Below are 144179 nucleotides of genomic sequence, written 5' to 3' on the forward strand. Positions count from 1 at the left end.
GAATGGTGTCGAGCTAGAGCGGTGGCTCTGATGCCAAGTTAAATGGTGACGACCTGGAGAGGTGGCTCTGATGCCTAACTGAATGGTGATGAGTTTGAGAGGTGGCTCTGATGCCTTGCTAAATGGTGATCAGTTTGAGAGGTGGCTCTGATGCCTAGGTGAATGGTGACGAGCTAGAGAGGTGGCTTTGATGCCTACCTGAATGGTGGCGAGCTGGAGAGGTGGCTCTGATGCCTAGTTGAATGGTGGTGAGCTGGAGAGGTGGCTCTGATGCCTAGCTGAATGGTGGCGAGCTGGAGAGGTGGCTCTAATGCTTAGCTGAATGGGTGGCTCTGATGCCTAGTTGAATGGTGGTGAGCTGGAGAGGTGGCTCTGATGCCTAGCTGAATGGTGGCGAGCTGGAGAGGTGGCTCTAATGCTTAGCTGAATGGGTGGCTCTGATGCCTAGTTGAATGGTGACAAATTGGAGAGGTGGCTTTGATGCCTAGCTGAATGGTTACAAGCTGGAGAGTTGGCACTGATGCCTAGTTGAATGGTGACAAGTTGAAGAGGTGGCTCCGATGCCTAGCTGAATGGTTACAAGCTGGAGAGGTAGCTCTGATGCGACCTACAAGGAAACAATGTCAAAGTGCCCGAGTTGCTTTACCGAGGTAGGCACTCCGATGCTTAAGTTAGCAAATCAAAGATTTTAAGATAGCTGAATGTGAGAGAGTCAGAGAGCTGGGAGAACTAAATTGCGCATCTACCTAGGTCTCAGGGGTTGATGCCCTTATATAGTTGGGCTGTCGTGGGTTTCGCGAAATGTTCCTGGAATCCTCAGCCCACGACATAGGGGTCTGTTCCGCTTTGGAAAGAGGATAATGTGTCAGTTAATAAGGCTTACCGTTTCCCTCTGATTCGGGTGGGATGAGGATAAGGCCTACGATTACGCGGCATAATCCCGAAATGTTCGGAAACAACTGGCAAGCTTCTAGAGAGGTAGGTCGCCAGGTTGGCGGCAGAGGCAGGTCACCAGCTGGAACCCAATTTTGTTTAAGGTAAGTTGTCACCTAGGTGATGCTGGGATGTAGTCTAGCTGTTCTGATATGCCATGTGTCATGATGTCAGTAAAGGGCCAAATCTGCCCTCATCAATGAACACCAAGAAACCTCTTGGATTCCAACAACAAAAAAAATCAACAAAGTAAACAACAAATAGGAAACCTCTCACCAAAGGTGGAAACACAGCAATGGAAGCAAGAAGATATGCTAAAAACGGACTTGTCTTCTTTCTTTCAGCCCTTGTAAATCTCCTTATTCCAAACCCTTCTTCTCAAAACCCCTTCTCTGTTCTTTGTTATCTCCTAGAGAGCTGTTGAAGTTAAGAGAGTGGAGAGTGAACTCTCCAAATTCATTGATATCCAAAAGACGTATTGGCTTGCAAGAAAAGCCAAATAATACAAAAAGACCATTTTCACAAGACAAGCCAAATAATACCTCATGAGGAGGATAACCCAACAAATCTCCCCCTTCGACTCATGAGGAGGTCTTCTTCATAATCAAACCTGCCAAGCCTCTACAGAAATCAAACTTGTTCTTGAGTAAACATTTAGCCATCATATCTGAACCATTTCTTTCCGTATGGATCTTCTCTAACTGTAATTGCTTCTCCTCAAGAACATCTCTAATCCAATGATACCTAACATCAATGTGCTTGGACTTGAAATGAAAATTTGGATTCTTAGCTAAGTGGATAGCACTCTGGCTATCACAAAGAACAACATATTCATCTTGTATACCCAATTCTTTAAAGAATTGCTTCATCCATAAAATTTCCTTGCAAGTTTCAGTTGCAGCAATGTATTCAGCTTTTGTAGGGGATAAAGCAACACATTTCTGTAGTTTGGATTGCCATGACACAGCTCCCCCTACAAAAGTAAGTAAAAAGACCTGATGTGGACTTCCTAGAGTCAGTGTCCCTAGCCATGTCTGCATCAGTATAGCATTCCAACATTGTCTTACCACTACAAAAGCATAAACATAATTCAAAAGTGCCCTTGAGATACCTAAAAATCCACTTAACTGCTTTCCAATGCTCTTTGTCTGGATTGGCAAGAAATCTACTAACCTCATCAATGAACACATGGTTTTTACGGCTAAAGAGTATAGCACATTCATCACTTTTTCCTTTTCTTTCTCAATTGAAGGACTTTGTTCAAGACTCAACTTGAAGTGACCTACAAGTGAAGTGCTAACTGACTTGTCTTTGTCTATTTTGAACTTTTCCAATACTTTCTCAATGTACCTTTCTTGTGATAGCCATAGCTTTCCAGGTTTCCTATCACAAGAGATTTCCAATGCTATTCAACCTGTTAATATTGCTTATGTCCTACCCAACAATCAACATATCATCAAAATAGAGCAAGATAATGATAAAATCATCATTAGAAAATTTCTTAATGAATACACAATGATCTGTAGTTGTTTTCTTGTACCCATTGTCCACCATGAAAGACTCAAATTTCTTGTACCACTACGTAGGTGCTTGTTTTAACTCGTACAAGCTCTTCCTTAGCATACAAACCATGTGTTCTTTTCCCTTGACTTCAAACCCTTCCAGTTGCTCCATATACATGTCTTCTTCTAAATCACTATGAAGAAATGCACTTTTGACATCAAGCTGCTCAACCTCTAAATTCATACTTGTTGTTAGGCCCAATACTACTCTGATTTATGACATCTTCACAACTTGAGAGAAAATTTCATCAAAATCAATGCCCTTTTTTTCTAACCAAAACCTTTCACAACCAACCTTCCTTTGCAACTTGGTTGTGAATCTTTTTCTTCTGTTTTCAACCTAAATACCCATCTGTTCATAAGTGCCTTTTTGCCTTTTGGTAAATCCACCAAGTCATAAGTGCAGTTCTTATGCAATAAATCTAATTCTTCTTGCATAACTTTCAACCATTATTCTTTCTCTTTACTTTCTATAGCTTCCTCATGACATTGTGGTTCACCTACATCAATGAGCATAACATACTCATGAGGAGAATATTTCTTTGATGGCACTCATTACCTAGTAGACCTTCTCAGTTGTGGTTCTACTTGAGTTTGAGGTTGCTCTTGTGGCACTTGAGGAGCTTCTATGGGCTGCTCCCCCTCTTAATGATCAACTTCACCTAGGTTTCCACCTGAAGCACTATCATCATCAACCACATTATCTTGTAAGTCTTCTCTATTTTCATCATGCACAACAGAGGAAAGAATCGAATCCAAATCAGCAAAGCTTCCAAGCTTTGATTGTGACTTTGCAGTTTTCTCAAGTTCAACTATTTGGTCTTCAAGAAATGTCACATCTTGGCTTCTTATTAGCTTCTTGTCAACTGGATCCCATAACCTATACCCAAATTGTTCATCTGCATAACCCAAGAAAATGCATTGCTTGGACTTTCCATCAAGCTTGGACCTTTCATCTTTGGGAATATGCATAAATGCCTTGCAACCAAACACTCGTAGGTGGTCATATGAAACATCTCTCCCTGTCCACACATTTTTCTAGCACATCTCCATCCAAAACAATTGAAGGAGATAGATTAATTAAATAACAAACAGTATGCATTGCCTCTCCCCGAAAAGATTTTGGCAATTTAGCATGTGAAAGCATACACCTAACTCTTTTCTCAATGGTGCAGTTCATCCTTTCAACCATACCATTATGTTGTGGAGTCTTGGGAACTTATTGTTCATGCCGAATACCATTGCTTTTGCAATATTCCTCAAATATACCAATGTGTTCACCTCCATTGTTTGTATGGATGCATTTGAGGAGTTTTCCTATTTTTCTTTCAACTCTAGCATGAAAATGTTTAAATATTTCCAAGACCCCATTTTTTTATGTTTCACGGTATATGCCCATACTTTCCTAGATGCATCATCAATGAATGTAACAAAAGTAAGAGGCACCACCAAGAGACTTGGCTTTCATGTCACATACATCGAAATGAACCAATTCTAAGACATTTTTCTTTCTATGATGAGGATTTCTTTAAAAAAAATTCTATATTGTTTACTAGCAAAACAATGAACACATGAATCTAAATGCATACCTTTCAAGCTCGGGAGGAATTATTTCTTGGCAAGAACTTGAAGTCCTTTCTCACTCATGTGACCAAGCCGCTTATGCCATAGATTGTAGGAGTCTTTCTGTAACATTCAGCTGCCCCTTGCATAACTGAGCTTTCAGTCTATAAAGAGTACAACATCTTCGCCCCTTTTCCACTATAAGAGATCCTTTGGTGAGCTTCCATTTTCCTTCACCAAAATTGTTGTTGTAGTCTTCTTCATCTAATTTTCTTGCAGAAATTAGGCTGAAACAAAAATCCAGTACGTGCCTCACATCGTTGAGAACCAATTTACAATCAACATCGGTCTCTATTTGTACATCACCTAACCCCACAATTTTTTATGTGTAGTTGTTACCCATTTTTAATTACAACACCAAAATCACCTGATTTGTAAGTAGCAAACAGTTCCTTGCGTAGAGTAGTATGGTATGACACACCGGTGTCAATAATCCAATATGTGTCTTGGCATGTAAGGCTAAAAAGACTCTTCACATCCTACAAAGATCATAACCTCACCATCTGAAACTACTGCAATTGTCTCCTTTCCTTTATTTTCACCTTTTTATATCTTTTTGTCACTTCTTAATTTTCTGCATTCTCTCTTGAAGTGTCCCGGCTTATTGCAATAATGGCAAGTGATGTCTTTTCTTGACTTGGATTTATCTCTTGACTTGTCACAGTTGTATGGACCTCGGCTTTGACTTCTACCCTGACTTTCTGTAAGAAGTGCATCTAATTTACTAGTGTCCAATGATTTTCTTCTAATTTCCTCATTGAACAAACTGTTTCTTACCATACTCATTGTGACTTTTCCTTCAAGTGCAGAGTTACAAAGAGACACCACAAGAGTCTCCCAACTATCAAGCAATGAACTCAATAACAATAAGGCTTGGAGCTCATCATCCAATACCATTTTCATTGAAGCCAATTGATTTACAATATCTTGCATCTGGTTCAGCTGTTCAGTAATGGATGAACCCTCCTTGTACTTCAAATTTACGAGCCTTCTTATTAAGAAAGCCTTATTGCCAGTGGGGTTCTTCTCATACAACTCTTCCAACTTGTTCCAAAGAGGAATGGTTGAAGTTTCATTTGCCACAAGATGATAAATACTACCATCCAACAATTGTCGAATGCATGCAACGGCTTTCAAGTCAAGAATTTTTCATTGGTCACTTGACATATCCATGGGCTTGTCTTGTTTACCTTTCAATGGTGCATACAAGTCTTTGGAGAGCAACATATCTTTCATCTTTTATTTCCAAAGAGACCAATTGCTTCCATTCAAAGAAATCATCCTAACTGAATTTCCTTCCATGATTTGCACAAGAACCAAGAGCTCTGATACCACTTTGCTGGGAATAATCCCTATATTTTCACTGTGCAAATTAGGGATATTTGAACCAATAAATAACAAGTATGCAGTAATGAAAAAGAATAACCAAAAGCAAAGCAAGCAACAGTAGTAGACACCAAGTTTTTACGTGGAAAACCCCTTAATGTGAGGGTAAAAATCACAGGATTGAAATCCAAATCATCCACTATCAACAATGAGAATGGGATATAATGTTTTTTCTATCTAGTGAGAACTAAATGATGAAAACCAAGAAATCTCTTCGATTCCAACAACAAAAACATCAACAAAGTAAACAACAAATAGGAAATCTCTCACCAAAGGTGGAAACACAGCAATGGAAGCAAGAAGAGATGCTGAAAATGGACTTGTCTTCTTCGTTTCAGCCCTTGTAAATCTCCTTCGTCTTCCAAACCCTTATTCTCAAAACCCGTTCTCTGTTCCCTGTTATCTCCTAGAGAGCTGTTGAAGTTGAGAGATGGAGAGTGAACTCTCCAAATTCGTTGATAGCCAAAAAATGTATTAGCTTGCAAGACAAGCCAAATAATACAAAAAGGCCCTTTTTACTTGATTTCCCCTTTTTGTCCTTCTTCACTTTACTTCATTTGTATTTATTTATTTGGGGGTCCCATCTCATGAGGAGGACAACCCAACAGTTCAGACCATCTTCAGTCTCGTCAACAGCTCATGCTCAAATGTCCAATCAAGGACTAATTAATCATAAAACGGAATTAATCAATGTTTCAGGCAACCCAGGTGTACACACCACCTCCACTATACGCTAGATCTCAGTTTGGTCTGGGATTCTATTGAGGAGTCATGGTCTTCATCTCCTGAATTTTCTCTCGGCTTTCCTTCAACACAATAACTAGTGGGGATCCATGTGATGCACGGGTTTTGTTAAAATAACTTGAGGCAAAAAGAGTTAAGGTGCAGATTGAGTAGGTCTAATCTTAGTTTGATCCAACTCAACCAAAGATTTTGTACATATTGGACTTGAGTTTTTAAACTTCAAGCTAAATTTAGGCAAAAAAAAATGAAGTTTAACATAAATTCAGGTTGAGCTTGGGTAGCCTGAGCCGATTCGATCAATTTGAGCCCGCCCAACACTTTGTAATATACATATTTACATTTTATCAATATATTCTACCTAGAAATTTGGCCACAAAGCTCAACACATCCAATCCTAAGCCCCAACCATGATATTAGGTTAAAGCTCAAGTTAAGGCTAGGTTGGTAAGAGAAAAATTATTGGTAATTTTCAATAATTACTGATAATGTACTAATATATAATAAAAATAGAATGACAAAAATTAATGGTAATTTGCAAACCCCAGCATGAGTTTAACAACCCAAGGTTAAGCCCATGTTTACCAACTTAGGCCCAACCTGAGCTTAACCTAACATCTTGAGCTAGACTTGGGTCGTTGGATCGAGCTTGAACTATTCAAGGTTTAACCCAAGCTCAACCTGAGTTTAGGTTAGCCTTGAATTTTTTGGCGTACACCCATTTAAAAGTTTGAAAACTCAAGCCCAACCTGTTAAAAAGCTTTGGTTGAGTTGGGTCAGGCTCGAGTTAGGCCCACCCAACCCAAGCTACAACCCTAACTCCTTTTGCTTCAAATTCTTTTAACAAAACTCATGCATCTCACGGGTCCCCGCTAGTAATCAATAGCACTAATTTTACTTTATAGTTATTACCAATAACACTAATTAGTAAAAACAATAATATTTTAAGGTATTTTTAATTACTCACGAAAATAGTTAATAATGGATTTTAAATTTTATAATTAATATTTAAGAAATTATGAATAAATCTATAATTATCGTTAATAATTATTAACTATGTATTAATAAATCTTATAATTCTTATTTTATAAAAAATTACTGCTTCAATAGTAATATTCATTATATTATTAATTAATAAAACTAATATTATGAATTATTTAAAAAGTAATGAAATAATCAATTTAATTATTCATGTAAATAATTATTAAATTTTAAATTTTTATCTTAATAAAATAATAATTATTATTGGTGATTAACAATTTATTGGTAATATATCACTAACATTAATTATTAAAAACAGCAATATATTTTGGTATTAAAATTTGGTAATTCTGAATTAATGATGAATATATAAATAATATATTTTTACTTGAATCTTGGGAATTTTTAATTAATCCCAATATTCAAATAGTAAAAAAAACAATTAATTTAGTTATTCATGAAAAAAATTATTAAATTTTAAATTTTAATATTAATAAAAATAATTAATTATTATTGGTAATTAATTAATTTTGGTAATATAACACTAATATTAATTACTAAAAAAAATAATATATTTGGTAATTCTTAATAAAGAATGAATATAAATAATAGATTTAATTGATTTTTGGTACTTTGTAATTAATCCTGAAAATAATTAATTAATGTTGGTAAACTAATAGTAAAGAGTAGAAAATATTAGTAATTAATCCTAAAAATTTTAATAAAATAAAAATTATTAATTATTAGAAATAGTAACATTTTTTGGGAATTTTTAATTAACCACGAAAATAATTCATTAATTTTGGTATGAGTTATAATAAAATAAAATGAAATTATTAATTATAAACAATTTTTTATATACCATTCAAAGTAAATGGGTCGTAACTGGTTTGGATTAATGAAATTTATAGAATGAGGGGGGGGGGGGAGAGAGAGAGAGAGAGAGAGAGAGAGAGAGAGAGAGTCGTGTCTTAGTTACAAGTGGGGCAGTGGGGATTAATTAGGAGTATAAAAAAATTAGTTATGAGCAATATTTATAGAATGATGAGAGCTTTTAGGAATTAGGAGATGGCATTTCTTAAATATTTGGAAAGTTGTATTACAAAGGGAGAGAGAATAAGGGTGGGAAAATGAGAGTTTTAAGGACAATAAATTGGGAGTATGAAGGGATTTTAGGAGAGAGGGGATAAAGTGAGAGATTTTAGGAATATTTTTAGTAAAGAATTTTTAAGGATGGATGACTTGGTAGTTTGGGAGTGGTGGGAAGGGGGCGGGAGAGAATTAAGGAGAGAGTAGCATGGGGGTTTGGAGCGAGTTTAAATCAGCCCCCCACAATGTCCCACATCACATCCCTGTCGAGTATTGTGAACTTCTCCTGATGATGATATCATCATTTCTGGTATCATCATCAGAAGATGTTCCCAATATACGACTTGAATGTGCTGTGGGACGTCGTGGAGGGCTGATTTGCTCTCGTTTGGAGCAAGGAGAGGCATGGTGACATGGACCACCTTGCTTTATATATAGATAGATAGATAGATAGATAGATAGATAGATAGATAGATAGATAGATAGAAGGTTAGATAGACAGATGTGTAAATATTATGTTAAAGATATATTATTATATAACTAAATATATTTAAAATATTATTTGTATATTAATTTTCCTTTATTTTAATAAATACCTTTCCAAAATCAAAGTTTTAATTAAAAAATGTGGGGATTTAAGTCCTTGATGGGGAACCCGTCTCCATCGGGGTCCCCATCAAGGATGCAAGCTAAATTTTTTCCCCAATGGGGATCAAGGTCAAAGACAAGAATTGATTAAACTCGAAATCAGAACGTGGAGTATGAGCCCCGCTCCAAATCCACCCATTGTCGTTCATACCTGGGGGTCATGGCCCAAACCCATAAATATAGTTCCAATAATTATGGTAATTATAAATGTAGTACCAAATACTTATGGAAATTATTAAAATTAAGTTTTATAATTTAACTTAAATCAGTAATTAGTAGTAATTAAATTACCAAAATTATAGTAAATATCAAAATTACTGAAAATATGAAAAATGGATTTATATTAATTGAAGTTAATTTTCCACTAAAAAATAAATTTATATTATTGAAATAAAATTTTTAATGAATAATTTTTAATTAATAAATTTATATTTATTAATATTTTAATTAATTATCAATTTTCAGTAATTATTGATTTCAATAATTAATTTCCAAAAATTTATGAAATTAAATTACCAAAATCAGTAATTTTTAGTAATTAAATTTTCCAATTTACAAAAATTAGGAAAAAGTATAGTTTAGGTGTTGATATTTAATGAATAGTATTCAATAATATCAATAATTATTGAAAATAACAAAAATATTTCAGAAATTAATTTAACCACAATTTTTTGGATTTTAGTTGGTTTATTCATTGGGCATGTAATATAGATAAAGAGTTGTTTTAGGAGGAATTTTAGGTGGGAGAGATAGTTTAGGAGAAATTTTAGGAGGGGTGTTGGCTAAGTGTTTTGAGAACTTAGAGAGAGAGAGAGACAGAGAGAGAGAGAGAGATGGAGTGGGACTCTAATGAAAAAGAGAAGGCTGCCACGTTCCTACATGGATGGGTTAGGTTTTAGGCAAGTTTCCGTTTGTGTGTGGATTGGGAGAGATGGAGATTTTATGAGAGATTATAGGAAAAGATTTCCTAAGTTATTGGGTTTTCTTCCTAATTTAATGGGGCAAAAAAGGAGAGATTGACATGCTAGGTGGCAACTCTATGGGCTTTTAGAGGGAATCTTGCACCCTCTCTAGAATTGCTCGGTTTGGGTAACCAAGCAAGGAGAGGGCTACTGACGTTGCAAGCTCTACTTTAGTATATATATAATATAATAAAAGAAGAAACAAAACATTTAATTAATTATTGAAATTAAAAATGTTTCCCAAATCCCAATTGAAACCACATTTTAATTTCATTTCCAAATGACTCCTCTAAGTCAGGGCCCGTTAGCTAGACACTTTAACTTCAGTGAATTGAATCCTATTTGGTTGGATGAATTTAGCTCAAAGCACACAAGAAACGACCACATATTGAAAATCATGAAAGTTGCCTTCATTTCTTGCTCTGGTCTATCATTTCTAGCAATGGTATGCTGACGAGGCATCTAAGATCTAACTAGTTGGAGACGATGTAACACAAGTAGATCACCCCTGAGAACCCCATCTTCTTATGCTTTTTTTAGGTCTTTCACCATCTTCCTCTGAAACAGTTTGAATTCCTGGTGCGGTACAAGACGACTGGTACTGGTATATGTGTTGAATTTTTATGTTGTTTTGTAGATCTATTGTTTCTTCTCATTGTTTCTTAAATCTGTAGTGGTATGTATCATAATTTAACGACCCCATCTTAATCTTGTGTTTTTGTTTCCTTTTCCAGTCTCTCGCCATCTTCAGATAAAAGAGTTCAACTTGCGGCCGTTGCCATGAAAGACCAATGTAAAGGTCTTGGCATTTGGCAATTTGGCCTACACGCCGTTGCAATAAGAGGACTGATATAGTCGTTCAATCTTTTATTTTATTTTGTTTTTTCCTCTATGTGCTTTAATATTGTATTTACATCTCCAATCATAAATTATCAACCAAAAATGTAAAAAAAAAAATGAAAAGTATCGATTAAATGAAAGTAGGAAACTCTCGAAACATATTTTTCTGTATCGAGAATATTGTTGATTCTTTGGATATCTTATTCTTTTTATTTTTTCTAGACGATAATAAATGACAAATGTTACAATCACATATTATCGTTTAGCCAAGTCAAGTATCTAGCTATTCGAACACAACAAAAACACACACACACAAGGCTCAGATATTGGCTGAAGCTCGACAATTTAAAAATTAAAAAATAAAATTTTTACATATAAAAATTTAAAATATTACATAAAAATTAAAATATATATACTTAATTAGCCCGGCAAGCTTAGAAAACGAAGGCTTCATTATGCTTGAGATCAGTTCAATTAGCAATACTAACTTATATTTTGAATAAAAACTCAACTTTAAACTCGGTTTAAACCCAACCAAATCAAGTTACATGAACCAAGCTCCAATAGCTTGTAAAAAGCTAAATTCGTATCCACCATTGCATATCAACACTCTGAAGTTTGAACCCTCATTTAAGGTCAATTAAAAATTGAATCTGGCATTATTAATGTATTTTAAGTTCATACAAGTTTCCCTGCTTAAATTTCTGCCATATCAAAGTTTCCTTCTAATTCTATTTGAGATACTATTCTTCTCAGGGAAGTTCAAGCTCAATCCACCAATGAAATCAATAAGTAGAAGCGAATCTAAACTGCTAAAGAATAGCCGAACCTTAACAAAGGCCTATACAGCTGGCTCATTGATGTTGATCTCGAACACACCTGATGCTGATGCTGGGAGTGAGCTTTCTTTTCTCTATTTGATACCACCTTGTTCAACAAAATTAGATGCATATCCCTCCCATTCAAGTTACTGCAATCACTTCCGCAAACAGAAATTACATATAATTGCAAAAACAAAAATATTAAAATCGCTTAACTATAGCCTTAAAAGGGCCACTGAAGAATTTTCAATTAATTTGACATCCTCCAGACGGAGAAGCTTGAGTGCGCATAAAGTACTTTTGACTCACTCAAGTTACTACAAATTAGGATTTCACAAAACAATATCTGTAAAGCTTGAGGTTTGCTAAGGGACAACCAGGTCAAACTGGAATCAAAATATGAAAAATCAAAACCTCAATAAATAAGGTGAATCTATAAAAGCCCGCACAGATGGACAACGCTTCACATGACTGATATAAAACCCTAATCAGCACCACTGGAGAAGTTTAAACGCAACAGAGTTCAGAATAATTCCAACACGCTCGACAATGCAAAGAGCATCGGAATGTGCAATGGCTCCCGAGTGTGCTTTAGAGGTGGACGTTTCCTATCATAAAATGGCATTCCTGTCAAAGAGAGAATGAAATGTAAAAACAGCCGCTGATGATTGTATCCATGCAAGGAAATTGAGCAAGTCATACGTATAAAAGTTAAACTTGTCATTCATGAAGATGCTTCCCTCAAAAGTTCATTTTTGTGTGAATAGAATATTATTGTAATCAGGAATAAGAGTCTATCACAAGTAGTCAATTTTGTTTATCGAGTCAAAAGTTAAAATCACGTTATTTTGTACACTTCGCATGATTTTTTGTCGTTAGATAGGTAATTGAGTTAATACCCAAAAATAAAATAAAAAAGATAGGTAAGTGATTTATCCAATAACAGAGAAATCTTTTGAATAGAATGATTTTAAATGCCACCCCAAATTCTCTTTTTTTTTCTTTTTTGGGGTAAGATTAAAAAAAAAAAAACTTCGCTAAAACAAAAAGAGCCCAAAAGGATTCACAAAACAGCAGTTGAGCTTTAAGCTCAATCAACTTTCAGCTGCATAAATCATTCCAACAATAAAGCCGTTACAATTGCCAGTGACATGTGGTTTACTGAAAACCAAACAATTTTCAACAACCTGTCTGGGCCAATTGCGTTTACTATTGTTACTAAAAGAACATCAAGGAGATGCAAAATGCACAACCTGAAAGTCAACAACAAAGCAACGATTCTAGGTTCAGTGACAGTGTTCTGTATAATAATTGTATGCATATCTACATCTTATGCCGCAAAATGCAACTACAATGACTCGAACTTGGATTGCATAAATCAAAATAACAGCCATCAAGCTACTATTTTTCATATCAAAAATCTTCCCACCAAAAATATTATACTAGAAGTCATATTGCATACTCTATAAACAAATATGGCATCAGAAGTCGCTAAAGTCAACCTAGTAATTGGACTGTCCAGCCGATGACAAGGTGGTTTTAGTCTAACAACATCAGTTGGAAGTAGTAAATTGGAGTCTGCACAAGGAGATCCACACTCATAATCACAGCAAGGGTGATCATGGACCAGGCTTACAGCTACGACAAGAGGCAAAGCCCATACCAGAGCTTGGGCTCAAATATAAAACTAGGCCCAGCCCTACATGGGCCCCAACTGGACTTCTGGCGTGGGTGTACATACATACATACATATATATAGATATATATAAGGCTTGATAATAATATAAATGTATGTATCACCTAAAGAATTAGAGCAAGATGGGCAAAATGGAAAGGTGCATAGGGACTTGTATGTGATAGGCAACTACAACTTAGATTAAAAGGAAAATTCTGTAACAGTTGAAAGGCCAGCTATGTTGTATGGAGCATAATGGTACGCAATCTAGAAACATGTTCAGAAAACGAGTGTAACAGAAATGTGAATGCTAAGATGGATGAGTGGAAAAACCAGAAAGAATAGGATCAAGAATGAAGTCAACCGTAGGAACTAGGTAGCTCCAATAGGTAATAAAATGAGTAAACTACAATGGTTTGGTCACATGCATAGAAGTGATTTATTACAAGTTGAAAGAACTGGAAGAGTTACGGGTAGAACAAAAAAGACATAGGTAGTAGTAAGAAATGATTTAAGCACTAATGATTTAACAGTGGATATGGCTTTGAATAGAACGGATTGACAAAATAGGATTCATGTACCTTCTTTCGTTAGATTGTGAATGTTCCTAGGTTAGTTCATGATGCACTTCTCTCACCAGAATGGAAGAGGGCAATGGATGATGAATTTCATGCTCTTCCATTTTGATCATACTTGGGACCTTCTCTACTTTCTGAGAAGAAAAACAGTTGATTGTCAATGGGTTTATACAGTTAAGCATCGGGCAAATGGTAATGTGGAGAGGTACAACCACACAAAGCATGTTTAGTGGCAAAAGGATATACACAACCTACGGGGTTAATTGCACCAATACTTTCTCACCAGTTACTAAAATGGGTTCAGTTCGCGTGATTATCTCTCTAGCTACTCGCTTTGATTAGCTATTGTTTCAGTTGGATGTGAAGAATGCTTTCTTTCATGGTGCCCTAGAGGAAGTGTATATGGAGCAACCTCTTAGGTATGTTGCTTGAGGGGAGGCAAGAAAAGTGTGCAAGTTAAAGAAAGCAACTTATCGATTGAAACAATATCCAAGAGCCTGGTTTGGGAGACTTGGTAGTGTGGTAAATCAATTTGGGATGAAACAATGTAATGTTGATTACTTTGTATTTAGTAGGGATACACCCTCTAGCAAGATTGAAGAGTTGAAATAGTTTATACAGAAGCAATCCCAAACTAAGCACTTGGGACACTAGAAGTATTTTTTGGACATGTAAATAACAAGATCAAAGCATTGGGGGGGATCTCTATCATAAAGGAAATATATGATATGACATCTTGGAAGAAACTGGTCTATTAGGAGAAAAACCAGCAGATATTCCTAAAGATCCCAAAGTGAAGAATTGAAGGTGTCTAACAGTGAGTGGGAGCTACTGGTTGACCCTGGAAGGTATGGGAGACTAGTGGGGAAATTGATTTATCATACCATTACAAGGCCAAACATTTCCTTTAGGCTATGTTTGGTTTCAAGGAAAAGGTAGGGAAAGAAAGGGAAAAGTACAGAAACTTATACAAGGTTTATAAAGGTTTTCTTACCTTTTCCTTCCTTTCTCTACTTTTTCCATCAAACCAAACACAACATTAGTGTATGATTATTAAACCAGTTTATGCAAAACCCATGGATAGTTCAATGGGAGGTATAGAATTAAGCTATCTAAAAGTGCCACAGGTCAATGATAGATTTATAATAAAGGAGAATTATTCTTAGAGGGATCGGTCATAGAATAGAAAGTCGATAACTCGCTATTGCACTTTCATGGCAGGGAATTTTTCACTTGAAAAAGTAAGATGAAAAGTGTGGTTGCTAGGAGCAGTGCTAACTACTAAGGCTAAGTACAGAACCATGGGCTATATCATGGTTTAAAATGTCCCTAATTTCCCTAATATTTCCACGACATATTTCCATTTTCATGGGTAGTGACACGAAATTTTACTGGATTCGACATTTCCCCAATGAACACAACCAACACTATGTGGAGTGCAAGAGATAATTTCCACGACATACTTCCATTTCCACTTCCATGGGTAACAAAATGAAATTTTACTAGAATTGGCATATTCCCCATTGAACACTACCAATACTATGTGGAATACAAGAGATAGTATTATAACATAATTTGGTAACTATTGTATGTATGTGAAGTAGCAAGTTATTGTCCACCTAACTAATACGACTACCACTTTGAGCTAACTCAATATTCATTTCAAATATAAAGTTAAATATTAGTTTTTGTTTGTGTAATAGATTATTTGGTTAACTTGTTACAACCATTTACATTTTCTATAAGTTCAAATTTTGCTTTAACTCATTCTATCATGAAGCTCCGAATCTTAAGGTTTACAGGGAAACTTTAGAATATATTCTTTTATCTATAACCTTAGTTTCTTAGCTTTGTTTAATGATTTAGAACAAGATAATAATTTAAAAAGGTGTCTATGCTTCTTTTATCATTTCATAAAATAAGATTCTATATTTTGCACATTTTACAATGTTTCCGCCATATCAATAATTTTTACAATATTTCCGTACAACATTTTCAACATTTCAGGCATGTTTCTTATATTTGGATGACTGACACTTCCACCAACATCAACATTTCAAACCTTGGGCTATACTACTTGTGAGTTGGTGTGGTTAAAGCAATTGCTATAGGAAATAGGAGTAGTGGTCTCAAACACCCATGAAGTTGTTTTGTGATAACCAAGCAGCAATTCATATCTCCTCTAATCTAGTGTTTCATGAGAGAACCAAACATATGGATTGTCATTTTGTAAGGGGAAAAAAGTTTCAGTGGAGAAATTGTTACACCCCATGTGAAGTCTAAAGATCAGCTAACTGACCTCTTCATTAAAGGATTGGGTTGTGCACAAATAAAATACATTTGTATCATTTTGGAGCTTTATGACATATATTCTCCAACTTAGGCCTGTTAAATTACACTGCTGGTAGTTAGGGCCATTTTGGTCTTTTTCTCTTTATTTATTATTTGTCTTGTCTTTGTTTATTAGATAAGGACAGATATGTAAATTCGAGATTATTATAAATATAAAAATTGGGCAGTTTAGAGATTAGTTGAGCTCGATCACTCTTTGCTTTCAGCCCTATTTCTTATCCTCTTTTCCCTCATCTTCTCTCTTCTACTTGAACAAGAACAGATTGTACCTGCTTCTCTTTTTATTTACTATTAGATCAATCAAATCACAGATCCTATCCTTCCTTTTTTCCTACTTATCCATCTCAAAATTCAAATTTCTACCGCTCATTTTTAGACATGTCTCGGTAGCTCAACACTCTGCATTCTTGGCCTCATAACTATCTTATAAAACTTCCTCATAGCCCAAGTCACATTCTCCTATTACATAGGACTTCGGGTGCACCCCCCCCCCCCATTTTGCCCATCTTGCCCTGATTCTATGAGTCACATCAAGATATCTCTTGACTTCCAATCCTATCTGTACCCTAATTTTCACTCCTATCATCATTATCCAATTTATACTCAATCTCTAAAGAGTTTGGTAGGACGACTCCAGAACTTGTGGTAGATTGGAATTTAGACCAATTGAAATGTTTCAAGTAGGTCGTGGCGTAATACTGTTGACTGCCTGATAAGATTTCCTGAACTTAGATGGAAGACTATGGCTAGGTTAATGAAATCTCTGTCTATAACCAGTGACAATGGGTGATCTAGCTCTAGAGTCATGTCCATAAAAAATATGGAGAAAATAAGTTTTGAAAATATTAAATAGTTTCTGCAAAATAGGACTAAGGTCCCAGTTAATAAAAAATCCATAAGCGAGGAATGTTTAAACTCAAAACAGATTACAACATAAAAACAGTAGAAAGAACCATACCAATAAGTAATATGGATGAAAACTTTTGACCCATTGACCAGAAAACTCTTGACTGATTTAGGAATAAAGCAGATTGTAATTTAATGTAGCCTTTAATGTATAGAGTACACTTCAAGGTGATGAATACAGTTTGTCCTAATTAAGATAGAAAGTAAAAAGACAATGACCACAATATTTCAAACTATTATCAGGAATAAATGTTACACTTATTTTGGAATCAGCTTAGAAGTCATAATATCTTTAAATATCATAAAATTCATATTGAGAAATTAGAAATCAGTGTCATGGAAAAAATAACTAAATCATGGAACCCTTAGAAATAGGTGAAGAGGAGCTGATAGCAAGCCTCAAAAATGGAGGGGCCAATTTTTCCTCTTTACTTGAGAGTTAAAAACTATTCTTAATATTTAATTGTTGATTTCAAACCTTTCAACTTGCTCAATTTCCATAATGGTAATTTCAAAGTCAGCCTCCAAACGTTCATATGATTTTATTGAGGATGGTCTTTCAACTGAAAATTCTGGCCCGGGTTCTACTGGACATATGGCATACCAACTCCCAATATCAGGGATCTAGATTTTCTGCTTATGTTCTTGACATGTCTACAGACCATCTTGGGGAGCAGTATGATTTCTGCATTATGACCCTCTATCCATTGTTATCCTGGATATTGACTCTAACTCTGTCGCCTCTAAAAGCTTTGGCAGATCTGTCAAGTTTAGGATCCAATTCTCTGGAAAAGCTACATCTTTACAAAGAATAGGCTAAGGTAGTTTAACATTATTCCTGATATTAGTTTGCAATGGAACAGAATAATCTAATCACAAGTATATATAATTTATTAACTCGAAATACATTCAAAGCAGAAATAATAAAATCTATACATTCAGAATAGGAGTAAAAGATAAAGACTCTAAGGGATAGAATAATATAAAATTTACAAGGCTTTGATTGAAATACTTGAAACTGCCACACTCAAGCTTATTATAAACTCTCACAGACACTACCAAGAAACACTTGAAGCAAACAAACACTCAAAAGAAGAAACACTCAAAGCACTGAAATACTCAAAGAAAGCACAAACCTATTTTTTTTCTCAAGTTTCTTCCTACAAGGGATTATTTGGTCAAAACCAAACTGATAACAGAAGTCACCTATAGTGTATGCATGTTCTAGTCTTGAACAAAATGGTTTATTATGTTTAGTCATGTCATTGTAATTGTTTTTGTTAGTGTTTTTGTAGTTGTTATTGTATATCTGTATTCTCGGCTAGACCATGCTACAAATGATTACCCCTAGTCGCTAGGTTATCCTAGTGGTTGGACCATCAAATCCATGGCCAATGACCAAAATAGTTTTATGTTTAATCCAAGTCTGACAACATGGTCAAAAGTTGTTTTTGCAGCATGAGTGTTAAGTTACCTGCTAGTAAGATTCTTATCTTCTTTCTTTCTCTTTTCCTTCTAAAAGTGCAATTTTCTTTTCTTCCTTTTCTTTCTCTTTTCCATTCAGATCTGAATCTCTTCCTCTCATTATCCAGATCCCTGATTTCTCTCTTCCCACCACATTCACTTATGTATAATAAAGAGAAATTCTCAGTAAAATATAACAAGTACAGAATGGGTAATAAAAAATTGGTAAATCACCACCATCTACATCACAATCAACCAATATGAATCCAAAAGGACCTTGCCATACAACAAAAAATCTCCTCAAGAAACTTCCATCTTCCAGCTTCAATGCCTCTGACAAAACAGACTCCAACCACCAATTTTCAACACCTGCATAAGCTAACTTCCTTAAAATCAATCTCAATGTACTCTCATCATTTTTCCACAAACCATATCAACAGCACTCCTGAACAATGTTCAGAGAACCAGACCAGACAGAGAACCAGAAAAGGGCATGGGTCAGAGGTTCAATGGGAGTCAAAACAGAGGTTGAATTGTGATGATGTGGCATGTACATATATATACGAGGTCATATAAATAATATATAATATATTTTACAAATTTTGTCAAAGCAAAATATAGTGGATTGATGGAAAATTACTTAATTTTTAAAGCAAATGACCAGGGTTCAAGTACACTTTATTTAAAATACGTGTATAATAAAGTAATATATATATAGGTCATTAATTAACAAAAATAAAGAAGTGGACTAATGGTATTTAAGCAATATATAAAAATAAGAGGTCATGGGTTCAACTCTTGTCACATGCTTATTGAAATTTCAAATATTTGATTACCCGATAGGTTTCATGAAACCAGGACCAGTTCACCGGTCTTCTGGTTATACCAGCAGGTCAGCCAGTTTTCACCAGGTTTTTAGCAAGTCTGGTTCTTGGGGTGTGACTTAACTGGCCAGGGCCCCAGATCACTGTTCAAGTGGTGCAATCGGCCAGTCCGGTTTCCTAAACACTGCTCATGAACCATTCAGTATAACTATCTACCTGCCGTCAAAACAAAACCTATCTCTTTCAATCTCTCAACGTTATCTAAACTCAATCTAGAGATCACTATAACAAATCATCATAAGTCTCTCTAAAACAATGACTTGTGAACCATCATCATCCACTAAAGATCTATCTTTTTATCTAGTTCCAGAAGCACTTTCTTAGAAGCTTCCTCACCATCCAAAAAGAACAACCCAAGTTTCTTTCCCACTACAATTTTTATATCAACCAACCTTTCCAAGTCATTTTTTATTCTCACCAGGTTCTCCTGTTCTTCCTACATCAGGGGGGTTAAAGGTCCTCCATAAAACCTTTTTTTTCAGCTTGCACTAGCATCTACACAGTACACACATGGATTGATAACATATTTCCAACTTAATTTCTACAGTATAGTTACAACAATAAAAGGCTATCCAGAAAATCTATTGATGTGAAACATAAGGAGAAAGATAGAAAATCAGAAACTTCTTACTTTTCATCCCAAATTTGTTGAAGCTTTAGATGTTGGAAGACCAGTAACTTTCCCAACTGCAACCGTTTTCCCTGTATAGAACAATAACCTGAGTAACTAATGCAATATAAAAAATAGCATGAGCATATATAAAAAGTAAATTGTTTATTCCTCTTACCTTCAGTTCGAAGAGTAAATCTTCCAAGCTGTGGAAAATCAGAGAACTTCTCAATGCATATCAAGTTATTAACCTGCGAGACACATTTTACAAAAATAACTCAGCAACTCCCATCCAGACTCCAGCAAAAAAATTTATGGATTCATAGGTAGTTCATAAAGTTGACCTGAATGCGGCATACAACAACAGCACCATTCTTGACAAAAAGAACCTTCTTCTTCATAGGTTTCTTTGTCTTTGGATCAATTTGCTGCAACAGCTCTACAATTTCACACTCCTCGACGATAGCATGAATGTGCAGTACTGCCTTGTAACCGGCTGTAAAAATTGCCTGGAACAATAACATATATTTAGGGTTCAAATTTCCTCTAACTATTTGTACTCCATTATACATAAGCTCAACAAACTTTGAAGAACCAAGGAACCAGATTAGGCTGCTAAAAGTAAGCAACCCACTAAAGTAAGCATACATTGTCCAGTAGCTCAAGGATCTGCAACTGTGCATCAAACTCAGAAACTGGGGCTATTGGTTTTACTGCACAAAGATCAATAAATTAAAACATCAGTTAATGAAGTTGATAGAAAAACGCGAATCTCCATTATACAGAGATAAGAAAATTTTAGCTCGAAGTTATTCATTATGTCCATATATAACGATACATTAGAAGTATTGAGGTATTACCAATTGGGTGCAAGTTGGGCTGGATTAGGTCAGTTTGAGATCACTCTAACCCAACCCCAAGTTGTCGAACCCATAACCCAAAGACATGGGCTGAGATTCTGGTTAAATCTGACTTTTGAATATACATACGTGCATACATACATATAGGCATGTGTATCAAAACATGCAAACATGAAGACTTGTCAGGTTCAGATCAGGTCAGGTTGCCCAAGGCATCAGCTCTCTAACCTTGCCCCAAGTTTGGGCTCATATTTTTCAACCCTAACCCTAACCAAACTTCAACGTAACCCTAATTATCAACCTCAGCCAAAGTATCCAACAAATATTGTTGATTTTTTTGACAATGGAATCTTCTTTCTTTTGAAGAAAGCAATGTATTACACTAATATAAACTGCCAATATATACATTTACCCATCAACATTGAGGGATTGTACATTGGGTAATAAAAAAAGCTAAAGAATAGGGAACCAGTATTAAATAAGTACTGTGGTTGGACGCCCCAGAATTCCTGTTGTATACAAAAACATTTTTTTTCACCACTGATATGTCATTGAATTTGTTTTTAAAAATTCTTGATTTCTTTCCCTCCATATTGTCCAAATAACAGAGGTGGGGATATGTTCCATAGAATTTTTCCTATGCTGATTAAGCCCTTCATCCTCCAACATTGAAATAGATTCAATAGACTCAAAGCAGGCATCCATGAAAACCAAAAAAAGACATTGCTACCACCCATAGCTGATTTATAAATTTGCGGTGAATAAAGATATGGTTTGATGATTCTGCATAATCACCACAAACAGCATCTATCAATGATCCCATTCATGCCTCTTCTAATCATCAAATCAGCTGTTAAGCATTTAACAAGAATGTACAGAGAACTGTCCCGATTTTACCCTGCTTCTTGCATTTCTTTCCTCCCAAACAGTCCAAAGTAGTGCTGCTCTAGTACATCTCCACTGGACCCTACCCCTCCTTTTAGTGCCACTAATACCATTAGTGGATAGTGCCATTCAACTCTTCCTTCTCACGACAGGAGTCTAGACTTGCATCGTCTCCATATTCCTCTGTTAGAGACTGCAGCACTTGCTCTAAAGATTCCATTTCTTGAATAGGTCCCTTCCCTAACCTAATGGCTCTTAGGCATAAAGCCTTAATAACCTCCTCCCCCATGTCTTCCCCATTAAGCATCCCTGTAATCTATTTTCCTCTACCTCTGGTATTGCCTAAATATCTGAGCCTCATGATATTCTGGACCAATTTTCACCAAGAAATTGACAATCCAGAGGTCCTTACCATCTGCAATGTTAATTACTGATGGGGGAGGGCCTTGCCATCTTTCTCGTACTTGAATGCATTCAAAAGTGTTCCATGCCACCTGAGAGTTGGCTATTTTGAGATAACCTCTACAAAAGTCCCCCACTCCCACTAGGCCACTAGGCCTGAGAACAATGCAATGACATGTCCATCTCTATTTCTAAATATCCCTCCAATTCCAGAGGAGCCCGAATTGCTGAGACTTCTGCCGTCAAAGTTGAGCTTGATGAAATCATCAGTTAGAGGTGACCAGAGAAGACAAACCAACCTCTTTCTTGAAGAACTTATCAATGAAATCTATCATACAATTTGAATCATAACACAAATATTTTGGAGTCTACACCAAATAATTTGATTTGATTGTCAACTCTACTGTCAATTAAGGAAATGGTGCCTCATTCTAAAGAGGAGAAAGAGGTGACACATCCATTAAGTTCCATTCACAAGAAAGTTAAAAAATAAAAATAAAAAAAAAACCACAATCCCAAGTTACGATAACAAAATTGCCTCATTTGTTTTGTCTGGTTTTCATTTTTTTTTCTAGTGGACAGTGTAGAGGCTGCACTCCCTCATTTATTTTGTATGGTTTTCATTTTTTTCCACTTTAATGCTATACTTATACAAACCATATTTTTCTTTGGTAAACATACAAACCATAATTGATGGTCCAGAAAATACGTTAGACACTAGGAATGTTCCATTAACTGATTATATTTCAATTATGCAAATGTCCTGCATCAAGTCCTCGACCTCCTACATAAAGGAGGTTGAACAATTCTCATCTTTTCTGTGATCTGTGTCCAGTTCTTTAATTTATATAATTTTCATAGATGTATTGTATTTGCTTGGACCTTAGCTATAAAGCTCATTATTCATCCCTACCTCCAAAGAAACACTAGGGAAACAATATAAAACTAACCATTTTTAATAAAAAAGTAATCACCTAAATGATCGCCTGGTTAGACTACAGGATTACTATGCTTCACCATACCCCCAATACAACACGGCTCAAATTTTCATTGAAAACCAAAAAAGAAAGAATAAAATTTTTGCACATATACTATTCAACCAACCTCATGCCAAATTTCTAGGAATGCCAACCACAAAACCATATGAAAATTGAGGCTTACCAACACTGGATAGAACGAAGCCAGACAATATATCATCTTCTTCAATCCCAGACAACTTTACCCGGACATTTTCACCAGGCCCTGCACGTTTCACTTTGTTTTCATCACACTGTATGCCAAGTACCTTCACTTGAGCCTGCATATCAACACGTGAATCCCTCAATCACTCTTAAGTTGCATCAACAATTTTGGAGAACAAAACAAGCTTAGGTAGCATACCTTATTGGGCATGACCAGTAAGCTATCACCTTCACAGATGCTACCAGACTCTATTTTACCCATAACAACGGTTCCCATGTCTTTAAATTTGTCAATAATTGGCATCCTGAACGACAAGATTTTTGAAATAGATGAAAAAACTGGCCATGAAAGAAACTCGCAATTCAATTCTGGAAAGCTAATATACATACATACATACATACATAGTTTCAAATTCACAAAGAATCAACATAAAAATGGAATAGGCTCTCCCACAAAGAATTCCATCTCAATCATAGTTTTAAAGGTGCTAAGAAAAGAAAGGGAAAGAAGAAACCATTCCGTAGTTACTTTTTGTGTGTTGATTGAATAAAACCTTCAACTTCTTCCTTACTTACCAGTTCAAGTTTACAAACGTGTATCTATTAAACTGAAACAAATAAGAAAATAAAATGAAGAAACTTAGTAATAAGTATAAAAATATTATAAACCCACAAAATGAATAATTTAGTACAATAATACCTATCATAATATTATAATATCATAAAATAATATATATATATATATATAAAAATTGTATGTGGTGCCTTGTAAAAAAACATGTAAGTGCTTGGGCGGGGTGACCCTCCAAGGGCACCTTGCACCTAACACCCACCTAGATGGGAGATCGGCTTCAGTCAAGGCAAGCCCATGCTCACATCGTCCCAACAGCCTCTTGCAATCTTGTATCGTGAATATCTCCCCATGAAATAAAGCACATGAGTGTGGAGATATTCCCAATGCAAGGTTGTAAAGTCTGCTCGAACAGGCATTGCCCTGATAGAAGCCGAACTCCCTAGACAGTGCCTCAACAAGGAAGCTACTATCATCACAACAAGAAAGCTACCAATCTAAAGGCCAATAAACCCAAACCAAAAAGAAAGAAAGAAAGAATGGAAATGAAATAGCCTTCAACTTTCCAAAATTCGAGATGATTAGGGAAAACTCTAGACCCAGACAATTAACCCAATCAACCCGAGAAGTTAAAGATATGCAAACCGTGAACATTAAGAACTTGCTATACAAATACGATTGGCAGTTTATGTTTCAAGGGTACTGGCATGCAGATTAAAATCGAGATTAAAGTATATAAAAAGTGATTCTTGGCAACATAAATATTACCAACTTCAAGTGAGGCTATAGTGAAAGAAATGTAGTGGGAGATGCAAACTTTAATTTTTAACACCAAGCAATATCACAATATCACAGTTTTTCAAAAGACAAAATGCAATTTGAGACCATTAGAATTAGAAGTAAATTACATTTCCACAAAAAAACAAGTGAATTGGATATGAGGAATTACCACGGTGTTTCGAAAGATCTTTAGAGATGTTTGGTGCAGGGTCAGAGGCCATGGTCATTGCATTCTATGGAGTCATGTCTATTAGTTTTGTTTAGAGTTCTTTGATGTCTATTTGTTTTATTTGGGTACTTGATGCTGTATTACCCAGGGTTCAAAGTTTGGAACGCATCTGTGGTTAAGGAATGGTTATACTATACAGTTGATGTCCATGAATATGTTGATTAGTTTTCTTTTCCTTCTTTATCTTCTCATGAATATGTTTTCTTTTGGAAAAGGTAAAGTAAATTTATTCAACACAAACAAACTGCAATTCAGACCCAAAAAGGCAGTCTAAAAAGCTGCCAAGATTACAACTTCCACCAGGAACAAGATTGAAATAATACAGGCAAGCTAATATTCGTGAACTTCCCAGAAATGGAAATCCAAGAAATCAGCTTACCCACAGCTTTCTGAATAACATCATCCAAATCCTTTGACCTATTACAGAAAATTCTACCATTTCTTTCAGTCCAAATAGACCACAACACAGCAGCTGGGATTGTATTCCACATAAGTCTTCCCTTCTTATTCAGACCCTTCAGCTTCCAACAACAGAGGAGGTCCTTAACTGATCTCGGCATGACCCATTTAGCACCCAAAGCTTGGAAAAAATGCATCCAGATGTAAAGAGAGAATGGACAATGAAGACATAAGTGATCCGTAGTTTCTGCATCCTTCCCACAAAGAACACAATTTGGATCCATAATTGGAATGTCTCTTCTCAGCAGATTTGATCTTGAAAGACACTTGTCTAGAGCCATCGTCCACACTAGAAAGTTAGCTTTAGAAGCGCTCATCGGATTCCAAATCAGAGCAGCTGGGAAATCAGCATGCCCCTCACTACATAATTTATCAGCCATGGACTTCACAGTAAAGATCCCATCCGGCTTCCACTTCCAGCACCACTCATCCTCCCCCAATCCATCAATCTTCTGGCTAAAGATGGTCTTCAGCAGCTCCAAGAATTCTTCCAACTCCCAATCAAACAAGTTCCTCTTTAAAAGAGGGGACCAAGCAACTGAGCCCTCCTACAGAGAGAAGTAGTCAGCCACAGTAGCCTCATGATTCACTGCACAACTGAATATGTGAGGGAATGAAACAGCAAGAGGGCCTTCTGAACACCATTCATCATCACTCCAAAGTTTTGTTCTATCACCTTTACCAACTTTCACAGAAATCCCTTCTCCGAAAATAGGAAAAAATCTCATAATTCCTTTCCACAGAGAACTACCCCAAGGGGGGGTCTCTCTAGTTCTCCGGTCTCCCCATTCACTCCCATACTTAACAGCAATAAGAGATCTCCACCAAGCATTTCTCTCAGTCGAGAATCTCCAGATCCACTTGCACAAAAGGGCAGTGTTGAAACTCTTTACCTTCCTTATTCAAAGACCACCTGATTCCTTAGGGAGACAGACTTGGTCCCAGTTAACTAGATGAATCTTGCTGTCCTCCTCCTAACCTTTCCATAGGAAATTCCTCTGAAGTTGTTCCAATCTCTTAGCCACACCAACAGGCAAAGGAATTAGGGATAAGAAATAAGTTGGCAAATTAGAGAGAGTGCTTTTGATCAAGGTTACCCTCCCTCCAAGAGAGAGGTACTTCGCCTTCCAAGAAGATAATTTCCTCTCCATTCTCTCAATGACTGGATACCAAATCGAGGGAGAAAGCCAATTTGTCCCCAAAGGGAGACCCAAGTACTTCACAGGAAGAAAATCAGTCTTACAGGCCAAGACATCAGCACACACCTAAATTATAAACCTGCCCCACCAGAATGATAGAACTTTTGTTCAAGTTCACCTAAAGTCCAGACACCACTTCAAACCAAATTAAAACACCAAGTATGAGATCCAACTGGGATGGGGAAGCATCCATAAAACACAATGTGTCATCAGAAAACTTTAGAAGATTAACTTTTTCTCCTCCCTGACAAATTGCAAAGCCTTCCCAACTGCCATCTTCAGCAACCCTTTTACAGAAAAGGGTAAGGATTTCCATTACACAGATAAACAGCAGAGGGGACAAAGGATCTCCCTGCCTCAGCCCCCTAGAACTTTCAAAGAAGTCAGCTGACTGGCCATTAATCAGAACTGAGAATTTAGGAGATGTTGTACAAACCTTAATCCAATTCCTCCATTTCTGCCCAAAGTTCATATGATGTAGAACAGAATCCAAATACCTCCAATTAACAAGATCATAAGCTTTCTCTATATCTAATTTGCAAATTAAACCTGGAACACCCTCTCTTCTTCTTGAGTGAATTAATTCATTAGCAATGAGAACCGAATCAAGCATCTGCTTACCAGGCACAAAAGCACAATGGTTGTTGGTAATGACACTTCCTAACACCCCTTTCATTCTCTCAGCAAGGACTTTAGCCAAAATCTTGTAGAAACTGTGGGGAAGACTGATGGGCCTAAAGTCTTTAACATTCACAGCCCCCTCAACTTTTGGAACAAGAGTAATGAAAGTAGCATTCGAACTCCTTTGAAGGGAAGCATTTTTGTGAAAAGCCTGAAAAACCTTCATAATGTCTTGCTTAATAGTATCCCAGCATTCGGTATTGAACAAAATGGTGAGACCATCCAGGCCAGGAGACTTATCAGCCGCCATCAAGGAAATAGCAGATTTGACCTCCTCCTCTGAGAACGGCCTCTCAATATACAGCTTTTGATCTTCACTTAACTTCTTAAAAGGGAGATTCCTGGGAAAAGGCCTACAAGTCCAAGATTCTGTATAGAGCTTTTTATAAAAACTTGTAGCCACCCCTTTAATATCAGCATCGGAAACCCCAACCTTACCATCCCATTCCAGCTTGGAAATAGAAGAAGCTCTCAAACTTGCATTGGCCATCTTATGAAAAAAATGTGTATTTTTATCTCCCTCTTTCAGCTGCCTCACCTTGGCCCTCTGTCTCCACTTAATCTCATCCTCCATAGCCAATTTGTCATACCTTAGCTTTGCTTGAGCTCTTTTGAGTCTGCTTTCCTCGGAAATGGGACCCACCTCTTCAGCAGAATCAATGTCCTTAATGGTACTCAAAAGGGCACACTTCTCTATTTCTGACTTCAAGGAGAGCTCCTTTTTCCAAAGCTTTCATTTCTCTTTAACTGCACCTAATTTCCTTGCCAAGATATAAGAAGCTGAACCTTCCACTTGCAGCCCATTCCACACATCCTTCAAAATCTGAATAAGCTTTGCCTCTTCCAACCAAGAGTTATCTAGCTTGAACAGGGCTTTAACTTTGCCTCGAAAACCACAAACCAACTGGATTGGACAATGATCAGACACTGGTCTAGGGAGAGCAACCTGCCTGAAATCAGGGAGTAAATCCTCCCAACTGTGAGAAACCAAGAATCTATCCAGTCTCACCAGAGTAGGGGAATCTTGATTATTTGTCCAGGTGAACCAACTACCCAGAAGGGGAAGATCCACCAGCTCAAAACTGTTAATAAAATCTGCAAACTGGATCATCTACCTAGATCTCATACCTCTTGTACTCTTTTCATCGGCAGAAAGGCAAACATTAAAGTCACCTCCTATCACCTAAGGAATAGAAAAATTGGCTCTCACTCCAGCCAATTCCTCCCAAAAATCACTCCAGCCAATTTAGGTTTCCACCTAACATCCCCTTCACCCCATATACTTCTGACAATGGCAGCATCCATGTAATCCAATTTAGTTTCTTGCAGCATAATTATCTTCGACTCCGATTTCTTCAAAGAAGCACACACCACAACACGCCTTCTACCCGAACACAAACCTCTAACATTCCAAGATAATAATTTCAAATCCATCTGATTCATAAGAAGAACATCAGCCACTCTCCAACCAGAACTCAAAGTCTTTTCCCTCCCCTCGCCGTCCCCTCACTAGACCCCGCCTTGTCATTCAGCCCCCATATCAACCTCATCAATTCCCTACTACTCTTTGAATTTGTTCCCCCTCTCTTAGCCGCAAGCTTCCCTCTTTCCAACAGAACCCTGTGTTCAATCCCCTCCAAGAACTTGATTGTTTCCTCTTCCAACCCCTCCATTGACACACCCAAGAATTTACCCAAGACTAACATCTTCTCATGAATATGTTGATTTTCTATAATTTAACATGAACTTTATACTTTATTCATCAAAAAAAAACCAAGAACTTTATACTTTTCTTATGAAAATTATGAATAATTATTACAGAAATATAGTTATGGTACCTAGGGAACTACCCTAGGGTCTATGTTTTTTACATAAAAAAAAATCCATCGCCTAGGTGACGCCTAGACAACAAGGCATCCCCCTGTCGCCTAGCCTCACCTTGGCGCCTTGAAAACTATGGATCATAGGCAACCTTCTAGTCATCCCTCATTCTGTTACAGTGGCATTACCATCTTGGCCATCTGTCATTACAGAAGTTGAAGTCATTGGCACATACTATTAATCTTGTGTCCTTTCTGGATTGTGAGTCTTGTTAGTTGTGTAAGCAGCATATAATCTCTTTTATCCATTTAAAAGTTTGAGGTCCAACAAAGGTCAAGATATGTAATGGATAAAGTATGTTATATCTTTGTGGACGATTATTCAAGAATGGATTGGCTATATTTAATGAAAGAAAGAAAAGAATTACTTTCCATATTATAGCTGCTTCATGCTGAAATCAAAAATCAGTTTGGCAGTTCTGTTAAAAATTCTACGATTCAATGATGATCATGAATATTTTTTCTGATCAGTAATGATGATCATGAATATTTATATAACCAATTTCATACTTATCTTGGGCAGAATGATATCATTCACCAAACCTCTTTTCCATACAAGTAAAATGGTGTGACTTAAGAGAAAAATAATTACTACCTGCTTGATACTACATTACTACCAGATCATTATTGAAACAAATGAACATGCCATAAAAATTCCACATGTTGTTCTTGCTCCTTGCTTCCTAATTAAGAGAATGCTTCTGTCTATTCCTCATAATCAGAGTTCTTTCTCTGTTTTGTTTCCTTCTCAATTTCCTTTTCTTTTGGCTCAATGTATTCTTAGTTGTATATGCTTTGTCCACCATCCGGAACGAAGTATTGGACAACTGGATGATAGAGCCATGAAGTGTATTTTCCTTGGATATGCTCATAATCAAAAAGGTTATCAATGATACAGTCCTAAGTTGAGAATATCCTTTGTTTGTCCAGATTTCACATTATATGAGTTTGTACCTGTTTTTGCTACTGATGCGGTTTCTCTTGAAATTTTGTTGGTTATACTACCAGCTCCTGTTTGCATTTCTTGTTCTTAGTCTACTCCCAATGGAGAAGCAAAATTAAATGAGTGCATACTATATGAAAGCCTTGGGGCTATCTACCATTTCTTCTCAGCATATCCACCAACTTGGTCCCAACCATCCCATTGTTCTCAAAAAAGGTAAGCACTCATATACCGCACATCCTGTTTCTAGCTCCTTCTTTCTTGATTGTCTAAAATGTTTTTGGGATATTGAAGTGGTCCAATCTTGATAACAGCATGAATCTATGACAAATTGCATCTTAGATAAAACTTGATGAGATGGAGTTGTTGGGTTCCAGGCCGACAAAGTCTCCTGTTAATCCCAATACCAAGTTGACTATTGATCAAGGTAAGCTCTATGGTGATCCTAAAAAACATAGAAAACTTCTAGGCAAGTAAAATTGTCTAACCATCACCACCAGTGTTTTAAACACATACGGCATAAAAAAGCACAAGGGGATTTTCGCACCTGGGCACACGCCTTTTGGAAGTGAGGTACAAAATTAAAAAAATAAAAATACAAAAAATCAAAGAAAATTCAAAAAAAACAAAAAATTTAAAATAATATCAATAAAAAAGCATAATTAAATTTTGAACTAATGTTTTAAAAAGCCTATTAGATCATATTAAAATACATAAACATAACATATAAAACATATGGAAAGTGAAAATGTAAGAAATTAATAATAAAATTAAACATAAACCATAATAAAAATATGGCTCTAATGGAAAGAGTACAAAGGGCAAGAGATATGAATATTAGTAAGTTGGTTATCTAAAGTGATTCAAAGCTAGTGGTGGGTTGGCTGCAAGAACTTTGGAATTACAATAGTGAAAGAAAGAAATTCAAATGGTTGACACAAGATATGGAAGTGAGACTAATATGGGTTAAAAGAACTGCTAAACATAAAACATATACAAGAACTCAACAATTCGAGCACGTGAAACTTTCAATCTCTCTATACCAAGCCCCTTGACACCAGCCCAAATAAGTCCATCTTACGGTCTTAAATTCTTAATTGGTACCTCAGAAATTGGATGTATGATTTAGCTTTGGTACATATCTTTTATAAAATATCTTGGATTAGGAAGAACAAAGGAAGGTGAGTGCCCTAGTAGTCACCATGCTTAAAAAACTACAAAAGGCACAAAGTTTAAGAAAGGTGCACACCTAGGCTGAGGTACAAGGTGCACCAGGCGCACACCTTTTTAAAGGGGTTGTGCCTGGACCTAGGTGAGGTGCAGGCCTTGAAATTCACCTCGCCTATGCACCTAAGCATGCATTTTCAATCATTGCACTAGACCAAATATCTCATTTCAATATATTATAAGCAAATATATGCAGAGCCTTGGGTTCCACATTGGGAGACTATAAACAAGATAATTCGGTAATTGAAGAGCACTCTAGGGTAAAAAATTACTAATTGAGTAATTTTCTACTACCTTTGTAAGGCCTGAAAAATCAGTAGGCAGATCTTAAAGGGGAGTGTTAAAGAGTCAGCAGACCAGGGGTACTTTGGCCTCTTTATTCACTATTACATTATAAGATTAGTATAAGTTCTACACTTCTACCTTACTTCATTAAGGACAGAACTGTCCTTCCATATGTACAACAAAACATATAAATAAGTGAGCAGTCGACTGTAGGAGGTCCACACCATTCTCTCCCACTTCTCTCTATTTTCTCTTGCTCAACTCTTCTCTACTACATTTCTTATAAATAGAATATACATATTCATAAACGATACCATGGTCCCAAGAATAAAAGGGTCAGATTTTAGTAAGATAGGCCATGGCAAATGGTCATCTTTGAGAAAGTTCCCTACGCCTTAAACTGCTACCCCCTATTCTATGTGTCTCTTAGTCTGAAGCTTCTCTCTCATGGCACTCCAGGTCTCATAGAGGTTTGAAGCCCATTAGTGAGAAATAGTCCCCTTCAATGACCATCTAATGATTTCTTACTAACGAAATTCTCATTTTGGAATATGAACCCAAGGGTCCATTGTTGTGCTTCTCCAGGATGTTTTGACATCTTTCCAACTGACCTCAATTTTGAGAAGGGCTTTAAAGGTAGTTATTCTAAAACTAACAGATGTCTCTAATGAACTTTTGCTGGTGATGAAATGACCCACTTATAAGAATAAATTAAAAATGTAGAAGTACAAAAACGAATCAAAATGAAATAAGTGCATTTATAGTTGGTACCAATAAGTAAATGAATAAAAGCACTAATAATAAATAAATGCTTCAAAAGAGAGTGCATTGTACAGTTGCATAAACAACATAAGAGAAGAAGCCGTCTTTGTTATAAAAACTATAATTAGTGCATACATACCAAGAAATCACAATTGTTTAGACAAAGAGTTATCAATAAACTATATTAATTCTATTTCATACCTGAATGGACCTTTAGGATCCCGTGGTGGCAACTCTGTGGCATCAAGAGCTTCAAAAAGGCATGGGCCATTCCACCATGGACATACACTCTTTTCCACCCTTGTTTTCAGGTTAGAGCCAAGCAGACCAGATATAGGGAGAAACAGAACATCTGTATAAATAAGAATAGCAAAGTGATCAAATAGCACAATAATTATCCCAAGCAAGCATTGACTGAAAACTATGGAACTGTTCTCAGATTATTCTGTGGCTGATTTGGTAAGAAACTGGAAAGAGATAGCTTCTCTGCCCTATGTAAGAGGACCTTGGTCCCCTCCTCCCTCTGGGTTCATAAAACTGAATTTTGATGGTAACTGCTTAAGGAACCCAGGGCCTTCTGGGATTAGGGGAGTGTTCAGGAATGCGGATGGGACTATCATTGCTATGTTCTCAGGCCCAATTGGGGAAGGAGACTCTTTTAGGGCTGAGATTCTTGCAGCCCTGGAAGGTATCCAAAGAGCAAGGGAGTTGAACATCAGATGTTTGGTCCTTGAAGGTGACTCGAAGGTGGTGAATAGGTGGCGAACGAAGAAGACAGCGGTTTGTGGAGTTATAACAATGAGAAGAAAACATTCAAATGGCTGAGTAGGGATATTGTGGTGCATTACAGCTGGGTGAAGAGGACTGCTAATTCATTTGCTGATGGGTTAGCCAAGCAAGGGGTGAATAGGGAATCGATTTTTTGGGCTAACTTTTGACTTTCTTCAATTGCATTCTGTTGGTGGGGAGTCAAGACATTTTACCTCCCCTTTCGTACCTTAAGTTTCACATAGTTTCATATCATTAATAAAGTTTCTTGTTACTGATCAAAAAAAAAAAAAAAATCCCAAGCAAGCAGCATGAAAAAACATGCAGCAAGGCAGTATTGATACTTACCATATAAAGATATCAGAACAGCAAAATTCTAAAGTAGGATATCAATAAAAAATTGTAAAATATGGTCTTCTAAGTTCTGAAATCCTTATTTTGTTTAATTACCAAAAACAGAAGTTCTAATTACTTTTTGTCAGCTACTCCCAAACCCCAATATCATCATCATCATGATCATATGGGATCGGCTATAATGAATCCTGTTTCGCCAATCCGTTCTATTTAAAGCCATATTCACTGTTAATTATTAGTGCTTAAATCATTTCTTACAACATCTACCCTTTTTGTGCTACCCCTATCCCTTCTAGCCCCTTCCTTCAATTCTAACAAATCATTTCTTCTAACTAGTGTTGTCAATGGTCTTTTATGCACCTGACCAAACCATCTTAGTCTACTTTCTCTCATTTTATCACCTATTGGAGAAACTCCTAGGTTCCTACGGATGACTTCATTGCTAATCCTATCTTAGCATTCCATTTCTGCTCAACCATCTTAGCATTCGCATTTCTGCCTCACTCATTTTCTGAACATGTTTCTTGACTGCCCAACACTCTGCTCCTAACATAACTGGCCTTACAACTATTTTATAGAATTTTCCTTTTACTCTAAGTGGTATTTGCCTATCACACATAAAAGTCTAGACGCACCCCTCCATTTTGTCCATCTTGCTCTAACACTTTGGGTGACATCCTCCTCAACCTCTCCTTTATTATGAATTCTTGAACCACTACCAAAAAAGGTCACATTGAGTTATTTCTTGATCTTCAATCCTAAGTACATCCTCATTTACACTCCTATTAGCGCTAAACTTACATGCCATATACTCTGCTTTAGTCATACTAATTTTAAAAGCTCTTGTTTCTATGCCATATGTTCATCAGCTTAATTTTGCAGTTAATCCTTCATTAATTTCATCAATTAAAACAACAACATGCACCAAGGAACTTCCTCCTGAATATGTTTAATTGATTCATCTATGATCAGTGCAAACAGATAAGGGCTACGCTGAACATTGGTGAAGACCCATCTTAACTGTAAAATCTGAAGTCTCTCCCACTGGTGTTCTAACATTAGATGTTGCCCATCATACACATCCATAATTAGGCCTGCACACCTATTCTGAAACTCTTTCTTTTCCAAGACCCACCAAATTATCTCTCTGGAACTCCATCATATGCTTTCTCTAGATCCATGAACACCATATGAAGATCATTCTTCTTCTCTCTGAATTTTTCTATTAATTGGCACATGAGTTGAATCCCCTAATAATTATTACAACTTTGTATATCACTTTATTCTTAAATATTAGGCACCATATAGCTATTTGTCTAATCATAAAGCATTTTCTTTTCTTTCACTATCTTACTAAATAACCTAGTTAGCCGTAACAAGCATATCTCTCCCATACCTTTCCATAATTCTATTGGAATCCCATCAGGTCCTAACACCTTTCCCTTCTTAGTCTTATTCAGTGCCTCTTTTACTTCAATAGGCCTAACTATATGAAGGTGCATGTTACTTGTCACATTTCTAGTATTGCTAAATTCTCTTCCATTAGCACCCTCTCCTTGCTATTCATTTAATAATTTTTCAAAATAGTTTCTCTATCTATGTTTGATTTCCTCATCTTTTACCAAGAATCTTTGGTCTTCATCTTTAATGCACCTAACATATTTTAAAATTTTCTTTCCTTCCTCTCAGCTTTGCTTAGTTTGCTAGTTTATGCATTCTTTTTTCTCCATCTTTAGTGCCTAATTTATGGTGAAGCTCATCATAAGCCCTACATTTAACTTCATTCACTTTCTTATTAACTTCCTTTCTTATGGTTTTATATTTTTTCTAGTTTTCTGCATTTCTAACTTTTTTCCCATTCTTTGTAATATGTTCGTTTTAATATAATTATATTGTGAACATCTTCATTCCACCACCAACTTTCTTTGGTACTTGTTCCATTTCGTTTTATATTCTCCTAAGATATCCTTTGCTACTTTATTCATGTTATTTTCCATTTGCAAGAAATATATCATTAATCTTTCCAACTAAATTCCAATTCCCTTCTATTATCAACTTGTTTCTAAATTAAGCAAGGTTTTCTCCTTTTAGCTTTTCCCATTGAATTCTTAGACACCTGTTTTCTTCCCTATATCTCTTCCATTTCCCAACGCATGCATCTACCACCACTAATATATGCTAAGTTGTTAAGCTTTCTCCCAACCCCAAAATAACGAATGATAATTGGAAAGAATGAGAAAAGGAACCTCTTTGCTAGGAAAACTAGAAACTGGAAATTTAGATAATTCAGCAATTAAAATTTGAAGTAAAGGAAGTCCAAAGGGAAAAGAGAAAGAAACTCAAAAGTGGAGTCTACTCATAAAGAAACCCATTGAGAAAGTACATCAAATCAAACTTCATTGACCAAAAGACTTACCAACTTGTTTTCCGAGAAATTTAAAAATAGTTCATGGGAATGACATTTAGAGCATCCAAATTTTTAAAGGAACACATTTTGAAAACTTCTTTGATAATAGTTATCTCCTTTATAAAGTCTGAAAGGTTGTACAGGCTCAAGGTACAAAATCTTGTGTGTAAAGGGCCATACACTGTAACTATTATACTTGTAATGCTTTAATGAAATTATTCTTACCTTTTTCAAAAAAAAATGTCAATTAGAGCAACCCGTTAGGAGGAAGCATTACCTAACAAATTGAATCCAACTAACCTGCATTGTGTTTTTTAACCTTTGTGTCATATTAGTTTGCCAAATTAGTGCTTTAATGAAAGAAGCAAAAAAAATGTATTTGCTAACATCTGTTTCCTTAAAGAAAGATACACAAAACCATGTCTCAGATCTTGTACTAAGCATGTTGGAGGGAATGTCTTTTTTACATTGTGAAAACTCAGGGCATTGTAGAAACACTCCCTTTGACAATAAGGAGTTATTTAGAGGTATTAGCTACTAGTGTACGGGAACACACCCCTTAATCAAGGAGGATTTAAGATGTCTTTTAAGTGTGATCAGAGAAACAAACAATAAGGCATTATATTTTTCCTATATTTGTTTTCTGCTGAAATTTGTAACAGGGTTCAAATTATGGCAATCGAAGACCCTTTTACCTCTCATACGAATCTAGAATTTCTTTTTTTTTTATGACGTAATGAACTTTCTAGAATTTTTTTCTGCTCATATATTACCGTTTTTTCCAGAAACTCTTTGTAGAAGGCTATTTTTCTGTTGTTCTATGGCGTTTCTGTTTGGGGCCTGATCTCCTTAGTCTGGACTATTGCTTTGTCAATTGGAGATGGCCCAAGAATCCTCTACCTCAAGGTCTACTACTAGCTTGGCCCCTAGAGGATCTATATAAAACCTTATGGAGCATTCAAAACCTTCAAATTGCCACCATTAAACTTGATGGTACCAATTTTCTGGATTCTTCTCAAAAAAGTTTATATTAGTGGAAGAGGAAAGCCCGGCTACTTCACAGGTAAAACAAAGAGCCCTGCTGATGCAAATCCTTCACTAGACGTATGGAAGCAAGAAAATATGATCATAATGTCATGGTTATGGAAATATATGACTCCTCAAATCAGCCATGACCTTATCTTTCTTCGAACTGCTGCTCAGATTTGCGAAAGAGTGAACAAGACTTATGCCCAAAAGAGGAACGGGGCTAAGATTTTTCAATTGAGGCAAGACTGAAAATCTCAAACAGAGACAATGATTGGATTGGTCTTGAAACCGGTGGAAAAGAATACTTTGAAAAAGTATACATTGAAAATCTCTAACAATGGCTTGAATGTTTTTTTGGAAGAAAGAGAGATAATTCATCAAAGTTCACTCAGCAATTTGGAGTGGTGGAAAAGAAAAATAGGCATTTGACGGAAGTAACACAGGCTTTCTTATACAATATAAATGTGCCTCATCGTTTTTGGGCTGAAGGGGTGTAGGTAGTTGCCTACCTTGTAAATCGAATGTCACCCCACAGTCTTGGTTTGCAGTCCCCTGTTTTCATTTCTCTTTCCGGGTCAGTATCATTTTCTTCTCCATCTTGATGTTTTTGGCTATGTATGGTTCATTCATTTCCTGGGCCCAAACCACTCTAAACTTGATCTCTGAGCTATCAAGGGTGTCTTCTTAGGTTATTCTTCCACTTAAAGGGGTTATAAGTGTTATGATCCGGTCATTGGTAAGAAGTATTTTTTTATCAGCAACACAGAAATGATTCATTAAATTAAAAAATCATGTAGAACAAGAAGTTGTGGGCAGATGAGAAGTCCAAAGGAAAACTCCACTAATTAAACATAGCCCAAAGGAAAATTCCATTAATTACAACACAGCCCCAAACATAGCCCAAAGGAAAAATCCACTAACTACAACACACACCAAAACATAGATTGTCACTGAACTTCCTTGCTTAGCTAGACCTGGCTGATTGCTGTTAGCTGATCTCCTAGTCCATCTTATTTGAATCACCATGTCTTTAAAAATCTGCTTGAAGTGCCTGAGCTCATTCCTTAGCTTCCATATTACTCCTTCCCCTTTCTTCAGCCAGTTTACAACAATTTTTTAGTGCCCTTCTTTAACTCCTTCCTTTGCTCCAGTCTCTCTTCATGGGGAGAACACAGCTGAAGAGAGACTTTTGCCTCTTCCGCCTCCTTCTTTGTAAGCCTTCTCAGAACGGCACAATAAGATGAAAGATGTAGAGACTATCAGTGATAACTCACCAGAATCACCTCCCAACACTTTGCCCATTGTTCCCATTGTTGAATCTTCCCCCATTATTGTTGAGCCTTCTGAACCTTCTGTTTCTCATTTGTCTTCATCCTACAAATCTTTCCCTGCTGCTATTTCTTCCATTCCTATACGCAAACATGTTTCTGAGGTTTTACCTAAACCAGAGTGGAAGGTAGCTATGAATAATGAAACCTTGGAGTTGGTTGATCTTCACAAGGGGAATGGACTAGTGGGGTATAGATGGACATACATCATTAAATATAAATCAGATGGTCCGATGGAGAGGTATAAAGCTAGGCTGGTTGCCAAGGGTTATACCCAAATTTATGGTGTTGACTACACCAAGAAATTTATTTATGATGGTTTGAAATATAAATCAATTGGATGATTTGAAAAGGTGTAAATTCTCATTAAATATAAATCAATTGGATGTGAAAAATGGCTTCATCATGATTTGAAAAGGTGTAAATTCTCCCAGTGTGAACTAAAGAAATTTATTTATGGGTTGAAAGACTCCAAGAGCTTGGTTTGATCATCTCAACAAAGCAGTTAAGAAGTTTAGGTACACTCAAGAGTCATATCACTTTATTTATTAAACATGAGAGGGCTCACTACAACTTTATATGTATATGGTGATGATTTAGTTGTAATAAGTGATCATTAGGAAGAGATTTTTTTGAGTATCATAAGGAAGAGATTCAGCAACTCAAAAGTCTTCTTAGCCTCAGAATTTAAAATTAAAGCTTTGGGAGAACTCAGATACTTTATAGGTATTGAAGTGGCAAGGTCTAAGAAAAGTATATTTGCTTCTCAGAGGAAATATACTCTTCATCTTTTTAAAGAAACGAGGAAGATATGTGTTAAGCCTTCAGACACTCCAATTGATCCCAATCACCATCTCAATGGTACTGATGGAGAGTTGGTAGAACACAAGAGAATGTTGCAATGACTGGTGAGGAGGCTTCTGAATTTGTCCCTAACAAGGCCAGATATAGCTTATGCAATGGGGGTAATAAGCCAATATATGCATCTCAAATCCCTCATCTTCAAGCGGCTGAAGAATTCTTAGATATTTAAATGCTTCTCCTACAAGAGAGTTATTGTTCTGTAGTCATGGACATTTGCAGCTGGAAGCTTACATAGATACAAATTGGGCATGATCAGTTGATGATCCCCAATGGAATATCGGAGTTGGTGTGGCTCAAATTATTAATGGGAGAGCTTGGAGTTACCACTCAAGAACCTATGAGACTTTATTGTCATAATAAAGCTACCATTAACATTACACACAATCCCGTGCAGCATGATTGCACTAAGCATTTACTGAGAGTTTCTGTTCTTGATAAAAAAAATGATTGCACCAAGCATGCAGAGGTTGAAACACATTTTTCAATGAATGACTGTAAATTTTATTAAATAGAAACAGAAATGGCACAAGGTGTTACCTCCCCTCAAGGATGGATCAATTCCAACCCTTTTTCCAAATTACAGTTTCAAAGTAGGCCACAACAAAGAATCCCTTGAAGCCCCTTGTTTAGCTAGAGAGTCTACCATAGTATTGGCTGATCTGCTAACCCACTGGAAACTAATCAACATGGTTATTGTGAGCCATATGACTTTTCTGATGATGTCCCAATAGCCCCAAACAACAGTATCCGGGTCCAACAGCCATCCCACTATCACCTTCGAGTCTCCCTCAACTATCAAGTTAGTCACTCCAAGTTGGTTGACAATCTGTAGTCCTTGTACCACAGCTAGAAGTTCAGCCCTTGTTGAATCTCCAAAGCCCACTGGTCCTGAGAATAAGGAGAGAATGTTACTATCCTTATTCCTCAAGATCCCTCTTATACCCGAAGGTCCTGGATTGCCTTGACTGCTCCCATCAAAATTCAACCTTACAACCCCTTCTGGAGGTGGTAACCACCTTACTTGAAGTGTAGAGGTTGAAAGACATTTCATAAGAGAGAAGGTTGAGATGAAAAAGATCTGTTGGCCTTGTGTAAAGACTGAAGACCAGCTGGCTGATTTCTTGACTAAAGGGGTAAACAAGAATAAATTATATGATTGACATATATACTCAACTTGAGGGGCAGCGTAGAAACGACTAAGATGTCCCTGCTGTAATGTTTTCAACAACAGTGTATTATTGTAATTTTGAATGTTTTAACACTCAAGTATATAAACCAATGTATTAAAAGGCATGGAAGGCATATGCCTGGAGGTGCGCGCACCTCCATGCAAAGCACCCCAAAACGCTCTGAGGTGCATGCCAAAAGCTTTGATGCCTTTGAGCCACATGCTTCATGTGCCTCAAGCACCCTTCTTACATTCTGAACTACACCTCATGCCTCAATGCAGTGGAACACCTTGCGTCACGCCTCCGCATTTTAAAACATTGATATAAACTAGGGTGGACCAACCACAAGCAGTCAACTCATTCCATGTTCTCTCAATCATATCTTCTTATTATTCTGGTCACAATACACACCAACCACTGCTAACATCTTTCTAGTATTAACAAGAATCTTGTCGAACATTTATGTTGCTAATAACATTTTTGTACCTTCTACAGCATAAACAAAGTTCTGTGCCCTATTTACAGCAAAACAAAGCAAGATGGATGGTTCTCAAAACCGAGACCAGAATGATAACTATGTTATGAATAGTCAACCAAAGATGAAAAGGTCCTTCTTTACCTTTCTTCACATTGTAACCCGAAGATCTAAGGAAAGGTGTCATCTTTGACTCTATTTCATCGTACCTGCAAACAATATTTAAATGTAAAGGACTGCTGAATCCTTACATATCAACTTAAAGGCCCCAAAAACAAAAAGAAATTTGCAAAACAAACAAAAATAATTGTTGAGCACCTCTCTTTAGACCATTTCACAGTAGGATCATCCATCTTATTGACAACAACAAGCAATTTAGTGACACCCAAGGTCTTCGCAAGTTGGACATGTTCACGTGTCTGTCCACCCTTTTCATATCCAGTTTCAAATTCCCCTTTTCGTGCAGATATTACCTAAACATCAAAGAAGAATATTTTATCAGAAAAAATACTAATAGGGATAAAACCAGATTTTTCCAATGATAGATAGTTTGACAAAAAAAAGTGTCAGAGCATTAGCTTACCAGAACACCAACATCAGCTTGAGATGCCCCACTGATCATGTTTGGAACATAGTTCTTGTGACCCTAAAGTTGCAAGTAATAGAACAAATAAATTACATAGGTCAACATGAAGAAATACCAAACACTTTTTTTATGAGTAATAGTATAATTTTATGAATTCAAAAACTGATTTAGAATTGTGATTTCATACAACATCCAAGGGAGAGGTGCAAGCTGCAGCCCCTCCTAGAATCTTACAATTAAACTAGAAAAAAAACATACAGGAATCACAGCTGAGCCCAAAACAATTCTTCCCTATTTACCCCTTGCTTGGCTAACACATCGGACAAAGTATTTTCTGATCTCCCCACCCATTGTAAAAAGACCAACATATTCCTTGTCACCCAACTGAATTTCTTCATTTCCTTCTTGTAGCACCATATAGCATCTTCAGGATTTTTCAACCAGCCCACCACCACCTTGGAATCCCCTTCAATTATCAAATTCAGTACCCCCAGCTGGTTTGCAAATTGCACCCCTTGTACAGTAGCTAATTGCTCTGCCCTGATAGAGTCTCCAACACCTAAAGGACCCAAGTAAAGCAAGACAAGCTCTCCATTCTCATTTCTCAAAACACCCCCCATTCCGGATAATCCTGGATTACCCATGCTACTTCCATCAAAGTTCAACCTCAATGAACCTTCAGATGAGGAGACCAGCTTGTAATTAACTTGTCCTTTAAGAGTGAACACCTCGCTACTGCTGACCAGTTTCTCCAAAGGTCATTAAAAGAGAATTGATGAAAGATTTCAAAAGTCTTCAGCCAAAAAATTACCCTATGCAACACACAGTCTTTCAATTCCTAACTGCTCCTTTCCTTTTCTTGAAAAATTAAAGCATTCCTTTCTTACCAAAGAGTCAAGATCAGGGCAGCGCAAGTGCATCTCCACATAAGTTACCCTCTTTTTGTAGGCCAAGAGAAAGTAGAATTGTCAAAGATCAGCAAACTTCTACTGGTAAGCTCCAACTACTCCCAAACAACGAAAGTAGCCAATCCAAAGGTCTACAAAAAATTGACAAGATATTAGTAGATGGTAACAATCCTTCCCCGTGAGATCTGTAGATAATACACCAATTGGGAGAAATACAAAGGAAATGTCTTCTCTTTTGTAGGTTATCTAGTGTGTTTACTTTTCCATAGAATACTTCCCAACAAAACGGCATAATCTTTGGGGAACTGGCCTACACCAAATTTCCTTTGATGGAAAGGGTTGTTAAGCAGATGATTGAGAGATGGACATGAAATAAGAAGCACAAGTAAAGGTTCCTTTGCTTGGAGGGATCCAAGCAAACATGATTAAGACAACATAGATGTTAGACAGTGTATGCCCTTAGCTCCAATCAGATTGATGTACATTATGACATTTATTGTAAATAAATAAAGTACATATTTGATTCATGTTATAGTGGTTGTGTAATACCCTTAAACTGGACACTTATGAGACTCGTGTTAGTTTAGAATGTTCACAGCCGTTGGATAAGTCTGGGGAGATTTATCCTGCTAAGGCTGACACTGATGTGCCGCCAAGTGTTGGGGTGACCTGTCTCAGCTGCCAGGGTGAGACTCGAGGTACATGTAGTGTTAAATTGAAACCCTGAACCGGACCAGATTTCCAGTATTGCCCTGGACCTTGGTGATTAGTGGGCAAAACTGGAAAGTTACACCTGACCCCTAGACTCGATTATGATATTGCACTATGTGTCGGATTGGGTTGTGTTTGATATGCCAATCAGTGAGATCCTTGGCGGGGGTCAAAACCTAGGTATGTTGGGACAGTCTGAGAATTCATCTGAGTGGGTGATCATAGTGACAGGATCAGCCCCTTTGTCGGACAAAGGTAATGATCAGGGATGCACTCTCTCTGATGGAAGCCAAGACTGCCAGCAGCCGATTTCAACCGTTGAAATTTGTTTTGCAAAATATATTTATATACGGATATACATATATATATATTTTGGTTTCAAAATGTTTGCAAAAGGTTTTAATTCCCAGGATCCATGTGAGTAGAGGGTGAAGCAATGTTCCTCGCAGCCGAGGGAGAGGTCCTCTCTTGTCGGGCAGTGTTTGATCATTATGGGCTGAGAGGTTAAGTGTAGGACCATTGAGGGTAATACCCGATGGGCTAATCTTGCATCTGCCCACAGTCCCTGGGTTTTTATAAGGTGGCTTGGCCCAAGGACCACTTAGTGTAAGTGTTGGGCCCATTAGGAGTCCATGTGATAGGCTTCAAGGGGTTCACTGTCTTTTCAGTGAACTCGGCCAAGCCTTGTAACAGAGGCTGGGCTGAACCCATGTGGCTGATGTGTAGATCAATGTTTGGGTCCCACGCCATACAAAGAAGCCCAACTGGGCAGCAGTTTGAGCACTTAAACTTATTGGGCCTAAAGCCCATTTCAAACTTATTGAGCACTTAAATAAGGCGGTGGATCTAGGATTAAATCAGCAGATAGGATAGGGTCTTACCCTATCCACTCAGAGAGTCCAAATCTGAATTCAGATCTAGAATCCTCCTAATGAGATTAGGAGAGAGCTTATCTAATATGCAGATAAGATAAGGGCATATCCTTATCTCTTAAAGAGAACTCCTTATCCAAATACAGATTTGGACTAGGAAACTCCTAATGAGATTAGGAGTTCTCTTTAAGCCTATAAAAGGAGGAAGGGGCGAACCATTCAGTTCATCCTCACATCCCAAGCATCCAGAGATTAGATCTCAGATCACCCAAAGAAAAGACAGCTACAATGTGACTGCGCCATCTTCTCCCTGTGATTTCCTCCAGTTGCCGCCATACTGCCAGTTCAATTTCCTTGTAGGAGCGATCAAGAAGTGTCCAGTATTTGGAGAAAGGCTGATCAGAAGTCGTGCTCACTGCCTCCATTGAATTCTTGCTGAAGAATTCAGTTCGTTAGACAAACCCTACTGACTCTGCTCTACCATTCACCGTGTCATCTTCAATGGGAGCAGTTTTTGGAGTCTTTCTTTGGGCGTGAACACCTTCGTTGGGAGATATTGCATCTTCGTATCAGGTATATCCCTCTCCTACCGTTTTGGTCCAGATCTGGTTCGGTTCTTATTTCAAGATTGATCCTTGAAAAATGCAGTTTTTCTAAAACAAGGAATGTGATTCCCACATGGGAGAGAGAATTTTTTGAAATTTCGCCCTACCTTCCTGCAGGGTTCGGCCATCCATATGATGGATCTCTCATCCCTTCAATAGCATGTTAGAGAGAGATTCAATTTCATCATCCCTTAGTCCCCTACAAAACCCAAAATCCCAATTAGGAGCCAAGGGTGTTCCCAAGGATGAGACAAATTTTGATATCACCTTTTTTTATACAAAGAAACAAAAAATAACAAAGGGAAAAGGTCCTTTAGAGGGGTGTCTCCTACCCAAATATCCTCCCAAAAGTGAATAGTATTGCCAGAACAAACTTCGTACCTGATAAAATTGAAAAATTGAGGAAGGGTGTTGTGAATGGCCTTCCAAGGTGTTGCCAAGTTAGCTTGCCTTGATACACCAGCATCCCATCCATTCTCTTAACTCCCATGAATGCTTCTCACCACCTCATGCCACAACCTCTCACTTTCCAATGGCCATCACCACAACCATTTCCCTAACAGAGATTGATTTTTTTCAATCACACTCCCAAGTCCCAAACCCCCCTCTTCTTTACTTCTGCAAACAATTTCCCATTTAACCAAATGATCATTTTTTCTTGTCCCGACTCCCACAAGAAGTCTTTCATCAACTTTTCCAGCTTCCTAGCTTCCCTAGGTGGTATCCTAAAAACAGACAGAAAGTAAGTAGGTAAGTTAGCCAAAGTAGCTCTTATTAAGGTGATTCTCCCCCCCAAAGAGATGTAATTCTTCTTCCACGAAGCTAATCACTTCTCAAACTTTTCTAGCACTGGGGTCCAAAATCTGCTCTCCCTAGGATTTTCCCCTAATGGAAGCCCTAAGTAGGACATAGGCCAAGAAGAGATGGAACACTCAAGACACTCCGCATAAACCTCAATCTCCCCAACCTCCAAGTTTATACCCACTATGCAACTCTTCTCCAAATTTATTTTCAAATTAGAAACCATTTCAAATCCTTTGATTAGCTCCTTTAGGTTTTCTACCTTCTCACTAAAACCTCCTTCGCAAAAGATCATTAGGTCATCTGCAAATTGAAGGTGGGTGATTGGGATTTGGTATCTCCCTATTCCCCAACCCCTAATGGCATCTTCTTTATTGGCCTTAGTAATGACCTTACTAAACACATCAGCAACTAAGGTAAAAAGGAAGGGAGAGAGTGGATCCCCTTGCTTGACACCCCTACAAGATGGAAAAAAATCCTTCACACCATTTACCAGAATAGAGTAGTAATAGGTACTAATACACCCAAATATCCAACTACACCACTTGTCCCCAAATCCACAATTTCTCATCACCTCTAACAAAAACTCACAGTCCACCAAGTCATAGGCTTTTTCGAGATCCAATTGACAGATAAAATCTCTTTGTCTAGACCTTTTCATTTCCTCCACACGCTCATTCGCAATTAGAATCTAATATGTTATTTGTCGACCTTGAACGAAGGACCCCTGAGTTTCACTAATGATAGAAGGGAGAATTGTTTTGATCCTCAAAGAAAGCACTTTAAACAGAATTTTATAGATGCTTGTCATCAGACTAATAGGGATCAAGGCCAAAAAAGTGGCATTCATAGTTGTCAAGGCGTCGCCTAGGCGACCAGGCGCACTTGGCTAGGCGCCTTGCCCAAACGCCTTGACTTAGCAACTAGGCGACTAGGCGCCCGCCTAGGCAACTGAGCGCCCGCCTAAGCGACAAAAATGACAAGGTGGGCCTTTTATAATATCATTTATATTGCTATATCTTATTAATGTATGTGTTAATACATTTTATTATATGCTATATATATATATATCAATTATACTTTGTTTTAATGTTTTACTATTGAAATTTAAAAGATCAAAGGGTTTTCAGAAGAGAAAAAGAAAGAAAGAAAGAAAGAAAAGAAAGAGGAAAGAAAGAATAGAATAATAAAGTTATTTTTTCTATTCTCTCTCTCTAATTAAATAAAACAGAAACTCCATCCTTGTTTTTTTTTTCTATTTTACTTTCCATCTTGAATATTTATCATATAAAGTTGATAACCATCTTTACCTACTAATTAATATGGATTTTCTCTATTAAATACTTATTATAGTAGTATTATTTTTGAAAATAATGAAATTAATATATGTAAAAGCTTTGTATCTTTTAGATGTGATGATTTGCCACATTTTTAGAGGAAATTTAATGTTCTTAATAAAGAGAATTGCTATTTTTTCAATTAATATACATGTTGGGTGGTATATAAAATTAGGATACTAACCAAAAGTCAGATTTTTATATTATAAAACTTGTATCGCCTAGGTGGGCGACTAGGCGCCCCAATGTCGCCCAGAATCACCTAGACGCCTTGAAAACTATGGTGGCATTAATTCCAAGGCTTTTTACATGGTTGTCTGCAAATTCCTTAAAGACTTCAATTAAATCCTCTTTTAGCACCTCCCAGCAATCTTGATAAAAAGCCATTGTAAAGCCATCTAGACCTGGAGCCTTGAATCTATCCATTTGAAAGACAACTTTCTTAATCTCTTCTTCCTCGAAATTCCATTCCAACCACCTTGCTATTCTGTCCTCAAGTCTTGGCCATTCCACCCCTCCCACGACTGCTCTCACTCCAAGGTCTTCTATAGATCGATTTGAAGTGGTCCACAAGTTTTCTGGCTATGTCATCATGGTTGGTAATCACCTCCTCTTCTATCTCTAGCCTGGTCACAAAATTCTTTCTTCGTTTCCCATTAATGTCGTCATGGAAAAATCTAGTGCCCCCATCACCTTCCTTAATCCGCTTATGTCTAGATTTTTGTCTCCAACTGATTTCTTCCCTCAATAACACCTCTTCTAGACCCTTTTTCAATTGTCTTGTTAACACTCGGTCATCCTTGGTCAAACCATTTTGGGAGTCTTTTACATCCAAGTTTCCTATTCAAGAGATTAGGCTCAATTTTTGCTCCTCAATTCTGCCAAACTGATCTCTATTCCACTCTTTTATATCGACTCTCAACATCTTTAACTTCTTATGAAACTTGACCCCCTTCGATCTTCCCCCCCCCCACCTCCACACCCCACCACTCCTTCACTTTTTTCACAAAATCTAGATGAGTAAGCTACATATTTTCAAATCTAAAAGGTTTGGGTCCAGTAGGAAAAGACTCAATGCCTATATGGATAGGATAGTGATCAGAGGTGACCCTAGGTAATGCTTTAAAAAGCATGTTTTCCATCCTAGATTGGCCCTTGGGCTCGAGCCTTTTAATTGGAGCACCCGAGTTAGTGGATTTTACTTAGGCTGCCATTGTCGGCCCAACAGAAATGAATTCCACCCGCGTGACTCTTTAAGAGGTCACACCGCCCTTGTTTTAAAAGTCGAACCTGCAACCTTCCCTTTTGAACCAGTCTGAGGTTGCTGGTTCAACCTCCCCCCCCCCAAACTTTACCCACTTGATAAATTTTGTCTTTTTCCCCTAAAGCCACCTGCGCATATGATCTGCCAATTGTCAAAGGGTTTACTTGCTCTCTACAGTTTTGACCTCCCATCTGCCCCAATTCTTTTTGGCTTCCTAGAAGTTGTTGGCCCTTTTTAGTGAAGCATTCCTTCCCATTTGAACTAGCCAATCTCGTAAATCAACGTAGAGCTTCTTCTTCCTCTTTCTCACCTCCTTCCATGCGAGCCTCCTTCCACAGCCTTGCTTCAATGAAGGATGCTAGCCACACAGAGACGAAACTCCTCTTTGTGCGTACCTCTACCTTTCATGGATTATCTTCTGGCTTCACACCACTAAGCAGAATTGCTGCTGAATGAAGATCGCCCCAGAATGCTCCTTCTAACGTCCTCCACACATTAATGCTATAGATTCTGCTACTTCTTGTTTCCACAGATGAAACGAAAGGCCTATTACATGCACCACAACACCATCTTCAACAAAGAAGTCCTTGGAGTTAGATGTTGGACTCCATTTGAAAACTGTGATTGATCCAAACTCAGCCTGAAAATTGAGGACTGATATTTCCACTTCATTCCCTACTAGATCTAATAGGGCTTTACAGTTATCGAAGGGGGTTACTATGAAGACTCTTTTCAGCTTTAGACTAGTTGTCAGTAAATCAGCTACCATCCTCGATTCATTAACCTGTTCCTTGGCTTGTATCACAAACTTACTATCCCAATCTTTCTCTCTAGACCACCCACCATTCTGCATTTGCCTTTTGTTTTTACCATGACCACTTGCTCTTGTTCTACCCTGCTATTGCTCTGGTAAGCCTTCTCCTCCCTTGTGAAAGCTTCTTTTTCATTTGATACTCTTCAAGCTAAAAACTCATTGAGCAACCTGTTTACTTCCCCCCATCCTTGACTCTGTTTTCCTGCTGGTAGACACACCAGTTGCCTTCATCCCTTTGCCAAAATATTCAGACAAAGCTATGAATGAACCTTTGCTATTCCTCTTATATTCAACTACATATCTTCTCCCTTCTAACGTACCAAGTTCCTGCCAGTTTATCTGCTTGCCTTTTGAGCAGGCTCAAGCTATGAAGTCTCTTAACCACTCAACTACTTCTAATCATTCCAGCAGTATTATACCCTTTTTTACTTCCCTTACCTTCCCCTTGATTCTCATCTCTTCGAGCAAAATATTTTTTGCTTCTACCTTCAAGGATCTCCTCCACCGACCTGCTTGCATGAACTCCATCACTACCTGCTTTTGAATCCTGACTTTAGATCTTGTTAACCACAGACTTGATCAAAGATATCATCTTGTCTAGTCTTCTTTTTCACTTGGACCTAGGATGATGTACTCATTAGAAGCCTTGCTTTTGAACACTGTTGTTTCTCTCAGACGAGATCAACCAGGCCAGAGCAACATGGTAGGAATCATGGTCCAGATTATCTTTCATCTAATGGCCACAACTCTTTCAAGATGCATTGAATTTTCAAGATTTTGGTCTTTATTGGATTGGTAACTAAAAACCTATCTAATGGTAGAAATGCCACACACTTGATTGTTAATAAATAATAATATAGCCAAAACACAAATAAAACAATGATGATTATGGATCCAATAAACTGAGATGGATGAGTGGAAAAACTAGAAAGAATAGGATCAGAAATGAAGTAATTCCAAATAATCCATGAGTAAATCCAATAGATGATAAAACTGAGAGAAAGTAGACTAAGACGATTTCCTCACATGCAAATAATACCATCTACAGAACATGTCAAGGACTGATCTGTTGCAAGTTTAACGAACTAGAAGGGATAGGGGCAGACCAGGAAAGGACACAAACTGGAGTGGTGAGAAGTTAAGCAGTCATAATTTAACAATGGATATGGCATTTAACAAAACAGAATGGCGAAACAGGATTTACATAATAGTTGGGAACTGGGATAAGGCTTAGATGATGATGATGAAGGATCCAATAAACCTTTGTTGAAGATAGGATCTATTAAACTTCTCTCCCCCCAAGAAACACAGGAAATGTTCTAAGGTCTGGTATAACAATGGAAAAATAAAAAGGTTTATCTGCTGATCATACCGCTTTCCATGGGCACCAAAAGGCAACCATTTAAATTGATTCAGTTTCCCAGCCATTCCAATTGAAATCATACTTAATACCAATGATTAAATTCCAGAGATAACAAGTCACTCGAGGAAAATGTCAAAAGCGGAACTCTTATCATGGACAAAGGACCCTATACCCAACCCCAGACCCCACCTCTCTTGAGGACAACTTTCACAAGAGCTCAAAAAACCAAGAGAACTTTGAAGGTTAGAGAATCCCAGGAATCAAATGCCACTTTCCTTGCCTTGATTCCAAAAAAGATAGAGGCGAAACACCCTAATGACTTTAGGCCGATTAGCCTGGTGACTAGTATATACAAAATTTTGGCTAAGGTTTTGCCTTTGAGGCTTAGAGCGGTAATACCTCCTCTAATAAGTCAAGCAAGGTATTGTTCATAAATTGGAATTAGAAAAAGCTTATGATTTAGTGGATTGAAGCTTCTTGATTGAGGTCCTAGGGAACTGTGGTTTTGGTCATGGTTTAAAATCTCCCTGATTTCCCTAATATTTCCACGACATTATTCAATTTTCATGGGTAGCAACACGAAATTTTACTGGATTCAACATTTCCCCAATGAACACTACCAACACTATGTGGAGTGCAAGAGATAATTTCCACAACATACTTCCATTTCCACTTCCATGGGTAACAAAATGAAATTTTACTGGAATTTACATATTCCCCATTGAACACTAGCAATACTATGTGGAATACAAGAGATAGTATTATAACATAATTTGGTAACTATTGTAGGTATGTGAAGTAGCAAGTTATTGTCCACCTAACTTATATGACTACCACTTTGAGCTAACTCAATATTCATTTCAAATATAAAGTTAAATATTAGTTTTCGTTTGTGTAATAGATTGTTTGGTTAATCTAATACAACCATTTACATTTTCTGTTTGTGTAATAGATTATTTGGTTACTCTATTACAACCATTTACATTTTCTATGAGTTCAAAGTTTGCTTTAACACATTCTATCATGAAGCTCCAAATCTTAAGGTTTACAAGGCAACTTTAGAATATATATTCTTTTATCTATAACCTTAGTTTCTTAGCTTTGTTTAATGATTTAGAACAAGATAATAATTTAAAAATGTGTGTCTATGCTTCTTTTATCATTTCATAAAATAAGAATCTATATTTTGCACATTTTACAATGTTTCCGCCATATCAATAATTATTACAATATTTCCGTACGACATTTCCGCCATGTTTCTTCTATTTTGGATGACCGGCATTTCCACCGACATCGACATTTCAAACCTTGGTTTTGGTGATAGGTGATTCAATTGGATGAAGGGTTGTATTAGTTCAATTCATTTGTCAATCCTAGTAAATGTTGTGGTTAAGGACTTCTTTCCAGCCTCTAGAGGTTTAAGGCAAGGCGACCCCATTTCCCCTGTTGTCTTTACCCTGATAGCAGATGTTTTTAGTAGGCTACTCCCAAAGGCAGATAGGGAAGAGGCAATTAGAGATTGGAGGATTGGAAGAAATAGTCTCAATGACCCATCTCCAATTTCCTGATGATACTATTATTTTCAGTGAAGGGGATGACCTAAGAAAAGTGAGGAATCTTAAAGCTCTATTAAGTTACTTTGAAGGTGTCTCTAACCTAAAAATAAACCTAGACAAGAGTTGTGTGGTAGGGATTAACCTAGAGGAAGGGTTTATTGAATCTGTGGCTAAGTGCTTAAGTTGTCATGTAGCTTCTTGGCCCTTGTCTTATCTTGGGCTTCCCCTAGAGGCTAACCCAAAGAGATGTTTTTGGAGTCCAATCCTGGAAAATTTAAAAAAAAAAAAAAAGCTAGCGGCTTGGAAAAAAGTTATATATCTCTAGGAGGAAGATTAACTTTTGATTAAAGGCACACTAGCTAATTTGTTAGTTTATTCTCTCCCTATGTTCAGGATACCCTCTAGGGAGGCAAAGAAATTGGAGAAATTAATGAGGGATTTCCTCTGGGAGCTAGGGGAAGAGAAAAAGGAACACTTAATAAGATGGGAGATGGTTTGTAGGAGAAAATAAGAGGGTGGGTGGGGGTTAGGGAATTTGACCCTAAAGAATGTAGCTTTGCTAGGTAAATGGTTGAGGAGATGGCCTTTGGAAAGAGAGAGGTTATGGCATGAGGTGATAACTAGTATTCATGGTTGTCTGGATAACGATTGGAATGCAGGAGCTTTTCGACAAGCAACATTGACCACTCCTTGGAAAGCAATTCACAGTATCCTACCCATGTTTCTGAACTTTGTCAAGTATGATGTTTGTTTAGGAATCTCTGTTTTATTTTGGTAAGATGTTCGGGTAAGTAAATCAGCTCTCAAGGACAATGTTCCGTCACTTTACTCCATCTCCCTGTTTAAGCATAAGGTTGTCTCCCATTTTCTTCCCTTCCCTTTTTCCTCTTTGGCTTTGAATTGGAATTTTGGCTGTCCTAGATAGTGTTTGTTTGGATCCTCTAAAGCCAGATAAGAGTATTTGGTCTCCCCACCCAAAAGGCGTCTTGACTTGTTCTTCTTTCTTCAAGGCACTTTGCTCTTCCCTTGCTCAGGATGTTTGTCCAATCAAGAAGCTTTGGATTAGACCCATTCCTCAAAGTTATTTTGTTCTACTGGGAAGTGTCTGATGGGAAGATCAATTCTTTAGACTGTTTGCAGAAGAAAAAGCCTTTCATATGCCTATCCCCTAATTGGTGTATTCTTTGCAAAGCCAATGGTGAGGATTGCTTCCACTTACTAACTTCATGTTCTTTTGTTGTAGCTTTTTGGGATTGGATTTTTGCCTTGTTTGGATGCAGGTGAACCAACCTTTAAATATAAGTCTGCTTTTTGACCAATCAACCTTTGTATGACCCACCAGAGGGCAGACTATGTGGAAATGTATTAGAGCTACTACACTTTGGGCAATTTGAGAAGAAAGAAATGCAAGAATCTTTCATGAAAAGGAAAGAAGCATCTTACTTGTTAAGGAATGTATCCTAACAAGGGCAATTAACTGGCTGAAAACTTTGGATTTTTTCCGCCATGTTTCCTTTGATAACTTTTGGAGAAACTGGTCAACAGTGGCAAATAGCTCCTCCAAAAAAGAAAAGGTCATTGTAGATTGGACTCCGCCACCAGACGAATGGGTTAAACTGAATTTTGATGGTAGTAGTTAAGGAAATCCTGGCCCACTAGCAAAGCATCTTGGCCTTATACTCTGGTCCAATGGGAACAAGAGACTCAACCAAGGCTGAACTTTCGGCAACTCTGCAAGGTATAAAAATAGCAAATCAAATAGGAGTTGAGCATCTCCTAGTTAAAGGGGATTCTAAGGTGGTTGTAGAGTGGTTAACAGACCCGAGCTCAGTAATTTGATGCTACAAGGACTTCCTGAAGAAGGCAAGCTGGTTAACAAGCAATATGAATGCTAGTACACATTGGGTGAGAAGGTCAGCAAATGCTATGGCTGATAGTCTCGCTAAACAAGGGATCTTGAGGGAACATCTGTATTGGGCAACCATGTAATGATTGATTATAGTGTATTGTGGTCTCTTACACTTACTTTCAAGAGAGGTAGCACCTCATGCCTCTCTTTGGGATCCTATTATCTTTGCTTACACTTTGATAATAAAGTAACTTTTCAATTATCAAATATATATATAAGTAAATTTGTCCTATATATTTTTAAAATTTTTTGAGAAGTTCGTAAAAATAGAATTTATTTTATGGTTTATGATATAATTAGATATTTGATTCGATTCAACTTTCTCTACGATTTACAGTTCAATTACGATTTTGAGGACACTGCCTAGTAGAGGTGTAAAACGGGTTGTGTCGGGCGGCACAACACGGCACGGCCCGTGGGCAGACCGCGCAAAATAAATTACTTTTATTAATTATTAATTACTTTAACATTTCTTTACTAAACATTAATTATTTTTTATTAAATTTATGTGTTATTTATTAATTAATAATTATTTTTATTAACTAGTAATTTTAATTATTTCAATAATTTTTAAAATTTATTTTAATTTTATTTGTGTAAATTATTAATTATTTTAATATTTTTATAGTCATTGTTTTTTTAATTTTAATCGATTCATTTATTAATTAGTAATTATTAATTTATTATTTTTATTTGTATTGTTTCGATATTATTTTGAGGTTGAAATATATTTTTATGAGATAATGCAAATTGAACTCAACATTTCCAAATAGTATGTTTTAGGGGTAAAATAGTAAAATCAGTAAATTTCAGATGGTAAAGGGTTGATCCAACACAAACAAACTTAGGATTCAGATCCTCTAAAAAGTAGAAAAGCATCTATGCTTCTTTTCAGATTTCAGACACTTTTAACATCTTTTTAACTTTTCAGATTTATCAAACGCCAACTTAGACCTAAGTTGGGTGCACGAATACTGCTGAATCACAAAGATCCTGCATCACTTATAACCTAGTTCAACATGATAGAACCGAGCACATCAAGGTACAACAGAAAAAGGCCACTGCTAGGGAATGTTTCCTTTTATGAGATCAAAAGATTACTTGGCTTAGCATGTTCACAAACATTGTAGCCAAGTCAGATTTTGTTAAAATTTAATGAAGCTAGCCATGAAAAATGTCTATGCTTATCTATGATTACGTCTAGCCTAACATTTATGGTTATGTAACTTTTTTATATAATATTCTTTTATAAGTTTCATGGTTACCAATCAGTATATATATGATCAGTTTGAGGGGATATTGATATACCATACTGTTTTAAATGGAAGGCCACTATTGTCTCGTACCCATAAAGGTATACTTGTCATTGTGCTATTCAGTATAAATATGAAACCAAGAGGCAGAAGGAACAATCTTTTTCTTGGCCATACATTTATTCTTCCACTCTTTTTTCTTCTTCTATTCTTCTCTTGCTCTTTATTCATCCTCTTCTGATTCAAATAACAAGAAATCAATCCAACTATAATAAAAGGCCATAACCCAATGTTCGCCCCAGCTATTTGAGGTCTTGGGAAGGGGTGGACTGGATACAGACCTAACCTCTGGAACATTTTTGCACAAAGTGGTTACTTTCAGACTCGAACCTGTGTTTACAGTTATCAAACCAAGATTTTACTATGACATCAAGCAATTACACCTTGTCTATCTATCCAACTACATGCAATAAATTTGCATCATGGATAAAAGGGAAAATATAAGCAGCATCAAGAAAAACTAGAAAATTTACCGGAGCATCCAAAATTGTAAACCTTGTGGTTTCTGTTTCAAAATGTGCACGACCAACCTCCACAGTTATTCCCTGTTTAAGCAACCAATAAATAATCATAGCTTTCTAACAAAGAATTAGGTAAAAACAATGCTCACAGATACAATAGTCATCAATGTTTAGAAAACCGGACTGGGCAAAGAACCGGAGAAGGGAGAGGTTCATGATCAAAGGTTCAACCTAAGTCAAACCGGAGGTCAGACTGTGATGATGTGGCATATACATATACATACTATGGGTCATATAAATACTATATATAATATATTTTATAATTTTTAATATATTTAAACATGGTAGTTAGATGGCAAGTTCCTTATTTTTTAAAGCAAATGACTAGGGCCCAAATCTCTTAATTTACATTTTCTTTAAAATACGTGTATAATAAAGTAATATGCACAACAAAGTCTCATTAATTAACACAAGTAAAGAGGTGGATTAATGGTAATTAAGCAATATAGAGAAATTAAAGGTCATGGGTTCAAGTCTTACAAAACACATTTTAAAATTTCAATTGTTAAAGACCAGGGCGGTTTCACAAAACTGGGACCGGTTCACCGGTTTTGGGATTAAACCAGCCTGTCATCCGGCTTTCACCGGTTTTTTATCAAGTGCAATTATTGGGGTAGGACTGAACCAGCCAAGGTCCCGGGTCACTGTTCAACCAGTCCGACCAGCCAGTCCGGTCCGTCTTTCTAAACACTAGTCATAGAATATGTCACCCATGCATATGAAAAGAAAAGCAACCAATACATGTTTCAACATTTTGTTGCAAAAACTGATATAGTATATAAGTAAAGCATATGAACAACTTAGAGCATACCTTTACACGCTCTTCCTCATTGGTGTCCATGATATATGCCATGTACCTGCCAAATAAAGTAGGTTTGTACTCAAATAAAGGAAATTTAATAAATTAAGAACTATGAACTAATTTTCTTGTGCTTGCTCCACTGAAAGTACTGTTCGATGCAAAGTAAAACAACATTTGGAACTTGTAAAAGAAATGGTCAAAAAATCATAAGATTATAGTAAATACTTAAATCTCAATTTTCCAAATTTTGAGGTCAAAAAACCATATGGGCAAGAAAAATTACGCATACAAGGAAATGCACTATGGAGTTAGTGCTTCAAAAGCAATTCTAAGACCACAGAACTTCAGTACCAGTTAGCCAGTATGGGTATGAACGAAAGAATGTGTCAAGAAAACTGAAAAATGGAGTTTCACCATGAAATCATGAAGGGAAGATACAAGACAGTTCCAATAGATATTTTTTTGATAATTTAGTAGTACAATAGATATTTTTTTGATAATTTAGTAGTACAATAGATATTATTAGACTAAATAATTCATATTGTGGGTAATGGGTTTATAGTATTAATAGTATTATTCTTACACTAGTTTCCAGTGTTTTAAGAGCACAAGGCACAAAAAAGTGCAAAGGCAAATTTGTTCCCGAGGCACGCGCCTTTTTGAAGCAAGGCGTAAAAATATAAAAAATGACAAAAAATCAAAAACTATATATATATAAACCTAAATTTTAAAATAAATGTTTTAAAAAACCTATTATCTAAAATTAAAATACATAAACATAACATGTAAAGCATATTCAAATCAAAATTGGAAAATAAAATCAAACATATAAAACATTTTCAAGGATGTAAAACCCACAATCTCTTTTTACCTAAATTGCATTACTTCAAGTAGATAATGTGATGTAAAATATATTGCATTCCTGATTGTACGAGCCACCTTTGTACCAAGTCCCTTAAGGAAGACCCAAAAGTCCATGTTATGGTCTTAAATTCTTAATTCTCACACAAAAAAAAATAATGATTTTAAGAAGATATTTTATTAGGATGAATGAATGAACAACATTTGCAAATAGGGGGTTCTCGGAGCTTTGGTGAGCAAGCAAAGCGAGCGAAATATCTTCTTAAAAGGCAATTAAAATTCTAAAATCATTATCTTTTGTGTTGAGAATTAAGAATTTAAGACCCTAACATGGACTTTTGGGATTACCTTGAGGGGCAAGATCAGGGGTCTAGGGGCAGAGCCCCCGGCCCAGTCGCTAGGTCCAATAAAGAACAAAAAAGCATAAAAATTTAAAAAGGTGCACACCTGGGCTGAGGTGCAAGGCGCACCAGGCATGCGCCTTTTGATAGTGTTGAACCTAAGACCTAGGCAAGGTGCATACCCTAAAATCCTAGGATATATATTTTTTATTTTAAAAAACCCATCGCTAGGCAACTAGGCAACAAGGCACTCCCCTATCGCCTAGCTTACCTTAGCACCTTGAAAACTATGTTGAGAAATGCTTTAGCCTCTTAATTGATAGCATAAGACTTAGGCACTTAGCCCCTATTTGGGATCTGTGGGACCACACAACAAGTGGCAAAAAAGCACTTATTCATGTTTGGCGAAAAAAGGAGCAAACCTAACCCTAGATTGATCCCCAACCCAACCCAACCCAACCCAACCCACCCAAGTTACACCCTTCTCATTACCCAAAGTTTGTCCTAGTTATTGGACTAGACACAAACCTAACCCTTCAGCACTTTGTTACATGAAATATCCGCTTTTGGATTCAAATTCTCCATCTGTTTTACTGTTTATGATGCATATAAATACCTCATTAATGGGATAAGTGATACCTCTTTAGTGTTTATTAGATAAATGAAAACCCAAGCAATTCCATTTAATTCCCTTGTTTATCATAAATACTTAATCCCAACATGACTTCTAAAAACAACCATTTAAGTGGCTCAATACTAAAGTTTGTAATGTATGAAAATTGCTAAATGAGTGCATCAAATGACATATTAATGATCACAAATAAAAATGTATCGCCAAGGCTTATAACCATCCAAAATTTCAAAACCAAGACAAGAACTAACCAACTTTCTCGACTCTTATCCTTGGCCTCTTTTTCATATTTCTGGATCGTTCGATCATCAACCTGACCACTAAGGAAGAGTATCTGACCTCCAATGGTTGACTTTCCTGCATCTGCAACCCACATGAAACATATTCAATAACAAACAAAAACAATGAATTGAAGCCAATAGATCTCGTAATTCATAAGGACACAAGCAACATTACACAACTTCATAGTTTTAATTGAAAATATCCTAATCAGAACACTAGCTTCCATATAGCAACCAATTCAGTCATGGTTTAACACCCAACATAAACTTAAAACTGATAACATGATTACAGTAAAAGGGTATCACAACCAAATGGTGGTCCAATACCAAATGGAGAAAGCAACCTAAGCTGGTATAATGAAGCAAAGATGATAGCTGGGTAGAAAAGATCTTTTAACAACAACTAAAAGGGAGGCCACATGTGATGCACATGGCTGATTTAAGTGACAATATTTAGTTATGAAGCTCCATTGGTGGCACATGAATCAAATTCATATGCACTTGGCACTTGCAGCATCTTTGAACAAGGTGGATGCAACCCCTCTCCATCATACAAGGAGTAATATCCTAGGAAGGGTAAGGCAGAAGAAGACAAGAAGGGAGGGACTGGTGGGATGCAGAGAGTAGTTAAGGATTCTGGTGTGGCTTCTGTTCATGTTGACCTTATTCCAAACAAAGATACGTTTGATGAAGACGGTGAGAACTCTTTGGTTGCTGAAGTGGTAGTTAGAAAGCTAGGTGTAGATTTAGGGTGTAGGAGGAAGGAACTCAAAAAATCCAAGTCCAATGCTTTAGTGGAATATTTGAAAGAAAAAAAATCAAGAGCCTCAAACAAAACCCATTAGTGCATGTTACAAAAGTTTTCTGTGACTGAAAGATGGTCTTTTGGGGGCAGGCCCAACTAACAAATTTAAAAAACTGTACAAAAGAAAAGGGATTAAATCCAAAGGCCCGAGACTTGACTCCATCCGAGGAAGTTTAGAAGGTGCAATTTTTTGGATATTCCTCAAAGGAGTCCTGATATACCGTTGAATATTCCTCAAAGGGGGAGTTAAAGTGGGGGCTTGGAAGAAAAGAAGAAAGAGGATAAAGAGGTGGAGGTGAGGTCGGCAAGTCTTTGGGTCTATTCTCTTGGGCGGTGAGGCTTTTGCGAGAAGAGCTCTTGAGGAGTAGAAGAAGAGGGAAGAGTCTTAAGAAGACCAGTGTTGGGGGAAGTGGGAGAAATTTGGAATGAGGAAGGAAGATTATTTTGATGAGGCATGAGCTTGTTTGCTTAGGCGTTGTCTCTGGGGCAATCTGAGCTGCTGTTAACAAGGGTTTCTTAATGTGTTTTCTGGTGGCCTTGCTGCCCTTCTTGTCGTTTAGTTGAGTATGCTTGCTTTGCGATTGTTGGATGATTGTTGCAAGAAGAGCTTTTAAGGAGTATGAGAAGAGGAGGGAAGAGAGTCTTAAGAAGACCAGAATTGGGGAAGGGGAAGAAATTTGGAATGAGGAAGGAAGATTATTTTGATGAAAAGGTCTGAGCTTGTTTGCTTAGGTGTTGTCTCTGGGGCGATCTGAGTAGCTGTTAAGAAGGGTCTCTCTTTTTTTTATCAGTAAAAAGATTGTATATCAATAGTCGCAAGAAATAAACAATACAAGCCTCCCACAGAGAGGTACGAGATGCTACCTCTCACTTAGACTTTAGAAAAGACAGAAAAAACATAAATCAATTACAACTGAGCCCAATACAAGCTATCCCTGTTTACCCCTTGTTTAGCTAGCCTATCTGCTATAGCATTAGCTGTTCTCCTAACCCAATTTATTCTCATGTACTTGTTCCTGGTTAGCCATTTAAATTTCTTCATCTCAAACCCTATAACACCAAATTATCGAGTATGGATCTTTCAACCAACCAATTACCAGCTTTGAATCCCCTTCAATCTCTAAATTTGTCACACCCAGTTCATTTGCAATCTGTACCCCTTTCATGACAGCAAGCAGTTCTGCCCTCATAGAGTCCCCTGATCCCACAGGACCGGAGAAAAGAGCTATAACGTTTACTTCCTTGTTTCTCAACACCTCTCCTACACCTGAGGGGCCTGGATTACCTTGGCTACTCCCATGAAAGTTTAATTTCACAAAGTCTTCAACTAGAGGTGTCCACAGAACCTTCTCTTTTACTCTTGAGGAGGAATTTTTTGCCACTGCCTTCCAATTTCTCCATAAACCATCAAAGGACCAATGAAAGAAAGAATCCAGGGTCCTAAACTAATATATCACCTCTTTACTTCTCTCCTTTCCTGAGAAGATTCTATTGTTTCTTTCTTCCCACAAAGTCCAAATTATTGCTGCTCCAGCACTTCTCCACATGATCCCTCTCTCTTTTTAGGCCAAATGAAGGTAGAAGGGTCAAAAAGCTTATGTACCTCCGTTTGCAAAGCCCACCAGCAACAATACAAAGAGAAAAGCCATTACCAAATATCTGCAGCAAAAGGACAGGAAATTAGTAAGTGGGAACAGTTCCACTTGCTTTGCGATTTCCACATTAAGAAGGGTTTATTAATGTGTTCTCCGGTGGCCTTGCTTCCCTTGTTGTCGTTTAGTTGAGTAAGCTTGCTTTGCAATTGTTGGGTCGTGATATCTTAGCACCTTCTTGGTTGTTCTTAGTTTTTCTTTAACAAATTTTTGTTCTTTTATTATCAAAAATAATATCCTAGGCAAAGACTTTTTGTGGCAAGCCTGTAACCATTCATGTCTAGACTTTGGTTCCTTCCTACCCTTTTCTGCTAGAGGTAGGACTGTCAATGGACTGGATATTGGCCCAACCCAGTCTAGTCCAACATGAGTCTATTAGACTATTACAAATGGACCAGGTGCAATCAAATCAGATTAATATCTGGACTGGTCCAATTTAATGTTTTATTGAACCATCCAACCTATTCAAAACTTCAAATTGCTTCTAATTCAGATTGCATCCAACCCAAACCTAGTCCACTGACACCCCTACTCTTATCTTCTGTCTATGGACCAGATATTGGCTCAACCCAACCAAGGATTAAAATATTGATATGCACCAATACCCATTTTGGCAATGTTCTAAAAACCGTAATCATACCGTAAATCGTAGAGAAAATTTAATTGAATTGAATCGTGAATTGTATCATAAATCGTAAGATTATTTCTATTTTTTAAAAACTTGTAAAAAAAATAAAATATTGGATATGGCAAAAGGCAAAATATATATAGAAAAGAGATTCTACCCTATTTTTAATCCATATCTACCATGTATGCACTTAAATCAATAGTATTTACCACTTATACAATAGAAGTCTAAGATGATATAATCAAGTTTGACTTGAAACTTGAAAGTCAAATAATCTAATACAATGATTCTTTATCCTATATATGATGGAAAATAAACTAAATATATTGTTTAAATAAAGTAAATAAGTCAATTTCTAGTAGTGTCTTTATAACAAGTCACCTTTGCCAAAACTAAATATTAACAAACTAAAATGACAAAGTAGAGAACTAATTCTTAATTAATTTGATTTGAATCGCAAGAATTGTAGTAAGTCGTAAGATTTATGATTCAAATAGTAGGACTCAAACAATAATCGTAACATTTTTTGCAGAAAAGGATTCAGACATAAGATTCAAATCAGAACCCTTGGGATTCATGATTCAAATCATTAATCATATCATAAATGGTAAAACTTACAGTCCATGGGTATTAACCCCCTGACTGTGAAAATGGCATCAACACCACTGATCAAGAAAGGAATGGCATCAACTAGGCCACAGAAGAATAGAACAAAATAGAAGCAGAAGAGGTGTTGGATTGGGAGTCATTGAAGCAACAAGATCCAGAGTCTAGGATTGGTAGATGATTGATGTCCATCATAGGAGAGTTGAAGCAGTTGCAGATGAAAAAAAATGTTTTGGATTCTGGTGGCTCGCATCTTGTTATATGTGTGGTGCAAGCAGACACTTTTGGCGATAGGAAGTGCATGTGGATGATTATTGATTCAAAAACAGACTAATGAGATAAACCACAGGCTACAAGGGTTCTGATTGAGACTCAAACCATAGTTCCATCTTTTATTGATCTGTCTTTTCTGTGTGTGTGTGTGTGTGAGGGGGGAGTACATGAAACTAGACTGATGACCAAAGGTGAAGATCCTAACGTAATAGAGGAATTGACAGTTGACACAATGGATTTAGATTGATCATGGTGGACTTTCAAGTATTACTAGAGAAAGTTGAGCTTGAAGAGAAGACAATGTATCGTGCATGGAGTTGGCACACAAAGTCAGGAGAAAAGGTTGAAAAGTGGGTTTACACTCTTCTGGTATTGCAAATATGAGCTTTGATGATGTGGCAATTATGGTATAGAGAAGTGGAGCAGTCAGCAATCAGATATAAATTATTTAAATATTAAATGCTTCTATAAAGCCAAGAGGGGGAAGAATGGGTTTACACTTAATAGGGAAAGTAAATGGATCAAGGTATAGACACAGGAGTTTATCCTTTTTTTTTGATAATTGATTAAATATGTTTCATTTTTAACATATAAATCATTTAAGGTAAATAAAATATTTTTTATAATTTTCAGTTTTTATTAATTTTGTTGAAAAGATTTATTTATTTAGTATTTTTATATAAAGAATAATTCCATTTTTCAAATAAAAATGTGTTTTCATTTACAGGAGTTTATCTATTTTCTCGAATTGAAAATGTGACAATGGTGGGAGGTGGTGAGATAAATGGGGATAAACATGGTATAGAGAACTAGTGGGAGGTGGTGAGATAAATGGGGATAAACATGGTATAGAGAACTTGTGGGAGGGTCAATAGGCAAAAGAAAGCATTTAGAAAGGGTTTGAAGGGCAGTTTCAGGAGTGACTCGTCAGGCATTCATCCAATTAAATCTGGTGGAACATATGAGGTTTTTGAAGAATCCAATGAAGATGAATACAAGGAGATTTAGGGGTGAGAGAGAGAAATCAAAACTGTGTGTGGTCTATTTCTTCTTCGGGCTCCTTTTCTTGCACTACATTTTTCAAGTCTTTCTACCATCTTGTTCCTTCAATCCAGGATTTTCAAATCAGATCCATTTGGGCAGGACCTATTTCACCTAAAATTAGGGCCTTGTGTTGGGAAGTGTGCCACTAGAAGATCAACTCATACTGAAACTTGGAAAGGCAACGCTATGGCTGAAAGGCTTTGTCAATGGAGCAACTTATTCAGTGAAAAGGATTGGTTGGAAGAGTCATCTGGTGCTAACAAGGAACAGTTATGAAGCTGAACTGAGATGTATAAGGAAAGGCTGGTTTGTCACAGTTACATAGGTCTTTGTGGATTGAAAGAAGTAGATGGTATGTATTCAGGAAGGAAACGAGGGTGAAGGTTGGAAGAGATTCGCAGGTAAGTTACAAAATTACCTGTTTATTATTGAAAAAGGCAAGATGGTAAGGCAATCTTCTGCAGCAGATGATAAAGAGATGTTTAGCATGACGGAAACGAAGACTAAAGAAATGAGGATAGTTATTCAAAGTCTTTAAAGAAGCAAGGAAAATGAACAACCATAGAAGGTATGTTCCAGCCCTTCTTCTTCTGTAGCAAAAACAGGGACTCTTCTTTTTCTTTTTCTTTTTCTTTTTCTTTTTCTTTTTCTTTTTCTTTTTCTTTTTCTGGAACAAAAACAGGGGCTCTGCCCCTTCTTTTCTTCTGGAGCAATAACAGAGGCTCAGCTCCACCCCTGGAACAAAAAAACAGGGTCTCCGCCCCTTCTTTTTCTTTTTTTTTTTTTGAACAAAAATAGGGGCTCCACCCCTTCTCCATCACTTCTGAGGTTTTTATTCATGTTTTCTTTCATTTTTCTATGACAAGAACAGGGGTTTCACCCTTTCTTTTACTCGTATTTCTACAACAAAAACAGGCGCTCAGCTCTTGGTTGTTCTGTCCTTTTTTGAACATTACATGACACCTAGGCGACTAAGCACTCCCTTGTCGCATAGGTTCACCTTGGTGCCTTGAAAACTATCCTCTCTCTCCAATGGTTAATGTTTGTCACATCTCCCTTTCCCCATTAAATCCCTTATTTCCTATTAAATCTTTTTTTACCCCTTTGACACTCTTAATAAAGTAGGGGTATTAGGTAGGTTTGGGTTAAGGACCAACTGTAGACAACAGGCCCGAGCTGGACCCAAGCTGATGTCAAATCCCAAATTTGCCAACTCAGTCCTAACCAAATTTCTATTCAACCACATGTGCTTACTTGCTAGGTAAGACTTAAGAAGAGTTATGCGTTGTTTCACCAGCTGAATTGGGTTTGCCTGGTTTGTTGTTGTGTGCTGTTGAGTTTGGATATTAGCATTTTCTGTGTTTTTTTTAAATTCAAGTTGTGTGGTTGAATATATAAATCTGTATGTTATTAGGGGTTCAGGTGATGCTCTCTCACCAGGCCTCGCAATCTCTCTCCATCTTATTTTTGTTTTTTGATGGATTTTCTTTATTATCAAGAAAAGGCTACAGCTACTCCACAACTATCTTTACTAATATGAAACACAATATCCCTTAAATTCAAAAAGGTACAGAAAGGAGCATATCAAGGTAATAAAACATTCAAACAAGATATTATAGAAGGACAAGTCCAAAAGTTGAAAGAAAATAAGAACTAAAAATGCTAATAAAAGAATAAGAATTAGTGACAAACCACCTAAACAGAAATTACATAATTAATTGCCAAGTCAAAAAAAAAAAAGCACAAGAAGAAATCCAACATAAATAAAACTAAGTGATAATTTTCCTGCACGGTTGGATAACTTCTAATTTATGTCAACTAGTGGAATTCACAAACCACAACTGTGCCACCCAAAATAATGTAAGCAGAAAGAGGTATGATAAATGAAATTCAAAATGTACCAGATGCACCACATCCACAACATGACAACTCGATGCAGTAAGAAACCTAAAAGCTAAGCTAATCAAAAAAACATTAAATATTGTATGGATATAGCCCCCAAACTCATGATGGCTTACCAACATGACCAATAAATACAACATTTAGGTGCCGCTTCTTGTTTTCATCATTTTCATCTGGTTCCTCGACATTTTCTGGAGCTGGAGCAGCTATCTCCTTATCTTTCACTGAAATCTCAACAGAATGCACAATAAAGTGATCAATGAAAAATATCAAAAACAATGACAGAATAACCCATTAATGTGCTCAATTATAAGGAAGAGAGAAAAAACATGATATTGCACCTTTTGGCTCTTTCTGCAATGGCTCAGTATTTGCCTGGACCTCATCCTTGCTGTCTGAAACCAGCAATAAAATAGAGAAGTTTAGAGGATGTGCTTCTGTATTGGCATCAGATGGTAGTATGGTACATACTCTATGGTACTTGCTATCATTGAGGAATAGAGATAAAAGCTATGAACTATTACACTGGCAACATTACATTCTCACTTAGTATTATAGCAAGCCAAAATAGGATATGGCAGTCAATACCTTTTTCTTCTGTGACCAACAAAAATGTACTGCATTAATATCAAAAGCAAAGCATACATAAAAAGACCCAATTTAGACATTCAAACCAGGGCAATACCCTATTTCTATATAAAATGTACAGAAGAAAACACCTACACACTAAAATGAGATTCTCGTACCAAGTCATCCCTGAAACCCCACCCCCTCTAGTAAGCTCATCAGTAATTAAGTTGCTCAATGTCAACTGATAACTTTGAAATGATCTTTTTACAGCACTACTGATGCAGGAGCTGAAGAGTCAAAATTGGAATTTAATGATTTTCTGTATTTTTGGACAGTAGGGGTATTTTTGTCATTTTGCACTTTTCTGTGGGGTCCAATGGTAGGGTTTATTTTGTCTAGTTATAGTTTGTTTTTGTTTAAAATTTCAGAGTCATTGCATAAATAGGATTAGAGTTATTGAGTCTTCTTTGAATTAAAGTAGGATATGACAACTTAGTTTGAATCCTACCAGAATTATTGAGTCTAACAGTTTGACTCCTAAGACTATTATGAGATTAACAGTTTGACTCCTAGGATTATTATGAGTTTAGAGTCTATAAATATGTATGGACGTTTTACACAAAGGCAATGAAGTTTATTGAGTATTCTTCAGCTTATGCTAGCTATGGTGTGATTCCCATGCCCTAGAGTGATTCTAGGCACCCTGTGAGTGATTCCAGGTATTTTCTCTCTTCTTTCTCTCCCTATTACCTCTCTTATTCCTTCAAGAAACCATTACAGCCATCAACAGCCGTAAAATTCTGATCCATGAAGACCATTCACATTCTCTAAGGACTAGAACTGAGCTGGTCCTACATCAACAACATATGTTGTTTTGTAGCTAGCAAAAGAATTAAGACGGAGAAGAAAAAAAGAAGCATAAGTGTATTATATACACATGCTAACATAAGAATGAATGAAGAGCAAAATCATAACAAGCAAAACATAAATCCTTCTAAAGATATGACTAGCATACCTGACCAGACTATTTACATGCCCAGACATTATGGAAATGGCTGCTCAGTTATATAAACCTCGACCGAACAGTGTAAGTGGATCAATTGAGCAAGAGATATATAAACTAAATTTTTTATTCTATGTCCCAAGCCAGCCAGCTAATTTTAAGCAGTGAGGTTGGAGAAAATGCTCTAATTCATCAATGAAACCTTATTTTTCCGTGTTTCTATTGAGGAGCATCTATAATATAATCTCAGATGGTTTCATTTGGCCTCCAGAATAAGGGTCAACAAGCAAAAAAGTGAGATACGGGTTGTAGGATAAATATCCGATGTGGGAATCTTGGAAGATACACTTGGGTGTAGTGTAGAGAAGTTGCTATCGAAGTATTTGGGTTGTAACTCTTTGTGCTAGGTGTTTTATCCAGAAGCATTTGGGATTAATTGCTAGAATGCTTTAGTAGAAGGTTGGCCTCTTGAAAATTCAGGTACCTAACAAAAGGGGCAAATTAGTATTCATGAAGAGTGCATAGCCTCTTAGCAACTTATTAGTCTTTCTTTCTTTTGCCTGTTGACATGGCCAAGCAATTGGAAAAGAGAGATTTTCCATGGAAGGGATGGAAAGAAGAATTCAATTTTCACCTGGTCGGTTGGAAGAACATCTGTAGTCTGTACCCCTTAAGAAGGGAGATCTATAGGTAAGAAATTAGACTATTAGAGAACCTTCAACATGGTGTTTGCTAGAAAAGTTGCATTGGAGGGAATAATGAAGAACCAGACAGTCCGTTGAGGCAAGTAATAGCAACGAAATATGACACAACTGAGCTCGATTGGACACCAAGGAGAAATATTTCTTACTACCAGTGTGCTATATATAAGGTATAAGATTGGTCAGGGCAATCAAATTAGATTTTGGCAGGACAAACAGTGTGATGAACAACTATTAATGAAAACTTATTGATAAAAAAAACATATTAGTGTAAACTTTCCCATCTCTGCTTTTGGTGGCATAAAACAGGGAGGCATTAACCAAGTACTATTATGAAGCACTAAATGAAAATGTTATATGGAATCCCCAATTTAGAAGAACATTGAATGACTGAAAGGTGGAATCAATGGTGGAGCTATTGCAAAGAACTCATTAACTCAAACTGTTACACCAAAGGTGAGTCAAACATGTAAAAGGCATAGGGAGTGGGACAGGACAGGTATTTTTTCTGTCAAAGTTTTCTTCAAGAAGCTGGACCATTACACTAGAATCAACTTCCCCAGTCACATAGTCTAGCAACCAGGAGCAAAAACTAAAGTGAAATTCCCAGTGTGGACTGTAACTCTAGAAAAGTGCCTAGTTGTTAATAGGTCAGTTGGGGCCTTTTTTATGATAAAATAAAAATTTATTAAAAGAAAAAAGAGAATACAAGAAAGCAAGGTTCAAAATATCGATACGCCCGATGCGCTGGTAGAGGTGTATCAGTCAGTATCGATAGCATTTTTTTGGTTTTTTTTTCAAATCTGGTTGAGAGGGTCTGGTTTAAGGTCCATTCACCCCCTGAACCGGTCAAAATCCTGAAACACCCCCTGGAGGGGCGTATCGGGAAGCCCCTAATACGACACGTATCGAAATTTCGAACCTTGCAAGAAAGGTGATAAAAATCACCCAAGAGAAGAAGTAAAAAAACCTCCTACGACAACACACCAAACCCATCCTGCCAACACTAAAACAAAACACACCAAGAATGTAAAACTATGATAGAGATGGAAAAAGCATCTATTTTTACATTGCCATTTTACGACAAAACCGTATCATGTAATCTTAGATGGCTTTTGGGTGGAGAAGCTACTTTTCAGCTCAGCTTCCATTACTCTTTTTTTATGAATGATAATAAATTTATTAATTCAAAAGCAGATTTAGAGTGAGTTCATACAACATCCCAAGGAGAGGCACGAGCTGCAACCCCTCCTTGAATCTTACAAGTAAACTAGGAAAGAAAAGCAAGAATCACAACTAAGCCCAAAACAACTTCTTCCCTATTTACCCCTTGCTTAGCTAACACATCTGACAAAGTATTTGCTGATCTCCCCACCCACTGTACAGTGACCAACATATTCCTTGTCAACCAACTAAATTTCTTCATTTCATTCTTGTAACGCCAAATAGCCTCTTCAGATTTTTCAACCAACCCACCACCACTTTGGAATCCCCCTCGATTGTTAGGTGTTGTACCCCAGCTAGTTTGCAAATTGCACTCCTTGTACAGCAGCTAAAAGTTCTACCCTGATGGAGTCCCCAATTCCCAAGGGACCTGAGTATAGCAACAAAATCTCTCCCTTCTCATTTCTTAAAGCACCCCCCATTCCGGATAATCCTGGATTACCCATGCTACTTCCATCAAAGTTCAACTTTAGTGAGCCTTCGGATGGAGGAGACCAGCTTGTAATTGATTTGTCCTTTAGAGATGAACACCTCGCTACTGCTGACCAATTTCTCCAAAGGTCATTAAAGGAGAATTGATGAAAGATTTCCAAGGTCTTCAGCCAAGGTATTGCCCTATTTAACACACAGTCTTCCAATTCCTAACTACTCCTTTCCTTTTCTTGAAAATTTCTAATATTCCTTTCTTCCCAAAGAGTCCAAATAAAGGCGACACAAGCACATATCCACATAATTCTCCCTATTGTTGTAGGCCAATAAAAGGTAGAATGGTTGAAGAGCATGTGAACTTCTGCTGGTAGACTCCAACTACTCCCAAACAACGAAAGTAGCCAAGCCCAAAGGTCTGCAAAAAAGAGACACAATATTAATAGGTGGTAACAATCCTCACCATGAGCTCTGTAGAGGATACACCAATTAGAAGAAACACAGAGGAAAGGTCTTCTCTTTTGTAGGTTATCTAGAGTGTTTACTTTTCCATGGAATACTTCCCAACAAAACGCCATAATTTTTTGGGGAACTGGCCTGCACCAAATTTCTTTGAAGGAAAGGGTTGGTGAGTAGAAAGTTGAGAGATAGACTTGAAGAAAGAAGCACAAGTGAAGGTTCCATTGGGTCTAGGAGTCCATACCCTCTTATCTGGCTTAAAGGGATCCAAACAAACCTAATTAAGACAACCAAACAAAACAGAAAGAGATTTAATTTCATCATCCCTAAGTCCTCTACGAAACCCAAAATCCCAAGTAGGATCTAAGGGTGTTCCCAAAGGTGAGACAAATTTTGAGACCACCTCTTTTTTGTACAAAGAAACAGAAAATAGCGAAGGGAACAGATTCTTTAAAGGTGTGTCTCCTACCCAAATATCCTCCCAAAAATGAACAGTGTTGCCAGAACAAACTTCATACCTGATAAAATTGAGGAATTGAGGAAGGGTGTTGTGAATGGCCTTCCAAGGTGCTGTTAGGTTAGCTTGCCTTGATACACCAGCATCCCATGCATTCTCTGACCTCCCATGAATGCTTCCCACCACCTCATGCCACAATCTCTCTCTTTCCAATGGCCATCGTCACAACCATTTCCCTAACAGAGCTTGATTTTTTCTAGTTACCCTCCCAAGTCCCAAACCCCCCCCTTCTTTACTTCTGCACACAATTTCCCAATTAACCAAGTGATCCTTTTTTTCTTGTCTCGGCTCCCATAAGAAATCTCTCATCAACTTCTCTAGTTTCCTAGCTTCCCTAACTGGTATCCTAAAAACAGACAAAAAATAGGTAGGTAAGTTAGCCAAGGTAGCTCTTATTAGGGTAATTCTCCCTCCTAAAGAGACATAATTCCTCTCCATGAGGCTAATCTCTTCTCAAACTTTTCTATCACTGGGGTCCAAAATCTACTCTCCCTAGGATTTACCCCTAAAGGAAGCCCTAAATATGACATAGGCCAAGCAGAGGTGGAACACTCAAGACACTCCGCAATAGCCTCGACCTCCCCTACCTCCAAATTTATACCCACTATGCAGTTCTTTTCCAAATTTATTCTCAAATTAAAAATACTTTCAAATCCTTTGATTAGCTCCTTTAGGTTTGCTACATTTTCGCTAAAACCTCCTTCACAAAAGATCATTAGGCCATCTGCAAACTGAAGGTGGGTGACGGGGACTTGGTGTCTCCCTATTTTCCAACCCCTAATGGCATCTTCATTGTCAACCTTAGTAATGATTCTACTAATCACATCAGCTACTAAGGTAAAAAGGAAGGGTGAGAGTGGATCCCCTTGCCTGACACCCCTGCAAGTTGGAAAAAAGTCCCTCACCATACCATTTACCAGAATAGAGTAGTGACAAGTATTGATACACCCAAAAATCCAACAACACCACTTGTCTTCAAATCCACAATTTCTCCCCCTGTCCTGCCCCCTTGGGTATCAGCCCCCCCAAATTAATAAGAATGCTATCTCAGTATCATGAAGTGCTGCAAAATGGTAGTCTCCCATTCAACAATAAAAAAGAGGTAATTTCCCACACAGAAGATTCTATCCTCTAATTTCTCTTTCTTGATTTTGTATTGGGGGAATAAAGGAAAAAAAGAAAGTATTAACTTCAGGGAGAGAACCAAAAAAGTCCAGCACTCAGGTTGCCAGAAAACAAGCAGGGGAATAATATCCTTACAGATGAAAGCAGAATCCTTACCGGCTTACCCAAAAAAAAAAAAAAATAGAACGACGATGTTAAATTCAAAATCATTGCAATGGTCAGGTTTAAACTATTTAAATTCAGCATGCATGGTCAAATTTTTCCAAGCTAACTCCAGCTAGTGCTTCCTACCTTCTTCCAGCTTATCAGGTTTTTCAACCTCTATTGCCTTAACCTCTTCTGGAAAAGCCACTTCATTACTATCTTCTGCACAAAAGCAATGTATTCACGGAGAGCATTAAAATGATGCAGAAATAAGCAAAATCTTCCCTCTCTTCACAGGGAAAAAACAACTAGGTCATCATTTTAGAATAATTACCTGAAGAATCCAATTGCAGTGACTGGATGCTTGATCGGATCTCTTCCTCGATATCTAGAACCAGGCAAATTAAAACAAACACAATTAAAGTAAAGGGAATTAAAGCAGTTAATGTGTCTCAAAATCCATAAACCAAAAATTTCAATGAAGCATCTAAATCCCTGTATATGACTTGATATAACCAACAAACAATTTCAATGTACTCAATATTTGTTCAAATTGTAAGACATTGTCATCCCACTCCGACAGAATCCATCCTTTGTCTTCTTATCGAACAAAAACATGTTAATAGCACAACTCATTTGCATGTTACATCAATAGTAAAATAAAACAAAAATAAGATTTTGCGCTCAAAGATATTTAAAATTTACAAAAAAAAAAATTACGATGTGAGAAACCTAAAAATCAGGAACCCAAATTCACAATATAATCAAACTGAGAATCAACCAATCAATCAAAATAAAGATTCAATAACATAAGCAAAAACTATAAGCAAACAAACAAATAACTAAATAAACAGGTATAAATCAATCGACTTGTAGAGTGACAAGAGAGAGAAAAGGGAAAAAAACAGTAGACAGTAGGAAACAGATAGAGAGAGGGGGGGTTGGTGTCTTACCCATTGTTGAGAAATTGTCCTACAGCACTCTAGGGTTTCGCCTGCAAAGTGCAACAAGACAGTGAGAGGAGAGAGAGGCCGAGGGGATCGGACAACGCGCAGCTGGTGAAACACAGCGGCGCCAAAACATGTATACCGGGGTATCACGCCTTGACGCCTTTTTCACATCTACTTGCGTGGACGGCTCAGATTTCAAAGTTCGCGTTGGATACCATCGATAATAATCTGCACGAATTTCCTTTGTTTCTATTCTAATTTCGAGGTGTTCTAACATTAACAAGTTGTTGACAAAGCTAGCGAGGATCCGTGCGGTGCACGGGAAAATGTGATATAAGGGTAAATTTCTTAAATTACCCTTATGGTTTAGTTAATTGACTAAGTTTATTCTTACTGTTTTAAAATTGACCAACACTATCCTTATGCTTCGACAATCGACTAATTCTACCCTTATTGGTAATGTTCTTTAACATAAAGGCGAAAAAGACTATTTTACCCTTTATTCTTCTTTAAATTTTCAAAATAAAACAGAGAAAAGCGGAAAGAAATCTTTTTTTTGGTGATTTATTTAGCGTTCGAACAAAAAAATTGATGAGGTCAAAGTATTTGTGACAAAAAAAAAACTAGAAAATAGAGCAAAGAATTTTTGAATTTTTGTTCCTGTTTTCGATTTAAAATCTAAGGTAGAAGTTCGATTCTTAAACATTTCGGTCACTTTATGATTTTAAATAGAGAGCATAAATCTTGAAATCCTTGCCATTGTAACAAGAAAATCTGGATTAACACTATGGGAAATAGATGTCGGCAATTGTGTTGCAGAAAAATAGGGATTTTGATATTTCATAACGAGCAGAAAAGAAGAATAAAGAAGCTTAGAGATCAAAGTTTATCAGTGGGTGAGTTGGAGAGATGGGATCGTTCAAGGGTCACATTCTACTAGGGACGTTGTTTCTTCTAGTTGGGATTTGGCACATATGGAGCTCGATGGTAAGGTACATAAAGAACCCAAAAGGGTTTCAGGGTTAGGGTTTGGAATCCTATACCAGGATTCGACGGGAGGCTCAAGTACACAGAGTTGATGTGGTTGCAATCGGAGCTTTCATATCGACATGTGCATCGAGCTCCTGTACTCGACCCACCTCAAGTTCTTGCTCCAGCAACGGCGATGAGCCCTCTTCGAACGAAAATAAAGAGGCGAAGGGGATAGAGAGATGAGAGGTCGATAATGGAGAGAGAGACAAAAGAGGCGGAGGTGAAGAAGCGGCTACACACATCGGCAAACCAGCGGCACCTCCTTCTCGCTCTGAAGGCGGCAATGAGCCCTCTTCAAATGAAAATAGAGGGGTGGAGGGGAGAGAGAGAGAGAGACCAAAGAGAGACAGAGGTAGAGGTGAAGACGCAGCTGCACACAGCGGCGAACTAGCGGCACCCCCTTCTCGCTCCAGCGACGACGATGAGCCCTCTTCAAACGAAAACAAAGGGGCAGAGGGGAGAAAGAGATGAGAGGTTGAGAATGGAGAGAGAGACAGAGGCGAAGGTGAAGACACAGCTGCACACAGCAGCAAACCAGTGGCACCCCTTCTCGCTCCGGCGATTGCGATGAGCCCTCTTCGAACGAAAACAGAGGAAAAGAGGGGAGAGAGAGATGAGAGGTTGGGAATGGAGAGAGAGACCAGAGAGAGACAGAGGCAGAGGTGAAGACGCAGATGCACACAATGGCACCCCCTTCTCGCTCCGGCGGCGGCAAAGAGCCCTCTTTGAACGAAAACAGAGGGGCAGAGGGGAGAGAGAGAGAGAGAGAGAGAGACAAGAGGTTGAGAACGAAGAGAGATATAGAGGCAGAGGTGAACATGCAGGTGCACACAGCGGCGAACTAGCGGCATCGCCTTCTCGCTCCGGCGGCGACGATGAGCCCTCTTCGAACGAAAACAAAGGGGTAGAGGGGAGAGAGAGAGAGACGAGAGGTTGAGAATGGAGAGAGAGACCAAAGAGAGATAGAGGCAGAGGTGAAGATGCAGCTACACACAACAGCGAACTAGTGGCATCCCCTTCTCACTCTGGCAACAGTGATGAGTCCTCTTTCAACGAAAACAAAGGGGCGGAGGGGAGAGAGAGACGATAGGTTGAGAATGGAGAGAGAGACCAGAGGGGGACAAAGGCAAAGGGGGAGGTCTTAGAAGAGAGAGAGTGGGGGCTCAAGGTACGAGGGCAATATTGGGTTTTAAAATTTTGTATGTCATGTGGGATCACATGTGCATGTATTGTGACAGAGCATTAACAGACGTTAACAACAGGGGTAGAGTTAGTTAATTGTCAGAAACAGTAAGGGTAGTGTTAGTCAATTTTCAAACAATAAGGGTACACTTAGTCAATTAGCTAAACCATAAGGGTAGTTTAAGAAATTTACGCTTGTTAAAATAGGGATTCGTGAGATGTACTAGATTTGTCAAGGGAAGTTAAAGCAACAAAAACTCATTATAAGGAATACAATTTTGTTTAAAATAATTATTTTTATTTTAGTAATTTATTACAAAAATATTTTAGAAATACAGTAATTTGGATTAATTATTGATATTTTTAACAAAAATAATAAATTATTGATAATTATTTAATAAAATAATTGTTTTTTACATGTTATTTGCTACTCTTATGTAATAAATTTAATAGAAATTCTTAAAAGTATAAAAATAATTATAACATAATATTGAAATTAATAATAATTTAATATGTTTACATAATATTGTAAACAACTAATTTCACTTATATCAAGTAATAATTGGAGAAAATAACTTTCAAAAAATTAATATTGATTAATAATAATTTTAAACTCTTAATCTTCTTTATTATATAATTATACATACTAAAATTAATATTTATTGTATTTCAATAATTATTTATTGTTTTTGTGATAAATGTATTTTCAATGATTATGTATAATTTTTTTTTTGTTTTGTTATTTAACATAAAACTTTCAATAACTATTGGAGATTGAACTAATATTATTAAATTTTTTAAATTTAATTTATTGTACTCATTGTATTTATTGTAATTTTGTTATAACTTATTGACTAATTAATATTTATTAGAGATCATACTATTTATTGACCAAGTTAATATATTTTTAGTACTTATTGTATTTTTATAATTATTGTAATTATTGTATTTTTTAATTATCAATATATTTTCAATAATTGTGTATTTTCGCTACAATTTTCAATAATTATTAGAGATTAAAATATTTTTATTTAACGGAGATAAGACTATTAATTTAGCTAAAATTATGAGTGTTCAAGAATTGGTTTGGTCCGGTCATAGGCTATTTGGCCAACCAAATTAACATTGTCAGGTTGGGCAGTTGGTCAGTTGAAATCGACTAACCTTTTGTGAAAACTGACCCACTAAAATTGTATCGGTTTGGGTCGGTTTTCACAAGAGGTTAGTCGATTCAAAAGATTTCAACTTAAAAATTAAATTAAATTTTAAAAATTACAGTGCAATTATTAAAAAATAAATTTAAAAATTATATTTATGAACTAAAACATTTTAGACTAAGAAATATGTGAAATTTCTCACATTTTCATATTAAAAAATATATTTAAAATATAAAATATTAATATATATCCATGGTTAAGTCGTTTGATTTTGGTCGATTTATGAATGGCCAAAGTGAAACTGATCCAACTTGGCCGAATTGGGAATTTTTTGAACCAAAGCCAACATAAAATACTAGAAAACCGACCAACTTGGGTCGTGTTGATCGGGTTGGTCGGTTTCATAAGTTTGATGAATAAACCTAACTGAAATTAATTATTGTTTTTTTTGTATTATAACAAAATTTATTAAAAGTAGTATATAAATATGAATAATTATTAATTAATTAAAATAGTTAAAAATATAAAACAATTGTATACTCTTATGTGTTTATACTAGGGTCATTTACTAGAACACACCTTATAGTTTTACATATTTACTTAAACCTACCTTATAGTTTTCATTTTACTAAAATATCTCATATATTTTATAACTTATTTACTTAATCAACCTTTCATTAAGAAGTGTTTATTTTGCCATTAGGCCCATGATTTTTTATTTCAAAAGTACCCTTAACACTTTTTTTATAGAGAAAACAAAATTGGTCAAATATAGCCAATAGAGTGGTTGCTTATGTCTTATTAAGGGCAAAAATGGTATTTTTAGTTCTATTTTATTTTGATTAATTTATTTAAATGAACATTAGGGTCGTCACTATCATTTTCCACTACCATTTAATGGAAGATTGATAAAATCTGTTGCAAATTATAAGTGGTGTTTTAGTAAAATGCTAACTATATGGTAGATTTTAGTAAATCCATGAAGCTATAAGGGTATTTTAGTAAATGAACATTTTTATTATTTATCTTTCACTTAATAAATCTTGTGTATCGCACGGGTACCCGCTAGTTAATTGTTAAAATAGGGACTCGTGAGATGTACTAGATTTGTCGAGGGAAGTTAAAACAACAAAAATTGATTATAAGGAATACGATATTGTTTAAAATAATTATTTTTATTTTAATAATTTATTACAAAATATTTTAGAAATATAGTAATTTGGATTAATTATTGATATTTTTAACAAAAATAATAAATTGTCGATATTTATTCAATAAAATAATTGTTTTTTACATATTATTTGTTAGTGTTATAAAAGGACATCCTAATAGTTAGCCATTGCAAAATTAATTTAAACGAATCTTGATTTATTGTACGCATTTTTTTAATAGTTTTCAATTAATTATCAGAGTTATTTTGCATTTTCTGTATTTCCAGTATTTTTCATTAATTTTCAGATATTTTCAATAAATTTTAGTATTTTTTGCATTTTCACTAGTTTTTCAACAATTTTCAGTTATTTTTCAGTAATGCATTTTCATAATTTCTATGGGCTTTCAGTATCTTTTCATTATACTTCAGCATTTTTTCATTAATATTTAGGAAAATTAATTTATGAGTATATTTTGAATAATCTTTAGTAAAATTTCAATAATTTATAGTTTATGTTTTATAAATTTTCACCATATTCAATATTTTTTCAGTATTTTCAATAATTTTCAGTTGATTCTCAATAAACTTTCACTTGAAAATTAACTTTTTGTTGCCTTTTTTTTCCTTAATGATTTTCAATTATTTTTATAAATATTTTGTGTTTTTTGTATTTTTAATATTTTTCATTAATTTTTCGTATTTTTCATTAACCGTTAGTCATTTTTGCAATTTCACTAATAACAAATTTAAGTTAATTTTGAATAACTTCCAAATAAAACATTGATAAAAAATATATTTTTCAGCGTATTTTCAATAATTACATTAATTGTATTGTTTTCATTACTTTTAGCATTTTCTAATTAAATTTCATATTTTCAGCAATAGCATTTTCTAATTTTGAATAGCATATTTCTCATTTGGGTAAAGCTTGTTCCCATCCAATCCAAATAATATTATTAAATTAGTAGATTTAATAATATTGGTTATTATTATTATAAATTTAAATTGGTTCTATATATAGATAAATGACTCGTGCTTTACACAAGTTGGGACATATTCCTCAACTTTTAAATCAGGTTTATCGAAAAACAGGTAACTATAGACCCATTTCGATCATCTTCTTCGCCCAAATGGTAAAATGGGTTGTGCATCAGCCCGATTAGTTTTCTTCTCTATTTTTATCATTTTTAGTTTTTTTTTTATTTTCATTTTTCAATATTCTATACATCTATTCACAAAAAAGGAGTTTGGCCTCCTACCTAATGTTGTGTTTAAAATTTGGATGAAAATCTTAATTGCATGGACGTCATCACCAACTACAACTACATTTTGCACAATTGAAATGTTTGCGACCTATAAGAGTTTTAAACTTAGAATGGTAAAAAAAAAAAACCTTGAAAGCTGAAAACCTACAACCGGAGACATTTAATACATGCAATAACTCTCAGAGTTGGGTTTGAGACGTTTGAAAAGGTCGATTTTGAGAGGCTGAGAGAGTGATGTTTGAGGCATTTGAAAATGGATAATTTGAGAGGCTATGAGTTTGATTTTGAAAATCTAATGCATATTTTGAGACATTTTGTCTCCCAAAGGTGGTTTGGGAACCCAAACATTTTAACGCCCAACTTTAATCATATTTTTGAAAAATAAATAAATAAAACCTCAAAAAATAAGAATGCCGCAAAATAGGTTCTCAAAACAACGAGAAAGAAGCAAAGTGCGATCTCAAGTTCACTACATTGTAGAAACGTGCCAACTCAGCATATTGTGGTTTAACATGTAGATATAAATGACAATAGTTGATTGGTTTGTTGGTTGATTTGGTTGAATTTGAGCTTATAAATGGTGTCTCACCATTGTTGGACGGACCTTGTTCTTTAGGGGTAGAGTTCTAAAAATCAATTTTTAGTAAATGTTTTTTGGTATTAATCATTGCTTGACTCCCAAGGTTCAAAATTTCGATATGATACACCCCGTATCATATCAGTGGCTTCGCAATACACCTATTTACAGGTGTTTTGGGACCCCTCTCTATTTAATGAAACTAATGTTAAAAATAGGCCCAAAAACCAAAGTTTGAAAAAAAAACATAAGAGCGTGTCATTTTAAGTATCGATAGACATGGGTGTATCAAAATTTTGAACCTTGATGACACCCTCATATGGGTCATTACTCTTTTAAGTGAACAGTGCAACATCACATCAACAACTATTTTCTTACATAGATGATAATTGCGGGACTCGAAACTACACCACTGGTGGGACAATTCATCCAGCACACCAACTAGGCTACCCCTTAATTTTTAGTTGAGATGAACATTTGTAGCCCAAATCCCTTTACATTTTTTATATTATATGTAGATAAAATAATTTGTATTTATCAAAATTCATGTATTTTTTATAATTTTTGTATTTTATCTTTTCAAGATTTTATTATTTGATTATGGCATCATGGGTTAACAGGTTTAGCCCAAAATGTTAAATTGTTAACCCACCACCAAATAGTAAAACAATTCTATTTTTTGGTCACTTTTAAATTTTTTATTTTATGTTCATCATAAGAAAAAAACAATTATATTTTATAGTTTTTTATCATTTAATTACTATAATAATGGTTGGCACATTTTGCTTGAAAGGTTATACTTAGATTGCCATCAAATAGGAAAAATTTTTCATTGTTGAGTGAATTTTAAAATTTATATACCATTTACATCATTAGTAAAAAAACAATTATTCTTTATCACACACATTTTTCTTTCATATGATTAATATAAAAGATCATTGGTTTTTTGTATCTATCATAGTTTTGTGTTTTTATCTTTTTAAATGTTATTATTTAATTATAATACCAACAGTTGACACATATGACTCAAAAGGGTTGGATTGTTAACCTGACATCAAACAAAAGAACAATTTCATTTTTTTATCAATTTTGAATTTTATATTTCATTTCCAACATCAATAAAAAAATAACTTTTTATCATGCGTATTTTTCTTTAATATGGTTAATATAAGATATTAGAGATGTGTCAAATTTTTGTTACAATATTTTTAATTTTGTAATTTCATTTTAAAAGTTTTATTGTTTAATTATGATATAATGGGTTGACCAATTTGCTTACCTACCACCAAGATGTAAAAAAAAAAAAGTTTCAGTTTGGGCTAGTTTTAAAAACACTATTGTAAGGGAAAATATATAAGTTGACATTAGAAAATCAAACTTATCTTTCATGACCATCACCAAAATCAAAAGTATCTACTTTATAATAGTATAGGCAAGGTTTCAAATTTTGATATGATATGCTTGATACGTAGCGTATCGTATCATATCTTTTAAAGTCTGATACGATATATGGTGCAAAATTGATGGTATCATCCTTTTTTCTACCGTATCAGGGTGTATCAGATGCGTATTGGGGTGTATCGACCGATACGCTACAGAAAAAGATATGACAAAAAACTGAAAAAAAATGGGGAAAGAATTCTTTCCCCTCAAATAAGCATTCATTCACCCCCAAATGACTCTAAAACTCCAAAATTCATTCATAGAGTGCTAAATATGCAAAATTTTGCAAGAAACAAGCATGAATTGTCAATTTTTTAAATATATGGCAAAATATGTAATTTTTTTCAAATTTTTATAATATCTTGTGATTTCTTTTTATTCTTGAATGTTTAAATATATGTTGACCTACATTTCCTACATTCAAAATCACATATTTTTTTGTTTTATGAATATATATATGGAAATTTCATGAAGATATTTGGGAAAAATATAAATTAACAAAAAATTTGAAAATGTAATTTTTTCTCTACCTATAAAGACTTAGGCGGAGTGCTTAAGTTAAAAGTAAGTGCTTAAAAACAAGTGCCTATTCGAATAAGCACTTATTTGCATTTGGCACCCAACTTTTTCAAGTGCTTGAAATAAGCACTTATTTTATATTGGGCGCTTGGTAGTTTTTTTCTCTAATAAGCATTTAAATAAGCATTTGTGACTAAACCTGGCAATTGGGTTGGGTCAAGGTCTTCGGGTTGATTTCGGGTTGGGTTGTCAAATGCTAGACCCTAACCCTAAATGTTCAGCTTAGGGTTGACCCATGGGTCAACTCGGGTCATCACAAAAAATAATTGAAATTTAAAAAAATAAAGAAAAATTAAATGAAAAATGTCAAAATTAAAAGAATTAACCTTAAAATTCCAAATATAAAATAAAAAACTTGAACATTTAACAATTTAAAGAGTAAACAATAAAAAGTAAAGACTAAATAGAAAAAATTAAAGAGTGGAAACTTGTAACAATGCATAAATAATCCCAAGTAGACTTGACAATTGGGTCAGCGGGTTGACCCATGACCCAACCCAGTTTTTTTTCGGGTCGGGTCGGGTCGGATCATTTTCACATTCGGGTAGCTAAATATGAGACCCTAACCCTGTTTTTCCAGGTTAGGTTGGGTCGGGTTTGCGGGTTGGGTCAACTTTTTGCTAGGTCTATTTGTGACTATTTTGTCCTTCATTTTCTTTCAAATTTTCAAAATACATCCTTTGAAAGCACTTTTATCAATGTACTTTTATAAAAACACTTGTATGAAAGTAGTTTTGTAAAAACAAATTTACGAAAGCACTTTTATAAAAGTACTTTTAAGAAAGTACCCTTACGAAAGCACTTTTGTGAAAGTACTTTTAGGAAATCACTTATATAGAAGTATTTTGTAAAAGTACTTTTATAAAGTGCTTTTGTAAAAGTACTTGATGGAGGGTGATTTGACCTGAACTCCTAACTAGGGGAAACGTGGATATGACTCAACGTAAATGACAGCTCAGCATGATAGCTTGGCCACAACTCGATGTAATGAGCTCATTGAAACCCCAACAAAATGGCTCGCCACAAGACAACTCGGTACAACTCGCTACAGAACGGCTTACTGCAAAACAACTCGCTATTGGAGTTCGCTACAAGGGAGCTCGCTATAAAGGAGCTCGCTATTGAGTAACCTGGAGCCTTCGGGAAACCTCTTATCTGACAAGACCGTGCCTGTCAGACTGCTCCCATGTCTCTTGTCTGGTGGCGTAGCACCTGCTGGTCCAGAGGACTGCACCCACGTCTCACGCCAGGCGACGTCGTGCACGCCAGCTCTGCATAACGTCTCTCAACTGACAGGAGCGTACTCTGTGACGGTTACCTGCACCAATTGAATCAGCCTGGCAAATAACGGCTGTAGTAGAGAACAAGAGGCGGTTACACCCGATTTTACAGAGCATCAGTATATAAAGGCCCCGATTTCCAAGGGGCAAAGGTAATTTTTACGAAGTGCGCATCTCCACTCTTAACTCATTTTCCTTTACTACTCTCTAAGCTCTCCACCGAGTTCTAACTTAAGCGTCAGCGTGTTCCCGCCGGGCGATCTCCCCGGGAATCCTTCATTTTCTTCTCCTTCTCAGATGCTGTCCGTTGCCAGATAGGAGTGACCAAATCACGCTACATCAGTACTCTAGTAAAAGTGCTTTTGTAAAAGTATTTTCATAAAAGTACTTTTGTAAAAATGCTTTCATAAAAGTGTTTTCATAAATGTACTTTTATAAAAAGTGCTTTCATAAAAGTACTTTTAAAAATTCGGTTAAGGATAATATTATAAGTGGTATTTTAAAATTCAACTGGGGTTAATTTTGGAAGAAAAAAATTGAATAAGTTCTCATTGTATGAGCACTTAAAAAAAGCCAGAAAATTGGGCTTAAAAAATAAGCCATTATTTTTAAAATCAGCACTTATTTCGGGCTTATTCCCAAATACCAATAAGTGCTTAATGGCCCAAATAAGCACTTATTTTTAAGCACCCCCAAACATGGCCTTAATATATTTTAGATCCATGGATTTATCTATCATATCAATTGAGCAATTGAAACTTCTTCTTTAATTTTTTAATTTTTTAAATTAAAAATAACTAATTATTAATTATATTTTATCATTTTAATCACAACGATTGAATATATTATAATTTTATGGATGATCTATCATATCCACAAAGCAATTGAAATTTTTTCTTTAATAATTATTATTTTTTATTTTTATAATTAAAAAGTAAATATTAATTAATTATATAATGTCATTTGATCATAATGATTGAATATATTATAATTCTATGAATGTTCTATCATATCCACAAAGAAATTGAAAATTCTTCTTTATAAATAATTATTAATTATATTTTCAGTTAGAAGTTGTGCCAATGCCTGTTTTATGGTTGGATAGGGGAGTTGGTTTTTCCCATCCCATAAAACTTAAGAATTTTAAATTATTAATTATAATTAAGCATAGGTTTTTTAATGAAATTATAATTAACTACGATGTATTTTTTCATAAAACCATTAAAATATATTAATTTAATGTATATATACCTCATTGAGGTCTTATATTTAGTGTTATTGATGTATTTTTATGATTTATTGAAATATTTGTAGTGTTTTCACACATCTTAATTTTTCTCCGATACACATGCATATCCAAGGCGAATTCTAATACGTCTCTTAAAATTGCCTTTCCAATATACTTGGCATTTCTAATACTTTGAACCTTTAATATAGGTGGAATGCATATGGACTTTTATGCGATAGACAAATACCACTTAGAGTAAAGGGAGATTTTTATAAAAGAGTGGTAAGTCCAACTATGTTGTACGGAACAAAGTGTTGGGTAGTCAAGAAATAGCATGCCTCTAAAAATGAGTGTGGCAAACATGTGAATGCTAAGGTGGAGGAGTCGAAAATTAGAAATTATAGAATCAGGAATGAAGTCATCCTTAGAAACTTATGACTAGCTCAAATAAATGACAAAATGAAACAAAGTATGCTACGGTGGTTTCGTTACGTGAATAGAAGACCATCAACAACACCTGTTAGAATAAGTGATTTGTCGCGAGTTAAAGGGGCTAAAAGAGTTGGTGGTAGACCAACAAGGACATTGGCATAAGTAGTAAGAAATGATTTAAACAATGGATAATGGAACTGATTGGTGAAACAGGATTCATGTAAAAAAAGAAAATTGCTGTTATATAGCTAGGATAAGGTATGAACAAATATAATGATGATATGGGTTTTATATTGTTAAATCTAATTGATAGAATTTGTTGCAATTAACACCTTAAATGTAAAAATTAATTGAGTGGAATTAAATGTGGTCAAAAGTAGTAGTTTAAATTATATTTTCTGCCCTTATAATCAAAGAGAGACCAAATTCAAAGATATGGGTGTTTTAGTTAAGATTATGATCCAATAAACATAAATGGGAAGTAATACTATAAATGTAAGACTTAATGAGAAGAAAATCATGAATGTGGTTAAAAGTAGTAGTTTAATTTTTGTATTCTCAAATTTAAAGAGAGACCAATTTCAAAAAAGTAATAGTTTAATTTGTGCACACACACACACACACACACGATGAGAGGTTGATTCCTTCATCCCCTATGTTTCTCATGTTCGAATGTTTTTCTATTGTTTGAAGTAGAGGTGTAAATGGATCGAATTCAATCAAATCAGGTAATATCCAAATTTGAAATCGATTAGAAAATTCGATATTTGATGGATATTGAAAACCAATGTTCGAATTCAATTAAATATTTGAATATTCAATTCGATTCGAATTCGATCGACTAATTATTTTAGGTAATTGATAAATATATAAAATAAATATTTTATTTATATAATATATAAATATATAAATATATAAATTATTTATATAATTTAAATGTTATATATAAATTATATAAAGTGTTTAAATATTTCATGTAGTATTATATATAAGAATTAAATTATCTATTGAATTCGAATATTTATCAAATCGAATTTGGTCATATCGAAATTTGATTCGATTGTGTCAAATCTTGAATTCAAAATCATATTTTCTAATACCATTGACACCCCTAGTTTGATGTTTGTTCACACATGTAGTTCTTATTCATCACGTCTCTTAAGTTCTCTGTGTTTAGTGGTGCAAGTCGGGTGGGTTGGGTCGGGTTTTTGGTCAACTCAGGCCCGACCCTAAAATTTGGGCTTAAGGCCCAAGCCCGATTTTCCCAACCCGAGGCCATCCTGCCCAGTAATTTGATGCACTCAGGCTGGGATCGGGTTGGTTAATGAACCCAATCTAAAATTATATATAAATGTATTTATGTGAATATATATACATATATCTATGTATGTAAATATGTATGCGACATTTACATATATACACATATATGTATAAATGTATATAATTGGGCCAGGTTAGGGCTACCTAAGGGCTAGGCCCGAGCTCGACCTGAAAAATAAAAAAAGCCGACTTCTTAGGCCCGAGCCCAACCCGTGTAAAATTCCGGGTTGGTCCAGCTTAGGCTCGGGCTGGGCCCGCCCAAGTTGCTCCCCTATCTGTGCTGACCATATTTGTTTTGATGATAATAAATTGTTGATTACTTCTTCGCCTATGTTTTGCATGTTCAAGTGCTTGTCTTCTTTTATTTGATGTTTGTCCACATATGTAGTTCGTATTCATCACACCGCCCAAGATCTCTATTGACCCCATGTGTTTTGATGACAACAAATTCATTGCAAGTACTAATGAAGCTTGAATCCAAGTGTGTAGATAAGCTGTTGTAGAAAAGAATAAAGAAGGCAGAATGGAACTTATCGGTAATCGCTTTTCAAACCGAAATTGTAGAGATGTGATGTTGCAAAAACTAAAAATTTGGAATTGTAGGGAGAAGGAGGGATGAGTCGTGCCACTTGGTCACTCTCCTTAAAATCGAATTTGCCCCCTATGGTGCACCCGAGTGATCGCAAATCGATTGCTAAGATAAAACAGCCCATAGGCCACTAGTAGGCGTGCACTTGCTTACCAAACCTCGCCCCGCCCCAGTTAAAACTCACCCTGCCCCGGCACGGCATGACTTGGCGCGCTTATGTGAAAAGCACCCCCAACCCCCCCTCACATGCATGGAATATCTATAGTGCTCTCCTCCTATGGATCCCTTCCCATGCACTCAAGAGTGGGAAGAGGAAAAGTCAAACACAAGAGAGGGAGGAGAGAGAATCTTGAAATTTTGAATCTCCCTCCAACATAAGCCAATAGTTTTCCCACAATTAAACTAAAGATTAGTTAAGAAATGCAAGAATCTTCCCTTGGAAATGATGAAGATAAGTTCATTTCAAGAGGTTTATATACAAGAACTTGATGCAATTAATATGTATGTGTATTACAAGGGCTCAAATATGGACCTATCTTGGGTCACTTAAAATCTTATAGGCCAATAATTAGCCTAGTAAAGGCTTTAGGCAGTACTTTTCAAACATTAACTTAAGTGGAAAATCAAGTTCATTGATTCAATCTTTGGGAGTCTAAGGAGTCGACCTCCTAGCCTTTGGAGTCGATTACTTGAGCATTCCAAAGAGATCTATAGCAAGTATTAAGTAGTCAACTACCATTCTCTTATAGTTGACTAGTTGTTATAAACAACTTTGGAAGGCTAAGTAGTTGACTACTTGAAATAGTGAGGTTTAGGAAGAGCCAAGTAGTTAACTATTAGAAATAAATAATCAACTACTAAAGTTCAAAAATTTGTCTCTGTATGAAAGTCAACTATCTTGCTTAAGTAGTTGACTATCGGTTAGGAGTGAAAGTAAATCAAGCTATACACAAACTATTCAAGCTTGCCTCAGGAAAAGCTCGATTATGCTCATTTTAAACCGATCTTCAAGTTAAAATTAAGCTCAATATATAGGCTCATTTGCTAATTGAGCCAAGCTCGAGCCAAGTGGAGCTCGGCTCATGAGGTTTGTGAGCTAATAAATATTTTTTATTATATATATAGTAATATTTTATATATGTAAAATATTTTTATTTTTTCATATGTATGATAATAAATATTTTCTTTTATAATTCTTATTTTTTTGTATGTAAAATGAAAAAAATAATATTTTCATAGGACACTTGGCTCATAGTTGAACTTGAGTCAAGTTGAGCTTGAATGCAAACACTTTTGAGTCGATCTAAAATTGAGCTCAAGTCTTTAGCTCGAATAGAGTTCGAGCCTAACATTTTTTAGCGAGTCAAGCTTGAATAGCCAAATAGTAGGCTTGGCTTGGTTTGAATCCACCATGCTCTCAGATGATCTTTTGAGAGTTTTTGAACTTTGACACGCCAAGTAGTTGACTACTTTACGAATATTGTTTTTTGGTGTAGACACCCCATTTTTGTGGCCTTTAGTCTTTATATGTCTCTTTTGTAGCACTTTGATCTTCAAGCAATGCTTCATCCAACCTCTTAATCAACCTTGAGGTATTTTTGGTATTTTTTCTTCGGACGACCAAATTAATCAAATCAAACCAATAGATACGTAGAAGCATGAAGTTCCAAATCCAACGATACCAAGACTACCCAAATTTGACATTGTTTACCCCTCCGTCATAAGACATAGAGACTAAACTCATCCCAACCCTTGGTTTGGAGCCTTTTCAATCCCAAGCCTAACATCACAAATCTAACCTAATAGGTATGTAGATCCCAAAATTCAGATTCCAATGATACCAAAATCACCTAAATCCAACATTGTTTACCCTTCATATCGAGACATGAAGTCAGAACCGATTATAATTATTCGGTCAGAATAATTTTGATCATGAACCCTATCTCATGTAAGTTAGAAATGTGGGAACACAGGTACGTAAGATCGCAAAATTCCAAATCCGATCGTACTAAGATCACCTAAGTATGACACTGTTTACCCATTAATCAGCGTCTGAGTCACTTGGCATGCAAGAACAACCAAATCGCATTACATCATTTGGCATCCGAGCCAATGTGCGAATCACATGTCATGCAAGAGCAGCCAGATCGTGCTACATCATTTGGCATCGTCTATGGGAACAACGAAAGAAAAAGCTAAATTCTCATTCTTTTTTTTTACCATAACTTCACACATTAATGCCTATGGCATCCTTAAGTAACCAACCCTACAACGACAACCAAGTCACTGGGGGCTATGAGTAGCTTGGGATGATCCCAGAAGTACCCTCAGAGACCATCAGACAGATAGAAGTCCCTTTGACTCCACCAGGCGTTCTGCCTGCCATGTACCTGACCATCGCGCCATCTCACGTGAACGTGCCTCCCCTTGTGGTTGAGCCCACAGCGACTCCCGCTGGGGTTGTTGCGCGCCAGTTCTACGAGCTGGTGCAATGTGTGTAGGGGATGAGTGACCAGATGAGATTTTGGGAGAGTAAGTTTGTCACTATGATGGGGGCGGGGGCAACAACAACCACAACACCAGTAAACCTGACATCAAAGCAAGTAGGTACAACCACCCCGGCTACAGGAGTGACAAAATGTCGGGCTAAACCAGAACAACAACCAAAATTTGACCCCAAATCGGGTCCCTAATCAGGTCCCCAATCAGGTATCCAACCGGGTCCCTGACTCGATCAACAATCAGCCCCTGGTAGAGAATGTGGCCCCCAACAAAAGTCAAAATCAACTTCCAGTGGAAAGCCAAGCTACTGCTTCCATTGGAACAGAGGCCACTAGTTCTTCCAAAGGCTCTAAAAGGAGGCAGAGAAGATGTGCTCCCCACACCTCAAAGAAAATTCAGCTTGATCTGGTTGGGAGTGTGATTAACAAGAAGCAAGAAAGTAAAGTAACCATCTAGGTAGGCATCTCGTTAGGGTGCCCAGTAACTCGAGAATCACCACTTGCCCCTGAAGCCAAAGAATTTCAAGGCACCCAGCTTTGAGACCTACAACGGCTGGACAAACCCTGTTGATCATGCTGACAACTTCCAAGCACTGATGTTACTCCACGGAGCCAATGATGCGAGCATGTGCATCACCTTCCCTACAACTCTTCGAGATGCAGCTCCACTGGGGTACTCGGGGTTGGCCCCTGGTTCCATAAAAAATTGGAATCATCTTGCCACCCTGTTTATCACCCATTTTGTAACCAGCAAAAGACACTCAAAATCTGCAACCTACTTGTGAAACGTCATGCAATGACCTAATGAGACACTTTGAGAATACATTAAAAGATTCACTATAGAATGCCTACAAATCCTAAACTTAAACCCAGTGGTACAACTCATCACAGCCAAGAACAGCTAGCCCAGAAGGAAAAGCAAGTGTCCTCATCGAAGTTTTGGTTCAGGCCGACGATTTGGAACTCCCCCCTTTTATAATAAAACATATACCCCCTAAGTGCAAAAAGGGGTGAAATACTGATAAAAATAAAATTAGTAGAATATGTAAATGGCTGTCCAGGATGAACGACGACCCGAAAGCTAAAACCCTACTTACAGGCTCACACTATCGTGGTTTTAACCGATCAACCTCTAAGGCAAATCCTTCAAAAGCCCGAGGTCTCGGGGAGACTTACGAAGTGGACAATCAAACTCAGTGAGTATGATATCTAGTACGAGCTGCAACCAGTAATCAAGGCGTAGGTCCTAGCCGAGTTCATCGTCGAGTGCACCTTCAGCTCGCCGACCCCTGAAGTTTCCGAGCTAACAACTACCTTAGAGGCTTCAACCAATGTGGCACCTGCCACAGCTCAGGAGAGCTCGGCTTGGGATGAGGAGCCCTGGATACTCCATGTGGATGGATCCTCCAACCAGAGTGGAAGCGGAGTTGGGTTAATCCTCTACGGACCTAGCAAAGTAAAACTGGAATACACGCTTCGGTTCTTATTCCAAGATTCGAATAATGAAGCCGAGTATGAGGCACTCGTATCCATGCTATCACTAGCAAAGAAAGTCGAGGATAAACATCTTGTAGTATGTAGCGACTCGTAACTCATGGTCAACCAAGTGAATGGACAGTATGAGGCTCAGGAGCCCGCCATGTCGGCCTACTTGGACAAGGTAAGGGAACTCCTGCCCGACTTCCACTCTTGGTACATCCAACAGATTCCAATATCAGAAAACATTGAGGCCGACACACTTTCTAAGTTGGCCTGTGCAATCGACTTGACGAAAAGGATAGTCTACATAGAAGACTTACCATGCCCATTTATAGAATGGGTGGTAAAAGAGGTTGTCCAAGTATGACAACAGAATCGAGTAGGATAGATCCACTCATTGATTATCTACGCCATGGAATATTGTCGAACTGAAACAGACTAAGTGTTGCATGAGATTCACGAAGGACTTATGGAGGACACTTGGGGGAAGGGCATTCACCCAAAAGGCCTTACGACATGGGTAATATTAGTCCACAATGATGGCGGACGCGATCCAATTGGTGCGAAAGTGCGACAAGTGTCAGCAACATGCCATAATCTTGCACCAACCAGCTGGGGAATCGACATACTCTGCCCATGGTCGTTTGCACAATGGGGAACCGACATACTCTACCCCTTCCCTCCTATGGCTAGGTAGAGAAGATTCTTAGTGGTAATTGTCGACTACTTCGAGAAGTGGGTAGAGGTTGAGCCACTAGTAACCATTACAACTCGGAATGTCCTGAGCTTCTTTTGGAGGAGTAGTGTATGCAAATTCGGACTGCCTATGGTTTTGATCTCAGGCAATGACAAGTAGTTCGAGGATATCAAAAATCCAGAATTGGTGCACGAAAATGGTCATAAAGCAAAACTTCACCTCAATCGTTCATCCTCAGGCTAACGGCCAGACCGAGGTGACAAACTTGCCAATCCTCTATGGCCTTAAAGCTTGACTTTCTCAAGCTAAAGGTTTGATGGTGGATGAGCTGCCTAATGTGTTATGGGCCTACCGAACGACCATTAAGAAAGCGATAGGTGAAACGCCCTTCAACTTGACATACGGAACTAAAGCCGTAATATCGACAGAGATTGAAGTGCCAACCTTACGGTTTGAGATGTTTGATGAAGAGACTAAGGAAGATCTACGGACTAACCTCAACTTAATAGAAGAAGTTCAAGACCTAGCCTACATTCGACCACAACATACCAACAATGAATGGGTACTATAACACCCGAGTCAAGAAACACTAATTAAGGGTTGGCGGCTTGGAACTCAAGAAGGTTATGGTGCCCAAGCCCGGTGTGGAGGGGAAGGTGGTATCCCGTGTGTAGAATATAAACAACCTTGGGAGATACTATCTTTGAAAAGAAAAAGAGTTCCAAGCTACGTCTGCGGATTTGTGAAAATTTACTAAGGCATCCAGGCCAAGCTCTCAGCATCTCGACCAAAATAAAGCATGGGCAAAGAGTTTCGGGCTATGTTCACGGATTTGCAAAAATTTGCTAAGGCATCCGGGCCAACCTCTCAACAGCTTGGCCAAAAAGCCTAAAGTGATACTAATGCTTTTGCACTAAGGCATCCAATCGACCTTACGACAATTCGATCGATTTGCGCGACAATTAAACAGAAAGAAACATTAGTCGAAGATGATATTAGATACAGGAAAACTAAATTTCATTAAGTTGTTGAGGCCAAAGGCTGAGGTACATATATATAAAAAAAGAAAGAAAAAAGAAAAAGAAGAAGATAAGGCCTAAGGGCGAGCTACATTAAAAAAAAAAAGAGGCAGTAGTACCAAATTCTGAATAGCACGGGCGTACGGGCCCAAGGAAGCACCAACTTACAGGAGCTCGCAGGCTCCCAAAAACATCAGAAGAAAAGGAACTAACACGGCCGACCTACTCCTCGTCATCGCCCTACTGCTCATCATTGACGTCGTCGCCCTTCTCACCCTCTTTTGTGCTAGCTACTTCTTCACCCTCGTTTGGATTCAAGGGCTCCCCATCAACTTTCATAACGAGCTCATTCGGCACGTCGTTGACAGAGAAAGTGCCAAAGTCAAAATTAGGATACAACGTCTTCAAGTAGCGGCGACAAAGCGTAAATCCCTTTTTCATTGCGGGGATTACATACTCCACCTTTCCCTGGGCATACTCGGGAGAGCCACGGAAACGATGGTTGATTGCCAACTCTGCTCAGCGGATATCCTCAATGTAATTGGTCTGCCTCTCTTTAGTCAGCACTCCAGGGTGGCAATGGTCTCTCGAGCCTCATCCAACTCGCGTTGCATTTTCCCGCTTAGCTCATCGAAACGCTGACGGTCCTCCTTGGCGCTGAGTTGGATCCTACGCATCTAAGACTACAACTTGATTCTCTCCCTCTGGCCTGAGGCAACCTAATCCAGTAGGACTTTCCCATTGGTGTTCACCTGCCAAAAAAAAAAAAAACAGAAAAGTGTGATAAGTATGAGATTTACTTCACAAAAAGACAAAAGCTCCTAAAGCTAGAAAACAAACCTGAAGTATATTGTGGGTCAAGCAAGCTCTAATGTTGGCTGGGTCCAAACCACAGTAAGACCATACATCCTCCGGAAGCAGCATGCCCCTTCCCATCTGAAGAGCTACGTATGGGTCGTTCAGACGATCAATCACATAGACATTGACATTCAGGACGAAGCGAGGTATGTCCGAGTGTTAACACCCAATTTTTGCTTGGTCATTTCTTTGACCCACCTCCAATATTCCCAATGCCTGATCGGACCACGCCAATCACTTTAAAATATGCCAAAACCTTGAAAAACCCAAATTCTAGCTCAGATGCCCATAAATCCACCGTTAAATCTACATGGTTCCCTTTCAATGGTCTTGATTGTGCCACATCACCATACTTAATCCCCAGCCAAACTCCATCACATGAAACAAAATCCTCAAATAACCAATCACACAAGATTTTAACCCTAAATTCCTGAATTTAGCCAATCATCCATTAGAGATTCCATTTCGATGCGTTTAATAGTACGACGCTCCTCAAACCTAAAACCCATGATCTATACATATCTTACATGATCAAACCTTCCAATAGCCACATAATCCCAATCTATACCTACCTACCAAATTTTATCCCAAAATTCCCTTGTTTGACCCAACATCAAGCCTTGATTTTGTTTTGGCGAATCTTTTTTTATCAAAAGCTCACATGTCTCAAATCTCCATCATCCAAGCCTTGTTTGACCAATCAGACCCCTACCACAATATTCAGAGACCCAAAGAACCCCAACACATCAAATTTCACGACCAAACACTTTCATTTCACCATTGAAAAAGTAAGATTCCATTTAGACCCTCTCATTAATTGAAAAACCATAAGCTAAGACCATGATCTCAACTGAACCAGTCAATCTACACCTTTGATCAAAGATTCATCAATTCCATAAAATTTGGGGTGTTCAAAAATGTCTACCCACCAAATTTCATCCCAAAATTCCCTCATTTGACCCTTCATTAAACAAAAATTCTATTTCAGTAAATATTATTAGTCTGAACTTGTCATCCATAGATTTCAATCTTCTCGACCCAATTTGTTTGATCAGAACTCACCACTGTGCTCAGAGACCCAAAAAACCCTAGCATGCCAAATTTCATGACCAGATTCGTCTGTTTGAATGCTAAACTAGAGAGATACCTTTGGAAAGCCACATCAATTGTCCAACCTAGGATCTTAAGTGGGTGGGGACTGGCGTCAGTTCCTCACTTAACCCCATTAAAACACCTGAACCAATGAGTTTGAGCCTAATAGGCTTAAAAAGCTCAAAATACCAAAGAAAACCCCACTTAAAACTAAGAAATGACAAAACCTCATTTAAAAGTTCATCAAATTTATGTTTTTTCCCACTGTCAGCCCCAAATGCGGGGCTGCAACTTCTAGCAGGCCCCAATCCCTCATTGGATGCACGAAATCCATAAGAAGCCATCCAAAATTGAGAAAATTTGTTGCACAAAGAAGGAATGGTCAACTGCAAGCCCTTCTCTCTCTCAAAATCGTTGTCTATTTTAGTAAAAAAACTTTACTGAACCACAGACACTATAGTTGGACGAGTTTCAGACCCATCTCTCTCCATTTTCTCTATAAATAGAGGCCTAATTCGAACTTGAGGAAAGGGTAGAAGAGTTTCCCAACTTTTGTGGTACACCTATTCTGACTGAAATCCCGAAATCCCTAAAGCCAAGCTCAAGCCTCACCCCTTGTCTTTCGAACTTAACACCAGAATACCTCATCCCAACTCCCGCCTTGCTCACGTTTTGTTAGAAGTCCTTTTAGTTGCTGGTAAGTTTGTTTCAGGGTCGTACATGAGAGGTAAGTCTTTCATTCCACCATCTCTCTATTTTATTTTAGTTTCAGATTGCTTAAAAGTTCTAAAATACTGGGAAACTTGCAATCCCAACTTCTTCCAGATTGAGAAAAAGAGGTAGAGAGGCGGGGGTCTTAGGGAAACTAGTACCTAAGGCCCGATAACCTCACCTCAAATCTGTTCTGGGTGAAGTTGGGAACGCGTTTCCAGATTTCAGGGGCTTTGAACATTTCTTTTAATTGATTTTCGTTAAAATTTGAGCCTTAACTACTCCTGTTTTAGGTTGCTACAACAGTTTGGAGATGAGGGTGCCTAACACCTTCCCTCTCTCAATCCTTTGAATGTAAAATCTCTTGGTTAAGTGATTTCTTTGGCCAAGAATGGAGTCACTTCCAAGGACTTAAATCAAGATTTTCAAATCTGAAAGTGAGGGCCCATTTCCTCTAAAAAATGGGTGGCAACTCAATCTCTTTGAGCCGATCATAATCTTCCCGGAGCTCACACCGAGGTGTAAGGGCTAGAAACACATTCCTCCTGGCTGACCTAAGGTTGAAAGGTAGTAGGGACCATGGAGTCCCGGTCGGTACTCATGGGTCGCCGCCTCCCTCGAGGTTGACGATAGGAGGGGTGAACGATGGCGACCTCACCTCGGTGCTAGCCATGGTACCCTTCATTGACGAACGATCAACCCTTCGCTTCTTCCTCGAAGCTTTCTTCTTAGATGCTGCCAACATTGACTCCATGCTCCCCATATCTAAAAAGGGAAAGAGAAATTAGCCGAGCCAAAAAATTATTAAAATATCAAAAGTAGATACGACCGACCTACCTATGTGACTCGGGCCGGCCTGTATAAGCATATCCTTAGCCAAAAGGTTTTTTACTGAAACTTTCCGGTGAACAAAACATTGAACCGCAAGTCACAGTTCTCCATCAAACTCTATATTAAAACTTCGGTAATTCCTCTATAGTATCCATATTCCAGCCACTAGTACGAGAAAGGAAGAAATACCTAATTTTCCAATCTTTAACTTTGGAGGGAAAGTCGACTAACACCTTATAGCTGCCATGAAAGGGAAGGTCAAAATAGTAGGGAACATTGGGAACCTTCATCATAGACCACAGTCCGGGGAAAATATCAAAATCTAAAGGGAAGTTGCGGTGGTGACACAAAGAAATCAGCCCTACTAGAGTTCAAACTGCATTGGGGTGAAGCTGACCTAAGGAGACACCGTAATAAGAGAGCACCACAGGAATAAAAGGGTGCAAGGGAAAATGGAGACCGACGACCAGTGCCTCCTCAAAGACACAGACCACATCTTGGTCATAACTCCAGGGATACTCGTCAGGGCGGGGCTAGATACAGTCGAACTCGGCCGGAATTTTGTAAATACTGTACAACTCTACTATAAACTCTCTAGAGAGCTCGATTAGACCAAAAGAGGATTCCACTACTTGGACCTTTGCTCCCGCTCCTAGCTGAGAACCAGAAGGCTCTCTCTAAGAATCCTCTCCCAAAGAGCCCGCGTCTCTGGCCCACCTATGGTCTGGGGATCTACCTTCTGAAGGATCAAAAGTTATATCGGTAAAGGGAGCTACTCACTGGGAAAACAGACAAAGAAAACTGGCACCAACAACGAACAAAATTTCAACAAACAAGCCGATGACATCACCTCGACAGAAAACCTTCTCAGATCAGACACCTTCCTCCTCAGAGAAATATCCAAAAACAGTGTGAGTGGGGCCTCAGTGGGGACCCCATATTTATAGTCCGTTGGGAAGAAAGGCGAACGACTGAGATGCGCTGGCCTTAGATCGACAGTCGAGATGCTGCTGCCATTCATGGGCTATTTCAATTTCAAAAGGAGAGCTCACAAAATTTGAAATCCACTGCAGTCCCGCCTAGTCTTAGATTGGATCTAGTGAGAGAGTCGAGCAACCTACGAACTAGTCAGACCAATTCCCTTACTAAGAACTACTCCCTTTGCCGAGCTCACGAAGGCTCGGGAGTGGGGGGCAATTGATGACGGGTATTTTGGTCCTCCGAATTACATAATGACACATGGCCTTTAAGCGACACCTCAACACTAAGTAAGCTAACCAGCTTAGCAAGTCGGCCTAAAACACCTCGCCCAAGCTGACCTCTACTACCTCAGCCGAGCTGGGCTAACATGTCTCCTAACATATGGCGACCTACCTTAGAGACCAACCGAGCTATAAGAACCTGTGGCAACCTATAAGGTGAGCCTATTGACTTATCACATAGATACGTTACCAGCCGGAGATCTCCGAATGCATCGACCATTAGGCTGGCCTACCTCATCGTGCACATCAGAATTAACCAAACGGACCGTAACCTCTGCACAGATTATTTAACTGACATAATTACTCTCCCAACTAAGCGGAAATGACTCCGTGAGAACATGAAACTCGTTGTGAGAAGGCTCAGGTCACTCACACCTATATAAAGTCCTCAATCTTACTAGTGAAGGTATGCACGATTTTGCTCTCAAATACTCTTATCTACTAAAGAACTCTCAAACAACTCTCTGACTTAAGCATTGGAGTGCCCACCCCGGGTAAAAACAACCCAAGCACTCTAATTCTGTCTCCTTTGCAAAACAAAAAAGCTCGGCTATTTACAGTTTGGCCCCTGACAAGGTAATCATTCGAATAAGCGTCCGGGTCACTTGACATGCGAGAGCAACCTGATCGCGCTACATCAATAGGTATGTAGAGCCCAAAATTGCAATTTTGACAATACAAAGATGATCCAAAATCGAAACTATTTTACCCCTTCATCTAAGACTTGAAGTTGGAACCAATTTCAATTATCTGATCAAGATCAATTCAATCCTGAACCTTATACCATGTCAAGTTAGAAATCCATCAACATAGGTACATAGAGCCCAAAATTCCAAATCCGACGGTACTAAGGTCATTCATATCCAACACCGTTTACCCCCTCATCTTAAGACTCAAAGTCAAAATTGATTCCGATTGTCTGATGGGATCATTTTGATCCGAAACCTTTTTTTCCATCACGTAAAAAATCTGAAAATGTAGATACGTAGAGTTCAAACTGTTGAATCCAATGGTACTAAAATCTCTCAAATCCAATATCATTGTGAGTGTCAAAAAACGACTCGCTTGGATGGATTTGGAGTCACCACCCACCAGTTATGGAAATGAAAGTGATGGGACCTCTGAGAATGATTTTCAAAACCGTTTTTGTTTTAATAGTGACTCCAAAGTTCGAGGCACCTCTACATCAATCTAGGTAAGACTTAGATGGGAGAGGGAAGGGGTTAGGAACACCTCGCCTAGGTCCAATTGGTAGGGCCCACATGGTATCCTAAACAAACATAATAAAAAATATGCGGTTAATAAAGGAAAATTACAATAAAGAAAGCAAGCCCAAGAACAAACCAACACAATATAAATACTTATTTTTTATTATGTTTATTATTCTTTTTTATTGTTTTTTACTTTTGTTATTTATTTTTTGCTATTTGCTTATACCACCCTATTTGTTTAAGTATTTTATGAAATTTATTATTTTTTATTTTCTAAAAAATTTAATCTTTCTTTTGTTTGTGTTTTTTTTATAATTTAGTAATATATTTTTTATTTTTCTTCTTTCTTTTTTTATATTAATCCTTCCCTCTTCTGAATTAGTATTCTATCTAAACATCCAAATCTGCAACTAGCACCCTCTTCATTCCCCCAATCTACAAAGAAAATCTAATCCCTTTACCTATTCCTTTATTTTGTTTATTTGTTTTGAAATATCATCAACTGATTTATAAAACTTTATTTATCCTTTACTACAAATAAACCCCTTATCCACCTAAATCCCATGTGATCTACTATAGTCGGCTCGATAAATTAGAGAATAGGCAAGCGATTTCCACTGATATGAAATCCCTTTTGTGACGAGATAACAGAGGAGGACGATGGGCTATAGACGACACCAATGAAGGGAGATATAGAAGGAGAGAAGAGAAACGGAGCGAGATGAGGGGAAGAGAGAACTGCTATTGCTGTGAGTTATAGCGGCGAGTATATCAAAGAAAGAAGGAACCGATGAGGAAAAAGAAAAAAGATGTAGGAGAGAAATAAAACTGTAGAAGGAGAAAGAGGGAGAAAGAAATAAATAAAAAATACAATGCGAGAGATAGGAGGAAGAGGGGGTGTTCCAAATTTTCCGATGTAAGAGAAGGTGAGAAGAATAAAAGGAGGGAAGACAAGAGAGAGCGAGATAGAGATAGAGAAGGAGAAGAGGAGAGGCAGGAGGTGGAGGGGGGTTATCGCTGCCGTTATTCGTTCTACATTGAGTAAAGAAGGAGATGAACGGTGTCGAACAGTCTATTTGCATGGATTCAAAACTTTAGGTTGAATTTATATGTAGGGTTAAGGGTAATGTAAATATCTGAAAATAAGGGGAATTTTTGTAATTTTAGAAAAATTTGTTAAAACCGGGTTTAAGAGGCTTCAAACTGGGATTTTGAATGGATGAATGAGATTTTGGATCAAAATGTGAAGGGTTGAGATGGGTCTAAGTGTGCACAGTGGTTTTGTGTTTACAGGCTACTTGTCGAAACAAAATCTTTTGGGTGAGTTGGTAGATAAAAGTATTTTAATTTGAAAATTGGAAGCGTAGGGTTTTTGGGCATGCTAATTTGATTGGTAGGGGCGGACTAGGCCAATTGGGTTCGAATCGGGTATATTTGGAAAAGGGTTTGATTCGATCGATCTAAAGCCTCGAAATAGAATCTTTGAGCGATGAAGAGGAAAACAATGGTATTTTTGGTTAAAATTTTATAGGTGGGTATTTTAGATTATCGGGGATTTGGTGCTAATGTTTGATAGGTTCAGGATTGTCAAGATCGTGGGAATTTGGGTAAATGATGGGATCTAGAACGGAATCTTGGTTTTATGGAAGAGTAAATGAGGGAATCTTGGATTGAAACTTTATGGGTTGGTGTTTTGGTGCGTCTAGAGCTCGATTGTATGGTTTGATCGAATTATATGTATTTGGATCAAGGGGGATCTATGTTGCGGGTGTTTAGGCTAATGAAAGGGCTCGAAATGGAATTATTTTTTGATGAAAGGGTAAACGAGGGAATTTTGAGTTGGACTTTATGGATAGGTATTTTGGGAGGTCTTGAGGCTGATGGTGGTGTATGATTTGAGGGTTAAGTTATAAATGGGGTTGACCAGAGCCATCGAATTGGTATTGGACAAATTTAATGATGAATTTGTGGGTTTTTAGGATAAAAGTTGAGTTTTTAGGTTTTTAGGTGTTTTAGAGGGATCAAAGGGGCTTGATTGGTGTTTGAGGTCAATTGGAAGTTCTGACGGTGGACCGAGCAATGGCATCCCCCATTGCGGACCATTGTAACATTCAAAATGGCATCCCCCATAACAATGGTATAGGCGTAATTTTGTAAGCTTATACCTAAATTGTCCTATCTTATATTGTAAGCTTGGGAAGTGGAGTGTCCTATCTTATCTTGTAAGCTTATTCCTAAATTGTCTATTCCTCATTGATGAACCTCTAAGACTCCATTTCCCAATGTAAGAGAGACTTTAATCATAACAATTGATTTTCCCATATCAAATTTCAACAATTAAGATTTAATGCAAGATAAGCACAAATTTCCCTATAACTATAGGTCCTCTCCAAACCTAAAGACACAAGAGCGTAGGGAGGGAAATGCCCTAACCACAAAGAGAGTGTTTCCCAAGAATGCTAGGATGATTGAAGAACCCCCTTTACCTTGGGCTGTATTTGGTTTGAAGGGAAAAGTTGGGAAAGGAAGGGAAAAAGTAAGCAAACCTTTAAAAATCTTGTATAGATTTCCTTGCCTTGCCTTTCCCTTCCTTTCCCTACCCCTTCCTTCAAACCAAACATAGCCTTTTGCTCAACACTAGTGAAAAGCTAAAATCGTTTTGACTGGTGCAAACATAAATAAAGTATTCTAGCATGTCAAATATACTTCAGGCTACATATGAATGTGTTGGGAAGAGCCGTATGTCTCTTTGTTGCATTCGCTATGTTAGAACCATCACGATTGTTATAATTTTTTTAGCGTTGATTCAATCATAATTTTTTACATAACTTTTATCTTTTTAATTCTTAATTGGTAAATTTTTCATTGAGCTTGCATAATTTGTTATATAGATAGTTTTGTTAGATGACGTTCTTTTTTTTTTTTGTTTTAATCGATGAATCCTATTAACATCTTCTCTATTTAAACGATCCCTGCGCATTGCGATATAGAGGTGTAAATCGGGCCATGCCATCAAAGGTTCATGGGCCGTTCCACAACGCGATATGATTGTATGGGCCATGCTGGGCTTAGTGTTTTAGGTCAGCGGGCCATGCCGGCATGGCTTGCATTGTCGCACGACCCATATATAATTTATATAATATTATAAAAATTATAATTATATAATATACAATATATTAATAAAATAATATTATTTTTCTTTTTATTATACTATTTTATTTAATTATTGTATATATACAATTGTATACATCAACATTCATATAAAATTAAAATTTTAAGTTTTTTTCAAGTTTTTTAAATAAATAACTTTGACATGATCCACGGCTCGGCCCAGCCCCACATGGGCTTGGGCCATACCGAACCAACCCCAAAATATCCCAAAAGAGAGAGGCATAGCCCGAGACAGCACGGCTTGGCCCGCACTTTGCACGGGCCACATGCTGGCCATGACATATTGGCCCAGCACGGCCAGTTTTAGTGTTTACACCTCTAATTACCATGCATTGACAGCATTATTTTTCAGTGTCTCATGTCTTTTTTTTGTTCTTTAAACTTTCTACTTCACTTAACCTTTCTTTTTTATTTTTAGCATAAACTAATGAACTTTTCTCTATTAGGGGTTAGTTCAGGTTTTACTAAATTCTCATTGCATTTGGATAGGCAAGTTCAACTCCTTCTTCACCATTAGAGGTAGCGTCCGCATCGTCATCTTTCATTTAACACACCACGTCTTACATCACCTCAATCGTCATCCTTCTTTTACTAACTAGTGAATATATATATATATATATTACCATGTTTATTATTGTTTATAAACTATATATTTATAAACTATCGTCATCCTTCTTTTACTAACTAGTGAATATATATTTATAAACTATCATTTTTTAAACACTCATATAGTCTACGGGTCCGCATAAATTGACTCTTATATGTCAAACCCATAAAATTATACGGTTCACTAAATTCAATTTTAACCATTTATTACTTTAATTTAACCATTATTATTATTATTAATTTATTTTAGTATTTAGTTTTAATTTTTTGTTATATAATAATAATATTAATTAAAACTGTAATTGCTTAAATATTTATTGAAAATATTTTTCCAACTGACTATAATTATTATATAATAAATTTGTTAATTCATATTTTGAATTTAAGAATAAACATTAATGATTTGGCTTAACAATTTTAATGACTGTTAATAAATATTAATTCTTATTTAAGGTTTAATTACTGTATTCGATAATTATTATGGGGCATTCTTTGAATAAGCATAAATGATAATTGATGATTGTTATTTCGTTTTTTATTATTTACTTAGTTAAGTACTTGATTATTATTATTATTATTATTATTATTATTATTAATCATTTCGATAAATAATTGATTGTTATTATTATTTACTTAATTCAGTAATTTCCAACAAGTAATTGTTTGATTTAATTTGAATTAGTTTATTTTTTAATTATTTATAATAGACGTTTATGGTAGTCTATTTATTTGATTTAAGAGACTTACCATGTTTTATCTAGACAATGGCCCCATACTAAGTAAGGGCAACTACAGTATAATTTAATTTGAAATTTACTATTTAACAATAAAAAATCAATGTTCTATTGAGCAACTCACCCCCAAAAAAGTATCGATAACTTTGACATCATCAATCTATTTATAAAATAGTAAAATTAGATAGATGTTTACAACAATAGCATCAATACTGCTTAATATTTAGGGACATATGAATGGATAAAGAGCATTTAAATGATATCCATTCAATGAGGCAAAGAAGGAAGAAAATCATTCAAAGAGCTACTAAGAAAAACAATTAATGCAAGACAATATTTGCAAATGCATCCATCCTCTGAAACAAGAGATGGAAAATATATGACTACAATCAAATCATCATGTATGGTTACAATCAACTGATAAATTAATCGGGATTCCAAAGCCCATCCAATAGAGGAAACATGAAAGAAAAGAGAATAATGAGACCATCCTAAGTATGGAAGTCACCTCCAAGTTAGGTGACAATGCTTCTTTTGGTCGATCATGGTTACGGATTTTAAGTCTAAGCTCCCCACAGTGCACGTAAACTGGATAGAATTTATCTTTAGGAAAACGGTTGGAAAACATGTGCGTAACATAATGCTTTGTTTGAATTATGGGAATTGGGAGATAGAAATAAGAAATATAGGTTGACATTATAATTTTGGGCATGTTGATGTGTCAAATTCAAGTCAATTAGAATACTCATAGATTTTTAGTTCATTCATTTAGTAGCAATTTGAATGTTTTTTTATTCTATGTCTTTATTGAGTAATATAGATTAATAATATGTTAATAATTATGAAATCAATAATAGTAATTGTATAATTTTTACTATTATTTACTAATAATATATTCTTATTATGTGTGTATTGATTTTGAAATCAGTAATATTAAATTATTATTATTATTGATGTAGTGCGATCCGGTCATTCCTAGCTGGCACTCACGTGGCTCCTGGAAGATACCTGAGATGAAGAAGAAGAAGAAGAATCCCCGGGGGTTTACCCGGCGGAAACACTCCGATGCTTAAGTTAGTACTTTGTAGGAGAAGCAAGGAGAAGACGAAGGCTAAGAGTGCAGATAGCGCGTTATCACTATGCTCGAGAGATTAGAAGTCTCAAGAAGAAGTTTCTCTTCTTCCCTGAGGGCTTTTATAGGGGCATTCATGTCAGGTCGGGCATAACCGCCACTGGGCTCCTGTCACAGCCGTTACCTGTCAGGGCTGCGCAGGTGGCCGTTGTGACGTACTTCTCGCCCGGGTAAGTGACACGTCTCCAAAGTGGCAGACATGCCTCCGCCTGCTGAGAGACGTGGACGTAGACTGTCGAAAGGACAGGGACTACACCGTCAGTAAGGGACGTGGCGCAGTCCGATCGGTACGGCCTGTCAGATATAAGCTTCCTGAGGAGTGCTCACGCAGCTCATTTGCGAGCTACTTTGTAGCGAGCTCGGAATACTTCAGGATTACCCTTAATAGAATTGGTCCTTGGGATGACTTGTCTGCTTGGGAGCTCGGGCGAGCTAGTTTCCCTAGCTCGGGAGCTGAAGTTGCCTCGGAGTATCCCTTCAAAGGTAGCTCGGGGAACCCGAAGCTCGTGTTGTGGCGAGCTCCTCTTTTTGTGAGCTACAATGTAGCGAGCTGCTTTATGGTCCCGTCACTTGATCACACTAGGCTACAATGCTGAGTTGTCGCTCGTGCTGAGTCAGTGTCCACGTGTCACCATTTCATAGGTCGGGTCAAATCGTCCTCCATCAATTGCCCCCCACTCCTTGAGCTGAGAGCATTGCCTTAGCACGAGGAGTTCATGAAGCGTGATGGACTGATTTGACCAGAATTCAAACTTGATTGACTACTCACATTAAATGCATTCGTGGGAATCAAGAGATTTTATGACTTTCTTGACTTTTCGGATTCCGAAAACGTGCTGAAGTGGCTCTTAACTCCGGACGTCGTGCGGCCGTCATTACCTTAATCGTGGAAGATGTGCCGCCAATCACCTTCAGTTTTCAAAAGGCGTGCGATCAGTGCACCTGCGAGCCATTGGATCTGCTTTGATCTGGGCTGTCGATTTGGAGGTGTGGAGACTATAAATAGGAGAGCCCTCTGGGCCTCATTTTCTCTCATGCCATCTTGTTGTCTTCGGATTTTGAGGTTGCGCATTCATCTAGTCTACCCGAGTTCCTCAGTTTACTTCGTTTCGTCTCTTCTGGTGAGTTCCAATCGCTGTCAACCATGTCTGGGTACCCATACCACACCTACCACCGGGGCGATAACCAGGACGACGATGCTCCCTCGAGCTCGGGAGGCCTCCGGTGATGTAGCATCTACTTCTCAGGGCAGGGAGCCTGACACTTTTGGCCCTTCCTCCATGGCGGCGGAGAGACTTAGGTCTCTAATCCGCTACTTTCGCCTCCCTAGGGACCTGGCCTACAACCTCCCCACTGGCAACTTCCCTTGGGAGCATGGTCCCAATGACATAGTTATCTTCCAGGAACAGCTCGAGTCTGGCCTGCGTCTCCCCCTGCACCCCTTGATAGTGGAGGTGCTAAACCATTTTAACGTCACCATCGATCAGCTTCATCCCAACGCCATTCGGAACATGGTTGGGACTATATCTTTGTGTTACGAGTACTGTCTTCCCTTGAACCTAGATATTTTTTCCTCTATTCTTTGTATAAAAAATGCCACTCCTGGGGCTCCACCGGAGAGGCGCTTTTACTACCTCTCTCCCCACCGCGGCTATAAGCTCTTGTATGAGTTACCGAATAAGATTCCTGGCTGGATGTGGGATTACTTTGTGGTCCGTAACCCCGAGGGGTGGCCCTTCCCAACTTCTTGGAGGGGCACCATCCAGGACCACGGGGCCAAGCCGGACCTCGAAACTCGGAAAATGATGCCGTCCTGGGCATCAGTACGTTTCCTCTGTTCGGACTACTTGGCCAAGGAGAAGCTCGTGCAGGTCGGCCTGAGCCCGGGTAGGTTGTCCTTTTAGGTCGCATGGTTTTTGTCACAACATTGTGTTCATATGCATATATATATATATTTCATTATTACCGAACTAACACTGATTTCTTCTTGGCAGCCATCATGTCTGGTATCGATCCGCGCCACCTTCTCTCAAGCAATCAGAGGCACAAAGTGAAGAGGCCGCGCCCCGACCGGACTCCCCCTCGGGGGGCTCTGAGTTCGGATCTGCCGCGCCGATTTTATCCTCTCCTCCGCCTGAGATCCCGACACCTCCACCCGAGGGAACTAGTGGGGCTGGTCTCGGAGGGGACGAGCTCCTCAGCAGAGGGCGGCTCCCTGTAACCCTCTCCAGCCATACCCTTACCCTCCGTTCCCAGTGGGGAACTGGGAAGGGGTGAACGACTATCTCGTGGCTCGTCGGAGGAGCTGAAAGGCGATTAACAACGACGAGGTCGCTCACTGGGGGAATATGGAGCCCGGGGGACCTCGCCACATTCGCCTCCTCCCACTGCATGGTGGTAAGTGATTCTTTCCTTTCTTCTTCTCTCATTTTGCTTCCTTTCACTGTCCTCTGATCTTCTTTTCTGTTGGCAGATGAATACCGCCATCCATGCCATGACTCTCCTGACGCGCGTCCACCGCGTCGACACCCTCGACCAGCGGGCTACTAGTAAGCAGCTCCAGGGCGAGCTCGAGCAGATTCGGGGCGAGCTCCATCACACTCGCAAGGGGAATGAGTCTCAATAGTTGCTCGTCTGCGACCATGAGGCTCAAGTTGCCCGGCTTTCTGAAGAGAGCACGCATTACAGGGAGGAGTCATCATGGGTGGCGGCGGAGAGGAAGCTCCTCCGACAGTAGGTGTGGGACATGGAGTCCACTCTTCTAGATCGGACTCGAAACTTTGACCAGATGGTCGAGGCTGAACGAGAGAAAGCGGTCTGTGAAGTTCTCTGGAATATGGTTGGAGTTTGTACCGCTCTGGGTTTAAGCTCTGCTATTGGTTGGTTCGGAAGAAGTTCTCCGGGCTCAGCCTTGACGGCGTCACTATGAAGGGCCTGTCTCCTGAGTCGGCGGATCAAGCGGAGGAAGAGGAGCCTGACTCCCCAGAGGATGAGGATTAGACGGATCCCTGAGGTGGTGTTTTTCCGGACTTCTGGTGGCTCCCGGGTGCCATAAACCCGGTCTTTCAAAGGTCTTTGGTTGGGCGGTTGTGCCCTGTGATTGTAAAACTTTCCGAGCTGTTTAGAATGGTTATTGCATTGTCATTTTTCTCTCTCTTTATCTTTTTTTTTTTGAAATGGTAATGAATGTTCTCCCTCATTCTTCCAAGTATGATGTGCTCTCTTTATCTTTGCTAAGGCGATCTCAACTCCCCAGCTATTAGAGCTACATTCCCGAAGTAGGACTCCTCGATAATCGTTATCTCGAACTGTCCCTTAAATCATTTAAGGCATCTCTATGGTGCACGGCGAAGTGCTTACCACGTGTGCCTGAACTATACGCTCGTCGGTTATTCTCTAGTTCGATCATCGTACTAGAACGAGTTATGCTTGGCGGGGTTTAAGCCTGAGTTGCTTACGCTTTTCATACTTTACCTTCATCATCAAAATGGCTAAGTCTTTCTTGATGCCGAGGTGTTGGTCAGCTCGGCACTTGAAGTTCGCCCATGTCATGGAGATGACTGAGTCTTATTGCGCCATGGTCGTGTTAGCTCGGCATTTTGGCCCTTAGGCTCTGGGAGTGACTTATAGTCCACTCTTGGAGTTCGCCCATGCCATAAAGGTGACTGGGTCCTATTGCGCCGAGATCATGTTAGCTCAGCATTTTGGCCCTTAGGCTCTGGGAGTGGCTCGTGGCCTACTCAGTTCTTACAGATAGTATAGTCTTAAGTTAACAATATTCCATGCCTGAGGTACTTGTTTCCTTTCGAGAGTCTCGAGCTTGTAAGTTCCTTCCCTGAGCACTCGTTTCACTCGGTAAGGTCCTTCCTAGTTGGATCCGAGCTTGCTAGCGCCGGGCTCAGGTACCATAACTTTGTGAAGGACCAGGTCACTGACGCGGAGGTTCCGCTTCTTGACCCTGGCGTTATAGTACCGAACTACTCTTTGCTGGTAAGATGCGGTCCAGATGTATGCGAGGTCTCTTACTTCGTCGAGTAGATCGAGGTTGGTACGGAGCTCATCTTCATTCGTCTGGTCATTGTATGCTTCTAGTCGCAGTGTGGGGACTTCGATTTCTGCGGGGATAACTGCTTCGATGTCGTAGGTGAGGTTGAAGGGTGTTTCTCCCGTAGCGGTCTTCTTTGTGGTTCGGTAGGCCCATAGAACACTGGGTAGCTCATCTGCCCACAACCCTTTAGCTCGGTCCAGTCGTGCTTTCTGTCCGCGGAGGATGGCTCTGTTCGTGACTTCTGCCTGACCGTTTTCTTGAGGGTGTGCGACTGAAGTAAAATTTTGTCGGATTCCCATGTCTTGGCACCAGTCTTGGAATTTGATGTCCTCGAACTGCTTGCCGTTGTCAGAAATCAATACCCGAGGTAACCCGAAGTGGCACACGATGTTCTTCCAAAAGAAGTTTTGGACGTTCCGGGCTGTGATCGTTACAAGGGCTCAACTTCTACCCACTTTGTGAAGTAGTCTACTACTACTACTAAGAACTTCCTCCCACCTGTTGCTGACGGGAATGGCCCGAGTAAATCAATGCCCCACTGTGCGAAGGGCCACGGGCTGGTGAGATACTTGAGGTCGATAGCGGGTTGGTGGTGAATGTTGGCGTGCCTCTGTCATTTGTCAAATTTTCTAACGAGCTCAATAGCATCTACCTTCATTGTTGGCCAATAGTACCCATGCCGAAGCACCTTCTAGGCGAGGGCCCTGCCCCCCAAGTGCCCGTCGCACAACCCCTCATGAGTGTCGCGGAGTACGAGCTCGGTTTCGGTAGGTCACAAGCAATGCAGGTAGAGGAGCGTGTAGGATCTCCGGTATAGCCGTTCATCTATTATGACGTATTTGGTTGCCTGGCGCTGCACCCTTCTGGATGCATTGCAATCTGTGTGGATGGTCCCGTATAGCAAGAAGCTCGCGAGCGGGTCCATCCAGCTCGACTCTGCTTGAACGATGGGAGCGACCTCTTCTGCCCCCCGAGAAAGCTAGGCCGAGGCAGGTCCTCTATGTACACGGTTCTCATGGTGATGTCGCTGGCGCTGGCTAATCTGGACAAGACGTCGGCCTCAACGTTCTCCGACCTAGGGAATTGCCTGATAAAGTGTGACTGGAAGTTGAGTAGGACTTCTCTGACCTTGGCTAAGTAGGCGACCATGGTTGGCTCGCGAGCTTCGTTCTTGGCAATGACCTAGTTGACCACGAGCTGGGAGTCACTGCAGATAACAATGTTCTTGACTTTTACTTCTCTGGCTAGAGCTAGTCCAGCTATCAACGCCTTGCACTCCGCTTCATTGTTAGATGCCGCGAACTCGAAGCGTAGCACGTACTCCAGCTTCGTGCCACTTGGGCCGTGCAGAACTATTCCGGCTCCACTGCCCTATTGGTTCGAGGATCCATCTACGTGAAGGATCCAGGGTTCCTCATCCCAGCTCGCGCTTGGCGGAACTAGGAGAGATGCCACACTGGCTGCTACTTCACGGGGCTCGGACTCGACCGGCCTTGGAGCTTTGGGCTCAACCGAGCTGGGAGCCTCGTGCTCAACCGGCCTGGTAACTTCGGAGTTGAATGTGCACTTGACGATGAAATCAGCTAAGGCTTGGGCCTTAATGGCAGTTCGCGGCTTGTACTGGAGGTCGTACTCATTGAGCTCAACGGCCTACTTCGTCAACCGACCAGAGACCTCGGGCTTAAGTAAGACTTGCCTTAGAGGTTTGTTGGTGAGAACGATAACAGTGTGAGCCTGGAAGCATGGGCGGAGCTTCCGAGCTGCAATTATCTATGCGTATGCTAGTTTTTCTATCTCCGGATATCTCAACTCTGCTCCCTGCAATACTTTACTAACATAATAGATGGGCCATTGAACCTGATCTACTTCCTTTATTAGCACCGAACTAACAACTTTGTTGCTTGCCGAGAGGTATAGTTCTAAAACATCGCCCTCCTCGGGTCGGGTTAAGATCGGCACGCTAGCGAGGTACTTCTTGAGCTCGTCAAATGCGAGCTGGCAGTCTTGGGTCCACTCGAACCCTTTGCTCTTAATTGCCTTAAAGAACGGCAGACAACGGTCCGCCAACTTGGACATGAAGCGGCTCAGGGCGGCTATGCGGTCGTTCAACCTCTGAACCTCCTTCAACTTCCGGGGTGGTCTCATATCTAAGATGGCCTTAATTTTTTCCGGGTTGGCCTCAATGCCGCGCCGGTTGACAATGTACCCTAGGAACTTGCTCGATGTCACACCTTTTGGTTTAATCTCATATTAAACTTGCGCAAAATTTCAAAAACAGAATGCAAGTCTTGTATTAATTCATGCGAAAATTGAGTTTTGACAACCATGTCATCTACATAGCATTCTACTTTTCTGCCAATTAGTGGCACAAACAACTTATTTACAAGCCTTTGAAAGGTTGCCCCTGCGTTTTTCAACCCGAAGGGCATAACCTTGTAATAATATAGAGCGAACTCCGTGATGAAGGCAGTCTTAGCTCGAAGTTCATACAAGGGATGTTTGCTTGCAACAACTATACACTTATACAAGCATCATGTATAGCCTCCATTGTCGAATTGGAATTTCCAAACACGATACACCGCTCTGGTATGAAGTTGAGAAGCTGAGTTGCATACATGAACATTTCAGGATTAGGCTTCCCCCAATGTACATCCTCTACTGTAACAATCACATTGAAAAATCCTTCAATCCCAATAGCTCTTGTAGGTATATAGTGGTCACTAAGACCATCAGAGAACAGAGTGTGTAAAAGTAACACTACATGGATGCTTGCAGTGAACCCATAACCCATCGCACGATTGCGACAAATTTGCGATCAACCCATACCCAAAATTGGACGCAATGAACTTCGGCTAGCATGAATCTGCGATAAACCTTAGTCATGCATAAACCTGCAATAAAGTTTAGACATGTGTGAATCTGCGGTACGACGTATGCGGATTTGTGATGAACTTCGGACACACGTGGAGTTGCAATGAACCCAAGACCATTACAAAACTACGAAATCATAGTAGACTGGGAATAAATGCCGGTTACATGTGCGCCTTACCATTAGACGTGTGACAAGATGCCGCGTAGGTTTAATAAAAGCGTGCTTGCCGAATGATGATGTCATCCGCGCCATGCCAGTATAAAAGGGACAAAAAATAAATACCATACGTAAAGAATCCTTAAGGGAAAGGAAAACCCTGTTTTTGAAGAATCTCACTGGACACGTGGCGAGACCCCAATAATGCTCCCTTAAATATTTAGCACAAAGGAAGATCCCCTTTCCTAACAGGAAAGGTCTCCTTCTATGTCATTCTCCTTATAAACTTGGCTTTCTCTCTATAAAAGGGGAGAGTAACTCTTCCTTAAGAAGGGGGATCAGATAATCTTGACCTAGGGTTTATGAGAAAATGATTCTCCCTTTTCTCCTCTCTTCTTTTATCTTCCCCACATTCTCTCTCTTGCCGTTGTCTTCCTTGGACTTTTGGAGACCAGACCATTCTCACGTAGCCTAACCACACCTCACCTACAACTCTGATGTAGCGCAATCTAGCTGCTCCCTGTAGGGGATGATCTGGTTACCAGCAACGACGGGCTCGATGAACCAGAGAACCCGAGGTTGTTTACCCTGCAGGGTTTCTCCGATGCTTATGTTAGCACTTGGTTGCGAGCTGAAAATGATATTAGATTGTAAGAGAGCTAGAGAGTAGAGATTACACCTTTCTTTCACCGCTGGGGGGTGAAGCCTTTATATATTGGAGTCCTTGCGGGTTCGGTGGAGTAGTTCTGGAATTATCACTGCGACAGGATCCGTTTCCGTGTTAGTTGAGGATTATGCTACCAACCGGTAAGGCTGACCATTTCCGCCTGAATCGGGGAGTGGGGAGATGATATTTAGCCATTACAAGGTACGATCCCGTAAGACACAGCGTATGATGACGAGATCTTCGGGGTTGCCATGCAGTGGTCGGTCAGCATTACCTGAGCTCGTGCTCTTTAGATCCGACCTGATATGAATGCCGAAGTGCCTTGGGACCGAGGTGGTCCCGATGTGACCTTACACTGAGGTATACTCGTCCCGAGGTAGACTTGTCTTGAGGTGGTATGGATCGAGCTCCAGGTCAAGTATGGATCGAGCTTCTATCGTTTCAGGTTCAAACTGTGCAGATACTTAGTGCGGTAGAAGTTCTCCGATCTTGATTCCGGAGTCATTACTATGTCGGGCCTTACTCCCGAGGTGGCGAAGGCGGCGAACGAAGAGCCTAGCTTATCAAAGGAGGAAAGTGATGATGAAGTCAAAGAGACGGGCCCCTTGGGTCAGGAGGGTGTGGAAGAGCACATGGAGACCGACCCGACTGGCAATCCTCCTGAGTGATTTTTGCTTTTTCTTTCTATGTTTTGGATGTACGCCTTGAGGCCACCGAGCTCGGGTTAGACAAAGTCCTTGTGTAATAATTTTCCTATCAATGAAAAACAGACTTCTTTGTGTAATTCTTGTGTAGAAATATTCTAAGTATAGATAACTGAAGGGATGAGAGATCCATCATATGGATAGCCGAACCTTGCAGGTAGGTAGGGTGAAATTTCAAAAATTTCTCTCTCTCCCATGTGGGAATCATATTCCCTGTTTTAGAAAACTGCATTTTCAATTATTAGTCTTGAACCCTAAACCGAACTAGATCTGAAACCAAAAGGGTAGGAGAGGGAGATACCTGATACGGAGAATTAATAACTCCCAATGAAGGTGTTCACGCCCAAGGAGATCTCCAAAAACTGCTCCCACTAAAGATGACACAGTGTAGGGTGGAGCAGAATTAGCAGGTGGTTCTTCACAAGAACCGAATCCTTTAGCAAGAATTCGATGGAGGGTATGCGAGCATGACTTCAGATAAGTTTTTCTCCAAAAATTGATATCAAGAACCCTTCTTGATCGCTCCTACAGTGGAGAACGAACTGGCAATGGTGGCAGCAGGAGGAGGGCGCAAGAGCAGAAGATGACGCAGTCTTACTGTAGCTGTCTTCTCTCTTTCTGTATATGAGATTTAAATGTTGTGTGTCTGGAGGTTCACCCTCCTCCTCCTTTTTAAGCCTTAAAGAGAGTTCATAATCTCATTATGAGTTTCCTAATCCAAATCTGTATTTCGACCAGGACTCTTTTCAAGAGATAAGGATAAGCCCTTATCTTATTTGCAGATTAGATCAGCCCTCCTAATCTTATTATGAGTTTCCAAATCCAAATCTGTATTTGGATTTGGACTCTCTGAGTGGATAAGGATAATCCCTTATCCTATCTGTTGATCCAAATCCCAGATTCGCCCCTCTTTAATTAATCTAATTAAATTAGTTCAAATTGGGCTTTAGGCCCATTAAGTCCATGTGCTCACTAACCTTCTAAACTGCTACCTAGTTGGGTTTCCTAGTATGGCGTGAGACCCAAACATTGATCTACACATTAACCACATGGGTTCAGCCCAACCTCTGTTACAAGGCCTAGTTGAATTCATTGTTATGGATAGTGAACTCCTGAGCCCATCACCATGGGCTCTTAATGTGCCCAACACTTACACTAAGTGGTCCCTGGGCCAAGCCACCTTATTAAAATCTAGGGACTGTGGGCAGATGCAAGATTAGCCCATCAGGCATTACCCTCAATGGTCTTACACTTAACCTCTCGGCCCATAATGATCAAACACTGCTCGACAAGAGAGGACCTCTCCCTCGGCTGCAAGCTTTTACCCCGGGGGACAGATCTACTAGAGTCCAGACTCCATTGGTCTCCATTGAGTCCATTTCAGCTCTCATGGCATCTACCCACTTCAAGGAATCTATGTCTAACATAGCTTCCGTATAAGTCACGGGATCCTCCTCACTAGTCATAGCTTCCACCAGGTAACTATCCTGGTCATAGCCAAAACGGACTGGAGGCCTGGAAACACGGGTAGATCTTCTAGGTTGGTCAATACCAAGAACCTATGGGACACCTCCCACTGCTCCTGAGCTCTCCTCATCAAGAACAATTTTCTGATGATGATTGTTCAAGATGTAATCATCCTCCAAGAAATGTGCATTTCGGCTATAGAACAACTTCTGCTAACTTGGGTCATAGAATAGGTAACCCACAGAGCCCTTGGGTAGCCTACGAATAGGCAACGAATGGGCTCGACGAGCTTGAAGACGCGAACAAGGAGGAAAGCGAGGGAGGAGCAGAAGGCCATGTGGATCATGGTGAGGGAGATGGGGAAGGTCTAGTTGTAGAGCTTCTTGTCGAGTATGTACTTGTTGTAGACGATGATAGTGAAGCTGAGGAAGATCCATATCCCCACGTAGGCGTAGGTTAGCAAGATCTTGTTCACGACGCTCTCACATAGAGATCCTCCCTTCCTCATTGCTTCTAAAAACCCTAGGTCACCAAGAACTGAGTGACGGGGAGACGGAATGAAGCCAGCGGAGATTAGGACTTCGGGAGGGTGTAGGATAGGAAGGGGAAAACAGGTCAGTCTATAGCTGTTTGTTTTTGTCTTTTGAAGAAGACTTCTGAATTTTATTTCTCTTGCCCTCAAAGAGAGAGAGAGAGAGAGAGAGAGAAAAGCGGGTATATTTTGAAAATTTGAAAGAAAACGAAGGGTAAAATAGTCACAAGTGTTTATTTAAGTGGTTATTCAAATACAAATAAGCACTTATTCAAATAAGTGCTTATTTTTAAGCACTTATAAATACTTATTTTTAACATAAACACTCCTAAACATGGCCTTAGCAGCTTACTTTCTTCATATAGCAATGTTGTGAACTTTGTCTCTATGTGCTTCACCTTTCTTTGTTCCATGCTAGGAACTAAGCTGGTTTGATGCATTTGACAGCTTTGATGTAATGTTCAATTCTAAAGTAAGAAGTAAGGGAAGAAGAATAAGAAATTAAGGGAAATAGGAAAGAAAGAGGAAAGGGAAGACATACACCAAAATTTAATGATACCCATTTTTACTAAGGCCCCATTTGTCACGTCTTTCCGCGCGGTCTTTTGGCTGCTTACAAGCTGGGAAGACCGAAAGTCGGTCTATTCCCGTTTGGCACACGGAAGATCTCACTGTCAAAAGACAAGGCGCCAAAAAGATGCTGGAAGTCCATTTTGGGCTGATTTCAGGAAATTCCAAATGAATCGAAAAGACCCGAAACGATGTATGAAAAAATGTACGTCTACCAAACGGTCTTTGGGCTGCGTAGATCTTATATCAAAAGCTCAATACATCTATTAACTGTTAGAGCTACGAGAAAATCTTTTCAAAAAGACTTACAAAACAGGCCCTAAGTGGGCAAAGAATACAAAAAACAAACAGGTTTTTGTTAGACAGTTTTGTATGCCCTTAGCTTCAATCAGAATGATGTACTTTATGAGTTTATTGTAAATGAATAAAGATACATATTTGATTCATGTTCCCTTGGTATGTTTCTGTGTAATACCCTTAAATTGGACACTTAATGAGACTCGTGTTAGTTTAGAATGTTCACAGCCAGTGGGTCGGTCTGGGGAGACCTATCCTGACAAGGCTGACACTGTAGTGCCACCAAGTCGGTTGGGGTGGCTTGTCTCAGCTGCCAGGGTGAGACCCTAGGCACATACAGTGTAGGATTAATTGAATCTTTGAACTGGACCAGATTTCCAGTATTGCCCTGGACCTTGGAGATTGATGGGCAAAACTGGAAAGTTACACCCGACCCCTAGACTCGATTATGATACTGCACTAGGTGCCGGATTGGGCTATCTTTGATGTACCAATCAGTGAGATTTTTAGCAGGAGTCAAAACCTGGGTATGTTGGGACAGTCCGAGAATTCATCTGAGTGGGTGATCATAGTGACAGGATCAGCCCCTTTGTCGGACAAAGGTAATGATCGGGGATGCACTCTCACTGATGGAAACCAAGACTGCCGGCAGCCGATTTCAACCGTTGAGATTTGTTTTGCAAAATATATTTTATATAAGATATAAAAGTATATATATGGTTTCTAAAATGTTTGCAAGAAGGTTTTAATTCCCAGGATCCATATGAGTGGAGAGTGCAACACTGTTCCTTGCAGCCGAGGGAGAGGTCCTCTCTTGTCGGGCAGTGTATGATCATTATGGGCTGAGAGGTTAAGTGTAAGACCATTGAGGATAATGCCTGATGGGCTAATCTTGCATCTGCCCACAGTCCCTGGGTGTTACAAGGTGGCTTGGCCCAGGGACCACTTAGTATAAGTGTTGGGCCCACAGAGCTCATTTGATGGGTTTCAGGGGGTACACTGTCTTCAGCAGTGCATTCGGCCAGGCCTTGTAACAAAGGCTGGGCTGAACCCATGTGGCTGATGTGTAGATCAATGCTTGGGTCCCACGCCATCCAAGGAAGCCCAACTGGGCAGCAATTTGGAAGGTTTTTTGAGTACATAACCTTAATGGGCCTTAAGCCCATTTCGAACTGGGCTGATTTGATCAGTCATCTAAAGGGGGCGAATTCTGAAGTGGGTCAGCTAAAAGGATTGGGCTTAGACCCTATCCACTCAGAGAGTCCAAGATCTAAATAAGATTTAGATATGGAAACCTCCTAATTAGATTAGGAGACTGCTGATCTGATCTGCAGATAAGATAAGGATTATCCCTTATCACTAAGGGACTTCTAACCCAAATATGATTTGGATTAGCAACTCCTAATCTGATTAGGAGCTGATCCTTTTAAGATTATAAAAGGGGAAGGGGGCGGCAGCCTTGAAGGACACAACAACATCAATAGCATTCTTCTCTTTAAGAAAGAGAGATTAAGAGATTTCCTGCATACTGCGAATTCTCTTCTGCCGCCACCTTCCTGCCATTGCCATTCCTTCAGTTCGATCTCCAGTTCTTGGGAGCAATCAAGATTGGATCTTGATTTCAATCTTTTGGGAAAAGATTGATTGGAACTGTACTCACAAGCCGTCCAGTTGATTCTTGCGAAGGGTCAAGTTCTTTTGAAGAACATTGCTGATTCTGCTCCATCCTTCACTGCGCCATCTTCAGTGGGAGCTGATTTTGGATCATTCCTTGGGCGTGAACACCTCCATTGGGAGATAGTATTTCTCTGTATCAGGTATTATCCTCTCCCACTCCTTTTGGTTCAGATCTGGTTCAGTTTATGGTTCAAGATTGATCCTTGAAAATATGATTTTCTAAATAGGGAATACGATTCCCAGTTGAAGGGAGAGATAAAATTTTTGAAATTCGCCCCTTATTCCGCAATCTTTGGGCGTCCATAGGATGGATCTCTCATCCCTTCAGTTTTGTCTAGCCTATTTTCATTGACCCATGTTTTACATGTAATCTCGATACCGGAACATATGCTTGACCGTATTTGACATGTGGTATGGCATATTAGAATCTATGATGAGATGAATGGTCTAAAACCTCTGCCCATGGCATGGACGCCCATCTACGCCTTATCTTAATTAAATATTTGAGAATGGTAGCATAAGTGAAGGGAGCTCATCAGGTCAATCCTTTTGGCTATTCTACCATTCAAGGTCAAAACCATGAAAGCCATATCAGTTAACAGGTTTTACGTACGCTATGCTGGACAGTATTAGCTAGGCGATGTATGGGAAAATTCAATATTTACTTTGATGACTAAAGGATCAAAGGAAATATGAATTTTACATCATTTTCCCCAAAAGAAAAATATAAAAAAGTTTTGGACATTTTTACTATTTTTGAAAATTTCTACTATTTTATGATAAGTCTTGGTAAATATGTACTAATTTGTTATACTTAATATATGACAATTTACTGGTATATTTTAGTAATCTATTGTATTTTATGGAATTTTACTATTTTATGATAATTTGTGCCGGAAAGTTGTACTGTTTTAGGATAATTTTTATTACTAATGATAATTAATGGTAAAAATTGGTAACTTATTTTGGTTATTATTTGAAGATTTAAGGTTATTTATTAATTTTTTTGGATATTTTATTAATTTTGTGATAATTTTTAGTGAATATATACTAATTTTTGATACTTTCTTTCCACACATAAAAGGTCATTAGGGGTTGGTGGGATTAGAGGTCAATGGTTTTGATTGTTGGTTTGGGTTCAAAGTGGTTAAAAGAAGGGCCATTTGAACCTAAATTACCTTAATAAATCTAATTAATAATTATTAATTTCTATTGTAATACAAATAATTTTAATATTGTTTTACTGTTCTTCTACAACAATTAAATTATTTTATCGTTATTGTTCACTTAGGTTGATCTATTGTTGCTCTTTATGATCTAAAGTTTATATCTTTTAAATATCTTGTCATCATATTGGACTTTGGACATTGGTCTTTTTGGGCTCTTCTAGTGTCATATCTTTTCATCTTTATAGTTTTTTCCTTATAGATATTAGGGGATTTTACCGTTCAGTCCACTCCTAGGTGGAGCTAGGATTTCTGGGGATGGACTAAAATCTTGCTTGTAGATTTATGCCGGATTCACGGGTAGGATGCGGTTTATAAGGGGAGAGGCTACTAGTAGGTTAGAAAGGGGTGCAAATCAGATTTTTGAGGAGGATTGCAGTCCAAAAATCCTTAGATATTATTCATGTATAAGTTAAAAATAATTAGTTTTTAAAATTTTTAATTTTTTTTTTGTCATTTTAAACACAATAAATGGATAAAAATTAAATCCAAATCTAACCCAAATTCCTAACCATTTTCAACTCCAAGGTTTCACAACGAGATGTTGATGTGGATGTAATTTGATCCATCCGATTACAACCCTACCCCAGAGCGATTTATGTAATTGATTACATTTCTTTTCATTATCATATTGAATATCGGGATTTTTCATACATCTCACGGGTCCACTAGTATATATTTAAATCGAATCAAATGAGATTATATTGGATCGGATAAAAATATATGGGTCCATATTTGATCCAGTTATAAACAGATTGGATTCGGATCACCCTTTATGGGATCAAATGGAATTTGAATTCGAATACCGCTTGCAGCTCTTTCTTTACGTAGTTATTAGCTTTGGAAGTCGAGGGGTGTCTCCAAACGAATTTGGTAATTACTCTATGTAACGTTACAATTTTCAAATAAGAAAAGAAACCTTTGACCTTTGTTGCTAAAACCCAATAAATAACAATAATTGTTTCTGATGCCTTCTTTAGAAAGCTAAAAGTTCACAATTACCTTCACCAGCTCACATTACCAAATTTAATCTCAATACTTGCTATTTACATGTATCCTTGTGAGTGTTATATAATGGAGATGTGCGAGTAGTTGAATAATACTTTTTCTTTTCTTCTTCTTCTTCTGATTGTGAAATAGGTTGATCAAGGGGCAAGAAGCAGTAGTGATCATGGGGTCCAATTGGACTCGGTGGGTCGTTGTGGAAGCAGTATTGGCACTTGTTGCTCTCCAGGTTCCTCTGATTAGTAAGATTTTTTCCTTACATACTTTTCAGTTTTTCCCTAACAATTGTTCTCAAGTACAGAATTTCTGTGTGCTAGATAATGTAAAGGATTTGATTCTGAGCTTGGATTTTATTTAAGCCAATTGAGTTTAAACCCATTGATCAGGATTAGTAGATTGATTAGTAAAGCTAGAAACCATTGGATAAGTCTGAAACTTGATTGATTCTTTATATTGAGATTTTCTTCTCCCCCTATTTGATTTGATGAATAAGAACATCACAGCGAAGAGATAGAATGGTTAAGATCAGTCGACCAGTTTCTCAAAAACCAAAAAAAAAAAAAAGATCAGTTGATCAATAAGATTTCTAGGACCCCTCCTCCCTTTTTAACTCTGTAGAAGAAAACAATTTCCTTAACTGATTGGACTTGATTTATAACAATAGCTAATTGCTTGAATAACCATTGTTATGTCCATGAAATTCAATTAATTTAGTTTCTCATTCGGTCTACTGATTGTAGTTCAAGATATAGAACCAGAGAGACAAATGATTTTTATGTAAATTTTGTTTATACCCTAATGGGTTTAACAATTTCTACCACATATACATTATGCAGCTCCTGTTGGTCAAATCATTACCTCTGAATTGAATCATAGTTCAAATGTGATTCCAGAGACTAAAAATACAATTTTTTAAGTAAATAAAGCCTAGTAGAAAAAGTTTAAACTCTAATAGCTAACTATGATACTACCAAACCCAAATTGTACATGAAACGAGAATGACAGCCTAACAAGCTGGTTCAGCCCTCCAAGAAAATAGGACACTCTATCTGATTAGACAGATAAACAAAACCTACAATTATGTCAGTCTTTCTTATTATATTTTCTTTGAGAATTGAGATCCATTGGGTTCACTGGTTTAACCATCCACTTGGACTGACCTGCCCAACTACCAGGTTGACCCAGCCGGGTTTCTGAAACATGAATAAAAAGGATAACCAAACTTTGAAAAATTTGCAGGTGGCCATATGATTGGAGTTTGCTATGGGATGATGGGGGATAATCTGCCATCCCCAAAGGATGTAGTAAGCCTCTACCAGAGAAGTGAAATTCAAATGATCAGACTGTATCATCCCAGCACTGAAGCACTACAAGCCTTGAGAGGTTCCAACCTGCTAGTCTCCCTAGGTGTGAGTAATGGCGATCTGAAGCAGCTCTCGTCAAGCCAAGACGCTGCCAATTCTTGGGTTGCTTCTAATGTCCTCCCATATAAGAATGATGTCTCATTCGGTTGGATCACAGTAGGGAATGAGGTGATACCAGGTCCCAATGCCCAGTATGTGGCTCCAGCCATGAACAACATTTACAATGCTCTCCTTTCAATTGGGTTGGATAGAGTTAAGGTCACAACAGCTGTTCCATCTAATGTTCTTGGCAGATCCTACCCTCCCTCAGCAGGAGCCTTTACTCCTGAGGTGGCTGGTTATATGAAGGAAATTGCAACATTTTTGTTCCATACTGGAGCACACCTCATGATCATTGTGTACCCTTACTTTGCCTATGTTTCTGATCCAACTCATATTTCCTTGGACTATGCATTGTTCAAATCAAAGGGCCCTGTTGTTGTGGATGGCAGCTTAAAATACTATAACCTCTTTGATGCCATGGTTGATGCCTTCAATGCAGCCTTGGAGAAGATTGATGCAGCAGATGTCCTTGTCGCCATATCGGAAAGCGGTTGGCCTAGCGCCGGCAATGAGCCTTGTACAAGTATTGCTAATGCTCAGACCTACAATATGAACCTCATCAATCATGTGACGAAGGGTGGTACTCCAAGGAGGCCAGAACACCTCATGGACACATTCATGTTTGCCATGTTCAATGAAGATCTTAAACCAGCTGGGGTTGAGCAGAGCTTTGGTTTCTTCCATCCTGATATGAAACCTGTTTATCCTTTGTTCTGATAATTAAATTTGTTCCAATTATAGCTAGATCTAGGCCAGTGTTAGCTCAAGCTGTAACAAATTGATGCTCATTCTTTGTAGTCAAAAAAGATACAACAATTTAGTCCATGATTTATGGAACTTTTGATCAATTTGTGTGGAAGAGCAAGAAATATTTCAGGTAACTAATTCAACTCAGTTGATTGCCTTGCATGAATATAGCAAACAGCTCTCCCTTTCAGAGTTTCAATAATATAATGGGCATAAGAAAGCTCAGGCTTGATGATGTATAAATTCTTCAAACTGGGCATCCGACTTCCAGCCATATCTGTGACAGGTATCCCTTTAAAACTTGTCTGTTGTTGGTGCTTCTCCTAAATAGGTTGCAAGTCTACCCAGCCCAATATCCCAAGTAGGACCCTCCGTCCCTAAGGTTATGTTTGGTTTGAAAGAAAAAGTAGGAAATTATTTTTGACTCTTTAAAACTAGGCCTTGCAGGTGTGGGCCGAATTAAATCTTTCAATTAAATATCAATCCCTTGGCCCATAAGTGGGAAATTATTTTTGACATCAGCCTCCAGCGAACCACAGATTCGGTCCAACCAGTTTGGACCAATCTGGTTCGAATGGGTCTTGGGTTGGATTTCTAATTAAAGAATTAATTCAAGAAACAATATGAAATTAAATTTACTCATTAAAGAATAAACAAGAATCAGTTACAAGGCTGTTCGCACATCTCAAACCTGCAAAACATATGTCAGATCTGTGTTTGTAGTTTCACAAACTGCAAATCGCTGATAGCGATTTTTCCATCTACGATTTCTCCTTCTCCAACGCAATCAGCTTTGATCTTGGATAAAATAAAATAGAAAAACCCTAATTTTCTATTAATATTACATCAGATCGAATACCTATACATTCAGTCTAAAAATAAAAATAATTAATTATAGACCAGAATGAATAGAACTGTGAAATCGTAGATTTTCTACGCCAATAAAGATTTCGATCTCCTTTGTACGAACAACTCATAAATCAAGAAAATAATAAAGAACAATTCTAAATATAATCCAGATTTATCAAAATTAATTTCAGATCATTCACCCTTTATCTGGTAACCGATTTCCTAGAAAAACCCTAATCTCTACAAATCGGGTAGAATGTCTTCTGCCCATTTGCGTAGGTTCAGGTCTAATCTATTTCAGTTCAAGATTTGAACCTGGCTCTGATACCACTGAAGGGATGAGAGGTCCCTCATATGGATGGCTGAACCCTGCAGGAAGGTAGGGTCAAATTTCAAAAATTTCTCTCTCTCCCACCTAGGAATCACATTCCCTATTTTAGAAAAAATTGCATTTTTCAAGGATCAATTTTGAACCAAGAACCGAACCAGATCTGAACCAAAATAGTAGGAGAGGGATATACCTGATACAGAGAAATATTATCCTCCAATGAAGGTGTTCACGCCCAAAGAAGTCTCAAAAGACCGCTCCCACTAAAGATGACACAGTGTAGGGTAGAGCAGAATCAGTAGTGTTTTTCCCAAGAACCGAATCCTTAAGCAAGAATTCAATGGAGGCTGTGAGCACGAATTCAGATCAGCCTTTATCCAAAGGCTGATATCAAGAACTATTCTTGATCACTCCTACAAAACTGGAGATCGAATTGGCAGTAGGCGGCGACTGGAGGAGAACGCAGGGAGAAGATGGCGCAATCACACTATTGCTGTCTTCTCTCTGGGTGATCCAAGATTTGATGTGTGTTGGAATGAAATGAATGGTTCACCCCCTCCTCCTTTTACAGACTTAAAGGGATCAGCTCCTAATCCCATTAGGAGTTTCCTGATTCAAATCCTTGTTTGAATCTGGACTCTCTTTAAGTGATAAGGATAAGTCCTTATCTTATATGCAGATTAGATCAGCTCTCTTCTAATCTCATGAGGAGGTTTCCAGATCCAAATCTTTATTTGGATCTAAACTCTCTGAGTGGATAGGGTATGACCCTATCCTATCTGCTGATCCAAATCCCAAATCCGCCCCTCTTTAATTAGTCTAACTAAACCAGTTCAAAATGAGCTTTAGGCCCAATAAGTCTTATGTGCTCAGTGGCCTTCAAATTGCTGCCTAGTTGGGTTTATTTGTATGGCGTCGGACCCAAACAGTGATCTACACATCAGCCACTTGGGTTCAGCCCAACCTTTTTTACAAGGACTGGCCGAATACACTGTTATGGACAGTGAATCCCTTGAGCCCATCACATGGGCTCTTAATGGGCCCAACACTTACACTAAGTGATCCATGGGCCAAGCCACCTTATAAAAACCCAGGGACTGTGGGCAGATGCAAGATTAGCCCATCAGGTATTACCCTCAATGGTCTTACACTTAACCTCTCAACCCATAATGATTACACACTGCCCGACAAGAGAGGACCTCTCCCTCGGCTGCAAGGAACAGTGTTGCGCTCTCTACCCACATGGATCATGAGAATTAAAACCTTTTGCAAACATTTTGAAACCATAATATATATATGTAGATCTGTATATAAATATATTTTGCAAAACAAATTTCAACGATTGAAATCGGCTGTCGGTAGTCTTGGTTTCCATCAGAGAGAGTGCATCCCCGATCATTACCTTTGTCCGACAAAGGGGCTGATTTTGTCACTATAATCACCCACTCAGACGAATTCTCAGACTATCTCAACATACCCAGGTTTTGACCCCCTCTAAGGATCTCACTGATTGGCATATCAAAGACAGCCCAATCCGACTCCTAGTGCAGTATCATAATCGAGTCTAGGGTCAGGGTAACTTTCTAGTTTTGCCCATCAATCTCTAAGGTAGGGCAATATTGAAAATCTGGTCCGGTTCAGGGTTTCAAGTAAACCTACACTGCATGTACCTTGGGTCTCACCCTAGCAGCTGAGACAGGTTACCCCAACACTTGGCGGCACATCAGTGTCAGCCTTGGTAGGATAAATCTCCCCAGACTTATCCAACGGCTGTGAATGTTCTAAACTAACACGAGTTTCATAAGTGTCCAGTATAAGGGTATTACACAAAAACACACCACTATAACATGAATCAAATATGTAGTTTATTTATTTACATTAAATGTCATACTGTACATTAATCTGATTGGAGCTAAGGGTATACACTGTCTAACAACGGCCTCATATCCAAGATGGCTTTTATTTTTTCAGGGTTGGCTTCGATGCCACGTCGGTTAAATAGGTAACCTTGGAACTTACCCGAGGTGACACCGAAGACACACTTGTTAGGGTTTAGATTCATATTGTAATTATGCAGAATTTAAAAAACACATCGTAAGTCACTTATTAAATGGTTTGAAAACTAGGTCTTAATGACCATATTGTCTACATAGCATTCAACTTTATTGCCGATCAACGGCTCAAATTGTCTGTTTACAAGTCTTTGGAAGGTCACCCCGGCATTTTTTAGCCAAAAGGACATGACCTTGTAACAGTATAGTCCTAGTTCGGTTATGAACGCCATTTTTTCCTCATCGATAGGGTCCACCCGGATCTGGTTGTATTTTGAATAAGCATCCAGGAAGCTCAGCAACTTGTGCCCTAAGGTCGCGTCCACTAGACGGTCGATCTTAGGGAGTGGGAAACAATCTTTTGGGCAAGATCGATTCAGGTCGGTATAATCGACGCACATGCGCCATTTACCGCTGGCCTTTTTCACCAGAACTGGATTGGCCACCCAGCTCGGGTAATGGACCTCCTTGATGAAATTGGCTGCAAGGAGTTTCCCAACCTCCTCGTCGACTATCCTCCAGCGCTCCGGGGTGAGGTTATGTTTCTTCTGTTTAACGGGCCTGACTACATGATCGGTATTTAACTTGTGAGTTATTATCTTTGCATCTATACCGGGCATTTCTGCCGCAGACCAGGCGAATATATCTAAATTCTCAATCAAAAAACCTACCAGCTGTGAACGAAGAGGTTCCTCAACCGACGCCCCGATCTGGAGAGTTCTAGCTAGATCTTCTATCGAAACAGAAACGTGGACTGTCTCTTTCGTTGGTGTAGCCCGCTCCTCGGTGTACCCTGTCAGTCGCTCTAGCTCGATGTCACCCGCTAGCTTGGCTTTCCCTTTGAGGGTGGTAACGTAGCATTTGTGGGATTCGATCTGGTCGCCTCGCACTACCCCTACTCCGAAGTCTGTAGGGAACTTCATAACCAAGTAGGAGGTGGATACCACTACGTGAAGCGTGTGGGTGATTGGCCGATCTATTATGGCATTGTACAGGGAGGGAGTCACGACTACCAGGAAAGTGTGCTCGAATCTCGATATACTAGGCCAGGTGCCAACCTCCACAGGTACTGAAATTCTCCTTAGGGTTCTAACTTCTTCTCTGCTGATACCTACCAGAGGAGTACTTGTTGGCTTAAGATCTACTTCATGGAGCTGGAGGTTACCGAACGCATCTTTAAATAGGATGTTCGCTGAACTACCGGAGTCGAGTAGGACACGCTTCACCTCGAAGTCGTTGACCCTCATCTTTATAACTAGTGCATCATCATGGGGGTACTGGACCCCATGTGTATCATCTTCTGTGAAGAATATTGGGTCTTCGAGCCTAGGTCGCTTTGGTGGATTATGTTCTTCTTGTTCCAATTTGCGAACCGAGGCCTTCCTTGCTGCTGAGGTGCAGCCTGTGACTATGGATCCGCCAGTAATCGTGTTGATCATTCCGCGGATCGGCCTCTCCTCGGGCAACTGTCGTAGTGGCCGCTCATTATGTCTGCTGCTGGACTCAGGAGCATCTTTCCTTTGGTCCCCCTACCGATCTGTCTGGTTCTTATTGTCTTTTTGTACAAATTTTTTTAAGTATCTGCGACAGATGAGTTCTTCTATCTCGTCGTAGAGGTTTCTACAATTTTTGGTACTGTGACCGTGGTCTCTATGGAAATGATAGTATACATTTTTAGTCCTTGTGGCGGGGTCTCCCCTTAACCGAGGTGGCCACTTTACATAAGGGGCATCTTTGATCGCCATGGAGATTTCTCCCCGCTTCGCATTGAGGGGTGTGAAGTTCGTTCTTTCAACCGGGGGAGTTCGGGAACGTAGATCTGACATGTTCCTTCCCTTGGTTGGGAACTTGCTTTTCCTCCTTTTGCTGCCACCATTGTTCGAACTGTCGTCTTCTCTTTTTCTTTTCTCTGCCGGGGCTTCTGTCTTTTGATTCATTTTCTCTTCGGTCCCAATGAACTGATCGGTGAGCTTGAGGAATTCGGTGATGTCTTTAGGCTTGTACGCCACCACGTGCCACTTGAATTCCCCGTGGGTGATACTCTTCTTTGTTGCCATGAGTCTTACAGCGGGATCTAAGTCTAGGATCAGCAAACAGGTGTCGTTGAAGCATTTGATGTAGCTTCGAATCGACTCTCCTTCCCTATGGACTATGTTGAGGAGCTTTCTTGTGACCTCGGACACTTCTTACTGGTGGTGAAGTGCGAGGTGAACATTTGCACGAGTTGCGCCCAACTCTTAATTGTCCTAGGCGCGAGGTTTCTGTACCATGTGTGTGCTACCCCTTTGAAGGTCGTAGTGAAGGCAACACACATGCAAGCTTCGTCGGCCCCAGCGAGGTGCATCTGAGACTGGAAAGACTCTACATGATCATTTGGGTCGAATGACCCGTCATACTTATCCAACGGAGGCACCTTGAAGTCATTCGGCATCGGAGTGGTTAGGAGCTCGGAGGACAAAGGAGATGGCACTGAGAGGAGGGGAGCAGTTTTTCTGACTTTCGAGCTCACCTCCACCTTGCCTTTAGGTTTCCCGGGTCGGCTAGGTCCTGCGAGCTGGCCTGGAGCTACTGTTCGGTGTGCCTTAGTACGTCACCTTTGCTGCTTCTTGACTGGTTCCACATCTGTGCTGCTGACTTCCGTGCTATCAAGTAGTGTCTTGGCTTGAAGTGATTCCGACTGCTGACGCTATCTACTGTGGACAGAAAAGTCTCGTATGGAGTCCGCGGCCAGGACCTCGAACCGGTTCCCTATAAGTGAACCTTCAGGTTGCGAGGGCTGGGGTGGACTAGCTCTGGTGGGTCAAGTATCTCCCGACCTGCTCACTTACTGTGAGGCGGAAGGAGCAACTTGCCTTTCCCTCCTGCTGTGGGACGAGACCTGGGAAGTCTCTCCCTGGCAGGGTTTCTCCGATGCTTAAGTTTGCACTTAGTTGCAAGCTAAAAATGATATTAGATTGTAAGAGAGCTAGTGAGCAGAGATTATGCCTTTCTTTCACCCCCGGGGGGTGAAGCTTTTATATACTAGAGTCCTTGCGGGTTCGGTGGGGTAGTTCCAGAATTCTCGCTGTGACAGGGTTCGTTTCTGTGTTAGTTGGGGATAACGCTACCAACTGGTAAGGCTGACCCTTTCCACCTAAATTGAGGAGTGTGGAGATGATATTTAGCCATTACAAGGTACGATCCCGTAAGACGCGGAGTACGGTGATGAGATCTCCGGTGTTGCCATGCGGTGGTTGGTCAGCATTGCCTGAGCTTGTGCTCTTTAGATCCGACCTGATATGAATGCTGAAGTGCCTTGGGACCAAGGTGGTCCTGATGTGACTTTGCGCCGAAGTATAGTTGTCCTGAGGTAGACTTGTCCCGAGGTGGTCTGGTTATCCGAGCTTGATCTGTTGTGGACTTGGCGTGTCAGGCTGAGCTGTTGTCCTGGTAGTTAGGTCGTATCCACGTGTCCCATTATTAGGTCAGGCCAAATCACTCTTCATCAAGCTCCATTTGCAAACTCAAGAGTCTTTCTTGGACTGGTAGAAACTAAAGCCATCGGGATCTTGTTGTTCATCAGAACATTCACGAATTCTTGTGAACCTGTATGCGACCTATGGATCCCACCTTGGAAACCTTGGTATATCTCCTTCTTTCTCCAACTAGGATTACATTTGGGATCATTCTTTAATTTGGAATGTGCTTGAATTTTGAGTTTGTATTTTCATACATGAAAGGAAGCACCCAGAGTTGTTTCATAGAAATTCTCTTTCTACCTAAAACATGAAAATAACTTCCATTATAAACCCATTTCAATCCAAGTGTTTAGTTTGTTGAATTACGAATTAAAATTATTGCACTAATGGGAAGAAGAGTAAACCAAAATGCATGCTGGAATACTTCTCAACAACATTATCCTTTTCCCCATCTCAGTGCTCATTTCTAACCTTTGTTTTTTCTTGAATGTAATTGCATTATTTGATTGATTTTAATTAGATTTTATAAATAGATTTTCTATTTTGTGTTTTTTGTTGCTATTTTTCTAATTAAATTAAATTTATTTTCTGTTTTGGTTTATCAATAGATTTTTGAGTCATGAATAAGATTTTACGGTTTAACAACATGTATTTTGATTTTTCTCCACTATAAGTCAAATTTCTTATCTTTCTTTTTTTCTCTTGTGAAAATCTGAAAATTATGAGATTTCAGACCCTTTTCTAGAACAACAAGTTACCTTATAGAATTTAAAGTTTGAACCAATTTATCCTTTTTGCATTTTTTCCTTGATATCTAATTTAATAGGACTTTGTGTGTTTGTGTGTGTAACAGGTGCTTGCCATCAACTGCAAATTATATGAGCTCGAAAGATCCTCTTTGACCGAAGGTGTGTTTTCATTATCTCAATCCATACTTTATTAATTTTTCTTGTAGTTTTCAAATATTTGGTTCTCATACATGTATTAGGACTTTGTGTTGTTGATGTTGAGATCCCATGGTATGCTTTGGATGGTTTAGATGCTAGAAACCAAACAAAATGAACATTTTGATGATTGGCTTAGCACCACTTGTCAATATTTATTATGAAATGCTAAAACATTTTTGTTTTAAATGCATTGATAGTTAAAAGGTGTAGCAACATATTACATTGGTTAAAGAAATCATTTTCCAGAATCAAATTTGTTTCAAACCAGTTTAGAGGTGGTTTGATAATTTCTTAAATAACTAAACCAATTTCTGTTGAAAACTAAGAAGAAAGTCTACATATTTTTAAATTTGACCAAAGACAAACTAAGAAAAGGATATCAAATTCTATTAATAAAAATGCTTTAAAAAAATCAGATATGAAATTTATTTGGGCATTTCAAGACTTGTACAATTCTATGTTAGATTGAGGAATCAGTGTTTGCAAAAACCATGGTATCATCACAAGGCAACAGTTGAAGATGTACTCAAGATATCTAAAGATTCCTTGTAGGGGGTAGCATCATTATTGAATATATAAGACAAAAGAGTAGCATTAATATTGAATGACTAAGCAACTACATTAAGCTATCTAAATAACTTAAAAAAAATATATCAAAATTTATCAATTCAGCAACACAACATGGTGGAACATTTAGCTTCTTAAGTTTATGAACTTCCAAATGTCTAAGATGCTTCCTAAAGAAGGGCTTTCTACAATGCTTAGCCTAACCTACTTATTTTATCCATTTTCACCTAAGTTTCTAACTACAACTCCAAGCAACATGTGTAGAGCTTCTTTATAATCAACATTGACCTGGGTATGATGCTTAATGATGGTTTGTCATCATTTTCATGATATTCTTAGATAAAAAAAATCATAAACACCAAGCCCAACTTCAACTAATATGATGTTTATGTCTTTTTCAAGCATATGATAGCCAAAGAAAGAGAACACATACCTCATCAACCACAGTCAGCTAGCCTTCCAACTATTCAAATACTCTTTGATTGACTGCTTTGCAACATTTGTTATCCTCCCAAATGAGTAGTTTCTTATAAATGAGAAATCTCTAGAGTGCTTCCTCTATGCAAATTGCAGGATCAATAGTCTTCTATTTATCATGAGTATATTTTCATTAGTTGAACTATCTATCAAATTAAGTCATTCCATTCAAGATTTTGTTTGATCTAAAATTTAAATTGAAGATTCTTTTTGTTTATTTTTTGTTTACTACTTTCTTTTAAAGGAAATATATCACATAATTGTCGCATTTTTCATTTACATAGCAGTTGTTTTCACTTTTGCTGCACCCAACTTTGTTAAGATCTATACTTGGTTGTAGCATCATTCATTGGTTAAAATATCCTGTGCATCGCACGAGCGTTCTACTAGTATCCTATAAAATCTATTTTCCAGTGTTTGGTTATTGAGAAAATTTTGTAAGATGATTAGATTCATTTCACTTTGATATAAATTCATGAATTCTCCAATCCTAAAACACAAGCCTTGTTTATGGGATAACGTGGCATAATAATATTTGAATATTGCCACACGACATGCTGACATGGCAAAATTAAAAATTCCTAAATATTGAAGATATAGATTATTCATAATAGTTAACATAACAACACCATTCAACACAATTGTCATAAGCCGATTCATAACAACCAAATATTTGTAACTATTATTTAAACAAATATAAAATTGACATAACCACCAAACTGACTACCAACATAAGAATGACCAATGGTTGTGAATGGGGTTCTTTTGATGCCTTCATCTCCATATCAATATTCATTACATGGATCCTAGAGATGTTCCCAATTGTTGGGTGTTGGGGTATTAGATATATATTACATTGGTATTATTGTAATTGTAACACTACTTCATAGGTGTTATACGAGCACTAAATCTATGCACTTGAGTATTGCACTCTGCCCACGTGAAATAAATTCCTAGTTGGCAACCTTTGAACACAACATAGTATTTTGGCATTTTAATATCTTTAAACAAATAAACACATATTCTATCAAACCTATGAACAAGTGGTTTCACTAGACACTTGCTTAAAAAAAAAACTTGTGAGCAAGAGTATATATTCATAGGAAACTAAATATAATATCACACCCAATATCGGCATATCAAGAAAGAAAAAAACAACCACTCTATACAATGGATTAATTCCAATGCATATGCAACCAGTAAGCAAACATGAGTCTATTTCTAATATCAAATCCAAGTATCCAACACCACTAAAAAGGGTAAATTACAAAGAACCCCCTATACTATGGGGTCAGTGACAAAGACCCCTTGTACTTTTTTTTTTTTTTGCGACAAAGACCCCTTTAAACTATGGCCATTAGACAAAGACCCCCTCCGTTAATGTTCCATTAGTTAATTTCGAAAAAGATTTTCATCTAATTGTTTAACATTTTCTAAATGCCCAAATTACCCTTTTCTAATTTATTTTACCTTTTTTTAATTTAAGAAATCATATTTTTTTTAACACTTTGTACTGTTCATTCTGCTTGTCCCACCGGTTACAATTCTTGCATGTGTGCACCTAGGTGATCTAAAACAATATTTAAAGAATACAAAGGAGAGGAGCCTCTACAAACTTCCACATGCAAAAACTCAAAATCAAAGGTCTAATTCTCGAACGACTAGCTGTAAAAGTGGAGAAAATCATGTTGTGGAGCACTAGTCTCACAGGAGTATTGTTGCCAAGTTTATCTAGCTTGAAATCTCTAAGGATAATATTGCTATACGATAATTGGTTCACGGCAATATTTAGAGGTTATGACTCTATGGAAGCTCAATTTGAGCAATATTGCGCTATTTGAATTGATCCCAAAGTATATTGGTGATTTTCAGAATCTTTGCTTGCTAGATTTGTCAAAGAATGATTTTATTGGTGAAATTCCTTGGGCTTTGTTCAGACCCTTGTCTATAGCAAACTGTATGAGCCTTGCCGTTTTGATTTTTCTTTCAATAATCTCGATGGAAGTTTTCTTGCACAGATTTGTGTCCCTCCCAACATGGCTTATGTATATGTAAGAAGCAATTTTCTATCTAGGAACATGGCTGAGAAGATTATAGCTTGCCAAAGTTTGGAATTGGTAGCAATTCATTTACTGGGTCAATCCCTTTCGATGTCCTTGGGTTGAATGAAGAATATTAGTTATTTCAATGCGTCTTTTAACCAATTTTAGGAGAAGATCCCAGAGATCAGAACATGCAGTGATCAACTGAAAATTTTTTATGTTTTGGGAAATGAATTAACTAGGTATACCTTCTAGCATTGTCAACTGCAAAAGCTTAAGGATTTAACAGGTTGAACGAGAGCATTCTGGTGAAAATTGGAGAACTGAAGAGGCTTTCTGTCCTCAGGTTGGGTAATAATACCATTTATAGAAGAACAATTCCAGCCGAGCTTGGAAGCATTGAGCTGCTTTAAGTGCTGGACTTGAAGAATCTTCGCCTTTTTGGTGAGATCCCAAGCGATTTACGCAATTGCAGGTTTCTACTAGAGCTATGAGTCCTACACCTCTTTGACAACTAATTTGTGTATCCATATTTCTCTGAACTAACAGTGAAATTTTGAGTTCTTAATTGCAGGACATTTCAGGTAATGGCTTATAGCTAGAAATTCCTTAGACCCTTTACAACTTGACATACCTGAAAATCTTTGACCCACACAAGAACCAACTGAGTGGAAGCATTCCAATGAGCCTGGTGGAGCTATGCAAAAGAAAGTTGTAGAAACAGAAGAATGCTTTCAAAGATTTTAAATCACCCATTTTTGAGTAAAAAAACTAACAAGAGAATGCACTTAAGATCATCAAAATGGGGAAAAGTAGTAGTAATGAAAACAATTTTAATATTCAGAGATTTAGTGATTTTTTTTTGGCAAGAACCGACAAGAATGCAAAGAAATCAGAGCAAAGATCTAAGAGATTGATTACAAACAAAAAAATAAAGTCGACAAAAGGTGCTTTTGAGTCAGTTCAGTTTTAGGAGAGAAGGGCAAGAAAAAGAAAGTAGAGAAAATTCAATGGATTATTTTGATAGTTTAATGCTTTTCGTCATGTGACAACAACTGAGGGGGTATTTGTCGCAATATAATAATTCAAGGGGGTCTTTATCGCAAATTAAACTACCATCGAGAACTTTGCAGTAGAGATTACTCACCATCGACAACTTAGAAGAATGTAAAATTTGTGCATGTGCAGAGAATAGAAATACAGAAGCCACAACATATACGATAATCATTAACACTGCCTACAACACCATTGCAACAAATAAAAAATTTTCCACTCAACAATTTTCCATCCTTCCTATTATGCATTTTTCTCTCCCTCTTTCTATTAAAACACGGAGAGTAAACTATTAACAAGCAACATTAATAGTAGTAAAAGACTGAATGCTTTGCCAATGAAGAGAAATAATCGGGGTAGGGGTTGGGATGACAACAAGATTGAGACGCTCAAACAGAGTTTGGAATTGAAAGAGAGGAATCAACATGGGGTGGGTATGGGTTGGGAGGTTTAGGGAGGCGGGTAGGGTTTAGAATTTATAAAACCCTCCCCAAACCTGCTCCATTGTCATCCTTATCCAAATCCGAGATAATTGGATTGGTCGTGGATTTTCGGAGCCCATTGACAGCCTTAATGGAAAGAAAAGAAAAACAATCACACTATGTAGTGGATTAAATCCAATGCATATATAACATATAAATGAACCTGAAAATATATCAACCATCAAAAAAAGCAAGATATTTGGGAATGTTCAATGGTTTCACCAAACACTTGCATAATGAACCTGTGAGCAAGATCATATATTCACAACCAAATTCAACTCTACTATCAGCATCCGATTTTTTTTCAGTCCGCTGCTTGAACCTCCAATTTTCCCCAAACACCCAATCAAGCCCTTCTGATCCCTTCAAAACACCAAAAAACCCAAAGAACCTGAATTTTAACCCGATATCCCTCAAATTCATTGTTAAACTTACTCGATACAAATTCAATGACCCCAATCAACCCTTGTCTACACCTCAATCGTCAGATTAGACACCACCATTAAACTCAAGATATCAAAAAATATCTTTCAATGAAATTTCAGCCCAAGATTCCTCTATTTACCATTCCATTAAGTAAACATTCCATTTAGAGCCCTTTTGATAGCCCAAAAACCCACAACCCAAATCCCCTTGATCCTAACACATCTAAATCAATTATAATACATTATACTCCGGACACACCAAAACATCTATCCATAAAGTTTTGACCCAAAATTCCTTCATTTGCATTGTCAGCAAACCAATATTCTATTCTCAATACTCTCATTGATCCAAATTATTACAATCTTAACCCCCCTGAGACAATCAGACATTATTACAAGCTCTCGGATACTCTAAAATACCAACCCATAAAATTTCAGCTCAAAATACCTTTGTTTTCCCTTTCATCGCACTAAGATTCTATTTCGAAGCCCTATATTAAACGAACCACTACCCTTCTAGATCTACCCGATCCGGGCCTAGTTGGCCCAATCTGACATTGTTAATCAACTAAGAATGTCTAGAAACCCCACCTTGACAAATTTCAAGTTAAAATACCCTTGTCTGCCTGTTCATCCAAAAAGATTCCATTTCGACTAATCTCATTGGCCCATATACACAAAACCACTGTGCACACTCAAACCCATCTCAACTCTTCACATTTTGTACCTAATTTGACCAAACGTTTCCTAAATTACAGAAATACCCCTAAACTTCTCCAAATTTATGAAACTTCCACTATGCCCCATATTAAATTCAAAACAAAGTTTTCATTTAGGGGAATTGGCCCTAATTAATTTGAAAAACTCCTATTCATCTTCGTCAAATCGACAACGACATTAAAGGAGCGGTGTCCCTTCCCGAATCAGTCCCCTCCGGTTTCTCTCTCTCTCTCCTTCCCCTTCTTCTTCTTATTCTTCCCCCTCCTTCTTTCTCCTTTCCCCGTTCTGCCACCGTCGCTGCAACTAGAACCAACGGCAGTAACAACCTCATTTTTCCCTCTTTTTCTCTTTCCATTCTTATTCTTCATCTCTTTTCTCTCATTCTCTCTTTCCCACTCTTCCCTCCCATTGTTTTCTCTTCTTTTTTGGAGCCCTCTACCTTTCTAATTTCATTCCAATACTATTGCTACAGTTGTAGCAGCAGTATTTCTCTTTCTCTCTCTCTCTCACTATCTCCCTCTCCCCCTCTCTTATCGTTTTCTCTTTTCCCAAAAGAAGACCTTCGGAGGCACTGCTCATCTCTTGAATTCGATCTAGTCTTTTTTACCGATTAAGTAGAAATTGACAGAAGCTACCATCTGAATTCGTTCCTTCATATGAAGTCTACACCCAGAGTTTTGTTTTACCTCTTCGAGATGCCTAATTAAAAGCACTGAACACTATATGAATTTAAAACAAGAAGATACGAAATGACACTTGCAGTTCCCCTATTCCGGCGATCGAATTTATGTCGAAATTTGACCAGGTAAACTTTGTTGTCGTCCCATTGCATTTTTTCTTCTTTCTTCATTTTCATTCTCGTGTTTGTTTTTTCTAGGTTGATTCCCTTGCACTACGTCATGAAGCAACCGAGACCTGAAAGGGATTGAATGGTCTAAGCTCATAGTTAGGCTACTACTGAGCTAGCTCTTATGAAACCTCTGGCACTTACTCAACTTCACTATTGCTTCTTCTTATTGCTAGAATCATTATATGATTTTTTTTTTTTTTTTTGCTTCTTGAAAATAGAAGTTCTATCAGTTATTTGAAGATTTGAGACTGAATCCGTATTGTTTTCTCTTTTCCCTGTTATATTTTTTCTCTGATAATTGCAATAGCATGTTGTTTGTTCGTTTTCCTTTATTGTTATTGTTAGTACCTGTAGTTTACCATCAGTAGGATCAAGACGAGGATGTTAAAGGAAATCCATACGGTGAACAATGAAAGGCTTATACACTTGTAATGAGCACAAAGGAGCTACCTAGGACCTGCGATGGGTATAGAATATCTGCTAGAACTTGTGATGATCAAAGAGATTACGGTCCATTTCCATGACGAACAATAGAGGGAGTTTGAAACCGGCAATACTGGCTTACAGATGATCCATGTCACAATGAAACCATGGCGTGGCAACTCGAAGGCAACCGATGAGACGACCAAACACGTCAGCTAAGCTAAGATATAGCTTTCGACCAAACCTTTTATTTTAATCCTTATCACAACAATGTAGTACAATCTTAGAAGAATATATGATTCATAATAGAAATTACATTTTAGTTCCTAAAGCATGATGGGTTGGCTTGAAGTTTCAACCAAACCTTACATCAAGAGGTTCTTCACCAATTCTTGTTGCATCAAGAGGTTCTTTTGCTGCTGGTTGTACAACTCCCTATATCAGTCTTTGTAAATGTTACTCTAGGAAACACATCATGCTTAATAACTTCTCCAAGTACTTGCTTCTTCTTGTGCCTCCAAATTTGAAGTACTATCCTTACGGTTGTCACCATGGTTTTCAAAACCGGACGATCGGATCAGAAAAACCTGTAACCGGTTAGGCCCCCGGGTCCAATTATATTAAAAACTGGAAATCTCTAAAAAACGTTGAAAAATTCAGGAAACCACTGACCCAGGAGGTCAGACCGCTAAACCGTTTGACCCGGGCAGCGGTTTGCAGGTTCTCTTTTCTATTTTCACTGTTTTAAATAAAATAAAATAAAAAACAAAAAATAAAATTACTTTAATATCCCCATCCCAAATCAATTAATCGGGTGTAGGGTTAGAACCCCATTTTCGTTCTAACCCTTCATTCTTCCCTCCTCTCAGCCCTCACACCCAATTGACCACCTATGGCAGCCAACACCTTCGGCGTTCAACGATGACATACACCGGCTGACACTGATTAATGATGATTGTCGACGGTGAATTTGCAGCGGCGGCCTGAGCTTTTTGCAATTTACAGCACTTCCAGGCTTTGCGACAGGCGAGTTTGTAGCGGCGGCGACCATCCCTCACACCCAACCGACCACCTGCGGCGCCCAACACCTCCAGCGTTTGATGGCGACACACACTGAACGACCGCGATTAACGGCGATTGGTGATGACGAATTTGCAGCGACGGCCTGTGTCTTTTGCAATTTGCAGCACTTTTAGGCTTTGCGGCAGGCGAGTTTGCAGCGGTGGCCAACTTGTAGTGGCGGGCAGTTCTAAAGATTTGGAGGAGATTGATTGTGAGTGTTTTTGACACCTAGGAGTAGTTCTAAAGAAATTCTCAAAAATTGAAGAAAAAGCAAAGTTTTGAAGTTTTTGCTTGGTTGAAGCTTAGGGAGCAGCATTTGGCATGGTGCTTAGGTACAAATTAATGTAACTTTTTTGATCAATTAAGTAAAATTAATGTATATTGAAGTCTTTTAGAGATCAATCTTGGTTGCATAGCAATCTAACATTCTAGAGTGAATGCTCCTATTTATCCCCTTTTATTTTGGTGCTAGGGGAATCTATCCCTGGGAATCTTGATTTTAGGTCAAGGATTTTTGCATTTTAGGTTTTAACATTCTAGAATTTTTTTTTTGTATTTTTTGCAAATTTCTGTACTTTTTGAATTTTTTGTGTTTTTCTTTATTTTTAGAATTTTTCTGTATTTTATTTTAATATTTTCTATGTATTTTGTACTATATTATTTTTTATTTAGATAGTTTTATTTTTTGTATTTAATTTAATTTTATTCTATTTTTTATTATTTATAAATATTTTTTTTTATTTTAAATTTATTTATGACATCACTAGTCAAACCATTCGACCCAAACGGTTGAACCGCTTAACCAGAAATCGGTCCCCTGACTGATTCTGTTTCTGATTCGTTTTTAAAACCATGGTTGTCACATTCACTATCTGAAGAATATTCTTTATTGTTACCTATAATTTTTATGGTATTGAGGTCTTTTACTCTTAGGTTATGTTTGGGAGTGTTTAAAAATAAGTGCTTATTTTTAGTTTGGGAGTGTTTAAAAATAAGTGCTTATTTAGATTGGGACCACACACGATTAAGCACTTATTGATATTTGGGAAATAAGCACGAAAGTAAGCACTCCTTGGATTTTTTTTTTTTTTTTAAGTGCTTAAACAATAAGCACTCCTCGGATTTTTTTTTTTTTTCCTACCAAAACTATTTCCATTTAGAGACATCGTCTTCTTCTTCTTCTCCGGTCATCAAGACTTGGACAACAAGCAAGAGTGCAGCCATGGCGAGGAAGTTCTAATTGTCACCGTCTTGTGCTTCTTCTGCAACTTCAGGAAGTGGCCTCTCGTCAACGACCCCGTTAACCACCTCCATGGAAGACGAGCTCCTACAACCGATAAGGTAGGAGAGACGAGAAGATGACGGGGAAGAAATGGTAGAGGACGATGAAGACGACGAGCTCCTCATCCCAGATATGGTGATAAAAGACGATGCCTTAGAAGAAATCGTGGGACCCACCAAGCTAGAGAATTACGCCCCATCTGTCGAAGCGGGCTTCACCGTAAGCGGCAACTGCGACACCAACTGAAACGGAGATGGAAACCATGTTGGCCATGGTTTCAGACTTGAAATTGTCCTTCTTGAGGAGGACACCAATGTAATAGGTGGCGACGGGCATGAGGGCCTTGAGCATTTGAATGAAGGAAATAGAAAAGTAAATGTAGGCGGAGTTAGAGACCTGAGGCTAAGGGAAAATAGAGCTCTGATGGAGCTAGAGGATGGAGGAGGAGATGTAGAGATCGCGGGACATTGAGATGGGCTCGACGAGCTTGAAGACGCGAACAAGGAGGAAAGCGAGGGAGGAGCAGAAGGCCATGTGGATCATGGTGAGGGAGATGGGGAAGGTCTAGTTGTAGAGCTTCTTGTCGAGTATGTACTTGTTGTAGACGATGATAGTGAAGCTGAGGAAGATCCATATCCCCACGTAGGCGTAGGTTAGCAAGATCTTGTTCACGACGCTCTCACATAGAGATCCTCCCTTCCTCATTGCTTCTAAAAACCCTAGGTCACCAAGAACTGAGTGACGGGGAGACGGAATGAAGCCAGCGGAGATTAGGACTTCGGGAGGGTGTAGGATAGGAAGGGGAAAACAGGTCAGTCTATAGCTGTTTGTTTTTGTCTTTTCAAGAAGACTTCTGAATTTTATTTCTCTTGCCCTCAAAGAGAGAGAGAGAGAGAGAAAAGCGGGTATATTTTGAAATTTTGAAAGAAAACGAAGGGTAAAATAGTCACAAGTGTTTATTTAAGTGCTTATTCAAATACAAATAAGCACTTATTCAAATAAGTGCTTATTTTTAAGTACTTATAAATACTTATTTTTAACATAAGCACTCCCAAACATGGCCTTAGCAGCTTACTTTCTTCATATAGCAATGTTGTGAACTTTGTCTCTATGTGCTTCACCTTTCTTTGTTCCATGCTAGGAACTAAGCTGGTTTGATGCATTTGACAGCTTTGATGTAATGTTCAATTCTAAAGTAAGAAGTAAGGGAAGAAGAATAAGAAATTAAGGGAAATAGGAAAGAAAGAGGAAAGGGAAGACATACACCAAAATTTAATGATACCCATTTTTACTAAGGCCCCATTTGTCATGTCTTTCCGCGCGGTCTTTTGGCTGCTTACAAGCTGGGAAGACCGAAAGTCGGTCTATTCCCGTTTGGCACACGGAAGATCTCACTGTCAAAAGACAAGGCGCCAAAAAGATGCTGGAAGTCCATTTTGGGCTGATTTCAGGAAATTCCAAATGAATCGAAAAGACCCGAAACGATGTATGAAAAAATGTACGTCTACCAAACGGTCTTTGGGCTGCGTAGATCTTATATCAAAAGCTCAATACATCTATTAACTGTCAGAGCTACGAGAAAATCTTTTCAAAAAGACTTACAAAACAGGCCCTAAGTGGGCAAAGAATACCAAAAACAAACAGGTTTTTGTTAGACAGTTTTGTATGCCCTTAGCTTCAATCAGAATGATGTACTTTATGAGTTTATTGTAAATGAATAAAGATACATATTTGATTCATGTTCCCTTGGTATGTTTCTGTGTAATACCCTTAAACTGGACACTTAATGAGACTCGTGTTAGTTTAGAATGTTCACAGCCAGTGGGTCGGTCTGGGGAGACCTATCCTGACAAGGCTGACACTGTAGTGCCACCAAGTCGGTTGGGGTGGCTTGTCTCAGCTGCCAGGGTGAGACCCTAGGCACATACAGTGTAGGATTAATTGAATCTTTGAACTGGACCAGATTTCCAGTATTGCCCTGGACCTTGGAGATTGATAGGCAAAACTGGAAAGTTACACCCGACCCCTAGACTCGATTATGATACTGCACTAGGTGTCGGATTGGGCTATCTTTGATGTACCAATCAGTGAGATCTTTAGCGGGGGTCAAAACCTGGGTATGTTGGGACAGTCCGAGAATTCATCTGAGTGGGTGATCATAGTGACAGGATCAGCCCCTTTGTCGGACAAAGGTAATGATCGGGGATGCACTCTCACTGATGGAAACCAAGACTGCCGGTAGCCGATTTCAACCGTTGAGATTTGTTTTGCAAAATATATTTTATATAAGATATAAAAATATATATATGGTTTCTAAAATGTTTGCAAGAAGGTTTTAATTCCCGGGATCCATATGAGTGGAGAGTGCAACACTGTTCCTTGCAGCCGAGGGAGAGGTCCTCTCTTGTCGGGCAGTGTATGATCATTATGGGCTGAGAGGTTAAGTGTAAGACCATTGAGGATAATGCCTGATGGGCTAATCTTGCATCTGCCCACAGTCCCTGGGTGTTACAAGGTGGCTTGGCCCAGGGACCACTTAGTATAAGTGTTGGGCCCACAGAGCTCATTTGATGGGTTTCAGGGGGTACACTGTCTTCAGCAGTGCATTCGGCCAGGCCTTGTAACAAAGGCTGGGCTGAACCCATGTGGCTGATGTGTAGATCAATGCTTGGGTCCCACGCCATACAAGGAAGCCCAACTGGGCAGCAATTTGGAAGGTTTTTTGAGTACATAACCTTAATGGGCCTTAAGCCCATTTCGAACTGGGCTGATTTGATCAGTCATCTAAAGGGGGCGAATTCTGAAGTGGGTCAGCTAAAAGGATTGGGCTTAGACCCTATCCACTCAGAGAGTCCAAGATCTAAATAAGATTTAGATATGGAAACCTCCTAATTAGATTAGGAGACTGCTGATCTGATCTGCAGATAAGATAAGGATTATCCCTTATCACTAAGGGACTTCTAACCCAAATATGATTTGGATTAGCAACTCCTAATCTGATTAGGAGCTGATCCTTTTAAGATTATAAAAGGGGAAGGGGGCGGCAGCCTTGAAGGACACAACAACATCAATAGCATTCTTCTCTTTAAGAAAGAGAGATTAAGAGATTTCCTGCATACTGCGAATTCTCTTCTGCCGCCACCTTCCTGCCATTGCCATTCCTTCAGTTCGATCTCCAGTTCTTGGGAGCAATCAAGATTGGATCTTGATTTCAATCTTTTGGGAAAAGATTGATTGGAACTGTACTCACAAGCCGTCCAGTTGATTCTTGCGAAGGGTCAAGTTCTTTTGAAGAACATTGCTGATTCTGCTCCATCCTTCACTGCGCCATCTTCAGTGGGAGCTGATTTTGGATCATTCCTTGGGCGTGAACACCTCCATTGGGAGATAGTATTTCTCTGTATCAGGTATTATCCTCTCCCACTCCTTTTGGTTCAGATCTGGTTCAGTTTATGGTTCAAGATTGATCCTTGAAAATATGATTTTCTAAATAGGGAATACGATTCCCAGTTGAAGGGAGAGATAAAATTTTTGAAATTCGCCCCTTATTCCGCAATCTTTGGGCGTCCATAGGATGGATCTCTCATCCCTTCAGTTTTGTCTAGCCTATTTTCATTGACCCATGTTTTACATGTAATCTCGATACCGGAACATATGCTTGACCGTATTTGACATGTGGTATGGCATATTAGAATCTATGATGAGATGAATGGTCTAAAACCTCTGCCCATGGCATGGACGCCCATCTACGCCTTATCTTAATTAAATATTTGAGAATGGTAGCATAAGTGAAGGGAGCTCATCAGGTCAATCCTTTTGGCTATTCTACCATTCAAGGTCAAAACCATGAAAGCCATATCAGTTAACAGGTTTTACGTACGCTATGCTGGACAGTATTAGCTAGGCGATGTATGGGAAAATTCAATATTTACTTTGATGACTAAAGGATCAAAGGAAATATGAATTTTACATCATTTTCCCCAAAAGAAAAATATAAAAAAGTTTTGGACATTTTTACTATTTTTGAAAATTTCTACTATTTTATGATAAGTCTTGGTAAATATGTACTAATTTGTTATACTTAATATATGACAATTTACTGGTATATTTTAGTAATCTATTGTATTTTATGGAATTTTACTATTTTATGATAATTTGTGCCGGAAAGTTGTACTGTTTTAGGATAATTTTTATTACTAATGATAATTAATGGTAAAAATTGGTAACTTATTTTGGTTATTATTTGAAGATTTAAGGTTATTTATTAATTTTTTTGGATATTTTATTAATTTTGTGATAATTTTTAGTGAATATATACTAATTTTTGATACTTTCTTTCCACACATAAAAGGTCATTAGGGGTTGGTGGGATTAGAGGTCAATGGTTTTGATTGTTGGTTTGGGTTCAAAGTGGTTAAAAGAAGGGCCATTTGAACCTAAATTACCTTAATAAATCTAATTAATAATTATTAATTTCTATTGTAATACAAATAATTTTAATATTGTTTTACTGTTCTTCTACAACAATTAAATTATTTTATCGTTATTGTTCACTTAGGTTGATCTATTGTTGCTCTTTATGATCTAAAGTTTATATCTTTTAAATATCTTGTCATCATATTGGACTTTGGACATTGGTCTTTTTGGGCTCTTCTAGTGTCATATCTTTTCATCTTTATAGTTTTTTCCTTATAGATATTAGGGGATTTTACCGTTCAGTCCACTCCTAGGTGGAGCTAGGATTTCTGGGGATGGACTAAAATCTTGCTTGTAGATTTATGCCGGATTCACGGGTAGGATGCGGTTTATAAGGGGAGAGGCTACTAGTAGGTTAGAAAGGGGTGCAAATCAGATTTTTGAGGAGGATTGCAGTCCAAAAATCCTTAGATATTATTCATGTATAAGTTAAAAATAATTAGTTTTTAAAATTTTTAATTTTTTTTTTGTCATTTTAAACACAATAAATGGATAAAAATTAAATCCAAATCTAACCCAAATTCCTAACCATTTTCAACTCCAAGGTTTCACAACGAGATGTTGATGTGGATGTAATTTGATCCATCCGATTACAACCCTACCCCAGAGCGATTTATGTAATTGATTACATTTCTTTTCATTATCATATTGAATATCGGGATTTTTCATACATCTCACGGGTCCACTAGTATATATTTAAATCGAATCAAATGAGATTATATTGGATCGGATAAAAATATATGGGTCCATATTTGATCCAGTTATAAACAGATTGGATTCGGATCACCCTTTATGGGATCAAATGGAATTTGAATTCGAATACCGCTTGCAGCTCTTTCTTTACGTAGTTATTAGCTTTGGAAGTCGAGGGGTGTCTCCAAACGAATTTGGTAATTACTCTATGTAACGTTACAATTTTCAAATAAGAAAAGAAACCTTTGACCTTTGTTGCTAAAACCCAATAAATAACAATAATTGTTTCTGATGCCTTCTTTAGAAAGCTAAAAGTTCACAATTACCTTCACCAGCTCACATTACCAAATTTAATCTCAATACTTGCTATTTACATGTATCCTTGTGAGTGTTATATAATGGAGATGTGCGAGTAGTTGAATAATACTTTTTCTTTTCTTCTTCTTCTTCTGATTGTGAAATAGGTTGATCAAGGGGCAAGAAGCAGTAGTGATCATGGGGTCCAATTGGACTCGGTGGGTCGTTGTGGAAGCAGTATTGGCACTTGTTGCTCTCCAGGTTCCTCTGATTAGTAAGATTTTTTCCTTACATACTTTTCAGTTTTTCCCTAACAATTGTTCTCAAGTACAGAATTTCTGTGTGCTAGATAATGTAAAGGATTTGATTCTGAGCTTGGATTTTATTTAAGCCAATTGAGTTTAAACCCATTGATCAGGATTAGTAGATTGATTAGTAAAGCTAGAAACCATTGGATAAGTCTGAAACTTGATTGATTCTTTATATTGAGATTTTCTTCTCCCCCTATTTGATTTGATGAATAAGAACATCACAGCGAAGAGATAGAATGGTTAAGATCAGTCGACCAGTTTCTCAAAAACCAAAAAAAAAAAAAAGATCAGTTGATCAATAAGATTTCTAGGACCCCTCCTCCCTTTTTAACTCTGTAGAAGAAAACAATTTCCTTAACTGATTGGACTTGATTTATAACAATAGCTAATTGCTTGAATAACCATTGTTATGTCCATGAAATTCAATTAATTTAGTTTCTCATTCGGTCTACTGATTGTAGTTCAAGATATAGAACCAGAGAGACAAATGATTTTTATGTAAATTTTGTTTATACCCTAATGGGTTTAACAATTTCTACCACATATACATTATGCAGCTCCTGTTGGTCAAATCATTACCTCTGAATTGAATCATAGTTCAAATGTGATTCCAGAGACTAAAAATACAATTTTTTAAGTAAATAAAGCCTAGTAGAAAAAGTTTAAACTCTAATAGCTAACTATGATACTACCAAACCCAAATTGTACATGAAACGAGAATGACAGCCTAACAAGCTGGTTCAGCCCTCCAAGAAAATAGGACACTCTATCTGATTAGACAGATAAACAAAACCTACAATTATGTCAGTCTTTCTTATTATATTTTCTTTGAGAATTGAGATCCATTGGGTTCACTGGTTTAACCATCCACTTGGACTGACCTGCCCATCTACCAGGTTGACCCAGCCGGGTTTCTGAAACATGAATAAAAAGGATAACCAAACTTTGAAAAATTTGCAGGTGGCCATATGATTGGAGTTTGCTATGGGATGATGGGGGATAATCTGCCATCCCCAAAGGATGTAGTAAGCCTCTACCAGAGAAGTGAAATTCAAATGATCAGACTGTATCATCCCAGCACTGAAGCACTACAAGCCTTGAGAGGTTCCAACC

At 38.0% G+C, this 144179-nt stretch overlaps 2 protein-coding genes and 1 pseudogene across 2 annotated transcripts in view; 2 read left to right on the forward strand and 1 right to left on the reverse strand.

Annotated features, from left to right (window-relative positions):
* Positions 1 to 11770: 11770 nt before the first annotated feature.
* Positions 11771 to 72560, reverse strand: LOC104589660 (Translation elongation factor EF1A/initiation factor IF2gamma family protein). The gene is made up of 19 exons (XM_010248054.3): positions 72302 to 72560; positions 71683 to 71736; positions 71496 to 71570; positions 65521 to 65574; positions 65296 to 65403; positions 58240 to 58351; positions 56165 to 56210; positions 55306 to 55377; positions 41377 to 41439; positions 41112 to 41266; positions 40938 to 41002; positions 32601 to 32751; positions 23583 to 23688; positions 23364 to 23499; positions 20704 to 20768; positions 20400 to 20564; positions 20234 to 20306; positions 20077 to 20147; positions 11771 to 12213 (listed from the first exon to the last, which is right to left on the reverse strand). The coding sequence occupies exons 1-18, from the start codon at positions 72303 to 72305 to the stop codon at positions 20080 to 20082; spliced, it is 1572 nt and encodes a 523-aa protein (XP_010246356.1). The 5' UTR covers positions 72306 to 72560; the 3' UTR covers positions 11771 to 12213; positions 20077 to 20079.
* A 46747-nt stretch (positions 72561 to 119307) lies between these two features.
* Positions 119308 to 120243, forward strand: LOC104589662 (glucan endo-1,3-beta-glucosidase pseudogene; annotated as a pseudogene).
* A 17136-nt stretch (positions 120244 to 137379) lies between these two features.
* LOC104589663 (glucan endo-1,3-beta-glucosidase-like) overlaps positions 137380 to 144179 on the forward strand; it is a 7624-nt gene continuing 824 nt past the window's right edge. Inside the window, exons 1-4 of the mRNA XM_010248057.2 lie at positions 137380 to 137508; positions 138431 to 138484; positions 142923 to 143016; positions 144027 to 144179. The exon at positions 144027 to 144179 is cut by the window's right edge and continues 824 nt beyond it. Coding sequence (XP_010246359.2) covers positions 137380 to 137508; positions 138431 to 138484; positions 142923 to 143016; positions 144027 to 144179 — 430 coding nt within the window. The remainder of the gene's footprint in view (positions 137509 to 138430; positions 138485 to 142922; positions 143017 to 144026) is intronic.

This window comes from Nelumbo nucifera, chromosome 1 (assembly GCF_055504915.1).
Source record: "Nelumbo nucifera cultivar China Antique chromosome 1, China Antique-T2T, whole genome shotgun sequence".
NCBI classification, from domain to species: Eukaryota; Viridiplantae; Streptophyta; class Magnoliopsida; order Proteales; family Nelumbonaceae; genus Nelumbo; species Nelumbo nucifera.

Coding starts and splice junctions, on each gene's coding strand:
- LOC104589660 (XM_010248054.3), bottom strand. Junction 23,689..32,600: donor GATCCTAAAGGTCCATTCAG/GTATGAAATAGA, acceptor CTTGTCGTTCAG/GATGCCAATTATTGACAAAT. Junction 20,769..23,363: donor CTTCGTTCTATCCAGTGTTG/GTAAGCCTCAAT, acceptor ATCTTTGTGCAG/TAAAACCAATAGCCCCAGTT.